The following is a 143,502-nucleotide window of genomic DNA, read 5'->3' as shown; positions in this document are numbered from 1 at the left end:
GAAACCATAATTGTGACAGTGATGTAAGCAAATAACACAAAAAGGAAACCAATGTCTGTGGCAACAATGTGTACACTAACAAAGATGGTAAAAGGACAAAACAAAACAAAAAAAAAAACAAACAAAAACAAAAACAAAAAAAAAAACAAAACAGAAAAATTAAAACAGAGAAAGAAAAAAAATCTAATAAAATATGCTTAATAAAGGAGGAGTTGATGGGGATATTGGCAGCAATCATAAGAATAAGCAGAGTTTTATATCAATTAAACAGTACATTAAGTAACCATTGATTAATTTACTTTACAAATACTTAATCTTTAACTGTGCAATTGTGAGAACATTTGCAGTTGGAAAACAGAATGTTCCATTGTTCAATGAATTAATTGTATTGTTTAGTTGCATGAATAGAAGACATTCATTATTTGTTTTATATGACAACTAAATAGATCCTTGCTATTTGCTATTGTACTTAAAATGACAACAAATTATATTTACTTAAATCTTTGTGTATAGTGCCTTACAATTTTTGGTATTCATTTTGGTAGCACAAGAGACGTGCATTTTTCTGCAATAAAGTCTTAATCGAAATAAAACTGGAAAAAAAAAAAAACATTCAAATTTGGGACAGTAGGGGAACCCCCCCACCCAAAAAAAACCCCAAAACAAAAGCAAACAAAAAGCAAAAAAAAAAAAAAAAAAAAAAGTGATTCTTACATTTACTTTGACTTCTGTTTCATTGCAGTTTGAACCCAAGATGTTTCATGTTCAGCCCTTTAAATGTTCGACAGCCATTTTTTTTTTAGACCATATTGCTATCTACTACATTCTACTGAAAAATGTGAGGATATTAAAGGGCTAGTCTGGCCAGCTTTGTTTCATATATTTATTACTGTAATATTCATCCACAACAGGGGATGGATACATGAACATTTCCAAGTCATTGAAAATGTCTTCATTTACATCAATTATTAAGAAATACAAACAGTATAGTACTGTGTGGTAAATCTGTGTGAAGTAAGCAGATCTCAAAGATTGCATGGCCATGCTAGAAGGAAGTGAGGGAAAGCCACCAAGACCTCCCAGACAACTCTGAAGGAGTGATAGACTTCTCTGGATGTGCATGGAAAATCTGTGAATGGTGCAAAATTTGCCTGTTGCAGCCAAACTCACAGCTTCATGTTGGAGTAGAGGACAGGAGGATTGTAAAACAGGAAAAATCTCTCCTAAGGTTTTCCCATGTGCCTTCTGGCAAACTGCAGCTGAAATTTAGCCTGTTCATGTAAAGAAAATCCTCTTCATCATGAAACTGTATAACAAAAACTACCATGCAGTACTGTAGTATTTCTGTTTCCTGGTGACTGATGTTAATAAACTCCAAACTGTTTTTCCTATCCACCAGGTCATTATTGTAAATACAATTTTTTTTAATCACTTGCTAATGTTCATGTGTCCACCCCGGATTTCTCGGAGGAAAACTGGCTGTAAAACTGATAATTAAATTGTTACAGCAAAGGATGGCCATACTTTTGCTTTTCAGAATTTTGGCTTTGATATTTTTTTATTGGATTTTCATCATGTTGTAGAAATTTATTGTCAGTGTCATGATCCAGCCCTGTTGGGCCCGGCGGTTATTATTTTGAAGTCTTTTTTCCACGTTTGTGCTCTGAGCCTTTTGTATTTTTTAATCATGCCATGTATCATAGTCAAGCTTCAGCTGGTCTTGTTTCTTGTTCTTGTCAGGTTTTCATGTTCATGTTATCATTGATTTTGTTTTTGTCAGTTAACCTTGTATTTGTTCACGCTTGGTCACTTAGTTCCTCCAGTCTTAGATTGATTCTGTTTACTTCATTTCTTGTATTATGCTTTGGTCACCGGTTCAGTTTTCTTTTGAGCATCTTGTATTCTTAGCTTATTTCTGTTTATCACATTTTTGTATTATGCTTTAGTCACAGGTTTTGGTTATTATTTATCTTCAAGTGTTTCTTCTGATTATGTTCTGTTTGTCACTTATTGCTCATCAGTTAGTTCTTTTTATTTATTGCACTATTCTGTATTCACCAGTTTTGTTTATCTGCTGTTCTCATTTCTGTTGTACTTTTATATCGGGTTTTGCTTTCTATTAATTAGTCAGTTCCTGTTGAGCTTTGCTTCAGTATGATTTTTGATCAGTTCTCATGTAGTTTTTCTTTTGTACTATTATATCTTGGTTTGCTTTTAGTTCCCATGATTCTTGCTCTGTCCTGGTCCCCTAGCATCGTATTCTGTTTTTGCTCTGTTCTCACATCATCCTCATTTGTTTGTGTTCATTCCACTTCCTGCACCCTCCTCGTGTCTTTGTCTCCCACACTTTGTCTGTTTTGCATTTTCATTCACTCCGCTCTGACCTGCTCACGCCATCTTTGTATCTGACCTCACTCCTCTTTGTGCCACTCCCTTCCCCATTATCTGCCCATGCTTAACCTTTGTCTTCCCTGGTCACGCCCCCTTCAGAACCTTCACCGACACCTGTGTCTTGTCTCCACTAATTACATCACCAGTATTTTAAGCCCTCACAGTCTCACAGTCCCTCGCTTGATGTGAAGATTTCAATTTCCAGCACTCACGTCCTTGCCTGTTCTGCTAGTATTCAGCCTGCTGGTATCTGACCTTGTTTTGCCCTTAACCTGGTACTTGTACTTTGCCTCTGATTACCTCCACGCCGTGTTTTTTTGACCACAGCCTGTTTTTTGGACCAAGCCTCAGCTCACGTCTGTCTGTACCTTTGCCATAGCTGATGGACCTCCCGTGTACGGAATCCCTGCTTGTAATTAAACCCTTTTTCTTAACACCAGTCTGTTTGTGAGAGTTTTTGCATTTGTGTCCTGCTCGGTTTGTGCCATGCCTGACAGTCAGTGTGAGTAGGGAGGGGTTGTTCTTTCAAAAATTTGGAATCTATAATGTTTGCATGGAATATAGAAATATACACAGAATAAACCACAGCAGGATAAATTTTGGGTCATTTGGTTCCAAAAACCCAGATGGACGTATCCAGTGAAGATATCGGGCTCAAAATCGCCCAAAATATCGACAAAAATATCGTTATCTTGAGAACCGCTGCACCTAGAGACTTGAAATTTGGCTCCAATGTGGCTTGACCCCAACTTTATATTCAACCTCTATAGTAACAATAAGCCTATCTGGTGTTTTTAAGAGTAATTGACAAAAAAACCTAATTTCAGTACATATGTTACGATCAATTGTAACAAACAAAATCTATGTAGGTTTTATTTCAGGAACATCAGTTGAGTGTAATTTTCAAAGTCAAAGTCAGCTTTACTGTCAATTCTTCACATGTACTAGACATACAAGGAATCGAAATTTCGTTTCTCACCTTCCCTCAGTGATGACAGGACAAGACATTTTGACAATAAGGACAAGTATTTAGTATTTACAGTGTAGTGTCTGAAGTAACAGTAAAATATAACATAATCATCACATGTAAAGAATGACATGGCCACAATGAACTAATTATAAGCAACAGAGCGGTTTTCTACATCAACAGCACATATACGACACACGCGTTACTTGAAATTTTCAAACGCTCTGTCCATATGAGTTTTTGGAACCAAATCACCAAAAAATTATGCTGTTATGGTTTATTACATGTATATTTCCATATTCCATGCAAAATTTTATAGATTTCAACAATTTTTTAAATAACACCCCTCCCTAGTGTGAGTTTAAAGGAAACAACAGCAGTCTATTGACTCCTTGTCAATTTTTTTTTTTTTTTTTACATTTCTGGATTACTAAGAGTAAATTTATGGATGTTAAATTCCTCTCTCATTTTTTTTTTTTTTTCATTTGTTGTCATTAAAACTTAAATATGTAAAAGCCCAAATATGGCCATACTGGATACGTGATGTATGTGTGATGTTGTGGAGATGCTGGAGGTCTTCAGCTTGAAGAACAACATGGCAAAGGGTTGTTGTCGGCCATTCAAATAAATAAATAAATCACAACAAGAACAGCAATAAATAAATAAATAAAAATAAAATAAAAAAATAAAAATGAATAGATAAAATAAAAAATAAATAAATCAATTACACAACTGGATACAGGTTTTGTATTCTGAGCAAAATTTGGCAGGAATCAAAAGACTTAATCACGCACACACACACACACACACACACAACACAACACACACACACAACACACACACACACACACACACACACACACACACACACACACACGCATGCGTATGCATCACAAACAGCTTTATTTTTTTGTCTGCGTTTCAAGGATTTCCAGGACATTAGCAGTCAGCCATGCATGCTGGCTGACTGAACATGACCGGCCCACACAAGCTTATGACCTTAAAACACTGCCAATGAGGTGAAAAGCATGATGGGATGGCTCTGCGCCATGACTACACACGAAAAAGGATAAACCTCATATGATGCTTTGCACAGCAATAATAATAATAAAAAAAGAAGTGCCCATATGAATGACTACCACAGAAAAAAAGGATTAAAGCTTTGATTCTTTAATAAGAGTCGAGGCATTTGTGGTGATCTGAAGCTTCCAGGATGATTCGTGGAAGGAGGATGAAGAAGATCAGGTTGATGGGAATTGATAATCCAGTCCATCCAACCAGCTAATCACATTGATCTCCTCATCAATACTCACTCCGAGGACGCTCTTCATCAACTCACTTTTTCTACTCTGCTTTGCTCTTAAAGGACCCATATTGTAGAAAATGTATTTTATCTTCATTTTTTAGTTGCATATCATCAGGCTCTCATGTTTAACATCCTGACACTGATAAAACAAAACACAACAACAACAACAACAACAAAATCACATTTGTGACACCTTGCCTGTGACTACGTGGCATATGTTATGTCTAACATCTTACAAAATCCTTTCCACAGGGTTGTGTGTTGCAATATGACTTTAAGAATTTTAATGGTTTTTTTTTAGTTATAGAATCACTGTGACGCAATCAGAAAATATCACTTTATTTCTCTGATTTATTGGGTTCTTGTTTGGAAGTGGTCTGTTTTCTCTGGCCTGAAACACACCAGGTGCACGGTATTAGTGTTGCTTGTTAATTTTCACTTTATCAACCTTGTTAACAAATTGTACCTTACACTCCGGCAGGTGCATATTTTTCACGTATGACATGAGCAGCTCAAAAATAGATTGGAGTTTCTATGTTTGGAGAAGAGGTGACACATGAAAATACGATTAAAATTTTTTAAACCATTTTAGCGATTGCAAAATCATAACTACTATTTTGTTACAAAATACTTTTCTGGTATCCAATTTTACAAACCTCAATGAAAGTCAAAAGTATCCAGCATTAATCTAAGAAAGGAAAAGTTGCTGGTTCAGATGGTAAGTCCAAACACACACACACCAACACAACCCCCCAGCTGATTAGTGCCCTGTAAAGTCACTTCCAGAAAACACTTAGTAGAAGTGTTGCTGTGGAGGAAAGCCATGATCAAGTCAAATGAGGTAGAAGGACTGAGCTGACTGTCCTAGTGACATGCAACTGTGAAACTTCCTAAAACACTAAATTCACACACCTGTGTGAACTGCAGTAGTTGAGCAGCTCAGCCACCATGTGGACGCAACACATCTGGTGTAAAACAGTTACCACTGACAACCACACCTGCTACTAATCCCTATGTGGTACGGTGGCTGCACAGTGGCTGACAGGAAGAGACTGCAGAGGGTGATTAGCAGCAGAAATGTTTCTGTACCCTTCTCCAGATTTGTGCCTTGAGACAATCCTGTCTCTGAGGTGTGCTTTTCCAAATCATGTCCAATCAGCTGAATTTACCCCAGGTGGGCTCCAATCAAGCTGTAGAAACATCTCAAAGATGATCAGTGGAAACAGGACACATCTGAGCTCAATTATGAGCTTCATGGCAAAGGCAGTGAATACTTATGTAAATGTAAAATCGTAAATGGACTGCATTTATATAGTGCTTTTCCATCTGCATCAGACACTCAAAGCACTTTATATTAATGCCTCACATTCACTCTGACGTCAGAGTGCTGCCATACAAGGTGCTCAATACACACCGGGAGCAACTAGGGGAATTAAGGACCATTCCCCAAGGGCCCTTAGTAATTTTCAGGTCAGGCTGGGATTTGAACCAAGGATCCTCAGGTCTCAAGCCTACGCTTAACCATTAGACCATCACTTGCCCCTGTGATTTCTTAGTTTTTCTATTTTTAATAAATCTGCAAAAATCTCAACATTTTTTTTGTATTGTCATTATGTGTAGAATTGTGAAAAAAAAGAATGTCATCCATTTTGGAAAAAGAATGTTACATAAAAAATGTGGAAAAAGTGCAGCACGGTGAATACTTTCTGGATACACTGTAGGTCTGCTTGACCTTCTCCAGTTGCTGGAGTCCTCAACACTGTGTTACCTGTGTGTTGGATCCTTCTCAAATAATGTTACACATAGCCAAGGTGTTGTAGCTGATTGTAGCTGACCACTTGCAGGTAGTTAGCTACAGTGTTTAAAGTTACTTGAGATTCTTGCAGTCGATCATCCAGGAACGTCCTAGCTGGAAGTGAGCTGCCATCTTTGTTTGGGGGACTTCGGTAACATCGTAAGCAGCATGAAAATGCCCAAAAGTTGTTGTGTTCCGGGTTGTACAGCCAACAAAAAGAGTTCTGCCGAACAGCAGTACTATGATACCATCTGAGAAATGCAGGCGTGAGAAATGGCTTGCTGCAATCAACAGGGCCGTTGTAAACGCCGATGGAGTATCAACAAAAAGAAACGATGGAGTCCCCAAGTCTGGTCACTGCTATGTGTATTCTGCCCATTTCATCACTGGTAAGTAGTTTTTTGGTTAATATTTATGATTTGAGTTTATTGTCAGGAGTCCTTCACATTGCGTGCAGAGTAGCTACCTAAACTCTGTAAGTGAGATAGAGTATCTCGTCAATAGTTTTACATCCTCATTGGAAGACAACTTTGGATGCTGTAGCTCCTCTGAAAAAGAGAGCTTTAAATCAGAAGTGCCTGACTCCGTGGTATAACTCACAAACTCGTAGCTTAAGCAGATAACCCATAAGTTGGAGAGGAAATGACGTCTCACAATTTAGAAGATCTTCACTTAGCCTGAAAAAAGAGTCTGTTGCTCTATAAAAAAGCCCTCCGTAAAGACTAGGACACTTTCTACTCATCACTATTGAAGAAAAAGTAAGAACAACCCAGGTTTCTTTCAGCACTGTAGCCAGGCTGACAAGAGGTCAGAGCTCTATTGAGCTGAGTATTCCATTAACTTTAACTAGTAATGACTTCATGACTTTCTTGCTAACCAAAATTTTAACTATTAGAGAAAATGACTCATAACCATCCCAAAGACGTATCGTTATCTTTGGCTGCTTTCAGTGATGCCGGTATTTGGTAGACTCTTTCTCTCCGATTGTTCTGTCTGAGTTATTTCATTAGTTACTTCATCCAAACCATCAACATGTTTATTAGACCCCATTCCTACCAGGCTGCTCAAGGAAGCCCTACCATTATTTAATGCTTCGATCTTAAATATGATCAATCTATCTTTGTTAGTTGGCTATGTACCACAGGCTTTTAAGGTGGCAGTAATTAACCATTACTTAAAAAGCCATCACTTGACCCAGCTATCTTAGCTAATTATAGGCCAATCTCCAACCTTCCTTTTCTCTCAAAAATTCTTGAAAGGGTAGTTGTAAAACAGCTAACTGATCATCTGCAGGGGAATGGTCTATTTGAAGAGTTTCAGTCAGGTTTTAGAATTCATCATAGTACAGAAACAGCATTAGTGAAGGTTACAATGATCTTCTTGGCCTCGGACAGTGGACTCATCTCTGTGCTTGTTCTGTTAGACCTCAGTGCTGCTTTTGATACTGTTGACCATAAAATTTTATTACAGAGATTAGAGCATGCCATAGGTATTAAAGGCACTGCGCTGCGGTGGTTTGAATCATATTTGTCTAATAGATTACAATTTGTTCATGTAAATGGGGAATCTTCTTCACAGACTAAAGTTAATTATGGAGTTCCACAAGGTTCTGTGCTAGGACCAATTTTATTCACTTTATACATGCTTCCCTTAGGCAGTATTATTAGACGGTATTGTTTAATTTTCATTGTTACGCAGAATACCCAGCTTTATCTATCCATTAAGCCAGAGGACACACACCAATTAGCTAAACTGCAGGATTGTCTTACAGACATAAAGACATGGATGACCTCTAATTTCCTGCTTTTAAACTCAGATAAAACTGAAGTTATTGTACTTGGCCCCACAAATCTTAGAAACATGGTGTCTAACCAGATCCTTACTCTGGATGGCATTACCCTGACCTCTAGTAATACTGTGAGAAATCTTGGAGTCATTTTGATCAGGATATGTCATTCAATGCGCATATTAAACAAATATGTAGGACTGCTTTTTGCATTTACGCAATATCTCTAAATTAGAAAGGTCTTGTCTCAGAGTGATGCTGAAAAACTAATTCATGCATTTATTTCCTCTAGGCTGGACTATTGTAATTCATTATTATCAGGTTGTCCTAAAAGTTCCCTAAAAAGCCTTCAGTTAATTCAAAATGCTGCAGCTAGAGTACTAACGGGGACTAGAAGGAGAGCATATCTCACCCATATTGGCCTCTCTTCATTGGCTTCCTGTTAACTCTAGAATAGAATTTAAAATTCTTCTTCTTACTTATAAGGTTTTGAATATCAGGTCCCATCTTATCTTAGGGACCTCGTAGTACCATATCACCCAATAGAGCGCTTCGCTCTCAGACTGCAGGCTTACTTGTAGTTCCTAGGGTTTGTAAGAGTAGAATGGGAGGCAGAGCCTTCAGCTTTCAGGCTCCTCTCCTGTGGAACCAGCTCCCAATTCAGATCAGGGAGACAGACAGCCTCTCTACTTTTAAGATTAGGCTTAAACTTTCCTTTTTGCTAAAGCTTATAGTTAGGGCTGGATCAGGTGACCCTGAACCATCCCTTAGTTATGCTGCTATAGACGTAGACTGCTGGGGGGTTCCCACGATGCACTGTTTCTTTCTCTTTTTGCTCTGTATGCACCACTCTGCATTTAATCATTAGTGATCGATCTCTGCTCCCCTCCACAGCATGTCTTTTTCCTGGTTCTCCTCGCACCCCAACCAGTCCCAGCAGAAGACTGCCCCTCCCTGAGCCTGGTTCTGCTGGAGGTTCTTCCTGTTAAAAGGGAGTTTTTCCTTCCACTGTAGCCAAGTGCTTGCTCACAGGGGGTCGTTTTGACCGTTGGGTTTTACATAATATTGTATGGCCTTGCCTTGCAGTATAAGGCGCCTTGGGGCAACTGTTTGTTGTGATTTGGCGCTATATAAAAAAAATTGATTGATTGATTGATTGATTATTCAACAGTTTGAAAATTCTGACAAAGTGCCAGCTACAGAAACGAAGCTGGCGACGGTTAAACAATGTCTTCAAAAGTCAACGTAAGTCCAGATTTCTTGTTTCGTTTTGGCTTCGGTGTGCTTCGTTAGTGCCGTGTGACCGGGACTTAACTGACACAATTATATATATTCTTATATATAAAAGAAGACTCTTGATCAAGTGTGTGTAGACATCTTTGTAATCAATCTCTGGCCATTGTTTAGGATTGTCTAACCAGTCTGCAAAATTCTTATAAAGGCATTTTCGGATTCCTGCCAACTTCAGCTTTGTTCTGTATCGATTCCGTGCCTCAGGTGGCAAATTCTCTTCATACTGATACATTATCAAAAACAAACTTGGAAATAGAGAGACAACAAACTTTGCAGACGTACTCACATTTCCCCCAAACAAAGATGCCGTCTAGAAATGACATCATGTGTAACGTCACGCCCACTGCATCAATTTTTGTTCAGACTTTGTATGGCCTGGGGTTTAAAAGTTCTTTAAGAGTCTGTTTTTTTTTGGAGTTTAGTGACCTATATCATCTGCCTGAGGACAAAAAGTCAAAAAGGAGGGCCAGGGTGGGATTTGTCCTTGATTATGTTGTTTGCTCTGGATAGGTAGCGGGAGTAGGAAATGTCTTCCAGTGAGGGGAGGGGGCAGCCGATGACCTTTTGCACTGACTTGAATTGTCCTAAAAGTTCCCTGAAAAGACTTCAGTTAATTCAAATGCTGCAGCTAGAGTACATCACAATTTTGCACAATAATTTTGATTGAAAAAAAAAAAATAGTGGAATAGTGTCTTGCTCCATCCCTCACAAGCCTTTTTTCTTCCTCTCATTTATTAAATGAGAGACTTGGCAGGTCAGTGGCACTGTGAGATAACTGCTTTGACAAATTTCCTCCTCGGTTTACAGATATGGTGTGAGGCGTCGAGTGCGATGGTGCGATGAACTGACAGAATGATGACATCTGTTGAGTGCTGCTGTTTGGATGTAGTTTCAGTATGTGACTCGTTTTGAGCACAGAACCACCTGTACCCGGCCCACAAATGGTATTTTGATAAATCAGTGATCTTACATGGAATCAGTAAAACGTCTGTTGCATTTCTAGATATAATGGAGCAGATCATGTCAATTTTACTTTCAAATCATGCAAATGCTGGAACAAGCACCACATTTGTCAGGATGATTCCCATGAAAATACTCACCAAATCCAGTCAAATGGCTACTTGAAAATCCAAGATTGTGCCCATTTTCCAAGAGGGCCCCCAACCCAAAAATCAATTTTTTCCCCTCACAAAAATGTAATTAATTATTACATCTGCCAAGGACGTAATAAAATCACTGGCATTTATTGATTTGTCTGTCTGTTAGCAGGATTACGACAAAACTACTGCATGGATTTTGATTAAATTTTCACCACAGATAGATGTTAGGCCATCAAAGAACCCATATTTTGGAGGTGATCCGGTACCGGATTCTGCATAAAGATTTCACTTTATATACGCTTTTAAGGCTTACATCAAAACTACTTTACGGATTCTCACCAAATTCGCACCACAGATAGATATTAGGCCATGGAAGATGCCACTGAATTTTGGAGGTGATCTGGACCCAGATTCTGGAGCAGGATTTCAATTTGTACACTTCACTTTAATTTTCAGTTTCAATTTATTCAATTTATAATGTGCCAAATCACAACAAAGTTGCCTCAAGGTGCCTCACACAAAACAGTTCAAAATCAAAATTAAAATGAGTGAGTAAATTAAAAGATGCAAATACACAAATAAAAGACATAAGCAAAATAATAAAACAGCTAAAAAAAAAAAAAAAGCTATTCATAAGAAAGGGAGTAAAAATACGTTTTTAGTCTTGACTCAAAAATGTCCGCGGAATCTGACTGCCTCACCGCTGCGGGGAGACTGTTCCATAGAGTGGGTGCACGATAAGAGAAGGCTCTTTGACCTGCTGACTTCTCCACCCTAGGAACACACAGTAGTCCCGCATCCTGCGACCTCAAAACCTGAGCTGGTACGTAGGGTTTCACCAAATCAGCCACGTAAGAAGGCCAATTGGTGAATAATGCTATAGTTTAGCAGCAAGACCTTAAAATCTGCTCTTACAGAGACAGGGAGCCAGTGCAAAGATGCCAGAATGGGTGTGATATGTTCAAACCTTCTGCTTTGTGTCAAAAGTCTGGCAGCAGCATTCTGAACCAACTGGAGACCCCTAATGCTGGACTGCGGTAACCCTGAAAATAGGACATTACAGTAATCCAATCTAGAAGAAACAAAAGCATGAATCAGGGTCTCAGCATCAGCCATAGACAGGATGGGGTGAATCCTTGCTATATTTTGCAGATGGAAAAAAGCAGTCCTGGTAATATCCCTAATCTGGAGGTCAAAAGACAATGTGGGATCAAATATTACCCCAAAGTTCCTCATTTTGTCCGTATGATGTATGACACATGAGCTCAGGGTGAGCGCTAGCTGGTCAAATTGATGCAGATGTCTCAATGGACCAAGAACCATCATTTCAGTCTTATCAGAGTTTAAAAGTAGGACATTACTAGACATCCAGCCTCTCACTGCAGGGCAAGGCAGTCCTCCAGAGATTTTATGGGAACAAGTTATCGGCATATACAACTGAGTATCATCAGCATAACAATGAAAAGCAATCCAAAAAATGCCACAGTATATGCCCAAGGAGTGCCTAAAAGCAGGGGGCCTAAAATGGATCCCTGTGGAACCCAGAATTTCATTTCACCAAGGTTAGAGGTAGTGTTATTACACAATTTATACACTTTGTTGGATTTTGAGGATTATGTCAAAATGACTTGGATTTTCACCACAATTTTCACCACACATTGGTGTTAGGCCTTGGAAGACTCCATTAAATTTTGGAAGTGATCCAGATCTGGATCCAGATTCTGGATCAAGATTTTCCTTTATATAGGGTTTGAAGGATTACTTCAGAACTACTTCATGGATTCTCACCAAATTTTCACCACAGATAGATATGAGGGCATGGAAAACTCCACTGAATTGGGGAGGTGATCTGGATCCAGATTCTGTATCAGGATTTCAATTTGTACACTTCACTTTGTCAGATTTTGTCATCAAAACGACTTAACAGATTTTCATGAAAGTTTCAGCAGACATTGATGTTAGGTGTGGGAGGACTCCATTAAATTCTGGAGGTGATCTGGAGTAGAGTTCAACTCTTGCTGATGCTTCAGCATGAACATCAAAAAGTTTTAAGCATGTTTAAAATTTTTCTCAGGACCATAACAAACATGGTGTCGACTTAGCTCCTTTGGAGTCTGGCAGACTTTGGTACAGGTTAACATTAAGCGATGTTTCACTCTCTGTTGGCAAACACCGGCTAGTTGTCAGAGTGTGAAGGCACACATGTAGACTGAGACAAGGTACATTAAGTTTCTGGTCCAAGACACAGACCGCATGAGCAGGATTCAAACCCATGTCAACATGTTGACAGGCCAACATCTTATCCACTTCTCTACCTGCTGAGTTCATCCATCAGAAAATGGATTATTATAAAGTTTATATAATGTTTAAGCAACCAAATTGGATGATTTGTAGATAGTGCTATATTTTTATGTTTGTCAAGATTTGGTGCCTAAATCTCACTCACTGTGGGAGAAAAAAGGTGAAATAATCTGGCACTCAAGCTGTGTATCCTGTCAAAATATGACCCCTGTCATATTCAAGTGGAGTAAGCGAGGAACTGGTGGTCAAGCAGTTAGTGCATCTGTTTCCAAAGCAGGAGGTTTCTGGTTCAAGACCACCTCTGGCCATTCTCCATGTTACATAGAGTTGCGTGATGAAGGGCATCCGGTGTAAAACATGTGCCGAATTAACAGGCAGGTCCAAACTGGATCTGCTTGGTGACCCTGAAGGGAGAAGCCAAAAAGTACTTTCTTGTATGTGAGGTATTATTTTGTGGTGTAGATACTGAGAAATCTCCCTCACACACATCGACAGTAATCACAGTCAGTCTGTGTGTTTGCGTCACACCATTACCCGTCCAGAGCTTCTCTCCCGCCGCCTTCCTCCTGTCACAGTGCCGTTCCTCTTCTCATGCTGCTCATTTCTCTCTGCCTATTCTCTCTTTCACTTTCCCCGCACTTGTTTTTCTCTGTCACCCCCCCCCCCCTCCATCTCCTCTCCTCTCTTTTCTCAAATCAAATCACGAGCGCTCAGCCCTCCTCTCTCATTAGAGGAGTATTGCGGCCGGGGAGGAAGCTGAGGAGAAATGGATCTCCTCTCTGTTGTAGGCAGAGAAAATTCTGGGCCAGCATCCATCTCCATTTAACAGGACGGAGTGGCAACCACCCCCCCTCCACCCCCCCCACCTGCCAAAGCGTGTCATGTTTCACTGCCTGCTATTTTTTCAGGTGGGACAGAAAGACAAGCAGAGGGTAGAAGCAGGAATTAGAAGATTGAGGAAGAGGAGGAGAGCGATGAGATGGTGTTGCCCCGACGACGCCCCCGCGGGGTGATGTCTGAGACACGGCACGCTGACAGGTGGACCTCAGCAGGGCGGCTCAACATTTTTACCATCTCCGTCTCATAATGAACTCAGAGCAGTGACAGTGATTACATGTGTGTGTTTGATGACCTTTGACCTGACGTTCACTGACCTTTGCAGGCACAGCGATGACTGGATGAGAAACTAATGAATGGCTCTCTGAGTTCCCACAATTGTGCAGCAGCTAATTAGTTTCCTTTTGTAACCGCAGTGTGAAGAAGAGAGGTCACTGGATTTATTAATTCGGGGAGCAGTCGGGATTGTTGTCATGTCTTTGTGATGTCATAGAGTAAGAATGTCAGCTATAAAACTTGTGTTTTTCGTAAAATCTGGAATTCCACCAAAATTTAATCAACTCTTAAATGACTCAAAAATAATCTCTTCACTAACGTTTGAAAAAACCCATCCTTTTAGTGCAGTAGATAAATGCATACACGAGAGGTGATTAAGAAGTTTTGAGCCTGACCCAGAAATAGAAGGGCATAGTTCTCCATCTTTTGCATTCTGAGGAACCAATATTTCTCAAGAATGTGTGACCTTTTAAGCCACTGGGTGCAATATTTAGAAATGTTGGTTTCTCAGAATGCAAAAGATGTAGAACCACACCCTACATTTTCTGGGCCAGGCTTAAAATTTAATTACCCTCGTCTCATTAGAATCTTTAATCGTGGTCTACTTTTTGCAAAAAAGCCATTAGTCACTTCAGTTTTCAAGATGGTGCCCAGAAATGTGTATTTTCAATATATTTGCACAATCCTGTATTATTTAAATATTGTTTTATATTGCACTGTGGACTAGGGAAGGATTTTAAATTAACTTCAGGCAGTATTTTCATGCTTTTTAAATGGATTGTATGTGTTTTATAATAAGTGTACATGAAACCATCCCTGGTTCTCAAGACCAGGCACCTAAGTGGCTCTACTCTACTCTTTTCTACTCTCCTATTTTACTCTTCCTTTTTAGATATTTAGATATACCTTTGTATACTGGCATAGTTCCACCTTAGAAGTGCAAAATAATATATAAGCTATACCTTACTGAATTTTCATGTACACTGCAGAACATGCAATAGTGTTTGGGGTGTAAGAGTTTAGTTGTAGAGGTAGTATTTTTGCTATTAAAGTCAGGCATGCCCTTTGGATGAACACTTACCCAACTCTGACCTATGGCTCCAAGCAGTTGCTTGTGCATGGCAATGGCTGCACCCCAGTAAAGCACATGGCCTTGTGGGCTGACCTAGGTAAGAGTAGCACACAGATACATTATCTGTGTTGAAGTTTGCTTTGCTCCCACACCAGTGAATAAAGACTGGAAACTGCCAGAGTGGACTGATGCACAGATGAAATAATGACTTCAACATTATACCCCCCAAATTGAACATTTTAATTTCAATTTAATTTTTCATTTAATTTCTTTTTTTTTTTTTTTAAGAAAGGACTTCTCAGAAGTATTTACACCAGATTTAGTGCTTGTCATCAACTGAATGATTCTTACACATCTGCTACACTACTTTCACTTTGAGATATTTTGTCGACAAAGAAAAATTGACATAACCACAATCCTCATCATTCTTTTATCTTATATATATAATATGAAGCCTCTATCAATTGGATAATCACTTGTAATCAAATGGTATGTTTGACGTTATGATGACATCACAAAGACATAATGAGATGACATCATAATTGTTTTCGTGGCTCATATTACATGAAATCACCTTCAAAACCCATCAGGTTGTTAAGGTTTAGGGGTCCAGATGGGATTGGACCATTACTTGGTGATGGACATAAATGCAGGAAACAATAACCAGGACGGAATGCAAATGAAATGAGATTTATTATACAAAACCAGAAAATAACTTGGTCTGCTGAGGAGAGAGTTGGCCCGCCTTCTAGCAGTGGTGCTGCTGGATACAGGGCCAGTCTTGAAGGAACGTGTTAACTAAGGATTCTAGGACCAGGACCAGGTGGGACACTTGCCTTTACAACCAGGAACTATGGAAGAAGACACACTGGGTAAGTGGAATGCACTTGTTACGCTGTACCGCAAACAGTCACTGTTCATAACAGGATTTAACACAGATTTTCTCAGAATTCATAAAATAATAACTGTTCAGCAGTTGTTCATAGTTCATAAGTGGTCTCCAAGGTCAAGGGTCAAGCACTGTGGGCTGAAGCGCAGTCCCAATCAAGCAGGACTTGATACAGCTGGGCAGCATTCTCAATTGTTTGATATCAAAATTTATGCAGTTCTGGTAGTTCTGGAAACGAGGAGAAGACAGTTTGTTCTAATGCAGAGACAGGGGTCCAGGCCAGCATTACCATCGTATAATAGCAGGGCGCTTCGGTGTCTGAGCACACAGCTGGAGACACATTCATGGTCACAGTGCAGCCAGCAGTCAGGAAAAAACTTCTCTGATCTCCGTCGGGAGCGTTGACAAGACATGGCGGCTGGTGAGGCAAAAGGTTAAGCATGGCAAAGACAAATAGACATGGGAGTCCACAGTAGTATCTGGCATTGACTGGGTTGATACCACAAAGAACAATCAACCATGGCACGGACAGGACATGTACCAACCATCTGGCTTCATGGCATCGAGAAACAATCAAGAATCTGGCAAACATGAACCGAAAGCCCGGGTTTAAATAGTCTATCAGAAATCAGTCCCACTATGGTCAGGTGTTCTCTCAGAAATCAGTTACGCAGATAATCTAGGTGTAAAACAAGGCTGAGTGCGCCATCTGGTGGAAAAAAACAACACATGACATTGGAATCCTTACACAGGTGCCATTGTCCCAGTGCAGTATGACGTGTACATGCCAGTCCAGTCTCAGGTTATTACATTGTGATACCGTAATGAAATATAGTAGATTTTTGTGATGGGGTTGTCTAACCATAACCATAACCATAACCGCAACCCAAATGTACCATGGCGGGTCTGCAAAACAATCCGGTTCGTGATGTATTGTTTCGTGAAACCATCAAGAAAATCTACTACTCCATTGTGTGACAGTATCACAAACTGATAACGTAAATCATTTTAAAGTGATGGCATCATGAACGGACTGTTTCTGTGCGCACAGGCTGCCCATCATCCTCCAGATGCTTTTGACTGTTTCACGTCCGTAGCTGTGATTCCAACTGCTATCAATCAAAAATCACAGGTCATTAATGTTGGAGTTTCTGGTCTTCTTGAGGCTCATTAGACTGTCACATTTGGCCTGTGGAAACAATTTCAGGAATGATTCAGGAATTGTCTAAATACATCTGGAGCAGGAGCAGGACTGAAATAAATGAGGATTTGCTGGCACCTGGACAGACCCCACACACCACACACACACACCCACACACACACACACACATACAGGACTCACCTCATCCATCTTCCCAAACCCATGTTTGTCATTGTGCTCTGTCAGGATATGCGAGGTCAGGGAAACCCCCCTCAAGGGCAAAGTTCAGGAAACAATTAAGGGAAAATGACGGCACACCGGCAAACAGAATTCCAGTTCCATTTTCGATGTCTGTTTCTCACAAGGTCCAGCTCGTTAAATCATTAACCCAATGACAAGAGAGCACAAAAGAGGAAAAGCAACATGGAGTACGTTAAAAATTTAGGCTCTGTCTGCTCTACAAGAAGAAGAGCTGTTACAGAAAGAGATGAGAGAATCAGGGGAGGGGTTCCCGGGTTTGTGGTTTGACCCTGAAATCAATTTCACATTCAGAGATGTAGTTCCCAGTAATGTACATGGAAACGATGTAACAGTGCCAAAAAAATCTACACACAGAAAATGAAACCAAAACTGTAATATATCTAGAACAAGTGTTTGAAAATGTAATTTCATTTGCTTTATGAAAATGTACACGAAGACAAGGCATAAGTTGGACAGAAATGTTTTTCCACCATTTTTTTTTCACAATAACACACACAATTCAGTTCAATTTATTTCATTTATATGACGCCAAATCACAACAAAGTTGCCTCAAGGCGCTTCACACAAGTAACATCTAACCTTACTAACCCCCAGAGCAACAGTGGTAAGGAAAAACTCCCTCTGAGGAAGAAACCTCAAGCAGACCAGACTCAGAGGGGTGACCCTCTGCTTGGGCCATGATACAGACACAAATTACAGAACATTTCACAAATGAATATACAGGAAAGGACAGGAAGGTCTCCAGCACAAATACCACACCCATCTCTTAAACAGAGAGAAAAAAAACCAGAATCAGGCATCAGAAAGACAACAAATACAGTATAATTTGTCAGCATAAACAAGAAAAACAGGAAATACTAAGGTGATCGCTGGGCACTAGCCCTAAGCTTCACTAAAAGACCCAGAATTTAGGTAAAGTTGAGGCCGCGGTACACTCTGTTTACTAATAAAATGAATTAAAAAGTAAAAAGTGTAGAACTACGAGGGTAGGCTGAAAAGTTCTAAGGCTCACCAAGAAGGAGAAATGCCATTTTAATAAAACTTGGCATGCATTAAGTTCAACTCTTCTGATGACTAACTGTTATTTTCTTCCAGGTTGCGAGGTAGTTTGTGGTTCATAGCCAAGTTTGAAAGTTCGTGGTAGAGGGAAACGGCAAAAATGGACAAACTCTGGCAATGCGGTGTGATTAAGTACCTGCATAAGAAGAAGGGGTTAAAGCCCAAGGACATTCATGCGGATATGGTTGCTACATTAGGGATGAAGCTCCCTCCATATCTACAGTGCAGAAGTGGGCAGCTGAATTTAAGAGGGGCAGAGAGAGCCTTGAAGACGACCCAAAGTCTGGGCAGCCTGCAACAGCCACAACCCAGAAAACATTGACCTTGTTCATGAAATGGTGATGGACGACAGACGATCGACGATTAATCAGCTAGCAGATGCTGTGGGAATATCCCTTGAGAGAACTGAACACATTCTGCATGAAGAACTTGGAATGTCAAAGGTGTCAGCTCGGTGGATGCCACATCTTCTGATGCCTGATCAGAAACGCACCAGGCTAGTCATGTCGAAGGCAAACTTGGCGCAATTTGAAGAGGATCCAGCCAATTACATGGAACGTTTTCTTACCCAGGATGAGTGTTAGGTTCACCACTTTGAACCAGAGACAAAAAAAACAATCAATGCAGTGGAAACACCCAAGGTCACCATCCAAAGAAGGCCAAGGTCGTTTTGTCTGTGGGGAAGGTCATGGTTTCAGTTTTCTGGGATGCCAACGGCATTGTGTTTGTGGACTATCTTGAAAAGGGACAAACCATAAATGGACGGTACTATTCTAACTACTGAGACAGTTACGCGAGGCTATCAAAAAGAAGCGACCAGGAAAGCTGACGAAAGGCGTGCTGTTCCATCAAGACGATGCCCCAGCTCACAAGTCAACAGTGGCCATGGCCACTATCCACGAGTGTGGATTCGAACTGGTAGATCACCCACCATACTCCCCTTACTTGGCACCCTCGGACTTTCATCTGTTCCCAAACCTGAAAAAAACTTGGCTGGGAAGCACTATCGGAGCAATGATGAGGTGACGGCTGCCGCTGAGGACTATTTTGACTCTCAAGATGAAAGCTTCTATGCCAAGGGAATCGAAGCACTCAAGCACCACTGGAAGAAGTGTGTGGAGTTACAGGGAGACTATGTAGAAAAATAACCCTGAATTTGTTCAATTCGACAACTGCATCATAGTCAGCCTTAGAACTTTTCAGCCTACCCTCGTATACTATGCCAGTATGCTAGTCATATGAAAGGGAAAATAAGTGCGTCTTAAGGCTGGACTTGAAAGTCTCCACAGAATCTGACTGTTTTATTGATGCAGGGAGATCATTCCACAGAACAGGGGCATGATTAGAGAAAACTCTGTGACCCACAGACTTCTTATTCACCCTAGGGACACAAAGTAGTCCTGCACCCTGAGAACGCAAAGCCCGGGCCGGTACATAAGGTTTAATTAGGTCAGCTAGGTAGGGAGGTGCCAGTCCGTGAACAATTTTATAGGCTAGTAGCAGAACCTTAAAATCTGATCTCACTGGGACAAGAAGCCAGTGAAGAGATGCCAAAATGGGTGTAATGTGGTCGAACTTTCTGCTTCCTGTCAAAAGTCTGGCTGCAGCATTTTGAACCAACTGGAGACCCCTAATGCTAGACTGCGGTAAACCAGAAAATAGAACATTGCAGTAGTCCAGTCTATAAGAGAAAAATGCATGGATCAGGGTCTCAGCATCAGCCATAGACAGGATGGGATGAATCTTCGCTATATTTTGCAGGTGGAAGAAAGCAGTCCTCGTAATATCTCTAATGTGGAGGTCAAAGGACAAAGTTGTAGGATCAAAAATTACCCCAAGGGCCTAACTGGTCAAACTGATGTCTCACTGGACCAAGAACCATCATTTCAGTCTTATCAGAGTTTAAATATAGGAAGTTTCTAGACATTCAACTTCTCACTGATGCAAGACAATCTTCTAACGATTTTATGTGGATGAGATTACCAACAGTTACTGGCATGTATAACTGAGTATCATCAGCATAGCAGTGAAAGGTAATCCCAAAACACTGCAATATGTGCCGAAGGGGTGCTATATAAAGGGAGAAAATCAGGGGGCCTAAGACGGACCCCTGTGGAACCCCAAATTTCATGTCACTAAGGTTAGAGGTAGTATTACTGTACAAAACACAGTGAGCCCAGTCTTATGTTTTTTTTTCATGACGGAGGCATGAAGATTGCTCCATTTTCCTTACACATTTTTTTTTAAATTTTGCTATTTATATTTCCCCTTCTCCTAACTCTAACCATAACTTTAACGTAAGTGTCTGCCCTCCCGTAACCCTAACCATATCCTCCCAGACCCCCCTATCACCCCCCATTTTCATGCCCCCATCACGAACCAATAGATTAATGTACTTTTTGTAATGCCATCACAAACTGCCGTGACACTGGGTTGTTTATGCTACACCAATTTCTTTTTTCATTAAAATAACCCCATCCTTGTATGTATATATCACTCCAGTATGGTCACAGCATGTGTCACATACAATTATAGTGATGCACCAATGATTTGCTGCCCCACCACACTTCTTATGAATACACAAAAAAGAAACCATAATTGTGACAGATGTAAGCAAAAACAAAAAGGAAACCAATGTCTGTGGCAACAATGTGTACACTAACAAAGATGGTAAAAGGACAAAACAAAACAAAAAAAAAAAACAAACAAAAACAAAAACAAAAAAAAAAACAAAACAGAAAAATTAAAACAGAGAAAGAAAAAAAATCTAATAAAATATGCTTAATAAAGGAGGAGTTGATGGGGATATTGGCAGCAATCATAAGAATAAGCAGAGTTTTATATCAATTAAACAGTACATTAAGTAACCATTGATTAATTTACTTTACAAATACTTAATCTTTAACTGTGCAATTGTGAGAACATTTGCAGTTGGAAAACAGAATGTTCCATTGTTCAATGAATTAATTGTATTGTTTAGTTGCATGAATAGAAGACATTCATTATTTGTTTTATATGACAACTAAATAGATCCTTGCTATTTGCTATTGTACTTAAAATGACAACAAATTATATTTACTTAAATCTTTGTGTATAGTGCCTTACAATTTTTGTATTCATTTTGGTAGCACAAAGAGACGTGCATTTTTCTGCAATAAAGTCTTAATCGAAATAAAACTGGAAAAAAAAAACATTCAAATTTGGGACAGTAGGGGAACCCCCCCACCCAAAAAAAACCCCAAAACAAAAGCAAACAAAAAGCAAAAAAAAAAAAAAAAAAAAAAAAGTGATTCTTACATTTACTTTGACTTCTGTTTCATTGCAGTTTGAACCCAAGATGTTTCATGTTCAGCCCTTTAAATGTTCGACAGCCATTTTTTTTTAGACCATATTGCTATCTACTACATTCTACTGAAAAATGTGAGGATATTAAAGGGCTAGTCTGGCCAGCTTTGTTTCATATATTTATTACTGTAATATTCATCCACAACAGGGGATGGATACATGAACATTTCCAAGTCATTGAAAATGTCTTCATTTACATCAATTATTAAGAAATACAAACAGTATAGTACTGTGTGGTAAATCTGTGTGAAGTAAGCAGATCTCAAAGATTGCATGGCCATGCTAGAAGGAAGTGAGGGAAGCCACCAAGACCTCCCAGACAACTCTGAAGGAGTGATAGACTTCTCTGGATGTGCATGGAAAATCTGTGAATGGTGCAAAATTTGCTGTTGCAGCCAAACTCACAGCTTCATGTTGGAGTAGAGGACAGGAGGATTGTAAAACAGGAAAAATCTCCTAGGTTTTCCCATGTGCCTTCTGGCAAACTGCAGCTGAAATTTAGCCTGTTCATGTAAAGAAAATCCTCTTCATCATGAAACTGTATAACAAAAACTACCATGCAGTACTGTAGTATTTCTGTTTCCTGGTGATGATGTTAATAAACTCCAAACTGTTTTTCCTATCCACCAGGTCATTATTGTAAATACAATTTTTTTTAATCATTGCTAATGTTCATGTGTCCCCCGGATTTCTCGGAGGAAAACTGGCTGTAAAATGATAATTAAATTGTTACAGCAAAGGATGGCCATACTTTTGCTTTTCAGAATTTTGGCTTTGATATTTTTTTATTGGATTTTCATCATGTTGTAGAAATTTATTGTCAGTGTCATGATCCAGCCCTGTTGGGCCCGGCGGTTATTATTTGAAGTCTTTTTCCACGTTTGTGCTCTGAGCCTTTGTATTTTTTAATCATGCCATGTATCATAGTCAAGTTCAGCTGGTCTTGTTTCTTGTTCTTGTCAGGTTTTCATGTTCATGTTATCATTGATTTTGTTTTGTCAGTTAACCTTGTATTTGTTCACGCTTGGTCACTTAGTTCCTCCAGTCTTAGATTGATTCTGTTTACTTCATTTCTTGTATTATGCTTTGGTCACCGGTTCAGTTTTCTTTTGAGCATCTTGTATTCTTAGCTTATTTCTGTTTATCACATTTTTGTATTATGCTTTAGTCACAGGTTTTGGTTATTTATCTTCAAGTGTTTCTTCTGATTATGTTCTGTTGTCACTTATGCTCATCAGTTAGTTCTTTTTATTATTGCACTATCTGTATTCACCAGTTTTTGTTTATCTGCTTTCTCATTTCTGTTGTACTTTTATATCGGGTTTTGCTTTCTCTTAATTAGTCAGTTCCTGTTGAGCTTTGCTTCAGTATTGATTTTCTGATCAGTTCTCATGTAGTTTTCTTTTGTACTTATTATCTTGGTTTGCTTTTAGTTCCCATGATTCTTGCTCTGTCCTGGTCCCCTAGATCGTATTCTGTTTTTGCTCTGTTCTCATCATCCTCATTGTTTGTGTTCATTCCACTTCCTGCACCCTCGTGTCTTTGTCTCCCACACTTTGTCTGTTTTGCATTTTCATTCACTCCCGTCTTGCACCTGCTCACGCATCTTTGTATCTGACATCACTCCTCTTTGTGCACTCCCTTCCCCATTATCTTGCCCATGCTTAACCTTTGTCTTCCCTGGTCACGCCCCCTTCCAGAACCTTCACCGACACCTGTGTCTTGTTCCACTAATTACATCACCAGTTATTTAAGCCCTCACAGTCTCACAGTCCCTCGCTTGATTGTTGAATGATTTCACTTTCCAGCACTCACGTCCTTGCCTTGTTTTGCCTAGTATTCAGCCTGCTGGTATCTGACCTTGTTTTGCCCTTAACCTGGTACTTGACTTTGCCTCTGATTACCTCCACGCCGTGTTTTTTGACCACAGCCTGTTTTTTGGACCAAGCCTCAGCCTCACGTCTGTCTGTACCTTTGCCATAGCTGCTGGACCTCCCGTGTACGGAATCCCTGCTTGTAATTAAACCTTTTTCTTAACACCAGTCTGTTTGTGAGAGTTTTGCATTTGTGTCCTGCTCGGTTTGTGCCATGCCTGACAGTCAGTGTGAGTAGGGAGGGGTGTTATTTCAAAAAATTTGGAAATCTATAAATGTTTGCATGGAATATAGAAATATACACAGAATAAACCACAGCAGGATAAATTTTGGGTCATTTGGTTCCAAAAACCCATATGGACGTATCCAGTGAAGATATCGGGCTCAAAAATCGCCCAAAATATCGACAAAAATATCGTATCTTGAGAACCGCTGCACCTAGAGACTTGAAATTTGGCTCCAAATGTTGCTTGACCCCAACTTATATTCACCTCTATAGTAACAATAAGCCTATCTGGTGTTTTAAGAGTAATTGACAAAAAAACCTAATTTCAGTACATAGTTACGATCAATTGTAACAAACAAAATCTATGTAGGTTTATTTCAGGAACATCAGTTGAGTGTAATTTTCAAAGTCAAAGTCAGCTTTACTGTCCATTCTTCACATGTACTAGACATACAAGGAATCGAAATTTCGTTTCTCACCTTCCTCAGTGATGACAGGACAAGACATTTGACATAAGGACAAGTATTTAGTATTTACAGTGTAGTGTCTGAAGTAACAGTAAAATATAACATAATCATCACATGTAAAGAATGACATGGCCACAATGAACTAATTATAAGCAACAGAGCGGTTTTCTACATCAACAGCACATATACGACACACGCGTTACTTGAAATTTTCAAAACGCTCTGTCCATATGAGTTTTGGAACCAAATCACCAAAAAATTATGCTGTTATGGTTTATTACATGTATATTTCCATATTCCATGCAAAATTTTATAGATTTCAACAATTTTTTAAATAACACCCCTCCCTAGTGTGAGTTTAAAGGAAACAACAGCAGTCTATTGACTCCTTGTCAATTTTTTTTTTTTTTTTACATTTCTGGATTACTAAGAGTAAATTTATGGATGTTAAAATTCTCTCTCATTTTTTTTTTTTTTCATTTGTTGTCATTAAAAACTTAAATATGTAAAAGCCCAAATATGGCCATACTGGATACGTGATGTATGTGTGATGTTGTGGAGATGCTGGAGGTCTTCAGCTTGAAGAACAACATGGCAAAGGGTTGTTGTCGGCCATTCAAATAAATAAATAAATCACAACAAGAACAGCAATAAATAAATAAATAAAAATAAAATAAAAAAATAAAAATGAATAGATAAAATAAAAATAAATAAATCATTACACAACTGGATACAGGTTTTGTATTCTGAGCAAAATTTGGCAGGAATCAAAAGACTTAATCACGCAACCACACACACACACACACACAACACACACACACACACAACACACACACACACACACACACACACACACACACACACACACGCATGCGTATGCATCACAAACAGCTTTATTTTTTTGTCTGCGTTTCAAGGATTTCCAGGACATTAGCAGTCAGCCATGCTGGCTGACTGAACATGACCGGCCCACACAAGCTTATGACCTTAAAACACTGCCAATGAGGTGAAAAGCATGATGGGATGGCTCTGCGCCATGCCTGACTACACACGAAAAAAGGAAACCTCATATGATGCTTTGCACAGCAATAATAATAATAAAAAAAGAAGTGCCCATATGAATGACTACCACAGAAAAAAAGGATTAAAGCTTTGATTCTTTAATAAGAGTCGAGGCATTTGTGGTGATCTGAAGCTTCCAGGATGATTCGTGGAAGGAGGATGAAGAAGATCAGGTTGATGGGAATTGATAATCCAGTCCATCCAACCAGTAATCACATTGATCTCCTCATCAATACTCACTCCGAGGACGCTCTTCATCAACTCACTTTTTCTACTCTGCTTTGCTCTTAAAGGACCCATATTGTAGAAAATGTATTTTATCTTCATTTTTTAGTTGCATATCATCAGGCTCTCATGTTTAACATCCTGACACTGATAAAACAAAACACAACAACAACAACAACAACAAAATCACATTTGTGACACCTTGCCTGTGACTACGTGGCATATGTTATGTCTAACATCTTACAAAATCCTTTCCACAGGGTTGTGTGTTGCAATATGACTTTAAGAATTTAATGGTTTTTTTTAGTTATAGAATCACTGTGACGCAATCAGAAAATATCACTTTATTTCTCTGATTTATTGGGTTCTTGTTTGGAAGTGGTCTGTTTTCTGGCCTGAAACACACAGGTGCACGGTATTAGTGTTGCTTGTTAATTTTCACTTTATCAACCTTGTTAACAAATGTACCTTACACTCCGGCAGGTGCATATTTTCACGTATGACATGAGCAGCTCAAAATAGATTGGAGTTTCTATGTTTGGAGAAGAGGTGACACATGAAAATACGATTAAAATTTTTTAAACCATTTTAGCGATTGCAAAATCATAACTATTTTGTTACAAAATACTTTCTGGTATCCAATTTTACAAACCTCAATGAAAGTCAAAAGTATCCAGCATTAATCTAAGAAAGGAAAAGTTGCTGGTTCAGATGGTAAGTCCAAACACACACACCAACACAACCCCCCAGCTGATTAGTGCCCTGTAAAGTCACTTCCAGAAAACACTTAGTAGAAGTGTTGCTGTGGAGGAAAGCCATGATCAAGTCAATGAGGTAGAAGGACTGAGCTGACTGTCCTAGTGACATGCAACTGTGAAACTTCCTAAAACACTAAATTCACACCTGTGTGAACTGCAGTAGTTGAGCAGCTCAGCCACCATGTGGACGCAACACATCTGGTGTAAAACAGTTACCACTGACAACCACACCTGCTACTAATCCCTATGTGGTACGGTGGCTGCACAGTGGCTGACAGGAAGAGACTGCAGAGGGTGATTAGCAGCAGAAATGTTTCTGTACCCTTCTCCAGATTTGTGCCTTGAGACAATCCTGTCTCTGAGGTGTGCTTTTCCAAATCATGTCCAATCAGCTGAATTTACCCCAGGTGGGCTCCAATCAAGCTGTAGAAACATCTCAAAGATGATCAGTGGAAACAGGACACATCTGAGCTCAATTATGAGCTTCATGGCAAAGGCAGTGAATACTTATGTAAATGTAAAATCGTAAATGGACTGCATTATATAGTGCTTTTCCATCTGCATCAGACACTCAAAGCACTTATATTAATGCCTCAACATTCACTCTGACGTCAGAGTGCTGCCATACAAGGTGCTCAATACACACCGGCGAGCAACTAGGGATAAGGACCTTCCCCAAGGGCCTTAGTAATTTTCAGGTCAGGCTGGGATTTGAACCAAGGATCCTCAGGTCTCAAGCTACGCTTAACCATTAGACCATCACTTGCCCATGTGATTTCTTAGTTTTTTCTATTTTTAATAAATCTGCAAAAATCTCAACATTTTTTTTGTATTGTCATTAGTGTAGAATTGTGAAAAAAAAAGAATGTCATCCATTTTGGAAAAAGAATGTTACATAAAAATGTGGAAAAAGTGCAGCACGGTGAATACTTTCTGGATACACTGTAGGTCTGCTTGACCTTCTCCAGTTGCTGGAGTCCTCAACACTGTGTTACCTGTGTGTTGGATCCTTCTCAAATAAATGTTACACATAGCCAAGGTGTTGTAGCTGATTGTAGCTGGACCACTTGCAGGTAGTTAGCTACAGTGTTTTAAAGTTACTTGAGATTCTTGCAGTCGATCATCCAGGAACGTCCTAGCTGGAAGTGAGCTGCCATCTTTGTTTGGGGGACTTCGGTAACATCGTAAGCAGCATGAAATGCCCAAAGTTGTTGTGTTCCGGGTTGTACAGCCAACAAAAAGAGTTCTGCCGAACAGCAGTACTATGATACCATCTGAGAAATGCAGGCGTGAGAAATGGCTTGCTGCAATCAACAGGGCCGTTGTAAACGCCGATGGGAGTATCAACAAAAAGAAACGATGGAGTCCCAAGTCTGGTCACTGCTATGTGTATTCTGCCCATTTCATCACTGGTAAGTAGTTTTTGTGTTAATATTTATGATTTGAGTTTATTGTCAGGAGTCCTTCACATTGCAGTGCAGAGTAGCTACCTAAACTCTGTAAGTGAGATAGAGTATCTCGTCAATAGTTTTACATCCTCATTGAAGACAACTTTGGATGCTGTAGCTCCTCTGAAAAAGAGAGCTTTAAATCAGAAGTGCCTGACTCCGTGGTATAACTCACAAACTCGTAGCTTAAAGCAGATAACCCATAAGTTGGAGAGGAAATGACGTCTCACTAATTTAGAAGATCTTCACTTAGCCTGGAAAAAGAGTCTGTTGCTCTATAAAAAAGCCCTCCGTAAAGCTAGGACATCTTTCTACTCATCACTAATTGAAGAAAATAAGAACAACCCCAGGTTTCTTTTCAGCACTGTAGCCAGGCTGACAAAGAGTCAGAGCTCTATTGAGCTGAGTATTCCATTAACTTTAACTAGTAATGACTTCATGACTTTCTTTGCTAACAAAATTTTAACTATTAGAGAAAAATGACTCATAACCATCCAAAGACGTATCGTTATCTTTGGCTGCTTCAGTGATGCCGGTATTTGGTTAGACTCTTTCTCTCCGATTGTTCTGTCTGAGTTATTTTCATTAGTTACTTCATCCCAAACCATCAACATGTTTATTAGACCCCATTCCTACCAGGCTGCTCAAGGAAGCCCTACCATTATTTAATGCTTCGATCTTAAATATGATCAATCTATCTTGGTTAGTTGGCTATGTACCACAGGCTTTTAAGGTGGCAGTAATTAAACCATTACTTAAAAAGCCATCACTTGACCCAGCTATCTTAGCTAATTATAGGCCAATCTCCAACCTTCCTTTTCTCTCAAAAATTCTTGAAAGGGTAGTTGTAAAACAGCTAACTGATCATCTGCAGGGGAATGGTCTATTTGAAGAGTTTCAGTCAGGTTTTAGAATTCATCATAGTACAGAAACAGCATTAGTGAAGGTTACAAATGATCTTCTTATGGCCTCGGACAGTGGACTCATCTCTGTGCTTGTTCTGTTAGACCTCAGTGCTGCTTTTGATACTGTTGACCATAAAATTTTATTACAGAGATTAGAGCATGCCATAGGTATTAAAGGCACTGCGCTGCGGTGGTTTGAATCATATTTGTCTAATAGATTACAATTTGTTCATGTAAATGGGGAATCTTCTTCACAGACTAAAGTTAATTATGGAGTTCCACAAGGTTCTGTGCTAGGACCAATTTTATTCACTTTATACATGCTTCCCTTAGGCAGTATTATTAGACGGTATTGTTTAAATTTTCATTGTTACGCAGATGATACCCAGCTTTATCTATCCATTAAGCCAGAGGACACACACCAATTAGCTAAACTGCAGGATTGTCTTACAGACATAAAGACATGGATGACCTCTAATTTCCTGCTTTTAAACTCAGATAAAACTGAAGTTATTGTACTTGGCCCCACAAATCTTAGAAACATGGTGTCTAACCAGATCCTTACTCTGGATGGCATTACCCTGACCTCTAGTAATACTGTGAGAAATCTTGGAGTCATTTTTGATCAGGATATGTCATTCAATGCGCATATTAAACAATATGTAGGACTGCTTTTTTGCATTTACGCAATATCTCTAAAATTAGAAAGGTTTTGTCTCAGAGTGATGCTGAAAAACTAATTCAGCATTTATTTCCTCTAGGCTGGACTATTGTAATTCATTATTATCAGGTTGTCCTAAAAGTTCCCTAAAAAGCCTTCAGTTAATTCAAAATGCTGCAGCTAGAGTACTAACGGGGACTAGAAGGAGAGAGCATATCTCACCCATATTGGCCTCTCTTCATTGGCTTCCTGTTAACTCTAGAATAGAATTTAAAATCTTCTTCTTACTTATAAGGTTTTGAATAATCAGGTCCCATCTTATCTTAGGGACCTCATAGTACCATATCACCCCAATAGAGCACTTCGCTCTCAGACTGCAGGCTTACTTGTAGTTCCTAGGGTTTGTAAGAGTAGAATGGGAGGCAGAGCCTTCAGCTTTCAGGCTCCTCTCCTGTGGAACCAGCTCCCAATTCAGATCAGGGAGACAGACAGCCTCTCTACTTTTAAGATTAGGCTTAAAACTTTCCTTTTGCTAAAGCTTATAGTTAGGGCTGGATCAGGTGACCCTGAACCATCCCTTAGTTATGCTGCTATAGACGTAGACTGCTGGGGGTTCCCACGATGCCACTGTTTTCTTTCTCTTTTTTGCTCTGTATGCACCACTCTGCATTTAATCATTAGTGATCGATCTCTGCTCCCCTCCACAGCATGTCTTTTTCCTGGTTCTCTCCCTCAGCCCCAACCAGTCCCAGCAGAAGACTGCCCCTCCCTGAGCCTGGTTCTGCTGGAGGTTTCTTCCTGTTAAAAGGAGTTTTTCCTTCCCACTGTAGCCAAGTGCTTGCTCACAGGGGGTCGTTTTGACCGTTGGGGTTTTACATAATTATTGTATGGCCTTGCCTTGCAGTATAAGGCGCCTTGGGGCAACTGTTTGTTGTGATTTGGCGCTATATAAAAAAAATTGATTGATTGATTGATTGATTATTCAACAGTTTGAAAATTCTGACAAAGTGCCAGCTACAGAAACGAAGCTGGCGACGGTTAAACAATGTCTTCAAAAGTCAACGTAAGTCCAGATTTCTTGTTTCGTTTTGGCTTCGGTGTGCTTCGTTAGTGCCGTGTAACCGGGACTTAACTGACACAATTATTAATATATTCTTATATATAAAAAGAAGACTCTTGATCAAGTGTGTGTAGACATCTTTGTAATCAATCTCTGGCCATTGTTTAGGATTGTCTAACCAGTCGTCTGCAAAATTCTTATAAAGGCATTTTCGGATTCCTGCCAACTTCAGCTTTGTTCTGTATCGATTCCGTGCCTCAGGTGGCAAATTCTCTTCATACTGATACATTATCAAAAAACAAACTTGGAAATAGAGAGACAACAAACTTTGCAGACGTACTCACATTTCCCCCAAACAAAGATGCCGTCTAGAAATGACATCATGTGTAACGTCACGCCCACTGCATCAATTTTTGTTCAGACTTTGTATGGCCTGGGGTTTAAAAGTTCTTTAAGAGTCTGTTTTTTTTTGGAGTTTAGTGACCTATATCATCTGCCTGAGGACAAAAAGTCAAAAAAGGAGTGGCCAGGGTGGGATTTGTCCTTGATTATGTTGTTTGCTCTGGATAGGTAGCGGGAGTAGGAAATGTCTTCCAGTGAGGGGAGGGGGCAGCCGATGACCTTTTGCACTGACTTGAATTGTCCTAAAAGTTCCCTGAAAAGACTTCAGTTAATTCAAAATGCTGCAGCTAGAGTACATCACAATTTTGCACAATAATTTTTGATTGAAAAAAAAAAAATAGTGGAATAGTGTCTTGCTAAACACAAAGTTAAAACTCATACTATAATTGTACTGTAGGTTTGATTAGAGCAGTTAGACAAATCATCATGTGCAGGTCAAACTGGATTATCTGAAACTTGTCTTCTGTGCACTTAAAGGACAGGATGTGGATGATAAACAAGAAAACAGATCTTCTTCTGCAAAAGACTTCTGTCAAAACTATTAAAATGTTGGTTTCTGGAATCGTCGGTGCATTTCGATTTGTAATCCTGCATCACATTCAGCTCAGTTTTAAGGGAGAGATGATGTTAGGTTAAAGCGGTGGGTTTGAGAACAGAGGATTCTCAGTTCAAATCCCCGTCAGGCTGCAAAATCATGAAGGGAAAGATCCTTAACCCCCAAGTTGCTTCTAGTGAGCAGCTGTGTGTGTGTGTGTGTGTGTGTGGCATCATCAAGTGCTTCAGACAGAAAGGCGCTACAGAAATACAGTCCATTTAATCCATTAAAGAGCTCCGAAACACATTCAAAGTGGAATTTGAGGTTAAGTTTTCATTGTGATGTTTCTCTTGGTTTGTTTGTCTGATTGTGTTTGTGATATCTCAGAACGACATAAAGTACTTTCAGTGAGAGGTGATGCAGAGACAGATCGTGCGCCAAGGAAGAGGTGTTCAAAATTTACTGTCCATTTGGATCAAGGGGCTTTGATTGTTGATCAAAGGCAACAAACTGAAGTGCAACTGTAACTTAGTGTTAAAGTGACTTAAAGTAATAACGTGAGCACTGAAATATTGAGAATTGGAACTGGTTAAGCTGAGAACAGTTGAGGACCTGCAATATTTTAGTCCATGTGGTATTTTTCTCTGGTTATGATCCAGCACATCATAACCAGCTGGAGAAGGCCAAGGCCACGCCCACGTTTCACCTGGCTGCATCAGATGGATGGTTACATTCTTTGAGCGAGGTGGGGTGGATCAAATGTCTTCCTTTAATTCTCGATTTTAAACCAACACATGGCGTTCTGAGCATCACCTGTGTAAATAAAATCTGTCTTCCTCGTTCTCCTGCAGCTTTCCAGCACATGTGCACAGGTACGTCAGACGCTTTTCTGTTCTGCAGGGTCACGTTTTACAACCCAGCGCTTCTCGTGTCACCGCCTCCACCAAACAGTGACAGCAGGGGCTCTCGGGGTGAACCTGCAGGCGAACCCGGCCCGACCACCCGAGACAGAAACAGGAAGAGAGCTGAGGTCTTTGTTTTACAGCTGTACAGGAATGTGACGCTGCACCTGCTCGCTGTGTTAGTCTGTCTGAAAATGCACACATGTTTAAAGGTTGTGTGTCGGGTCAGTGTTAACAGTGTGACACCTCTCAGAAGATCTGACTTTGCTGTTTGACCCACGTGCTTTACGGTCTCTTCCAGTTTTTCTGAAGGACACAGAACGAACACACACACACACACACACACACACACACACACACACACACAAAAACAGCATTCAAATGATGTGGAGAAATTATTAATACGCTACATTTTGAATGATGCCACACATAACTATGTTTGTATCTTAGTACACTCTGAGAACATTTAATCCAAATTTCATTGGATTTGCAGATACATAGAACCTGTGGTTCTATGTGTCTATGTTCTATGATCAATTTTCCATCCTCATGGTTTTTTATATATATGCAAATGCAAAGTGGAGGTATGTGGTTGAATATAATTTTCTGTAACAGATGACGGCTAAACCACATCACAAAAATCTCGAGTTATTTTTGTGCTGAGTTTCAAACTCATACTGTGGTATCTGGTGTAAAAATGCACAATAAACATGATTCAGCAAAACAGCCATTGGGGACATTCAGAGAACGTGCATTCATGTAAATCACAGAAGGAGAGATTAGGCATCCTTTATCAGGCTTAATCCTGCTGGGAAGCTGAAAACGCAGCAGAGGGTCATTAATTCTCCAACCTCTCTAATTAGCAGAGGATTTAATTTATGCTTATCTCATGCAACTAAAAACCTCTGTCACAGGGAGTTCAGAACATCAACAAGGATCCCCTATAATCCAGGGAGCAGACCGAGGAATTAAGGCTGAATGTTTCCCTAACCACTTGCAACGATTGTCATCCTCATCAAGCCACTGTGTGGAATCTGTAGTAGAAACTGCTACCATCACATCACTGGCCAGAACCAGCCTTGGATCAACACTTGACCAAGAGTTTTCCCTGCACTGATGACAATGTAGGGGTCATAGAATGAAAATACAGGTGAGTAGTTGAGTTCATCCCAACCAGATTATGTAGACAGCAACTCCAAAACAATAAATGTCATCATCACCTAGCCTGCCAGGTTAAAAGAAGATAAAATTAATGTAAACCTGATTGTATCCGGTTTACTTGGATGCATCAGAATGATGGTAGTGGAGTGGAGCCACCTGTATTAATGACTGTCAGTTAACAAGTTACTGGACATGCTGTGTTTCATTGCTGTGGTCTGCACAAGCTAACAAACTAGCAACTGTGTGGAGAAACATTACAGTAGTGTTCAGAATAATAGTAGTGCTATGTGACTAAAAAGATTAATCCAGGTTTTGAGTATATTTCTTATTGTTACATGGGAAACAAGGTACCAGTAGATTCAGTAGATTCTCACAAATCCAACAAGACCAAGCATTCATGATATGCACACTCTTAAGGCTATGAAATTGGGCTATTAGTAAAAAAAGTAGAAAAGGGGGTGTTCACAATAATCTGCTGTTGATGTTACAAACTCAAAACTATTATGTTCAAACTGATTTTTTAGCAATCCTGTAAATCACTAAACTAGTATTTAGTTGTATAACCACAGTTTTTTTTTATGATTTCTTCACATCTGCGAGGCATTAATTTTGTTGGTTTGGAACCAAGATTTTGCTCATTTACTAGTGTGCTTGGGGTCATTGTCTTGTTGAAACACCCATTTCAAGGGCATGTCCTCTTCAGCATAAGGCAACATGACCTCTTCAAGTATTTTGACATATCCAAACTGATCCATGATACCTGGTATGCGATATATAGGTCCAACACCATAGTAGGAGAAACATGCCCATATCATGATGCCTGCACCACCATGCTTCACTGTCTTCACTGTGAACTGTGGCTTGAATTCAGAGTTTGGGGGTCATCTCACAAACTGTCTGCGGCCCTTGGACCCAAAAATAACAATTTTACTCTCATCAGTCCACAAAATATTCCTCCATTTCTCTTTAGGCCAGTTGATGTGTTCTTTGGCAAATTGTAACCTCTTCTGCACATGTCTTTTATTTAACAGAGGGACTTTGCAGGGGATTCTTGTTTTTTTTGGTCCATTTTAAAGCATTGGAGATCATCGTAGATGAACAGCCTATAATGTTTTGCACCTGCATATAAGTTTTCCCCTCTCCAATCAACTTTTTAATCAAACTACGCTGTTCTTCTGAACAATGTCTTGAACGTCCCATTTTCCTCAGGCTTTCAAAGAGAAAAGCATGTTCAACAGGTGCTGGCTTCATCCTTACTTAGGGGGACACCTGATTCACACCTGTTTGTTCCACAAAATTGGCGAACTCACTGACTGAATGCCACGTGAACAGCCCCTTTTCTACTTTTTTTTTTTACTAATAGCCCAATTTCATAGCCTTAAGAGTGTGCATATCATGAATGCTTGGTCTTGTTGGATTTGTGGGAATCTACTGAATCTACTGGTACCTTGTTTCCCATGTAACAATAAGAAATATACTCAAAACCTGGATTAATCTTTTTAGTCACATTGCACTACTATTATTCTGAACACTATGTCCACTACAAACACTAGACAAAATACACAACAGAACTGGAAACAAATAACTGTAATTAAACAGTAGACAGAATGTTTGGCTGGGGATAGTACCAGAATTTGTCATTGGATCTACAAATTAGCGATGGCTAACTCAAAACCGAATATTTTGAAACCTGTTTCAAACATTGGAAGATCTCATTCAGTGGACAAATACAAGACTAAATATGCAACAGAATGGGGAAATAAAAACAAGAACAACAGCGTGCTGCCTGTGGAGATTCAAGGTCTCTAGAATGGGTAGCATTTATAAAATAGGTAGCTGACACTTTTCAAGGGTGTTAAATTATGCAAAGTTTCTATGAGTTGGAATGTTTTTAGAACCTTAGACCTCAACAGTTTTTAGAGGAAGAATTTCACACTTTTATTTCCTGTTAATTTACTGTCTTAATGCATTTGTAAATTGTTGAGTTGTTGTTATCATATACACAACATTATTCCGATTATTATTATCATTATTAATCCTGTGGAGAAATTATTGATACGCTACACTTCTTGCACTTACACTTGCTTCTGCCTACACCTTTAGGCACCATGTATTTGGTTTATTTTCTTATATTTCTTTCCGTCTTTGACTTTTCTGTTATGAGTTTGGTCATATGAGTGAATTTCTGTTATCCATGGGTGTCTAATAAATTATTATAAATTATTATATTAATATTTTACTTTTACTTCTGTTTTGTCATGGACCACAATGAAATAATTGTTTTCACTTTCTTGTATCATCCATGTATTTTTAACGTATGTACTTACATTAAATTTATTAAATAAAATCATGTACGCATGCATACACATACCATTTTCACTTTTAATATATAGATGAATTACTGCCCCATGCTGGAGTGGCGTGTGAGTCCAGAATGTAATTATCAACATCCATTGTTCAATGTTGTTAGATATCTGTACTTTCTCCAAAACTATTAGTCCTATCAGTGTTCCGTTTTGTTGAACTGAAAGAGTTCAAAATGCTGAGCTGGCAGTTACGTTCAAATGATAAATGATGACATGTTTGCAGGAGAACGTCTCTGGTTTCCATAATGATGCTGTAACAAGGTCTCTTAAGGAGCCCTGATGGGATCATCTGCTTAGAAAATAATTTTTATTTCTTCCTTTGAACCTCTGATATTTGAGCTCAATATTCTTGAGTTGAGCAATTTCTCAAAGTCACAGTTAACTAGAGAGAGAGAGAGAGAGCGAGCATTAATGAACTTATCCATGGAGGAATGTCCACGCTCCCCTGCAGCTTTGGCTCGTCTCCAGCTGCGACTTTCTATTTTGTGTGGTTTTTATTTGCAAGTGATTTGTGAAGCCTGAATGCATCTGCTTCTTCATTTTCAATGAGAACTATATTTCTTGTGTTCAGATGTTGGATTGTGTGTAACCAGTCACAGGTGATGTCCTACTTCAGACTTGGCAACCTCTTCAGAACATATGGTGTCCACCCTCTCAACACTTTGCACGCTCCAACTGATCCCTCGGGGCATTCTGGGCCATAACATTATACGGTGGTGACCACGCAGCCTTTAGTTCAGCACATACTGGATCATCCTGATGGTGCAAACTAAGGAATAAGAGCCTTCCTGTAACATGACAACATGGTCACACAAAGTCTTCAGACTGCAGTAGGAGATGTTTCTTATTTTGACTGGACTTAGTTTTGTCTAAAGAGTCCAACATCTGCATCTCATATACACTCAATTCTTACCAGGTCTCCTCTTCAGATTGCAAGCTTCTTTTCTGACCAGCTTCTTATTGAAATCAGGATGTGAACAAGGGGAAAAAATGACTGATAACGTGTGTTTCATCCCAACATCTTGCTCGTTTTTACTATTGGTGTAATAAGGACGGGGTTTTAAGGCTTCATACAGTGTGCACTTAATGAGACATTTTCTGTCATTTAGGTCATTTTTCACTGTAATGGATTCAAAACCAGCAGGAAGCTCATGTGCACACTTTTAACTCAAGATTGAATGAATGTTGTAGCCCTGTTATTATCCCACCATGCTCTCCAATAAGTGGAGGAAATATCAGAAAAATGTTCTAAATACGGCTCAAATCCAGTGAGTGAAGGTATTAGTTATAGTCAGCATTGCACATCTGCAAACATTTCAGCACCTGCAGAAACATGTATTTAACTATGTATGTAAAAATGCTCCTTTATAATTGGTAAGTCAAGTTTGGGAGAATTGATGACGAAGCAAAGCGCAGCATCACTGTTTCTAAGACACTATTGAAAATGGCAAAGGCTATACGCCCAATCATTGGGCAAATAAATATAATGTCCTACCTTATTCGCCCAACCGTTGGACAGATAAGTCATACATTGAACGTTAAATGCACAACCGTTGGGCAGATAAATATAATGTCTTATCTTATTTGCCCAACCGTGATCATGTATTTGACATGTTTTGTGCATCTAAACTACGTTTTGTACATCACTTTTTAAGGCTCTATTGCGGCGTATGTTTGACACATTTAATGGCGCTGTCTTTAATTACTGCGAAAACACTGCAATGGATGAAAACAGACAAACGTCATAAGCATTTTGAATGGAAGCCTGTTAACAACGACAAAACAGTTTTTGAACAAAATGCTTGTTGCCTGTAAGATGGTGTTAGTTTGACACTGTTCCCTGGGTGTGATAACCCAAACAAAACCGCTTTAGATCACAGCTCCTCCACGGGCTGCGAACCCTCCCGCAGCCGGTGAGAAAATATCTGCCTTTTTTCCCTCCTGCGTTGAAACCGGAAGTGAGCTTACAAGCGCGCTCATTGGTCGGTTGTGGTTGGGCGTATATGCTCACGAATTTACTTTATTGACCCAATGGTTGGGCGTATAGCCACTCTCTTTGAAAATAAAGGGCTGGATCAGTCTGCGTCAGTTCAGAAAGATTTGTTGAAATGCTATTTGGACCAAAAACTAAGGGTCCATTCACATTATGAATCTCTGTGAAACGCTGGAGAAGGCTCGCTCCAGGGGTCCAAATTTCCTGTCTTCAGTGCAGGTCCATCCAACCCAGCAGTGGATGCCATTTAGTAACAATCCACTGACTTACTATGGGACATAGTTCAACTTTTTGGTAGCGCATTCTTCAGAGCAGTAGTATAGCTGATTACCGACTCAGCATTTGAAACGTCATGTGACGTAACATATATGAACTCAACGTAACTCTGCGATTGCATCACCTGGTACTAGTCCATCGCCAAGACAAGTTTGACATATTCCTCTGCATTTCTCTTTCAACAAGCTCATCAGGAGACCTGGCTTTGTCCTGGAGTCTGTGGTGGAGGTGTCAGAGAGGAGGATGCTGAGGAACCTGCTCAGCATCCTGGATAACACCTCCCACCCCCTGTGTGCCACACTGACATCCTGTCAGAGCACCTTCAGTCATAGACTGAGACACCGAGGTGCACCAGAGAATGCCACAGGAGATCTCAGGATGAATAAAGTTGATCTTATTGTATTTTATCTTATTCATATTTCTTCATTCCCAAGGGACCCAGAGGAGGTGGTGCATCCAGTCAAGCCTCTGATGTTGGCTAGCGGATGAGCTGTAATGGCATATTAGCAGAGATGACTTAGCAGTAACAGAGCTCAACTCTTGCCAGCATTTTAACATGACCTACCATCCCTGGTTCTCAAGACCAGGCACCTAAGTGGCTCTACTCTACTCTTTTCTACTCTTGTATTTTACTATCCCTTTTAGATATTTAGATATACCTTAGTATACTAGCATAGTTCCACCTTAAAATTGGAATATAATATATAAGATATACCTTACTGAATTTTCATGAATGTCAAAGATTTTAAGGATATTGACAATTTTTTTTCCCGGGACCATGATTAACATCAGCGTTGTCCAACTGAGTCCTGCAGAGTCTGGTGGACCTCGGTGCAAATGAGCCATAAATTCTGTGCAATGCTTTGGCCAAAAGTTAATAATTTCAAATTGTATTGCAACATTTTTCCCAGGTGTAGCTGGGAAGCCTTTGTTAGGATTCAGTATCTTTTCTATCTTTTTTAAGTTTGTGTTTGTGATTAATGTGTCAAAATTTAGTGAGGACCTCAAACAAAATATGCCTAGTAGAGCTGAATATGTTACATGGCAGCTGATGTGATGAATCCATGTGCAAACAACAACACAAAGCGCAGGTTGAAGCTCACAGGGAAGTTTAATGCTTGAACTGTTGGAATAGTTTGGGAAGCCAAGGTAGCTGAGGTGTGCAGGTTTCCAGAGCTGGGAAGCACGCAGTGCAGGTGGGAAGGATTAGGTTCATATGAAGACACTTTTTCAGGCTGAGCAGGAGACAGAGATAAAAGTCAGAGCCAACAAAGTAGTGTAAAGTCGATCATCTGGCAGAGTGAAAGGTCACAGGTGAGTTTTTGTGAGGGTCTTGATTGTTTATAAGGTCTGACTGGTGCATCTGTGGTCAAACTTCAACACACCTGTCCTCAAACCTGTTACCAAACACATACAGAGACACAAGAAAAAGGTTAATAATCGTGTCAACTTACAGGTATGTGTCCATATTCCACCAAATGGTGGCGGGCAAGATGTTTGGTCTTCATTAACATGGATGGGTTTAAATCAGAGAAACATGGAAGGTTTGGTGGATCCTCAGACAAGAAAGGTTGGTGAGGAACGTTTCAGTAGCTTTGACTTGCTGTGGTCATTGTGTGATTGATGAATATCCTGATTGCAGCACCTGAGAAATGATGAGTTGGAGTAACTGGGCTTGCAATTGTCCTGGATCCAGACTAAGATCTAGGCTTAAAGTTACATCTTGAACTCCAGACGTGTATCTGCATGAAATGAAATTTTCAGCAGGGACAGTCGTGTCTCTGGGACTTCGGTGTGTCAGACTCACAGACACCTTGGAAATGCTGATGACGTCACTGGACAGAGCTGATTGGCGATGATTTCTTTGTCAGAGAACAACAGCCCAAGTCTTCAGGGTCGTAGTGCTTCCTGCCTTAATGTATGCTCGGAAAACGTAGACTCCAACCAGTGACCCAAGGTGATGACTGGATGTCTTGAGTATCATGACTCTCCAGGTGATTCTTGGGTATTGCTGAAACTACTTTGTGTCAAATAAAGAGTTACTTTGATGAAGCATTGTATTTGTATCTTCAGGAAGCACCACCAATGATAACAACTGCCATTATTGTATTGTTCGTGGTCCACTCTTGCAGAGAAGCTAGTCTCAGGGTTTCCACACATTTAAATGCCAGTGGAGAAGCTGGTGTGAAACATGGTGTGGGTCATTTCACGATTTTGGACTCTCATAGCTGTTCTGGAACTGGCTCACTGGTCTTTACTGATGATGTAAGCCCTGATTATACAAGTAGGAGCAGAATGAGATCACAAGGAATGTTTCGTCTGCCAGTTTACTGACATGTACATTCAAATTAATCGTGTCGAAATTCATCATGGAGTGAGACACTGATCCAAAACACCTCAAACTCAACAGTGGACTTCATCGGGGGGAAAAAGTGACTCGGTTGGTAAAGTCATCCAGCAGACCTCGAACCCAACTCAGCATGAATTTCACCTCTTAAGAAATAAGCAATGAAGAATTTGGTGATGTCAGGGAGTCAGAAGGTCGACGCACTTATTGCAAGCAAGAGACATGGAACTGAATATTAAGTGTTAGTTTCACACTTTTGAACTCTGAGAAGTCTGATGTGATTGTTTTTGGTCCTGGGAGACAGTGACATCATACTGTAATTTGAGGAAAGTTTTGTTTGTTCCACTACGGCTGAAGTGCTTGGGTCAGTTTCCACCAAACCTGCTGTGTGCATGCTGGTTGACCCCAGAATTGCCCTTAACAGATTTGTGTTCAAGGTTGTTGCTGTCAAAAGTCAAAATTGAGGTCCTACCAGGTCCTTTGTCCAAGTTCCACCACATTTGAACTATGGATGATGATCAACCACAGAGTTTCCCTTCAAAGGTTTATTTTGGCAACATTAAAAGTCAGAGGGATCTAAAGATGCCACAGTATGTAAAGTTTACATTACGATTATAGCAACCAAAATCATTGGCATTATTGCGGTAATAATAAAATGTGTTCAGAATGTTCAAGAAGCACTGATACACAAACTGAAGTACTTTCACCAAGTTCAAAGTAATACAAGTAAGTTGCCTGACAGGGCAATATACATAACTGTATGTTGATATATTGACTGTCAGCTCTTAAGCCATACTAAAACAAGCAACCGAGCAACCGAGTGGCTGTTCAGTTCATATGCTAGCAACAGTATAGGAAATGCTGTGATGTTTTTAATAAAACACCAAAAATGTGACTGAGAATATTCAGAAATGAATGAAAATTTAGCACAAAGGCCTTTACGCATACAGTATTCCTCATGCAAAAATTCAAAAATTAGACTTTAGTGGTTGTTTAGTTTAAGGACATGGAAATTGTTGCCCTATGGATGGATGGAAGGATGGACAGAAGGACAGCAATTTTGCTTGACAAGCACAACTTACAGCTCTGAATATTGACCATTTTAAGATATAACATAGTCAAATCCCTAGTTACATCCCTAGTGGGGACAATGGTCAACATTTAGATTTTTCACACCAATGGGCACCAAATGTGCACCAAATCCCAATGTGGATCTGATAATAATAATCTTTATTATTACTGTTGTTGTTATCATTGTCATGATTATATTATAGACTGTAGATGATGGAATCTGTAAATTCCTTGCAATTGAACATTGAGAAACATTGTTCTTAAACTGCTGGACTATTTTTTCATGCAGTTGTTCACAAAGTGATCCTTGCCCCATCTTTGCTTGTGAACAGCTGAGCCTTTTGGGGATGCTCCTTTTATACCCAGTCATGACACTCACCTGTTTCCAATTAACCAGTTCACCTGTGAAATGTTCCAAACAGGTGTTCTTTGAGCATTCATCAACTTTCCCAGTCTTTTGTTGCCCTGTCCCAACTTTTTTTGAAATGTGTTGCAGGCATCCATTTCAAAACGAGCAAATATTTGCACAAAAAACAAAAAAGTCTATCAGTTTGAACATTACATATCTTGTCTATGTGGTGTATTCAATTGAATATAGGTTGGAGGATTTGCAAATCATTGTATTCTGTTTTTATTTACATTTTACACAATGTCCCAACTTCAGTGGAATCGGGGTTGTAATAATAATAATAATAATTTTATTATTATTGTTATTATTAGTATATGTTCTAATATTTTTGCTCAGCAAAAAAAACTGGGCTGTCTAATATAAAAGTTGCTTTGTTCCATGTTGTGTTTCCATATTTCTGCTCTGACCTTAAACTCAAATGTCTTCATGTGGAGCAAAACCAACTGAATTGATCTTCTTGTCCCCCTGAAAAAGGCAAATCCTACACCGATTGAGACAAGTTCAAAAGTTATTCCTTGACAAGACGTTCAGATTTGTCAGAATTCAACAATTTCACTTTCAAATTGCTTTAATCCTCTATGAGACGTGTCAGCGAGCGAAATGTATCACCGCTCTGATGAAATGTAATTAAATGTACGCTGGCTATCTCAGAGCACCGCCTTAAAAACTAAATGCGGTCATGAATATGTGGCGCCTTCATGTTTTACTGCCTCGCTGACGACTTCCGATGCAGAACCAAGTCGCCTTCATCCAGATTGTATTTTATCAGTGACCTTGCCGACTGACTTGACCTTTCCTTTTTGCTGACCGGTCATATGGCCGGAAATATGATCTATATACAGAGAAAAATATATGTATCCTCACAAAAACCCCCCATCAGCACATATCCATATATCCATAACAAAACTTCCAGAGCTCCAGCTTCTATTTTTGACGGTCCAGCGGGTACCTTTCAGTAGGTTGTAGTACATCTGGTACATGTGTACCAACACCACTCCTGCATAGTGTTAAGAATCATTATTAGCACTGGTTGAAGTGCTCCTGTGGAGTTGCTAAGGGATGATGAGCAGTAAATACTCCATGATAGGGATTCATCCTTGTGTTTGAAAATCAGATAAGACAGTAGTGATGATGACAAGCAGCCATCAGAGACATCGAACAGGGTTAGAGCCAGAGGTGCAGCGGGGGCCGTCTCAAAGGAGGACGGAGGAAGTGGGAAAATGGATGTGTCTCAAGATCAATACTGGAGAGGATTCAGATCTCAACAGTGAAACTAAATCACCCTCCTGCCACTGCTGCTGAAGCTTCTGGGGACATCGTCCTCTCAGCTGCGGACTGCTGCAGACGGGTAAAAGACAGGGACACAAGGACAGCTTTAAATGTGGAAACAAAGCATTTTTTAAAGGCAACTACGGCGGCTTCATTGTCTCCGGTCGATATCCATCAGCGCTGGTTTTCATTAAGTGTAAAGGCTAAGAACCTCAATGAGCATTAAACATGATGGCAATACTTAGATGTGCATTAGCGGTTTTCAAGTGGCTTCGCCAAATCTGGAGAAGGAAAACAAACCAAAATACAAAAAGGATACAGGAGTGTTTTAATGGATTGATGTGAACAAAATGTCAACACATGCAGCAGATTTATTTCAAATCTTCAAAGCAAAGCCTGATTAAAAAAGTAACAGGAAAATGTTTTAATTTTGAGGATATTTGCAGTAATGACACCAGAATGACAACCAGTGAGTCCAACAGATGCTTCTGAGCAGAAAATGTGAATAAAATAAATCTGTTAAGTTGATGATCCTACAGATGTGTGAACAGCTGTTGCCCCGAGGTTCAGCTCGGTCGCCCTCTTGTGGTCAGTGATGATACAGTAGTGAAAAGTGTGCAGGCTTTTCTGCACAGTGCGCACATGAGTGCTGCTTGCATTCAAAAGAAGCACCAATAAGTGCACCTGTAATCTGTGAAAAACTCATCTCTCTCTCTCTCTCACACACACACACACACACACACACACACACACACACACACACACACACACACACACACACACACACACACACACACACACACACACACACACACACACACACACACACACACACACACGCACCAGAAAAACTCCAGTCCTGTGATTATTGTAATTCGACTTGACCCTCAAAAGCAACTTGACCCTTGCAGATGATAAATGCTGCTGTGACGTTAAATCTTAAAAAAAAAAAAGAAAATTACACAAATATACCACCCTGAGGTCACAGTGACCTTTAGGTTTCAAAAGGGATATTTTAGTGCCACTGCCCTGTTGGTGAGAATGAATGTGCTTACATCAACCAGCTGCAATTTCCTCGCTAAATGTTAAATAAATGGTCCAATTTTGTCAACTGATTTTGCAGCCTTGTTAGATAACTAAAGGATTAAAGGACGTGTGCAAATTGGGGAAAAAAACACAGCAAAGAGCTTAATAACTCTTGTGGAGCTATTTTTGTTGAGGCGGGGAAGTTGGTTCTACACTGAGCAATTTTCAAAAACCTTATTTGCACAATTCTAGCTGATTTCTTTCACATTAATTCTTGAAATAATTATGGATGTTACCAGTTTTGCACAAGTTTTGCAAAAATACTTTTCCATCCACAACATGTTGAAAAACAAAAACGGCAGCTTTACATCAAAACACCAGATGTCACTCACCTGCAGTGACCTTTTATGAAATGAATCACCAGAAAACTAACACATCACACCCGGGGGGCGGAGCCACAAATTCATCGGATTGTCTGAGAGCTTTTGCTATTTATGGCATTAAGAAAGACTGAATGAACCAATGATGCAACTGGTTAAGTTTGTGTTTTGCAGGTTTTTCAAAAGAAAGAGTTTTGAATGAACTTGCCAGTTTAGTGTTTTGAGTGTTTCAAGAACAATGTTATGAAGCAACAATTTTATTTAGCATTTTGTCTTTTGTAATGGTGAATAAGCTTCTGATGCAGTGATAGTTTTGAATATTTTACAATGATAAATCATTTTCCGAAGCGCTAATACTTTTGAATGTTTTGAAACACTGAATATTGTTCTGAAGCACTGAAGTGTTTTGAAGCACCCAGTCATTTTCTGAAGCAATTATTAGTTTTGAGAGTTTTGAAGGAACAGCAAATCATTTTCTGAAGCACTTGCTAATAGATTTGAATGTTTTGAAACACTGAATAATTTTCTGAATTACTTATTAGTTTTGAGAGTTTTGAAGAAATGGCGAATCATTTTCTGAAGCACTTGGTAATTTTGAGAGTTTTGAAGCATGCAGTCATTTTCTGAAGCAAATATTTTGCTTTTGAGTTGTGTTTTACAACAGTATGAAACCCGGGAGAGGTCACTTAAAGTGATATTTTTTTCTGGCTGTGATAATTTGTGCGCACATTTTCCTTTCATTGAGTCCTTGAATTCATAAAATGTGTGCACATTTTCCTTTTTCTCTGGCAAGGATCATTTGAGAGCACATTTTCCTTTAATTTGGGTTCTGAAATCAATAACTTCAAAGCAAATCGCTGTTTTAAATGAAATGACACCTCTTTCCAAATGTAATACAGACAAAAAAACTACAATCAACCAACACTGTTTTCCCCCCAAATGAGACTTCCTTCATTCTTTCTGAGTTATGCTGAACTTGACATGACTTACATGATGCATAATAATACATGAATTGCATAATAATTATGTTACTTATGTCATTTATCTTGTATAGGTAACATAATTATTATGCAATTCAAACAATATACTTTATGTATTTTAAATAAATACTGTCATTATTATTGATTTAGAGTAATTATATTTTATTAATACTAAATACATAAAGCTGAGGATTATGCATTTCAAATAAATAGGTTTTATTACAGTAATGAATATGCATCATGTAAGGTTTATTTGGTAGGTTTGTATTAAAATGATCTAAAGAAAATAAATGGGAATTTGTCATGTAATAAAATTACATAAATCTTAAAAGTTAGGGTTAAATATTCAAACAATATACTTTATGTATTTTAAATAAATACTGTCATTATTATTGATTTAGAGTAATTATATTTTATTAATACTAAATACATAAAGCTGAGGATTATGCATTTCAAATAAATAGGATTTATTACAGTAATGAATATGCATCATGTAAGGTTTATTTGGTAGGTTTGTATTAAAATTATCTAAAGAAAGTAAATGGGAATTTGTCATGTAATAAAATTACATAAATCTTAAAAGTTAGGGTTAAATATTTCTGTGAGTGTGTGAGAGGTTTTTAATGGAATACTTCACAATGGGATGGGACATTTTGTCCAATGTGAGCAAAAATCCGTTATACAAAATCTGTTATATATGGTGTTTATTAGATGGAAAACCAAACAAAAACATTGGGATGTTTGCTTTTATCCAGTGAGTGTGAATATCTGGTTTATACGATGGCAGTTTAGGTGAGTTTTATTGTAGTCACTTTTGCAGTAATTACTATGGCCTCCTCCAGGGAGGAAGGCATATAGTGATTGGTCTTCTGTCCATCCGTCCTGCAGCTTGTGAACACGATAACTTTAACACAAATTACAGCAGACCCACTAAACTTGGTACATAGGTACTTCTATTGAGGACCTCAGATGGGTTTGCATATGAGCTGCCCTGACCTGCTTTTCAAGGTCACAGAGATCAGTTTAGGAAATTCTGGGTAATGATAACATCAAAACAAATAACAGGAGGTTCACCAAATTTGTTACATAGATGGGTCAGGTGATGACCTTGCATGAGTTTGCATATGGCTGACCTTGACAACTTTTCAAGGTCACAGGTCAGCTAAGCAAATTCTTGATAAACCTTGTTTACTTCAGGCATTATTTGATTTGTGGGTACAGCACTGGATAAACCTACTAACCTCAGCCTGTTTTACTGCCTAATGATCAGTCACAGCATGCTAACCAGTTAATGAAATGCTTATATTACCATGATTCATTTTTTCCAAGGAAGAGGGCATACCTCATGCGCTTTCTGAGAATTGTTTAAATCATTACAAAGTGATTTTTTTTTTCCAGTAGAGTTTGTTCTGTTTAGTGTCTTGTTCATTTCTAAGAAATAAACATTTGCTGCAGTTTGGCCTTAGCTGACCTGTGACCTTGAACTTTGTCAAGGTCAGTCATATGCAAAGTCATCACATGAGCCATCTATAGACCATCACAAATAAGACTGTTGTCCTCAATGATTATATTCTGTCCAAGGATTTGGAATTTTTTTTCTGAGTGAAACTTGGCAGAGGGAAATGGACCACGTCCCCTTTATTGAACTCCAAAAATGACAGATTCTTCAGCTCGCTGCGTTCTTCGGGATGTGGTGGAGGACCTGCTGTGGTTTTTAAGAGCAATTTGATGGGTGAACACAGAGACTCTCTCATTATTTGAATCTCAAATCTTAAACATTGGCATAATTGATCCTTTTTATTGTGTTTTAATATACCGTCCATCTGGTCCATGCACCTGCTTCTGGAAGGAGTTTAGTGACTTTTTGTCTGCCACTCTGAAGCTGTTGAGACTTTTACTTGTTGGAGATTTTAATTTGCACGTTGATGATGCGTCAGATACATCTGCTGTTTAAATTCTTCAGTCTGATGGAATCTTTTAATCTGACTCACTGGGACGCCACCAGGGAATTTGGGCCCCATGAAAAGAAATTGTACTGGGTCACCCCCCATATTATTTTGCCATTATTTTTTATTCGGTACTTGTACTTTTAGATCTGTCTGCAGTGTTTGACACTGTTGATCATGATGTTTTAATTGAGAGACTAAGGACATGGGTGGACATCTCTGGGTCAGTCTCTTTGACAGGACTTTCTCAGTTGCTGCAGCTAATTATATGCCCTCTTCTGCCATTTTGTCTTTTGCTGTGCCCCAAGGTTCTATTCTGGGACCTATTTTATCTGCATTGTATTTGTGCTCACTTGGACACATTTGGAGTTCTTTTGATGATGTCTCATATCATTGTTATGCAGATGATGTACAGCTGTACATCTCCTTTACTCCTCCAAATGTTACTAAGGTATCTGTCCTTCAAAACTGTGTTAATGTCAAAAACTAGATGGCTGCTAACTATCTGTCACTGAAAACCTTGTTTGCCCCTGAGGAGTTTGTTCCCTCAGTGATTAAGAACCTTGGCTCTCTGTCCTACTGTGTTCACTCAGCAGTCAGAAATCTGGGTGTTACATTTGAACATGCTCTCAATTTTAACACACGTTACCTGACTTGTGCAATCTTGCTTCTTCCACTTATATGAAACATCACCTGCCTTAGAAACATTGTGTCTCAACCTGAGCTGGAACAGATCATCCATGCTTTTATTTCATCAAGTCTTGTAATTTGTTCTCTAGCTTCAGTAAGTCTTCTCTGGATCGCTTACAAAGGTCCTTACAAGGTCCTCTAAGAGGTCTCATGTAACACCCATTCTGTCCTTTTTGCATTGGCTCCCCATCCATTTCAAACTGCAGCTTAAAATATTGGTGATGACTTTTCGAGCTCTGCACTGTCAAATGCCTCTACTTCAGTGAACTCTTACACCCCTATACAGATCTCTGAGGTCTTCGGACCAGAACCTGTTGGTTGTGCCAAGGTCAAGACTGAAGACCCAAGGAACATTTGAGGTTGTGGCTCCTAAACTGTGGAATGCAGTGCCACTGCATCTACATTCTGTGGACACTGTTGGAACTTTTAAAGAGATGCTGAGGCTTTTAAATAGTTTTATGCTACACTGCTTTTAATTTCTGTTTCTGTATTATCTTTTAACAGTAAAGCACTTTGTGATTTTTATCTTGAAAGGTGTTATACAAATAACCTTTAATTACTAATGGTTTAATTTGTTGTTTCATAATATGTTGTAAAAGTGAGTGATTTCTTGAAGCAATTGGTATGTTTAGTGACTTGAGTGAATCATTTACTGAAGCAATGTTTTTGTTTCGTGTTTCAGGTGGCATGTCTCTGAAACATTGTGTAGGCTATATCTTAGCAAAGACGTTGTGCAGCAAGGTGAAACTCGGTACATAAGGTCACCTCACGAAGACCAGACAAAATAAGAAATTTCATGTTGTTGTGGAATTCAATTCCAACAGTGGCCACTGGGTGGCATATCTCTGAAACCTTGTGTAGGCTATATCTTGGCAAAGACATTGTGCATCAAGGTGAAACTCGGTACATAAGGTCACCTCACAAAGACCAGTCAAAATAAGAAATTTCATGTTGTGTGCAATTCAATTCCAACTGTGGCCACTGGGTAGCATGTCTGTGAAACCTTGTGTAGGCTATATCTTGGCAAAGACTTTGCGCATCCAGGTGAAACTTGGTACATAAGGTCACCTCATGAAGACCAGTCAGCACTGGACAAAGTTCAGTGTTGGGCACAATTCATGTGTAATTGTGGCACCCATGTGGCTGTGTCTCTGGATGCTGGCAGTTTTTAAGTTATTGTGAACAAACGGTAGACTCACCTTCATGCACTCACTGCAATTTACAGGGTACATGTCGAGGTGTTTCCAAAACTACAAGCACAAAAGCTGATGACAACTTTTTCTACGAAAAAAAAGAAGTTCCACATATGAATGGCAAGAACAGACCGCAATCCTGCAGCAACACTAACCAGAAAATCTGCACACTTTTTCTCTACATGAATTTCCGCTTTAGTTTGTCACCTGTCGAAACAAAAGAGGGTGGAAGGAGGGGTGTGTGTGTGTGTGAGTGAGACAGAGAGAGAGAGAGAGAGAGAGAGAGAGGAGCAGGTCGTATAGTGTTACTGCAGAAGTATCAGGACTAATAAAGTGGAGGCTGGACGTGCTCCCTCTTCTCCTCCTCTTGTGTCTTCACTCCTCTGCAGTGCACTTGCAGATGAGCAGCGCTCCGGACAGCACGCGTGCTTCTCCTGCATGGATGTGAGTGTCAAGGAGTAGCAGTAGGAGGAGGAGCAGGGTAACCGACGACTCCAGTGCAAAGGTCCCGGACGCACGGGGATGGGAGACGCAGCCTGACACAATCTCGCCTGCGGACTTTGCAATGAACCCTCCTGCTGAGCAGTTGTCCTCCTCCACGTAGCTCCCATCTCTCCTCACTGTCTTGCTTCCACACGCCGCAGGATGAACACCACTTCGCCGCCGCCGCTCCTCCTGCTGCTGCTGCTGCTTTGGTGCACTTTGGTGAGTCTTCTCAGGAGGCTGGGGTGCGCGCTCCATCTGTGCCAACAGAGTTGATACACTGAAAAAGAATGAACTTGATTGAAATGTGTACATTAGTTCCACATGACCAGAAAGTGTTCAAGTCACACAGTTTTATGAGTTAATGAAAATGATGTCAGTTGGACACATTCTGGTCATGTGGGACTGATGTACACATTTCAGTCAGGTTTATTCAAATAACTTGTTTTTTTTTTTTGTTTTGTTTTTGTAAGTTTGGTGAACTCACGGACTTAAAAAAAGAAGATTTTACAGTTGTGACTTTTAAAAAAGCATCTGCTATCTTCACGATATTGTGATACTATTCCTAAAATGAGTTTCTTGTGCAGTGTTTTAAAAGGCTGCTTTTGGATAAGGATGCATTCTGAAATTTCTAATTTGATGGGTTTTCCCACTTGTTATACAAGCACTTTAAAAAAAAAATGTTATTGCACTTTAAGTAACAATTAATTGAATGATTTTTCTCCCATTTAAACAACCACATTTTGTTGAACATCTGACGTAACTTAGGTGTATATATATATATATATATATATATATATATATATATATATATATATATATATATATATATATATATATATATATATATATATATAAACACACACAGATTTATAGATTTTGGCATTCACATATTCAGGGGTTCCAGTTGTTTTCGCTGTGTCAGAGTGTGATTAGAAGTTCATTTTGCAGGTTAAAACATGCTGAGTTTATGTCCACACCCAGTGTGGGTGGGTGGACAGTGGAGGGGCGGCTCTAGAATATTCCAGATGGGGTGGTCAAGGTGAGGCTGCAGGTTATATGAAGGTGGCCCCTTTGGTTGGTTTGTCACACTGGTTGTTCACTGTCAATGAGGATTTTTTTTTTTTTTTTTTTTTGTAAACAGTGTAATTAGCAGGACAAGTTATTTTTAAAAAAAAAGTGTGTGTGTGTGTGTGGGGGGGGGGGGGGGGGGGGGTGAGGCTTAAGATACTGAAACGGTCCTACAAAAGAAGCAATGACACCTTTAAAGACTCAACACTTTTGCCTGTGATGCTGAAAGATGAATTTGGTCTCCCATGAAATTAGAAGTGGGGGCCACTGGGTACCCAAGCCACCTTCTGGAGCTGCTCTGTGCATTTACAGTTCAATCCAACTGCCACAAGGTGGCACTATTGCTACTAAAACTCTTCAGTTGAGGGTTCTGCTCTCTGAGTGTGCTGCAGTTGCCTCATTAAAGCCTAAAATGTAAAACAGTGTGGTGCAGCTGCATGCGTGTGTGCACTCTGATAATGTGGAAAACGTTGCTGATCCAGCTGACGTCAGATGGCAGATACTCTCGCAGTCCTGCTACGGCCACGCCACGCTGGTCTAATTGTAGCTCGGTGGACGTGAACAGACATTCTGTTATGACAGCTGGCTTAAAGGCTGGAGACGGCTCAACAGACTGAAGCTGAATTAAAAATAGAGCTAAATTCTTTAATTGACCATTAAATTGGGGAGAGTACAAGCTGAGTTTATCACAGCTGGGAAACAGATCATTGATGTGTGTGTGTGTTTGTGTGCTTCTGCTGCTGGTGACCACATATCTCATTAATCTGTGTTGGAAGCCGGCTGTTGTTTGTTGTCTTCAATTATGACATTTATGGCTTTGATTAAAATCTATAACAATTTAAAATTTTTGAGCTTTTTACTTTGGAACTGTCGGTATTCAGAATTTTGGCAAAAATCTCACTGTGCCGTAACAATTAGAACATAATAAATAAATAAATAAAAATGAGGTTCCGATGTGGATGATGACTGCATGGTGCTCCTGGTTTAGCAGCGGCTGTATTAGAAAACTGCAGTATTACACTGTTTTTATACTGTGAACATGACTGGCTTCTGGTGCAGCCACTCAGAGTGTCTGCTGTGCCGAAATGTATCGTACCTGCAGCCACAACCACTTGGCATGCGATTCTTGTATCTCAAACTCGTTCTTGTACTTTTTACCATGTCTTGCTTTGAAACAGTTTACTGTGGTGGAGAAGCATTTTTAAAAATTAATTATGTAAAATGGTGTGTGTGAGGACAAAATTATTAGAAATAATGGCCAAGTGGTTAGCACAGATGGTTCCCAGTTCAAACCCCACCCTTGTCACATTTTTGGATGTGAAATAATTTTGTTTCTATGTATAAAATAATGTAAGCATAAAACAACCGAAGGTGTTTAGAAATGTTGTGTTGAAAATGCCATGCTCTCTTAGAAAAGGACTTGGGATAGGTTTTTAAAGTAAACGGTACGACGACATCAATACACGGTTACCTGAAGTGGCAGAAAAAACAAAATCAACATGTCCAAGGTAACAAGAGAACTCAGTCCACAGGAGAACTTGCCCTGGGTTAGGGTTGGTTGGGTTAAGCTACTGTTTAGCCCTGGGCCCAGTTTGCATCAGGATGACTCCTCCCATGTATCCCATGTGGAATAGTTTTCAGTGTTATAAGGGATGAATGTAAAATGTTTGAATGATGTTCCGTTCAGAGTTCGGTAATAAGATCAGAATGGGAAATTTAGGCTATGCTGTTAATGCTATGCTATGCTAGGATGCTTTGTTCCTACGCTTTCTGCTACTGTATGTAATGCTGCCCCCCAGTGGTGAATAAAAGGTGAGCAGAAGCAGGTCCAATGTTCTAAACACACTTGAAAAAACTTGGAGATGGTTCCTGGTTATTCACAAGATATGTATTTGTAGTTAGGCAATAACACCTTGGATTAGATACATTTTTTTTTTATTTGAAAGTTAATAAAATGAATAATTGTATCACACACTGGATTGAATCTCATCATATTTAATCGTTCCATTATAAGAAGTGTCGTTCTTAAATCATACCCCAGCTCATGTATGTATAGTATTATGTAAAATACACACACACACACACACACACACACACACACACACACACACACACACACACACACACACACACACACACACACACACACACACACACACACACACACACACACACACACACACACTCTGATTACAATCTCACATTACTCAAATAAAAACATTACCTCCTGGTTGGGGGGGGGGGAGGTCCAAATTAAAACCAAACAAATTGAAATTTTTTGAAATGTCACATGCAGAATGTTAGCGTGACCACGGTTGTTTCCGGCTGTTAATCTGGGACAAATCCCACCTCGTGCATCTCACGACCCATTTACAAAGACAACAAAAAGAGGCAAATCATACTCAGACTAAGAAGAAAAGTGAAGTTACAAAGTCAGGGAGAAATAACAGGAATGCAAAATGCAGCAGCTGAGATAGAACAGAAGCCAAGCAACAAGAGCCGAGCATGAAGAGACAGAGAGAAGAAGAGAGACCTTTCTGAGCATCTGTTTCTGAATGAAAGCAGCCTCAGTGAAGGAGGGAAGGGGGACGAGTGAGAGAGAGAGAGAGAGAGAGAGAGAGAGAGAGAGAGAGAGAGAGAGAGAGAGAGAGAGAGAGAGAGAGAGAGAGAGAAAAGACTGAATTGATGTCTCAGCAAATGTGAATTAAGTGGAAATGAGCTCCGGCCGTTACATAATCAGAGTCACAGGACATGAAAGTGTTCCCGTATAACGATTTTCTTTGTTCTAAAAATGTCTGGATATGAATTCCTTTTATTGAACATGGTCATATGAGCACCAGCTACACCAGCTTTAGTTATTGAACCCGTAAAGCTGTATGTAAATCTGTGTGACAGTCATATGAGACAGAGAAAGAGAGAGAGATGGATAATTAGTGGAGATAAAACAGAGTACACAGGAAACAGTGCAAACACACAGATTGTGCATATGCAAGAAACTCACATCAGATGATGTATGAACACACAAAAATACCAAGAAGCAGCTGTAATGTGTGTATGACTGTACAGTTCTGTATATACTTAAGATGAAGGGCAGCAGTGATAATCTGAAATTTGGATTTGATTATAGAAAGGCTTGAATTCTTATTATTGAATGCTAAAACATCTGGATCGCCTCAGCTACTGGTCCAGTGAGACAGAATCAGGGGTGGATCCAAAAACTTTTACTGGTGGTAGTTGGGGGGTCTCATTCATTGCAATTGGACATTCTACTCATTAATGGAATGATGAAAAATATAAATAATATATACTACTAGTAAGCAACTATTTCCATCATGAAGGCTCACATAAAATTTGCAAAGTAAAATATTCATTTTTATTGCAAACCATATATAACTCAATAATATACAATGTGATATTGTTACTTTTTGCAACTGTTAACAAGCGATAAGTCAACAGACAGGCACATTTTTATCAAATATGAAAAAAAGTGTAATGACCAGTGAATTTTTGCCAGGAATCTTGGAAAACACTTAAATCCATAATACTATCATGCAGATCATAGATGTTTTTCCGACTTCTATGGACAGACAGATGATACAGTGTAAAAATTATTTCATATTGTTAAACATGGTGAGATATGTAAAAGAAATTGTGGCAAACATTAGGTTATCAGACAAAAACCATCTCGTGTTTAAATTTTTTTTCTTTTTCATTTTTTAAAACTTTTTCTTTTTGTTCATATACTTTTTCTTGTGTGTGTGGTGGTGGTGGGGGGGGGGGGGGGGGGGGGGTATCCCGCAGATCCTTCCCTGGAGAGAATATACATTGCAGTAGGACTGTTAGGCGATTAACAAAAATGTAATCAATTACAAACTTTGTAATTGATAGTCTACCAGTACGTTTTCATAATTTTTGATGTGAAAAACAATTTGATATGATGCGCGATATTTTGTGCATACTCCTACAAATTCCCACACGTATGTGCATTTAACGTTTGGAAATGCACATTTGTATTTTGATTAGCATCACAATTTGTCTATGAAGTCATCACTTTTCCTGCATTTGGTTATATGTAAATTCTTTGTGAAGATAACCTGGAATGGCAGCTGGTCAATTTTCAAAATGGATAGATAGATACCAATACACATTACATCATAGTTTCTTTTTCTATAATAAAATATCAGATTTATAGCTTAGCCTACTAACTATAATTTAATTTTACTACTAGTCTACATACTAAATTACCTATACTACAATCTTCTCCTGCATTAATATTTAGGTTTTAATACCTACTCCTGTATATTATATAATACCATATTTATTGTATGTGTTGTTTATTACACTTAATATTTAAATATAAGTTATATATTGTGTCTTATCTTTCTTATGTCTTATTATTTATTATTATATTTAGTTTTTTCTTGAACCGCTTGGGTGGGTAGGGAGAGTTCCTATGGGATAAAAAAGCTTTTCAACCTACCATCCCTGGTTCTCAGGCACCAAAGTGGCTCGACTCTACTCTTTTCTACTCTATTTCTATTTTACTCTTCCTTTTTAGATATACCTTAGTATACTAGCATAGTTCTACCTTAGAATTGGAATATAATATATAAGATATACCTTACTGAATTTTCATGTACACAGTGCACGTACATACATAAACACACACACACACACACACAGATAAACTTTGGCATTCACATGTTCAGAAGTTCCTGACATTTATTGGTTGAACAAACTAGAACTTGTAGGATACAAACCTGAACCCATTGTGTTGTCCAGTTTTCTTGTCTTGTCTTAGCATCATGGTCCTCAAGTGTAGGCATTTTTTTTTTTTTACATGACATGGCTAGCTTGCTAGCTAATACAATAGCCACCAATATTTTGGATCTTTATTACTTCCACAAAGGCAACACCATTTCCAGCAGGTTCTCATTCCCACCCGCCACATTTTATGGTTGTTCATTACCCCATTCCGTCACTATGTGACTAGCTAGGTTGCCCTGTCACGCCATTTCCCCTATGGTCACATTAGCTACAAGTGACAGGCAAAACAACGGCTTGCCATTCATTTATAATCGAAGTGGGCGTTTTGCAGAGGCTAGGTGGGGTCAAAATAGATTAGAAGCCTATTTTATGTAAATGCTGAGCAATGCAATGTCAGATGGTTGTTCGCTTGAACAAAATTACCCAAGATGGTCCAATGCGCTCTGTTATTATATGGCTACGACAGTATACACGCACTCTGATTGGCTGATTATCAGACCATTACCATGACAATTGGTCCGGATCGGTTATCAGATTTGCGACTTCGTTTACAATTTTCACTGTGCAAAATAAAACAAAACAAAAAGTGAACAAAGAAATTATGAGTGACGAAGAGGACCATTCTCCAAGCGAATTTTATTACACCAACGAGGAATTAACAGTAAATGAGCGTGAAGTGGACACGCAAAATGGAGACCAACAAGATGAAAACACAGTTCTGAACAGCCACATAATAAACAAATTATTAACCTTGCTTGCTCAGTTAATAATCCTGTAATGCAGCTGTATTTCTGTATATATAGAATATGTTTTTCATGTATTTTTGCATAATGAATCCGTTCATTATTGGAGCAGATAACATCAATTTTACAGGAAAAAGTGGCATTGTGGCCATTTTCTACAATGGAAACCAAAATAACGTACTTGCTTTTTGCGTATCAAGAGAAATCCTGTTACAATGGATTGGTTTTCTGGTTAACATTTGTTGAGGGTGGGGCTTAGAGTTAACACTTCCCCGCATGTCACACAGTGACACAAGAGACTTACCCAACTCGTCAGAGATTGGCGTTCGGTCCAAATGAAGCCATTTTTGTTCTTTCTCCTCAAACTGCTGCACTTGTATTATTAGACGGCATTGCTTAAATTTTCATTGTTACGCAGATGATACCCAGCTTTATCTATCCATGAAGCCAGAGGACACACACCAATTAGCTAAACTGCAGGATTGTCTTACAGACATAAAGACATGCATGACCTCTAATTTCCTGCTTTTAAACTCAGATAAAACTGAAGTTATTGTACTTGGCCCCACAAATCTTAGAAACATGGTGTCTAACCAGATCCTTACTCTGGATGGCATTATCCTGACCTCTAGTAATACTGTGAGAAATCTTGGAGTCATTTTTGATCAGGATATGTCATTCAATGCGCATATTAAACAAATATGTAGGACTGCTTTTTTGCATTTACGCAATATCTCTAAAATCAGAAAGGTCTTGTCTCAGAGTGATGCTGAAAAACTAATTCATGCATTTATTTCCTCTAGGCTGGACTATTGTAATTCATTATTATCAGGTTGTCCTAAAAGTTCCCTGAAAAGCCTTCAGTTAATTCAAAATGCTGCAGCTAGAGTACTGACGGGGACTAGAAGGAGAGAGCATATCTCACCCATATTGGCCTCTCTTCATTGGCTTCCTGTTAATTCTAGAATAGAATTTAAAATTCTTCTTCTTACTTATAAGGTTTTGAATAATCAGGTCCCATCTTATCTTAGGGACCTCGTAGTACCATATCACCCCAATAGAGCGCTTCGCTCTCAGACTGCAGGCTTACTTGTAGTTCCTAGGGTTTGTAAGAGTAGAATGGGAGGCAGAGCCTTCAGCTTTCAGGCTCCTCTCCTGTGGAACCAGCTCCCAATTCAGATCAGGGAGACAGACACCCTCTCTACTTTTAAGATTAGGCTTAAAACTTTCCTTTTTGCTAAAGCTTATAGTTAGGGCTGGATCAGGTGACCCTGAACCATCCCTTAGTTATGCTGCTATAGACTTAGACTGCTGGGGGGTTCCCATGATGCACTGTTTCTTTCTCTTTTTGCTCTGTATGCACCACTCTGCATTTAATCATTAGTGATCGATCTCTGCTCCCCGCCACAGCATGTCTTTTTCCTGGTTCTCTCCCTCAGCCCCAACCAGTCCCAGCAGAAGACTGCCCCTCCCTGAGCCTGGTTCTGCTGGAGGTTTCTTCCTGTTAAAAGGGAGTTTTCCTTCCCACTGTCGCCAAGTGCTTGCTCACAGGGGGTCGTTTTGACCGTTGGGGTTTTTACGTAATTATTGTATGGCCTTGCCTTACAATATAAAGCGCCTTGGGGCAACTGTTTGTTGTGATTTGGCGCTATATAAATAAAATTGATTGAATTGATTGACTTGTATAAAAGGAACATAATAGCAAGGAATGAAATTCCCCAAAGGGAGGTGAAGATGACTGGTGGCAGATATTGTAGCATTAATGTTGGAACACACAGATGGAGACAACCATCAACCCTCTTGTGTGTGTGTGTGTGTTTGGGGGGGGGGGAGCTCCGTCACCACCTTCGTCTCCCATCAAGGAATTATCTCTGCAAGGTCCTCACAAGTATACAAAACCAGTGTGTGCATATGTGTGTAGAAAGTGCCGGGAAGCGGCGGTTGTTCTCCACGTCCGTCACCATTACATGATAATGAGGACGGGCATGTGTACAGTGTTTGGCACAAATTATTTTATGGTTGTTTTCCTTTCTCTCAAAGTGTGCAGCCTCACTGGTGGAGATACCATGATTTATGATGAGTCCTGATAGCGGTTTGGGTTTAAGGATCGCGTTGGACACCTGGCAGCAATTTTCATCAGTCACTATTTGTATAAGTCACATCGGCTCACTGTGTGTGCTGTTACCTTTGTCTCCCTCTCTAACGTGTGTCTATTCCCATGTATCAGGTGGCCTTCATGTCAGCGTCAAAGACGGAGCCCCTCCCCTGTGACTCAGGCAAGTACACCAAAAATAACGAATGCTGCATGGAGTGCCCGCCCGGAGAGGGAGTGGTGAAGAAGTGTGGCAGCATGCAGACAGTCTGCGCCCAGTGTCTGGACAGTGAGTAGAGTTTTCCTCTTTCTGCATGTTTGAAAGGTATAAATTTGATGACGTGGCAGGAGAAGAAGGTTATGTCTTCTTACCAGTCTGTCACCAAGATACTGCCCAAAAATCAACAACAAAAAAACATTCCAAATTTTATTAAAAAAAGGTTACATTTTAATATTATGTTGTGCAGATTGTCCTTTCTTGATTCAATGTTCATCACAATCCAGATCTGCCACAGCGTGGTAGAACCACTGCTTCCTTGCATCAAGGAGCAGGTTGAGGTGGTTTGGGCACTTGGTGAGGATGCCCCCTGGTTGTCCCCCTAGGGAGGTCCTCCAAGCACATCCAACTAGGAGGAGGCCCCAGGGAAGACCCAGGACACACTGGAGGGATTATATTTCCCAGCTGGTTTGGAAATATCTCGGGGATACCCTTGGAACAGTTACAGGGCTTGACCAAGGATAGGGAAGTATGAGATGAGCTGCTTAGTCTGCTGCCACCGCAACCCAGACCCAGATAAGCATCAGAAAATGAAAAAATATTAAGATCTGCCCCAAAGTTTTTCCCTTTTCTCTTTTTTAAAATAACCCACTTTATGATGTCACAAAGAGCTAGTAATACCTACTGTTCTCTTGATTGGTGGTTTGTGTTTTCTGAATGCCATTCTTGTTTTACTAATATTTTCAATTATTCATTCATTCATTTTCTGCCACTTTCTGGGTCATGGTGAAGTAGACCAAACAGCTCATCCCACACTTCCCTATCCTCATCCAAGTCATTTAGTGCTTCCTGGCAGATCCCTAGGTATTCCCAAGCCATCTGGGACATATAATCCCTTAAGCACGTCCTGGGTCTTCAATCAATTAAATATATACATATATTAACAACAAGCACAACAAAGCATACCCACACTCATTAAAGCTGTACCCCTCAAGAGTTGTGGCCCCATCTAAACAATCTATAGTTCACGATCTAAAATACAAATCACACTTGGGTTTGAGGCATGTCCAATTCTTTTTTTTTTTTTTTTTTGCATTTCAGAAGCAAGTGGCACCCTCCGGTGGTGACAAATGAATTTAGCGCAAAACTACCAAAACATGCAGTCCCTTGAACAGCCCCTTGAGGCTGGACCCAAAAAAACGAGTCACTTCTGATAGAAGCTAAAGTTGAAATCTTCATCTTTAAAGCAGAAAAACATTTCCCGTCTGGTAGCAAACAAACAAACAACAAAAAAAAGATTTTAGTGTCGATAGATTTCCTGTCCATGACAGCTACACGGGGGGACTTTCATTGTTTACTTTTCTGTTCAAAATGCACTTCCAATAAAGTGAGAATTGACAAAACTGGTTATCATTTTCATGTTGAGGCGGCAGGCGGGTTGTTGTCGACAGCTTCTGAAAGTTACTAATAAAGTAACTACCAATCTAATTGACTTACTTTTAAAACTGAGTAATCAGTAAAGTAACAGTTGCTTTTTCAAGGAGTAATCAATAATTGAATTACTTTTTCAAAGTAACTGTGGCAACACTGTCTATGTGTGTGTGTAGTACTGTGGTGACGAGAAAATGATACATTAATTAATAAACCATCACATGCATAAAGTTACTGTGAAAGGGGCACATTTTGGTTTGGTGGAAAGTAATAGGTTAAAAATAATAGGTCAACAGGTAAAAACAAGATCCCTTGAATCAGCCTCAACTTATTCTTCAAGGCTGGCCAAAGCCAAGACCGAGTCATGACACAGGAGCTGGCCTTAAGGCCGACACGCTGCAGTTGAAGCCCTACGATTTTACAAGTGCTGGGAAAAAGAGTTATTGAATGTCTACTGTATGTTTGTTCTTATGGAGTCTGGTGATTAACCAACTGGGATGAACAGTGTCACCGAATGAAATGCTACTCAAGTAAAAGTCTTCAAGTATCTAGTATTTATTGTACTTAAGTATGACAAGTAATGTACAACTAAATGTACTCAAGTATTGAAAGTAAAAGTACAAGTAAATGTTAATAATCAAAAATGGACTGATTTTTTTAATATTACAAAGTTTATCTAGGCTTGTTAATGACTGGTAGTATTAGTCAAAGTACTGAAAATTGTGCACATCACACAAAAACACTTCAGAAACAAGGTTTCCAAACCTAAATGAGAGTAGACTACTCACTAGGTGTTCACAGGAAACAGTTATTTATTTCTATATGAATGTCATTGTTACATAGTTTTATCTTTTCTGTTGTGTTTTGTTTCATTAGGTTCTTTTTGTCTCTTTCACTAAAATTGTATTGTAACATTATTAGTCTATTATTATTGACTATTATGTAGACTATTATTGTTGTTGCTATTACTATTAATATAGGAATAAAAATACATTTAAAAAAATTACAATTTGACTGTTTTACGACAATGAATGCTGAGCCATTAATTATACAGAAAACAAATCAACACAAACGTGCTTAATGCTAATTTTAACATTGAAAACGCCATAGACATGCTAACGCTTTAGCATCGGCCCCATTTTTAAGTTATAAAATACATCTATTAACAGGTCGGTTTAACATAAAAATATTAAATATTACTCACAGACATATGCTCTTCAGGGTTTTAGCGGGGAAAAAATAGGATAAAGCGAATTAAAACAATGACTCCACGAATCAATCGTAGATCGAAGCACTGCTTCATGTGTGTGTGGTTTTTTTTTTGTAACGAGTAACGGCATGGCGCATAGAAAATGTATTGGAGTAGAAGAATGCAATTAAGGTTGGAAATGTAGTGAAGTAAAAGTGAAAAAAGCTGAATTAAAAAAACTCAAGTAAAGTACAAGTCTCCCAAAACGTACTTAAGTACAGTAGTGAAGTATTTTTACTTTGTTACTATACAACACTGGAGATGAAGGAGCTCTGGGAGGAGGAGTTCATGCTAGTCCTCGAGAAAAAAGTTCACAAAGTCCTGGCCACTTTCAAACTGTCCAGTTATATCAGTCAGTCATCAGCGTAAAATCTTGTGCTGAACTTCAGGTTGTATGTAATCCTGATGTCAGTTCAGAGTCTGATTGAATACCAAAAAAAAAAAAAAAAACCTATCAAAATAAGTGATTGTCCAATCTGCTCATTTGTACATAGGGTCTGCGTTGCTTTTACAAGTGTCCAGAGACATAGGTCAGGAATTCGTTGGTCTGATGCTTGTAAGTGGGTCCAAATGTGTTTGCTTACAGCTCAGCTCAGGCTGCGAACCATTAGCTCATTCGGCAGACCGCGTCTGGGAGCTGCGCCAACACCGCAGCAGAAGACAAGAGCTGTTTCTACAAATAAATACATTCTCCTCCAATCAGGGCACCGCAATTGTGTCTCTCTTTGACCTTTATGACACTGGTATGTACGCTGCGACGGAGTGCGCTACGTAAACGTCAAAGCATAGGTCACGCGGCATCACGCGCTGTGAAGAGTAACGCGTCTCCGCGGTCTCTGAATGTTAAATGTTATGATGTTTCATGGTGCACAATGGAGAAATCAAATGCTTGTTATAAACGTATTACAAATAAAGAGAGAGAAAAAGTAAACACTGGCTTATGGTTGATGTCAATAAGAACGGTTGAGTGGAAAAACAAAACAAAGAAATTCATGGAAAACAGACCCTCAATAAGAACCGGGTGTCATTTAAAGGGAAATGATCAAATTCCATCGTAATGTTTGCAGAATGGCAACGTGTTTCCTCACACAGAAAATTGATGCCCTCGTTATCCCCTGAACTTCTGAACTTTAGCACAGCAGATGCTAATGTTTGCATTGCCTTATTAAGAATCTTACATCGGCTTGATTTCACAGCTTTGAACCTTTTTTTTTGCCAAGAGGAACTGAGAGCAGCGCAAGTCGATAGAGGGGCAGCGAGCCAATTCCCTATGTGCAGAACAGTGTGGTGCCTTGAGGTAAAACTGTAGTACAATATGCTGTAAATCAGTTTCATGTGAACATAGTCAAAGGTCGTATCGGAGTGTCGTGCAACTGACAAATGTGTGTAAAAATATTCCAGAGACGTTTGTCCTTCCTATGCATTTAAAATTTGAATCTGTATTGTTAAAAGACACTTAAACATGGTCACGTCCAGTTGGCCTTCTGCAGCTTCGGGGGTCCTCAACACTGAGGCACCTCCGTGCCGAGCCTCCACAAGTAACTGCTCTGTTGGACACAAAGTCATTCCAGGTTAACCCAAAGATCATCTGATCATACCAAAGACATCCAGTTATTGCATTAAGTCAAGTCTCAAAACCATCCAATAAGACAGGAAGTGCCAGGACCCAACAAACTGGGACCTTCATTCTCCTGCAAAAAACATGGCATCACCAAAGTCGACTATCAGCTCTTCACAGGCGTCTCTGGATCTCAAAGGCAGAGGACGCAGATACACAAGTATCACTGCTGAGATAAATTAAATCTCCGGGATATATTCAGATTGTCTTCCAAATATAATATCACATTTAGTTTTTCTTGTCTTTTTTGGACAAACTCTATTCATTCAACAAGTGAGAAGTTTATCCTCAAATTGAATAGTACAGAAGCACATGTCCTAGTCCTCAAGCCACACCTACCGCACCAATAACTGGCCTGCTGAAATTGCAGTTGGGGTTTTCTTAAAAAGAAGGCTTGAATGTTCAGCTACAATTTGCCAGAAGGTACATCTGAGATGCAAGCCGAGGATTTGATGTTTTGGTGAAAGAAAATCCTCCTTTATACCACTTCATCATGAAGCTGTATAACTGGGGATAGAAAATGCAAAACTTGCACTGTGCACAATGTCTCCAATCACAGCCACAGAAGCCTATAACTTTTTCTGGGTTGTCTGGGTGTCTTGGTGGCTTCCCTCACTCTTCTTCTTGCACAGTCACTCAGTTTTGAGAACTGTCTACTCCATGCAGATTTACCACAGTCATACTGTTTGTATTCCTTCATAATTAATGTAAATAAAGTCCAAGACATATTCAGTGACTTGGAAATGTTCATGTATCCATCCCCTGACTTGTCTGAAGAAAACTGGCAATAAAACTACAGGTATTATACCAAAGCGTTCCATTACTCATGCAACCCATCATCTTGGCTTTTATATTTTTAACTAATTTATATCAAGTTGTAGAGATTTTCTTTGAGTTAGAGTTTAAGGGAGGTAATTTAACAAATTGCTATTTTTTTGCACGTTTTGAATTTTATTGTAAAATGTGTGATACTTTTGGAGGCCACTGTACATGTCTGTGGGCACTCTGCCTTTGAGATTGAGAGTTATCTTGGAAGAGCTTATGGAGTCATGAGGTCACTGGACAGAGGTGCTTATTGGTGATGTTGATATGTTTGCAGGTGAACAAAGGTCCAAGTCTTTAGGATGCTGGTGCTTCCCATTTTGCTCTATGGTTACGATACTTGGATGCTAACCAGTGACCTCAAGCATTGACTGGTTGTCTTTGGTGCTAGGTGTCTTTGGAGAATCCTTGAGGACCACTGGAATGACTTTGTATCAAACAAGTGGTTACAAAGACAGACTAAGATGAGGAGGATCACTTGCATTGTGAGGGAGTGACAGCTTTGACATTTTGGCCATGTGGTCCATTTCTCTGTGCATGATGCAGCATGCAGGCACCTAAGTGTTGAGGACCCCAGTAGCTTGAGAAGACCAAGGGATGTCCATGTTTCTCCTGACTGTAGCAGGTGGTTATTTTAGAGATGTGGTGAATGGATGGTTGTCTGCCTGGGGGGTTGCCATCCATGACATGGGTGGTTCTGTGGTGTTGTGGATCAGGGCATGCTCCCGGACTTGACTGGACTTCTGCAAGGTCCTCAATCCATGTGTTCCAGGTATGCATTTGAGCACCTTTGCATGGCAGCTTCAGGTGGAACAGCGTGATAGAAACACAGTGTATTCACATCCTTGGAGATATACTAAGTAGAGTAGATTCTGAATAATCCAAACACACCAGAGGGAGTTAGATGTGATTAACAGTCATCAACAAATAGTCTAAGTGACTGTAGCAGGAAGTCTGTAGAGAGAGTCCACGAGCTGAGTGCAGTCTGCAGAGGAATGCATCCACACTTCAGCCGTGTCTGGAGTGTGTCTCCACTTTGATGTCATGCAGGGGTTTGTCTTGTGTGTTGCGTTATACTATGTTCTATGCTCATGCCATAAAAAGCAGCGGGTGAAGCGCAGATGGCAAACTGGTGCTGCATCTTTCCCTTCTGCAATAACTTGTGCAGAACTGCTCCAATGTTTTTCCATTGAGGATTTCTCTTTTCACGCTGTCCGCTTCCCCACTGACTCTTGTCCTCTCCCTCTCCCTCTCTCTCTCCATTTTCTACCTTGTACTTGTTTTCTTTAACCAGCCCCCCCCTTCCCTCCATTCTCTTCTCGCTATGACTCATCGTCTGTATTAACAGATAAAACGGTATTAGAGAGCCGGGGCACCAAAGGGCACAATCTGCTCATTCATCACGTGCACTGTTACATCAGAGCATCTTTACTCACTTGATCCAGCTAATTAAACCGTATTGAAAAGCTTATTGTGCCTCCAACAGCGGGCACTTATCGCGCTCTGCAGCACAGCCGAGGTGTTCTCGCCTGACAACACTCCACAATTACGCACAAACACTCAGGAGGATGCACTCAATTTCCGGTGCGAGCGCATTTTCATTGCTTTCAGTATTGTTTATTATTATTATTATAATTTTTCTTCCCTCTCAATGATAAAATCTCAAGTCCTCCAGGAACACACGCTCTCGAATCGGGCTGAGATGGATTTGTTTGCTCCTGAGAGGCTGAAAACACGGACTTTACTGAAAAAAGAAAGTCTGTAAATACAGCGGCGACTTTCAAAAGTGCAGATATGAATAATTAAAAGTGAAGAAATGAAAAAAAAAAAAGATTTGGCACATCCACTTCCTGTCTCACGGTAAATATCGGTGAATACTTACCACGAGGCCCCTCCAACCCCACCCCCACCCTGCTGCCTTAATTCCCCACTTCCTGTCAGCGTAACACGCCCCCCTCAGGACGACCACCGGCATCAGCGATGTTGAAATATTTATCAGTCTCTTCTACTTTTGTTTGCTGTCGCGGGAGAAATGGTTCACTAAGTGAACCATTCAGAAAAAAAACCGTCTTGCTGACAAACTCAGGAGTCAGTGTAGCGTTTAAAAAGAAGCCTCGCTGGTCAAATACGCCGGGACTCACCGGGGATTTAAGGAAGCAGAATCACGGCCTCGTTTGGTGAAAGCTAAAACAGCATCAAGAATCGCCTCCAACTACGGATCACAGAGGATGAAGGGAAAAGAAAGTGGAGATTTTCCTTTGGTGGGTCTTCAGCTGCAGCGGTGGAGGAAGCTCCAGTCCCACGCGGCCAATCGCTCAAAGGCAGAACAGAAGCTAAAAAAGACCAGATTATCTCTTAAACTAAAATTTGCCTTGTTTGGTCGAAGCGTTACGCCTGTTAAAAAAGATGACAAAGTAAAGATAAAAGTGCAAAGGTTAAATAATACTTTTGTCAGGTCCTCTTACGCCGAATTGGCAACCTCCAGTGCTGACAAATGAAGTCAATATGGAAGTGCAAAAAGAATCATTCCCTAATGCCACCTAAAATGTTCAACTTTACAGCATAAATAAACATTGTTTGCATCACAGTCTCGAGTGAGTGCTAGTGTGTGCCAGGTTCAGACGGTCACTGCTAGTTGCGGCTAGCTTGAGCTAGCAGGTGGCTGCTACAACCCCTGGCAAAATTATGGAATCACCGGCCTCGGAAGATGTTCATTCAGTTGTTTAATTTTGTAGAAAAAAAAGCAGATCACAGACATGACACAAAACTAAAGTCATTTCAAATGGCAACTTTCTGGCTTTAAGAAACACTATAAGAAATCAGGAAAATAAATTGTGGCAGTCAGTAACGGTTACTTTTTTAGACCAAGCAGAGGGAAAAAAATATGGAATCACTCAATTCTGAGGAAAAAATTATGGAATCATGAAAAACAAAAGAACGCTCCAACACATCACTAGTATTTTGTTGCACCACCTCTGGCTTTTATAACAGCTTGCAGTCTCTGAGACATGGACTTAATGAGTGACAAACAGTACTCTTCATCAGTCTGGCTCCAACTTTCTCTGATTGCTGTTGCCAGATCAGCTTTGCAGGTTGGAGCCTTGTCATGGACCATTTTCTTCAACTTCCACCAAAGATTTTCAATTGGATTAAGATCCGGACTATTTGCAGGCCATGACATTGACCCTATGTGTCTTTTTGCAAGGAATGTTTTCACAGTTTTTGCTCTATGGCAAGATGCATTATCATCTTGAAAAATGATTTCATCATCCCCAAACATCCTTTCAATTGATGGGATAAGAAAAGTGTCCAAAATATCAACGTAAACTTATGCACTTATTGATGATGTAATGACAGCCATCTCCCCAGTGCCTTTACCTGACATGCAGCCCCATATCATCAATGACTGTGGAAATTTACATGTTCTCTTCAGGCAGTCATCTTTATAAATCTCATTGGAAAGGCACCAAACAGAAGTTCCAACATCATCACCTTGCCCAATGCAGATTCGAGATTCATCAATGAATATGACTTTCATCCAGTCATCCACAGTCCACGATTGCTTTTCCTTAGCCCATTGTAACCTTGCTTTTTTTCTGTTTAGGTGTTAATGATGGCTTTCGTTTAGCTTTTCTGCATGTAAATCCCATTTCCTTTAGGCGGTTTCTTACAGTTCAGTCACAGACGTTGACTCCAGTTTCTTCCCATTTGTTCCTCATTTGTTTTGTTGTGCATTTTCAATTTTTGAGACATATTGCTTTAAGTTTTCTGTCTTGACGCTTTGATGTCTTCCTTGGTCTACCAGTATGTTTGCCTTTAACAACCTTCCCATGTTGTTTGTATTTGGTCCAGAGTTTAGACACAGCTGACTGTGAACAACCAACATCTTTTGCAACATTGCGTGATGATTTACCCTCTTTTAAGAGTTTGATAATCCTCTCCTTTGTTTCAATTGACATCTCTCGTGTTGGAGCCATGAGTCCACTTGGAGCAACAGCTCTCCAAGGTGTGTTCACTCCTTTTTAGATGCAGACTAACGAGCAGATCTGATTTGATGCAGGTGTTAGTTTTGGGGATGAAAATTTACAGGGTGATTCCATAATTTATTCCTCAGAATTGAGTGAGTCCATATTTTTTTTCCCTCTGCTTGGTCTAAAAAAGTAACCGTTACTGTAACCGTTACAAAATTAAACAACTGAATGAACATCCTCTGAGGCCGGTGATTCCATAATTATTGCCAGGGGTTGTAGATCTAAACTTGACTTTGTCTTTTTTGAGCATTTCATTACAAATTTCTGATCTATCTATAATATGGCTTGCTGTGTAGTTAATTGTACTAAATCTGTGCTCCAACATTTTCTTTGAGTGAAATCTTGTATTTTTGTATTCTTGATGTTCGCGAACTGATGGAGCCGTGGCAATATGACAGTTTTTAATGGCCGCAGCCAAGCCACTTGAATTTGCACCAACACAGTAGTTTCATAATTAATGTGGTGATGAAGAATTTTGCAGTGCAGTGTCCTAAAAAAAAAGACACTGTATCGTCTCTGCAGGGAATCTACATGGCTCAACGAAACAGGGTAACAATTATGTGCTAAATATAATATGATGCAGTTTTTCTAATGTTGCTTATTCACAAATGGTGGCTATGTTGACCAAATATTTTACAAAAAAATGGTGATGGTGGATGGTCATGTGCCAGTTTCAAAGCCATCCAGAGATGCATTATTGATGGCACTAATGGAGCTGAAACACATCAGCATTTGAAGTGTGTGTGTGTGTGTGTGTGGGGGGGGGGGGGGTCACAGTCTGGAGTGGATCATTTTCCGTTAATTTTTCCCTGATGTAAAACCGCATCCTTTCAACAACGGTGATTTTTAGACCCATACGTTGTAATCACTGCACCTCAATCATCATTGCTCTATTGGGGACAATTATCAAGATGATTATGTTTTATTAAAGCAAACACTCTGAAAATCTATGGAGGGGGAATTCCTAATGACCAGCTCCCCCCACCCCCCCGCCCGCCCCATTTGGAGTCGTTCAGTCAGTCAAATGTGCTGACACATAAATTTGACGTACTCTATTTACATTTGTTGCATATGGTCACATTTTGGTGGCATTATGTACAAGCAAAACAGCTGATGCATGCAAGATATAATTAGCCACCAAGCTAGCGCAGTGTGTGTACGAGATGAGCTTTGTTGGTTACGCCTGTCTGCAGAGATGACAAATGCCCAAAGCTCACAAATTCAAATAATGACCTCAGAGGTCTGTAATTTTTCCTAGGCTCTGGTGCCGCAAGTGCAGACAGCGCCATCCAGGGGCGTAGGCAGAAATCACAAAATGGGTGGGCCCAGAAAAAATCAGACGGGCCCAACCTTTGGGGGTGTAGGTATTATAATACACCGTTTGAAAAAGTGTGCCTTGTTTGGACATCGCAAGCAACGTTATCACTTAGCCTACAGCACTGGCAAAGTGAGCACACAGACGCAACACGTCAGACACAAGTACTCTTCATGGATAACGCAAGCTGCAGTGCAGCGCCACACACACACACACACACATTCAGTGCAAGTCTGGTAGCCTACTTGGCTCGGCCTAAACCCAAAACGTCAATAGGTATTTAAATAAGGCATTGTTTCAAAAATGAATTCCAAGTTTAATGATGAACACATCTCAGCCAACTGCACAGATGCTGTGTGCACAGTTACACAGACGCAAAGTGTCAGACACAAGCACCCCATGGACAGTGCAGCAACGCTTAGTCATGTAAAGTCCTTTAAAATAAAAATTCAAAATATATCTGCAACATGAAAACAGGTTGGCTCAGCGGCCAAATTAAAAACCATCAGAACGGACACCAACATGATTCGTGGCAGTTGCAATATAATATTAACAATTAGGCCTATTTAGAAGAAAAAGCAATTAATGGTCTCACACTTACATTTGATGAATCCTTTTAATGCTCCAGCAGGAGACGACGGGGTTTTTGTTGAACTCTCTTATCACGTCATCACAGTCCAACGATTCACTCAGTTTTCTTTCAAGGGAAAGTGCATTCAGTCTGTGAGTCAACGTGGATGTTCTGGTGGATGTTTTTATCTCATTAACAGTAGAAAACAGCCGGTCGATGGTGCATGTTGTTATTGGCATTGTGATGGAGGCCCGCAGAAGACTATTTATTTGAGGAAAAATGTGCTCCCTCGTTTATCGCGGGAGTTACGTTCAAAAATAACCCGCGATAAACAAAATCCGCAAAGTAGTCAGCGCTATTTTTTACAATTATTATAGATGTTTTAAGGCTGTAAAACCCCTCACTACACACTTTTCTCAAACAGGCATTAACATTTTCTCACTTTTCTCTCCTGTGTAAACACTCTCTTTATTTCTTCTGTGCGAGAGGATTATAAACAGACACACGCAGAACACAATGCGCAGCTCTCCCTTCGGTCACTGCCTCCGGAGGTACGGATGCGGGACCCGCAAAGACTCCAAGTCCTCTCTCGGTGGCCACGGAGCTCTGCGTCTGCTCTCAACATCCGGATCAAAACAGCGAGTGTATCTCTGGACCTGTTGCCAGATTTGGCGCAATTCCGCACAGCAGAGGAGGTGGAGGAGGAGGTGGCCTGCAGCTGCATTTACTGAGCCTGCAGAAAGCGCATCGGAGGCAGTGAGAGCAATCACGGTGATGCCGACCGGTGCCGCGAACGGCCCGCCTGATAAGGACGCAGAACACAATGCGCCGTTTAAAAAAAAAAATGCATGCAAAATTGCACTAAAAAAATCAGCGAAACTGCGAGGCCACGAAACGTGAACTGCGTTATCGCGAGGGACCACTGTACTCTGAAAATGAATTAATAAAAATCACAGAAGATGAACCAGATTTTTTTGACAAAATTTATTAATTGTCGCTCAGTGCTAATACAATATCACATCATAGGAATACAATGAGGCAACGACAGGTGACTGTCGAATGTCGACTCAGCCTTCTCATTGGATGGGGTGGGCCTGGCTGATAAGTGGGCGGGCCCAGGCCCATCCAGGCCCACCCTTGGCTACGCGTAAGGCTCATCCTCTGCCTCCAAACACTAATGGTTCGGGAAAAGGAAAATACTGTCTGAGGATGTGTCAGGAAGACCTTGTGTAGAAAATCTTGCAGCAGTCAAAGCTTTATGTCAGCCTGGTCAAGTTGCTGCTATTATCATACCGAAAGACTGAACATAAATACAAAGTTACTTTAATGTATTTAATCCAGGAGCCAGTAGAAAAGTTTGACCTAATCAATGCCACTTAAGGGGAATAAACAACACTGACAGTCCAGCCTCATGTGCCAGGACCGACACAAAAATGTATGGTGGCATCCCAGAGTGGTAGCTGTAGTCAGGTAGGGGTCAATCAAAATTGAAAAATAGTCCAATCATTTTGAAAATTATACCACATTATTTGTCCAATTGCAAGGATTCCAAAAAGGTATAATTTGGGCTATCTATGACTGAATGATTTGGAGTTATGGGGTAAAAATAAAAATAAAAATGTTGACAATTATTAATTTGTTGCAGGGGTAAAAAGTTAAAGTTCCCTTAGTTTTGGTAAAACATGATGAAAATTATTCATTAATAGAAGCTAATAGGATTATTAAATGGACTAGTTTTGTCCATATTCTCCAAAGTAAAGTCAAATACGGTTGACGTCAAATGGATTATATGACATATGACTTATGTTATCCCGTAACTTAATAACTAAGCATAACATGTGATACAAACTATTTCTTTTAAAAACTCTATTAACTCAACCAATAATTTGCATCACTTTTGTTAAGCAAAATTGCAGCATCTGTAACTTTTTAACCCCTGTACAAACTGAAATGGACCTTCTCACCACCATCACCATTTTCTATGTTTTTATCTCATAACATTTCATCATAGATAGTCCAAACTGTACCTTTTTGGAATCTTTATGATTGTGTAAATGGTGTGGTATAGTTTTCAATATGACTGGAGCATTTTTAAATTTTGACCCTCTGTAATTTTTCATTGATCCCAGTTTGGCTGTAGCTACTGCCCTGGGATGGCCATCATACATTTTGCTAGCTCATGGCACACTGAGGCTGGATTGTGAGTGTTTTTAGCCCCTTACTGGTACTGAAAACATAATTGGCCCATGGATCAGTTGTGTCATAAGTGGAAAACAACCTAGTTGAAAAAGAGTGAGAGCAGCATATTAATGACTTGCAATCATTTACAACACTTATTTTCCCTCTAGTAACATGCTAACTAGCCAAACTATTTGGACTTGTGAATAACTACAACACCTGGGCTAAGCTTGTTCCCTATTATGAACACCTGAAAGTAGTGTGATTGTTTTCATACACACTTGACTTATGCCTTATTGGTGATTTAAGTTAAGCTACTCACACAGATGGTGTGTTTGTGACATTCCAAGGGTCATGTTGCACTCACCACCCAACTCACCAACACAATGCCACATGGTTACTGACAAAACAATTCGACCCACCTTGGCGAGAGTTTTGGTCGAAACACTTGCCACTTAACATCACTGGCTGCGCAATCACTCTTACACGCCACTAACACGCCACACACGTTGTCTGTATGACAAGCTAGAAAGCACCAGGTTATTCAGAAAATCCAAATCTATGATCAAACACTGAGCAGGAAGCAGCAGGTGATGTATTTATGTTAAATGTTGCTGAACTTGGCACATGTGTAGCGGCAACATGACACACACAACCTGGGAATGAGCACAGAACGCCGGTGGTTACTAACATGCCACGCACACGCTTTCTGTTTGAGAGGGGCTTTACACTCATAGATATTGACATTTGTGCTATTTTAGCTTCATGCTGTGCTAGCGGACCCGTTTGTCGAAGAAATTTGGTGATGACTTTGCAGTGACCCGGTTTTGGTCCAGACTCTGTCAGTAAAACAAGAGTGTGACTCACTCCATAGTGTGAAATAGAGGGCGGTCACACATCCACCACAATGCGTCAGACTACAGCCCTTAGATTCGTATGCGTAAGCGGGTGGGAGACGCTCCTTTCGAAGCGTGGTTTTTACTCCCTACTTTCTTCTACGTCATTACCTCGGCCCGCCCCATTCTGCCTTCACTGTTGTCTTCGGAGCTGCTTCGATGTTTTACAAGGTGTTTGCAGCCTGTGCTTGTATTTACTTGCCAGAGCTGCTTTTCAAGAAAAAGCAAGTGCTGGGACATCGCTGCAGGTCTTTTCACACCGAAAACTCCCACTAAGCAGTTCTCGTGGAAAAAACAAACATGCACACAGAGAGACGTGCATATGCAGATAAGAATTTTGCAGAGTCACACACGTCTGCTCGGTCATTTGGCTTTGCACCCACTCAACTATGTTTCAGGACAAGTCTGGAGCTGACACCCAGCGAGTGCGAACGTGCATCATCATACTATAATTCAAGCAAAGTCTGTCTGTCGGATTGTCCCCGTAATCCTCCCAGGTCTTTTTTTCTGTTTCATGTTTCCACCAAATTTGTGATGTGGATCAGGTCAAACCCCTGTGACCCTTAACTGGAGTAAGCTGGTACACTGCAAAAACTGTCCCTCTCAAAAAAGCCAATTAATCTGAAATGTAGCCAGATTGTCTCATCGCTGCCAATAGCGTAAGAAAAATGCACTTGTTTAGAATTCTCAAAACTAGCAAAATGTCTAGGCACTGAATAATCAAAATGTACCTTAAAACTAGAGAGAATTTTTATTTTCGGATTAGCCTCTGTCTTAAAATTAGGAAAACAATCTTGTTCCTTTGCTTGGATGATTTGAAATCCATTGCCTTTCCTTGTTACTGGTTAAATGCAGCTTGATATTAGCTGGAAAAACGTATTAAGAAAAAGTGATATACATTTTCCCAAATTAAGACATGCTTGACAAGATGATTTATCTATTTAGACAAAAATTAAGTCAAATTTTCTTTAAACAAGTCCTTTTTTTACCTTCTTAGATACCAGTTTTTGCATTGTATAGAAAAAGGATGGATGGATGGAGCCGATCAAACACAGAACTGCACTTTGAAGGTTAATTTTGACAAAGGTCAAGGTCACTGAAGTCAAATGTCAAGGTTTAATTTTCACTTTGATGTCCACCAAACATAATGTAGTCTGGCTTTGAAACTGCCCAGGTGAGATCAAATTCAGTTCATCTTTGGGCTGAAGGTCATTGGGGCCAAAACATGAAAATTCCTGTTTTTCACTCCAGTTTGCACACATATGAAGATGGGACCTTGAGGCCTGTGACCCTGACCTCAAAGTCACAGGCTTCAAGGACCCAAAAGGTCTTGCTAACACTGCAGATATTCACTGGCACACGGGCTGAGGGGTTGTGCTGGCAGCCACCAGTAGTTTACTTACACACTGTTTATAATGCATATAGTATTTCTCTATTTTTCATTGTCTTGATTTACCATTCCTAAGGATCGACCCTGTGTTCTATTTGCACATTTTACTCTGCTACTGTTGCAAAATTACTATTTCCACTGCTGCTGTGAGACTGCAAAGTTCTCCATGCGGGACTAATAAGAGAATGCCTGTTCTGAAAACAGATTTTTCCAACTCATTCATCAAAAACATGTGGAGGTTAAGAAGGTGTGTGACACAAATCAGAATTAATAACACTTTTTAAATAAACATCTATATCAGAACAGCCAAGTGGCCTCTCTCTCTCTCTCTCTGTGCGTGTGTGTATATGGCTTTGATCGCATCAAAACCGAGGAGAGCTGACATTGCCATTTGGTATGTTTATATGTTTTGGGTCAAGAATTAATGCTGCAAAAAATGCAAATTTGATAGGACTAATATTTTTGGAGAAATTAGCAATTTTAGCTAACCAGTAAACAATGGACCTTGTGCTGCAATAGACCATGGCAGTTCAGGGTTTAGGGGTTTTAAATGGTGTTATTGTTGTTCATGTTGGTTATCAGTGTTGTTAGTGTTATTATTTATTGTGTTTTTGTAGTTCAATTGGTTTAGTCAGTGTAGTTAAGTGTCATGTTACTGGTACCATGAGTGAAATCTGTACTGCATTTGATGTCTTCTGTCATCTTTTATGTTTCTTCATGTTTAAAATTACAAGCATCTGCTTGCAGCAGAATGCAGAAAAAGACAAAAGGCTCTGTCTGGGTGCACGTGTGTGTGTGTGTGTGTGATCATGGAGTAATTGCGGACAGCTGACATTTACCACTTGGTATGGTTATGTATTTTGGGTCAAGGATGAACACCGCCACAAAGGAACGTTGATAGGACTAATATTTTTGGAGAAGCTACAGATTTTAGCTAACATTGCTAACTGTGTTCTGGACTCAAGACATTTCAGCAGGGTGCGGTAAATCATCTTTATATTAAAAGCATGAGTGCATGCATACATGATTTTATTTAGTAAGTTCAGTGTAAGTATATAATATAATTGTAATTAGTATATGGCTGTGACGCTACATGCGCTCTGATTGGTTGATTTCCAGTCCGATATTTTGCCATATCCAACCGGTTACCATGACAATTGGTCCAAAACACGTATCCCATTTGTTACAAACCAAAAAGCTAAAAACACGATTAGAAAAGCCAAGTCAGACATGAAAGTACTCCATAAATATCTAAACAGCATCAGAAAAAGCACACAGATCTGTTAGCAAGTTCTTCATGGAGCTGAAGCGAACAGGTCTGACAACGAGCCCAAAACTGTCAGCAGCTTCAGCAGCAGGATTATCAGACCTCGGTGTTTATCAATAACACTAGGTCTGTACTTACACCTCGGTCTGATATTTCCCGTACAGACGTCGCACTTGGTTAATAGTCCTTTAATTCTTGAAAAATACATGGATGACACAAGAAAGTGAAACCACTCATTTCCCTTGTGGTCCATTTAAACATCAAATGGCAAAATAGAAGTAATAATAAAATAAAATAATAATAATACTGATAATAATAATGATAATAACAGTGTGAATATGATAACAACAATCTAACAATTTATAAATGCATTAAAATAGTAAATTAACATTTAAAATGACATATTTAACAGGAAATAAAACTGTTGAGTTGAGGTCTAAGGTTCTAAAAACATTCTGGACTCACATGTCATTCCAACTCATTATAGAAACTTTGTTTAATTTATTACCACCCTAGAAAAATACCAGCTACCTATTTTATAAACACTACCCAATCTGGAGCTTGTGGATCCCCACGGGCAGCACACTAGTATTAATTAGTAGGCACAATATTTTTGCCATGGAGACCAAGGCCAGGGTCATGGAGGTCAAGGTCATGAATGGTGCAGTCATTACATTTTCTGAAAGGGAACATAATTAGGACACAGACTAAAATTTACTTAACTTTGTTTCACAAATCATCATCATCATCATCATCATCTTTACTTTGCTTACGAAAAACATACTGCATTACTCTTTTGAAAAAGCTGAGTGTCCACTTGAATTTTAAATCGGCAGCCAGGTAGGGGTCAATTGAAGAATTACACAGGGGTCAAAATGAAAAGATATAGTACTCCAGTCATATTGAATACTATACCACATTATTTGTCTGATCACAAAGATTCCAAAAAGGTATAGTTTGGACAATCTGTGACTGAATGTTCTGGAGTTATGGGGTAAAAACAGCAAGAATGGTGACAAAGGTCAGTTTCAGTTTGCACAGGGGTCAAAAGATAAAGTTGCTCCATTTATGGTAAAACATGATGCAAATTATTGGTTGAGTTAGTAGGATTTTAAAAAGGAATAGTTTGCACCATGTGTCATGCTTAGTTATCATGTTAAAGGGTAACATACGAGGTCTGTCAATAAAGTAACGGTCCTTTTTATTTTTTTCAAAAACTATATGGATTTCATTCATATGTTTTTACGTCAGACATGCTTGAACCCTCGTGCGCATGCGTGAGTTTTTCCACGCCTGTCGGTGACGTCATTCGCCTGTGAGCACTCCTTGTGGGAGGAGTCGTCCAGCCCCTCGTCGGAATTCCTTTGTCTGAGAAGTTGCTGAGAGACTGGCGCTTTGTTTGATCAAAATTTTTTCTAAACCTGTGAGACACATCGAAGTGGACACGGTTCGAAAAATTAAGCTGGTTTTCAGTGAAAATTTTAACGGCTGATGAGAGCTTTTGAGGTGATACTGTCGCTTTAAGGACTTCCCACGGAGCGAGACGTCGTGCAGCGCTCTCAGGCGCTGTCGTCAGCCTGTTTCAAGCTGAAAACCTCCACATTTCAGGCTCTATTGATCCAGGACGTCGTGAGAGAACAGAGAAGTTTCAGAAGAAGTCGGTTTCAGCATTTTATCCGGATATTCCACTGTTAAAGGAGATTTTTTTAATGAAAGACGTGCGGGCGGATTGCAGCGTCGGCTCGCAGCCGCCGCGACGCTCCGCCACAGGAAAAACACCTCTATTGGAAGCCTTAAGGACAAGTTGGAACATGTCCAGCTGTTAAACAATTTCTCATATACTCACTCCACTGAAAGCCATCAAAAGCCGCCTGGATTTTACAAATGGTTATCAACACGGAGGTGTTTTTCCTGTGCCGCCGCACCGCGTCGGCTGCGTCCCGACGCGCGGACCTGTCCGCACGTCTTTCATTAAAAAAAATCTCCTTTAACAGTGGAATATCCGGATAAAATGCTGAAACCGACTTCTTCTGACACTTCTCTGTTCTCTCACGACGTCCTGGATCAATAGAGCCTGAAATGTGGAGGTTTTCAGCTTGAACAGGCTGACGACGGCGGCTGAGAGCGCTGAGCGACGTCTCGCACCGTGAAAAGTCCTTAAAGCGACAGTGTCACCTCAAAATCTCTCATCAGCCGTTAAAATTTTCACTGAAAACCAGCTTAATTTTTCGAACTGTGTCCACTTCGATGTGTCTCACAGGTTTAGAAAAAATTTTGATCAAACAACGCGCCAGTCTCTCAGCAACTTCTCAGACAAAGGAATTCCGACGAGGGGCTGGACGACTCCTCCCACAAGGAGTGCTCACAGGCGAATGACGTCAACGACAGGCGTGGAAAAACTCACGCATGCGCACGAGGGTTCAAGCATGTCTGACGTAAAAACATATGAATGAAATCCATATAGTTTTTGAAAAAAATAAAAAGGACCTATACTTTATTGACAGCCCTCGTACGTCACATGTCATAGAATCCAGTGGACATCGACATGGGTTTTGGTTTCCAAAGTAAAAGTCAACCTTTACTTTGGAAACCAAACATTCAGCATAGTCAAAACAATTCCACTCTTACAAGGTCTTGATACAAGATTTTTATTCTTGTGGAATAAATTTTATATTGCCCAAAAAAGCTACTGTTGGTATCATTTATTCTGAATTATATACAGTGAGGAAAATAAGTATTTGACCACCCTGCGGTTTTGCAAGTTCTCCCACTTAGAAATCATGGAGCATGTCCACTGTGAGAGACATAATCTAAAAAAAACAAAAAACAAATCTGGAAATCACAATGTATGATTTTTTAATACTTTATTTGTATGTTACTGCTGCAAATAAGTATTTGAACACCTGTGAAAATCAATGTTATTATTTGGTACAGTAGCCTTTGTTTGCAATTACAGAGGTCAAATGTTTCCTGTAGTTCTTGACCAAGTTTTCACACACTGCAGCAGGGATTTTGGTCCACTCCTCCATACAGATCTTCTCTAGATCTTTCAGGTTTGGAGTTTCATCTTCCTCCAAAGATTTTCTATTGAGTTCAGGTCTGGAGACTGGCCAGGCCACTCCAGGACCTTGAAATGCTTCTCACGGAGCCCCTCCTTAGTTGCCCTGGCTGTGTGTTTGGGGTCATTGTCATGCTGAAGACCCAGCCATGACCCATCTTCAATGCTCTTACTGAGGGAAGGAGGTTGTTTGCCAAAATCTCCAAATACATGACCCCATCCATCCTCCCTTCAATACGGTGCAGTCGTCCTGTCCCCTTTACAGAACAGCACCCCCAGAGTATGATGTTTCCACCCCCATGCTTCACGGTTGGGATGGTTTTCTTGGGGTTTTCTCATCCTCTAAACATGGTAAGTGGAGTTGATTCCAAAAAGCTCTATTCTGGTCTCATCTGACCACATGACCTTCTCCCATGCCTCCTCTGGATCATCCAGATGGTCACTGGTGAACTTCAAACGGGCCTGGACATGTGCTGGCTTGAGCAGGGGGACTTTGCTGCCCTGCAGGATTTTAAACCATGACAGCATCATGTGTTACTTATGTAATCTTTCTGACTGTGGTCCCAGCTCTCTTCAGGTCATTGACCAGGTCCTCCTGTGTAGTTCTGAGCTTTCTCAGAATCATCCTTACCCCACAAAGTGAGATCTTGCATGGAATCCCAGACCGAGGGATCCACTTTCTAGTAAATAATCATAACAGTTTTTGTCTTCTACCAAGCTGCTTGCCTGTTGTCCTGTAGTCCATCCCAGCCTTGTGCAGGTCTACAGTTTTGTCCCTGGTGTCCTTAGACAGCTCTTTGGTCTTGGCTATGGTGGACAGGTTGGAGTGTGATTGATTGAGTGTATGAACAGGTGTCTTTTATACAGGTAACAAGTTCAAACAGGTGCAATTAATACAGGTAAAGAGTACAGAATAAGAGGGCTTCTTAAAGAAAAATGAACAGGTCTGTGAGAGACAGAATTCTTGCTGGTTGGTAGGTGATCAAATACTTATTTGCAGCAGTAATATACAAATAAATTATTAAAAAATCATGCATTGTGATTTTCGGTTTTTTTTTTTTTTTTTTTTTTAGATTATGTCTCTCACAGTGGACATGCTCCATGATTTCTAAGTGGAACTTGCAAAATCACAGGGTGTTCAAATACTTATTTTCATCACTGTAAGTAAGCATAAAGAGTAAGGAATAATAATACAGACTGCTCAATATGTTTAAAATCTAAAAAAAAAGCAATTTTATCCCCACAGTGAGCTGGTTCATTGTTCACCTCAGTGTTTCTGCAGTGACATACCTTCCGTCTGAAAGGTGACTGCATGTTCTGATGGAAAAGTCAAGGAATAAAAGCTGACATTCTAAACTGTCTTCTCATATTCATCTTTTGATCTCCAACCCAAATGTCTTTAAATGTGCAGCAGAAAGAAACGGCCTTATCGTTCTGATACTTCCTGAAGTGACTGATTCTGAAATGATGAAGATGTCAGAAAGCCGAACAGGATCACTGAAGCGAGGAATTCATCTGTGCTGATTTGTTTTCTTGCGGATCAAGTAATAACTGCTCAGCTTTCCATCCAGGGAAACTCGTATATAAGTAGTCATTATAATTATTATTAGTGATAAAAAAAAAATCTGATTTTCCAGTATGTAAGTGCCACCACAGTACAAGTTGCAGAACCTCTCAAACTAGGGAAAAAAACTGTGACTTACACTATGGAAAAATTTTAAAATATTTATTTAGATTTTTATATGCCTCCCGTATAGACATCCGCTAGAGTCACAGATCACGAATTTGAAATTTGAAAATGGGCTAATGTCAACATATTAAAGTCAGAGCTTTCTTATTGGGTTTCTAGACAGATCAGGTCTGGTCAGTGTCTGGGAGCATGAGCTTGCTCCAGCCATGACACCATAGATTCACACTGGGTCCTGGATAACAATAATAATAATTTAATATTAATGAATAATTTCTTTTTATTGTCATTGTATGTACATACAATGAAATTTGTCCTCTGCATTTGACCAATCCTAATTACAGTTAAACACAATTCAATCACTAGGAGCAGTGGGCAGCCACAGTCTGGCAAACGGGGACCAATTTAAGGGCCTGGCTTCATAAAGCAGTGGAATGTTTTTATTCTATTTAACTTTGTCGATTACAGGTAGTCACCCAACATTATCAGTCTAATCACCGTTTCACATTGACATTAGTTACGTTAGTTACGTTACCTTACGTTAGTTGACAATTTTCATGGGCATAACAGCCTCCTGAGTGCCATTGCCTCCATTGTGCAAGATTTTTGTTTACTTCCGGGTTGGCTGTTGTCATGAACTATCCAACCTTTGTTTCATTAACTGGCTTTGTTAACATTTACGGACACATACGAAAGCTAGAACAACGTGCTTAGCTCTTAGCCTTGCAGTTCTTCTACACTTCCATCAAGCCTTTTTGTGCACACAACACTGCTCGGCATAACAGCGATACCCAGTGGCTAAAGTAAGAACTGTCACAAACACATTATGACAGTTGTCTGCTAAACCACGGCCAAAAGCGAAGAAAGCTCTTTTGGAGCAATACGAGCGATGTAAGGGTGATCTTGAGTGTGCCATCAAGTGGTGGTACATGATCGCCGCCATTTTGATGTAAGAGACTGAGGTTTTGTCGACTAAATAAGATTAGCTTCCTTTGTACCAGGCTGAAAACTTTAGTAAGGTAATGCAAAACCTTAGCTGACAAAACCCTTTGTGCAACGACTAACGTGAAAAATGAGTTTATTACGTGAATTTAGTTGACCAAACTAAATTAGACTGCCCTGGAGACTGAGCCCAGATGTGGAGACACTGCCCTGGTCATGGGCAGAGAATGGAGAAGACCCTAAATAAGCATTTTTTTTTTTTTTGGCAATAACCCCTTTGGACAACCAGTCAGTCGCCATCCATCCTACCAGAGAAATGTGCCACATAGTAGTCACAGTGTCACAGCTAATGTTTCCTTGACGACAGTGATACTCCTCATCTGAGTCTCCCTAAGTAACCACTCATTTGACTCAAAGTCATTCGAGTGGTACCCAAAGCGTCTCTGAAGAGACCCCTAACTGTTACAATAAAATAACTTGTAATTTGAATTAAAATTTAAATTTTGCTTAAGAAATACATAAACATTGAATGAGCAGGTATATTTTGTTTGGGAAGCAAACGCACAATCTGCTTAAGGCATCCTTTGTCGCAGGGTCTGGTGTTATTATCCGAATACTCAAGGGCCAGACCGTGAACCTGCACTTTATATCTTTGAACTGGACTCTACATCCAGTCACAAACTTTGCCTCAAGCTCTAGTGAAAGCCTGTCTCGCTGATGACATCATTTCCTGTAAAGCATCTGAATGTGACGCCGTGATCACTTCTGCATGCTGCACTTCATGATCCCTGCCCAGGTCAGCGCGGCGGAGCAGCCGTACGCACTCTGTGGCCCACTGAGATTAAAGCAGTTTACACAGTGCAGCACAAACACTGTGAGATCAATACGGTCATGAGCCCAGCAGGCTTATGCCTCCCTCCCTAATAAGAGCGCCTCTCTTGTCCGGGAGCATGAATCACTTACAACTCAGTGGATCAGTGCGTCTTCCTTTGTAATGAATGTGCAGTAAACAGAATTAATATTGTTACACTCTCTATTTATCCACTCATATTTCCTGATCTATCTATTTTCTGTCCTTATGCTTTGCCCCTGTTTCTTCCTTTCGCCAGGTGAGACCTACTCTGAGAACTACAGCCACACAGAGGAATGCAAACCCTGCACAGAGTGCACCGGCCTGATGCGTATGGAGACGCCCTGCACCGACTCCAATGACGCCATTTGCGTTTGTAACTATGGTTTCTTCTTTAATGACATATCTGGGCAATGTGAGCCGTGCACGGTTTGCCCAGCGGGCCAGGGTGTGTACGTGCACTGCCAGCACGATCATGACACGGTGTGTGAGGTGTGTTCAGACGATACCTACTCAGAACGAGAAAGCTCTCTCGACCCCTGCCTGCCGTGCACCATCTGTGACGAGGAGACGGAGATACAGCTGGAGGTGTGCACCCCGATCAGTGACTCTGTCTGCCACAGTAAGTGCTTACAAATGTTCATACACCCACATGCTGCAGGTGGTTCAGTGCACTCCGAATTGCATTGGAATTCTGCCCCAAAAACATTCCCTGTGCACAAATGAATTCAAGCACAATAAATATGAAGATAACAGAACTCCTTTTAACCTCAAAGTTGTCAAACAAGGATGCAAAGCACAGTTGCTGAAATCTTTTATCTGCTCATACTGTAACTGTGCCAGGAAAAATTCCCACTCTCACACGCAAAGGCACGTACATACATGTTACCGCAGTTCTCCCAGAAAGACTTTAAAGTTGATCATTTTAATGCAACAAGATAATGTAGAGAAAGTTGTAGTCTATGGTCTAGAGTGTAGAGTTGAGATGCTCGCAAATCCTGCTGATGGAAAAGGCAGAAGTGGAGTCTGACCTCAGGCAGAAGGCAGGAACCAAGTGGTGGTGTTGGGGTGGAGGAGGGGAGGTCTTGTCAGTGATCTGCAAACAGTGAAAGGTGAGTGAGATCACTGAGGCTTTTAGGAATGTGCACAGTTCCTATTGTTTGAGAACTGATGACTCATAGGAAACACCTGCCTCATTTAGAGATCAAAGCTGATGTAATTAACCGATTCTAAGTGGCAACTTAAAGATCTGAGTATACTTCAACCAAAATCCAGAAAAACCTTGGACTCGACCTTCCAGATCACCTTTGTGTAGCTGCTTGTACTTTCTCCTTGTGTTGTGTGTTGACTCCTCCCATTCACTCATGATCTCCATCATAGGAGGCAGATGCTCTGACCAGTTGGCCAAAACCCAGGCTCTGGCCTGAGTGGCCAGAGTATTGTTTTGGCTGTCAGGGGAGTGAGGCCTATTGACCACCACATGCAGAGTGACTCCTGTTGGTGTCCGTCACATTTGCTTTTGATGGAAAGAGTTGAGGTTGTTCAGACGTTTGTTTGAAGGACGCTTCTCTGGCACACCCTGAGGTTTATCAGGATCAAACTGCAAACATTGTATCTTAGATTGCCCCAACAATGCCTTTGGATCTTGCAAGCTATCTCAGCTGTGAACTCACTGATGATGCACATGGAATGAAATTTGGGATGTGTCGCAGAAAGGTGGGCGATTACTGGTTTCCTTTCATCTTGTTACAGCAATGTCAAATCAGTGAGAGATAAAAGATTATTTATTTATTTGTATGATTCAAACAGGTATTTTCTTTGAGATCAGGCTCTCCTTTTCATGAGGCACTTCACACAATACAGTGTAAAAAGTCCACAGTCAAAACAAACAATCATCATGGACAATTCATCATTAGTGCGAGGAGCTGTGCTGTATGCCCAAGATAAAGTGAGATCATTTTGACAGATGGCAAAATCTGCATAAATATTGATGTGAACTGATCACAATTTCAAAAGAAGGTTATAGTCATGATCTATTATTCCTGGGAAGTTATTTTTTATGCTGACAAACATTCATTCATGCATTCATTTTTAATTTGATCATTGATGCATTAAAACATATATAGCCTTTATAGTGGCAATAATTAATGACATATTAATGACAGATAAATAATTGATTGTGGTCAGTCATGTGTCTTACTGTGTGAAAAATAAGTTGGAAATGATTGAGCACATTCTCACTGAACATGGTAGGAACATTCCTCTGGTAAGCATCTCTACATGATTAACCTTTGGAACAAATCAGCCAAAGGTCAAAGCCAGAGTCATTAAAAATGTAGTCTCCATCACTTATTGCACCAGAAGAAGCTGATATTAATCAGTAAATCATTTGTAATGAAATGGCATGAGGTGCATGATGGTGATGTAACAGAAATGTCATGAAACTATGTCATAATCGTCAGAAAAACACATTTAAAGATGTTTTTAGAGAGTTGATACAAAGATTACAGATAATTACTTGGTACATGACATGATGATGATGTCACTCTTTTAATCTGATGCAGATGCTCAACAAGCTTTACAGTGATACCTCACATTCACACACACACACACACACACACACACACACACACACACACACACACACACACACACACACACACACACACACACACACACACACACACACACACACACACACACACACACACACACACACACACACACATATACACACGTGAGGTTGCAAAAGTCTTTCCAAGGGCAGCTTATTGAATTTCCTGTCTGATGGGGAATGGAACTAAGCATCCTCTGGCCACAAGCCCATCTCTCTAACATCCAGGTCATCCTCTCCCTGAACTCACTGCACACACTGTGGTCCAAAAAAAAATAACCCAAAAAACCCCCCCCACACATTTGATATGTGTTGATGCAAGATATGAATCAAACATGAAAGTCATTTACATCCAAAACAAAATTTTGCTGAAGAAGATTGTGTCATAATTTGTTTTAATATTTTTATGTCAGTCCCCCCCCCCCCATCAAAAAAAAAAAAACATACGGCAGGTACAGCGATTAACTCCATTCATGTTAGTTTACCTAAGATTTGCTGATCACTGCTGCAGGGCTCCTGATCTCTGAAGTTCCGGGTCAAACTGTCCCATACTGTAAAAGTACAATTTGTCCTGAAGTGGTCATGAAGTTTAAATTTCCATCCTTTAATATCCTTTTCATTTTAGTAGATGCTCATAGAAATTTTTCCCCTTCGTTATGCCAATAAACACACACACACACAACACAACACACACACACACACACAACACACACACACACACACACACACACACATATACACACACACACACACACACACACACACACACACACACACACACACACACATTATATATATATATATACTCGTACACACTCACAGAAATATAAATGCAACACTTTTGGTTTTGCAACCCATTTTGTATGAGATGAACTCAAAGATCTAAAACTTTTTCCACATACACAATATCACCATTTCCCTCAATATTGTTCACAAACCAGTCTAAATCTGTGATAGTGAGCACTTCTCCTTGCTGAGATAATCCATCCCACCTCACAGGTGTGCCATATCAAGATGCTGATTAGACACCATGATTAGTGCACAGGTGTGCCTTAGACTGCCCACAATAAAAGGCCACTCTGAAAGGTGCAGTTTTGTTTTATTGGGGGGATACCAGTCAGTATCTGGTGTAACCACCATTTGCCTCATGCAGTGCAACACATCTCCTTCGCATAGAGTTGATCAGGTTGTCAATTGTGGCCTGTGGAATGTTGGTCCACTCCTCTTCAATGGCTGTGCGAAGGTTGCTGGATATTGGCAGGAACTGGTACACGCTGTCGTATACGCCGGTCCAGAGCATCCCAAACATGCTCAATGGGTGACATGTCCAGTGAGTATGCCGGCCATGCAAGAACTGGGACATTTTCAGCTTCCAAGAATTGTGTACAGATCCTTGCAACATGGGGCCGTGCATTATCCTGCTGCAACATGAGGTGATGTTCTTGGATGTATGGCACAACAATGGGCCTCAGGATCTCGTCACGGTATCTCTGTGCATTCAAAATGCCATCAATAAAATGCACCTGTGTTCTTCGTCCATAACAGATGCCTGCCCATACCATAACCCCACCGCCACCATGGGCCACTCGATCCACAACATTGACATCAGAAAAACCGCTCACCCCACACGATGCCACACACGCTGTCTGCCATCTGCCTGGACAGTGTGAACCGGGATTCATCCGTGAAGAGAACACCTCTCCAACGTGCCAAACGCCAGCGAATGTGAGCATTTGCCCACTCAAGTCGGTTACGACAACGAACTGGAGTCAGGTCGAGACCCCGATAAGGACGACGAGCATGCAGATGAGCTTCCCTGAGACGGTTTCTGACAGTTTGTGCAGAAATTCTTTGGTTATGCAAACCGATTGTTTCAGCAGCTGTCGGAGTGGCTCACACGATCTTGGAGGTGAACATGCTGGATGTGGAGGTCCTGGGCTGGTGTGGTTACACGTGGTCTGCGGTTGTGAGGCTGGTTGGATGTACTGCCAAATTCTCTGAAACGCCTTTGGAGACGGCTTATGGTAGAGAAATGAACATTCAATACACGAGCAACAGCTCTGGTTGACATTCCATTCAGAAAGCGCTGTAACTAGGTTTAAGGATATGATTCCTTCTTTATGTTCTCTAATGTCATATACAACACAGAGCAGAGTAGCTACCTAAACTCTGTAAGGGAGTTAGAGTATCTCGTCAATAGTTTTACATCCTCATTGAAGACAACTTTGGATGCTGTAGCTCCTCTGAAAAGAGAGCTTAAATCAGAAGTGTCTGACTCCGTGGTATAACTCACAAACTCCTAGCTTAAAGCAGATAACCCGTAAGTTGGAGAGGAAATGGCGTCTCACTAATTTAGAAGATCTTCACTTAGCCTGGAAAAAGAGTTTGTTGCTCTATAAAAAAGCCCCCGTAAAGCTAGGACATCTTTCTACTCATCACTAAATTGAAGAAAATAAGAACAACCCCAGGTTTCTTTTCAGCACTGTAGCCAGGCTGACAAAGAGTCAGAGCTCTATTGAGCTGAGTATTCCATTAACTTTAACTAGTAATGACTTCATGACTTTCTTTGCTAACAAAATTTTGACTATTAGAGAAAAAATTACTCATAATCATCCCAAAGATGTATCGTTATCTTTGGCTGCTTTCAGTGATGCCGGTATTTGGTTAGACTCTTTCTCTCCGATTGTTCTGTCTGAGTTATTTTCATTAGTTACTTCATCCAAACCATCAACATGTTTATTAGACCCCATTCCTGCCAGGCTGCTCAAGGAAGTCCTACCATTATTTAATGCTTCAATCTTAAATATGATCAACTTATCTTTGTTAGTTGGCTATGTACCACAGGCTTTTAAGGTGGCAGTAATTAAACCATTACTTAAAAAGCCATCACTTGACCCAGCTATCTTAGCTAATTATAGGCCAATCTCCAACCTTCCTTTTCTCTCAAAGATTCTTGAGAGGGTAGTTGTAAAACAGCTAACTGATCACCTGCAGAGGAATGGTCTATTTGAAGAGCTTCAGTCAGGTTTTAGAATTCATCATAGTACAGAAACAGCATTAGTGAAGGTTACAAATGATCTTCTTATGGCTTCGGACAGTGGACTTATCTCTGTGCTTGTTCTGTTGGACCTCAGTGCTGCTTTTGATACTGTTGACCATAAAATTCTATTACAGAGATTAGAGCATGTCATAGGTATTAAGGGCACTGTGCTGCGGTGGTTTGAATCATATTTGTCTAATAGATTACAGTTTGTTCATGTAAATGGGGAATCTTCTTCACGGACTAAAGTTAATTATGGAGTTCCACAAGGTTCTGTGCTAGGACCAATTTTATTCACTTTATACATGCTTCCCTTAGGCAGTATTATTAGACGGTATTGCTTACATTTTCATTGTTACGCAGATGATACCCAGCTTTATCTATCCATGAAGCCAGAGGACACACACCAATTAGCTAAACTGCAGGATTGTCTTACAGACATAAAGACATGGATAACCTCTAATTTCCTGCTTTTAAACTCAGATAAAACTGAAGTTATTGTACTTGGCCCCACAAATCTTAGAAGCATGGTCTCTAACCAGATCTTTACTCTGGATGGCATTTCCCTGACCTCTAGTAATACTGTGAGAAATCTTGGAGTCATTTTTGATCAGGATATGTCATTCAAAGCGCATATTAAACAAATATGTAGGACTGCCTTTTTGCATTTACGCAATATCTCTAAAATCAGAAAGGTCTTGTCTCAGAGTGATGCTGAAAAACTAATTCATGCATTTATTTCCTCTAGGGTGGACTATTGTAATTCATTATTATCAGGTTGTCCTAAAAGTTCCCTAAAAAGCCTTCAGTTAATTCAAAATGCTGCAGCTAGAGTACTGACGGGGACTAGCAGGAGAGAGCATATCTCACCCGTGTTGGCCTCTCTTCATTGGCTTCCTGTTAATTCTAGAATAGAATGCCTTGCCTTACAATATAAAGCGCCTTGGGGCAACTGTTTGTTGTGATTTGGCGCTATATAAAAGAAAAGTTGAAGTTGATTGATTCCTGCTATCAGCATGCCAATTGCACGCTCCCTCAAATCTTGCGACATCTGTGGCATTGCGCTGTGATAAAACTGCACCTTTCAGAGTAACCTTTTATTGTGGGCAGTCTAAGGCACACCTGTGCACTAATCATGGTGTCTAATCAGCATCTTGATATGGCACACCTGTGAGGTGGGATGGATTATCTCAGCAAAGGAGAAGTGCTCACTATCACAGATTTAGACTGGTTTGTGAACAATATTTGAGGGAAATGGTGATATTGTGTATGTGGAAAAAGTTTTAGATCTTTGAGTTCATCTCATACAAAATGGGAGCAAAACCAAAAGTGTTGCGTTTATATTTTTGTTGAGTGTATATATATATATATATATATATATATATATATATATATATATATATATATATATATATATATATATATATATATATATATATATATATATATCCATCCATCCATTTTCTTCTGCTTTATCCGGAGTCGGGTCGTGGGGGCAGCAGCTCAAGCAAAGCCGCCCAGACCTCCTGATCCACACACACCTCCCCTTGCTCCTCCGGGGGAACCCCAAGGCGTTCCCAAGCCAACCGAGAGATGTAATCCCTCCAGCATGTCCTGGGTCTTCCCCGGGGCCTCCTCCCAATGCGATGTGCCCGGAACACCTCTCCAGCGAGGCATCCAGGGGGCATCCGGAAAAGATGCCCAAGCCACCTCAACTGACTCCTTTCGACATGGAGGAGCAGCGGCTCGACTCCGAGCTCCTCCCGAGTGACCGAGCTCCTCACCCTATCTCTAAGGGAGCGCCCAGCCACCCTGCGGAGGAAACTCATCTAGGCCGCTTGTACCCATGATCTCGTTCTTTCGGTCATGAGCCAAATCTCATGACCATAGGTGAGGATCGGAACGTAGATCGATCGGTAAATCGAGAACTTTACCCCCCTACTCAGCTCTTTCTTCACCACGACGGTCCAATACAGCGACCGCATCACTGCAGACGCTGCACCGATGCCTCTATCGATCTCACGCTCCATCCGTCCCTCACTCGTGAACAAGACCCCGAGATACTTAAACTCCTCCACTTGAGGCAAGGACACTCCACCAACCTGAAGAGGGCAAAGCACCTTTTTATATATATATATATATATATATATATATATATATATATATATATATATATATATATATATATATAGTAAGTCCCTTCGGCTGCTCCTTGTTTGCACTTGGGGTCGCCACAGCAAATCCAAGGTGGATCTGCATGTTGAGTTATATATAGTGTATAAATTGCACCAGAGTATAAGTGCACTGTTGTACTAATCACACCCTTTTTTCTGTCTTATTGGCTCTTTAATTTGGGATTTTTGTGCATTATTGTCATGTGTTGTTATTTATTAGCATTTAATGTTTTATTATTAGAGTTCATTTTGTTTCGTACTTTGATTCCTAGTTAAAGTCCCACATAAACTGTCATCATAATTATTATTAACAATGAATGTGTGAATGTTTGAAAATATGATATATTGCATATAATTTGCTTCCAAAAGTGTTGCAATTGTACTTATTTGCATTATTCTTTCTGTGCACATATCTTTAGAAATGTGCTGCTGAAATATTTATTTTCAGGATTCCATGTCCTCAGTTACTAACAGACTTTTGGTTTAACCACAATACTGGATTTAAAAAAAATCTGTTGACTTATTGTTGCAGTACTTGGTTGCACAAAGGCCACATGCAGGGTGTAAATTCTTCCTTTATTTACACACAAAATGCACCAAGGTTAAAGCTACAGTGTGTAGGATGTAGCATCATCTAGTGGTGAAGTTGCAGATTGCATTATGACATCCTGGTCAATATTTTGTTTTGCCTCACATTGCCGCCTCTTTGGGGATGGGGAGTCATGCTCCCTTGGATTCTCTTGTGATAAGCAACATTTTTTTTTCTTATTTATTTATAAGGGGACCATGTACAATAAAAACATAAATGTTTCCATTTGATGCATTGTACCAGAGTTAGCTTAAAGCCAATTTACATCTGCAGTACCTGCAGTCCAGTTTGAGCCTATATTTCACAAAAATGCATTTTGCACCAAAAGGGGGAGTGAAGAGTACACTCCTATATGATGACTGGATTAGCAAGATGGTTCAACGTGGCAGCCTCCACGAGGGGCCCCATTCCTCTGTGGATATGAAGGGTTCATTCTCAGCTCATGTAAAAGAAAGTAAGACCCTTCGGCTGCTCCCTTGTTTGCACTCGGGGTCGCCACAGCAAATCCGAGGTAGATCTGCGTGTTGAACTGGCACAGGTTTTATGCCGGATGCCCTTAATGCAGCTGTCTATTCCACTTCTGCTAATAAATGCTCCTAAATTCTACATACTGTAGCTTTAAGGTAAGATCAGAAAACCTGAGGTGAAAATAAGGCTAATAATGGGCCACCCGCTCTGCCACGTGCACACTTTCACAGCTGCAGCTCAGGAAGAGATTAGTGAAAATGACAGAGCCAAAAAAGAAAACAGTATTTTATCACCTTTCCTTCACAGAGTCCCAACCTCAGTCACAAAGTATTAAAGTTGCCATATTTTAGCGTTTTATGACCATTAAGTCATTACACCATTAATTTGTGCTGCACCAGGTCAGACTGTGCATGAAAGATTTATTGCAGCGCAGATGGTTCTGCAGGAAATCAGCTTCATCGTTTTAGGACAGGGAGATTATTTCAAGCCACAATGTAGGGCGAGGGTGAAGTACTTCTGGCAAATTGCAGTATTGAGCAATGAGGAAGGACAAAAAAAGCCCCTCATTTAATTAATCTGTTTCTGTTTTTCAGCATGTGCAAACTGGCGTTGCACCAACTGGTGTGCTTATATCCAGTGTTGAGTCTTGTTTTGCATTACAGAGAACAGAGTTGTCAAGTTTCCTGAGTTACACAGCACAAATCTGACTGAGCTTTGCAGGAAAAAAGTGTGCATACCAAATGTCACATGTGGCAAGAAGATGCAAATTCTTTTCTATTTCCCACCACTGCTTTGTAGAAATTGCACAGTTTTTGTTGCATGTGAGTATTTCAACATACTATGTACTGTATTTGTCTGAATATAAGGGACTGCTATTGTTTTGTAAATGCATGCAAAAAAAGAAAAAAAAAAGAAAAAAAAAAGGGGTCCAATTATATTCAGGGTTGAGACTTTTTCATGTAACATGTATCCACAAAAGTAGGCAGAGCCAGATAAGGCTTGGAACAAGTCTGCCCCTCAGAATCAAAATGCACACAAAGCAGCTCCTGTTGTCCCAGAACACATATTATTCTATGTTCACTGCTCAGTCTGCATCAAGAGACTTGATCTACATAAAGAAAGCAGCAGAAACACACCACGTTGTGCACATTTTGTCTGTGCCTTTTTCGATTTCTCTGAAAAATTCTCTCTCAAAAATTCAATTAAGATATCTGTGATGATCAACGCACAGAGCGTGAGGACTTAGATGACGTAGACAGAGTGGAACACGTGATCATGTGATAGACGCCTGTATTATGCAGTGTGTGAGTACCCAGTAAAGAGATACCAGCAAACTCCATAAATGTCTCAGCCTGAGTTGTTTAATACACACATGACTGTGGAAGCTGCAGTGGCGACGAGGATTCAAAACGGAAAACGCTTTTGTCAAATTTTGGAGAGGAGAGAGAGACCGGAGTATCGGGGCTTTGAAGCGCGAGTGCTAACGTCCATGACAAACAACTAGCCAGCTAGCGCAGCAAATGCCTGACTACTGAAGCTAAGTAAAATGTTTAATTCAGCTTTGGCAAGCCACTCTCTCCAACTGTTCGACATGGAGACAGATCCGAGCTCTGTAGGCACGAGATGGAGTAAGTGGACACAACGCTTTGAAAACTTTCTCGTGGCAATGAACGTTGTGGATGACGCTAGGAAGAGGGCAGTGCTTCTGCACTTAGCTGGAGAATGAGTGCATGATATATATGATACTCTCATTGAGGAAGAGGATGATTATGCTGAAACAAAAACGAAGTTGGATGGCAACTTCACACCAATGAAAAACACTCAGTATCTTGTGCACAAGTTCAGAAAAGCGATGCAGCTGCCCGGCGAGTCTCTAGACACTTATCACACAAAGCTTCGCACTCTAGCCAAAAACTGTGAATTCGCCGATGTTGATAGTGAGATCAAAGCACAGCTAATCCAGAGCTGCACGTCGCAAAGGCTCCGCAGGAGGGTGCTCAGAGAACCTGAAACGAAATTAGACAAGCTGTTAGAATATGGCAGGACAATGGAAATCTCCGAAGAGTAAGCAGAGGGCATAGAGAAAGGAACAGCCACTGCAGTTAACATGCTGGAACACAAAAACAAAGCACAAAAGAAATATCAGCGCAAAGATAAAAATAAAACAAGCACAAAATGCAGGAATTGTGGTGGAATATAGCCTCATGAAGCAGAATGCCCAGCCAAAGGATAGGACTGTAATGCCTGTGGGAAACCCAATCATTTCGCCAAGGTGTGTAGGTCCTGGCAAAGAAAACCACATGAAAACAAGACCACAGATCCTACTGAGAGAAAGCAAGTGAGCACCAAGAAGGTAAACCAAGTAACTGCATCGTGCTCAGAGTGCGGCACATGCAAAGGTTCATCTAGCAGTGATGAATATGCATTCATGGTCAACAGTGAGGTATGCTCAAAACATCCACAGACACATGTCATGATAAATGGTGTCAAGATAAACGTCCTGATTGACTCTGGGGCTTCTGTCAACATAATCAGTGAGACAGTAGTCAACACTCTCAAGCCTGCTCCAAAGCTCAATCCAGCCGAGATCAAAATATTCGCATATGGCTCCAAGACTGCTCTGCCCATCATTGGCATGTTCACATGCTGTATTCAAGCCAAGGGCAAAAGCACAGAAGCAATGTTCTACGTGCTGAAAGGGAATGGACATTCATTTCTCAGATGTAAACAGCCAAAGTCCTCGGACTGATTCAAATCATCAACGCTGTCAACCTCATCAGACCAAGTGTAGCAGAACAACTCGTCGACAGTCACCCGGAGCTGTTCACTGGAATAGGCAAGCTCAAAGACTTCCCACTGATCCTGATGTGCAATCAACGTGCCAACCACATCGACGAGTGCCGTTCCACATTCGACAAAAAGTTGAAGCTGAGCTACAAAAGCTAGAAAATGACAACATCATCGAGAAGATCAAGGGACCAACACCCTGGGTGTCTCCAATAGTGACGCCCCCGAAACCAAAAGACCCTGATAAAGTCAGAATTTGTGTCGACATGCGCCAAGCAAATATGGCCATACAGCGAGCGCGACATATCACGCCAACGATGGATGATGTGATTCATGAACTCAACGGTGCGAGGGTGTTCTCCAAGTTGGATTTGAATGTAGGATACCACCAGCTTGAGCTACATCCAGATAGCCGCTACATCTCCACCTTCACTACTCACCGGGGGCTCAGGAGATACAAGCAATTGAACTTTGGCATATCATCGGCTGATGAAGTTTTCCAAAATGCCATATGTCAAGCTCTACACAGTATTCAAGGTGTCAAGAATCTCAGTGATGACATCATCATCTATGGTGCCTCTCAAAAAGCACATGACGATGCCTTGACAGTGTGGTCTGACACTCAACCGCAACAAATGTGAATTCAACAAGCAACGTCTTGAATGTTTTGGCTTTATCTTCTCAGCCGACGGCATCTCAGCTGATCCACAGAAGGTGGCGGCCATTCACCAGGCCTCTGCACCCAAAGACCCGGCCGAAATACGAAGCCTCCTAGGCATGGCCAATTACTGTTCCCGGTTTATCAAGGATTTCTCTACCATCACTGCACCCCTCAGAGAGCTCACCAAGAAAGGCACACCCTGGCAGTGGGGTGAGGAGCAGTCAGCTGCACTTGAACTGCTCAAGGAGAGACTGACATGCAATACCACCATGTCATACTTTGACCCGAACAAGGAGACAGAATTGATTGTTGATGCAAGTCCTGTGGGACTGGGTGCCATTCTCACTCAGAAAGAAAAGGGAGAGAAACACGTCATAGCGTATGCCAGCTGTGCGCTCACTGACGCTGAGAGAAGATACTCACAGACTGAATGCGAAGCCCTGGCAATTGTATGGAGCTGCGAGCATTTTCACCTCTACATCTACGGGCACCCATTCACCCTGGTCACTGACCACATGCCACTCGAGCTGATCTGGAACAACCCAAGATCAAAGCCACCTCCCCGAATAGAGCGACGGGGTCTCAGGCTGCAGCCCTACAATTACCGTGTTGTCTACAGAAAGGGAGCTGACAACCCCGCCGACTATATGTCCAGACACCCAAGTACAACGCAGGCATCTGAGACAAGAGCCTGCAAGGTTGCAGAGGAGTATGTGAACTTCATCTCACTCCAGGCAACTCCGAAGGCAATGACGCTGGGAGAGATTAAAGCTGAAACGCTAAAAGACACCACTCTGCAACAGGTCGGTGAATGCATCAAGAACAACACCTGGCACACCATCACAAGTGACATGCCAAATGCAGCTGTGTTGCAGCAATTCAGACATGCTAGCAGAGAACTCACACTGTCTGCGGATGGAGAAATCATACTCCGAGGCTGTAGGATTGTCATACCACTATCCTTACAGCAGCGAGTATTAGCACTTGCCCATGAAAGCCATCAGGGCATAGCCAAGACCAAAGTGCTCCTCCGTGAGAAAGTGTGGTTTCCTAATATTGATCAACAGGCCGAGGCTCTCATTCGAAACTGCTTAGCCTGCCAAGTTAATACCCCTGTCACCAAGACCGAGCTGCTCAGAATGACTGAGTTGCCTGAGGCACCATGGCACTCTGTCAGTGCAGATTTCTATGGCCCGCTTCCGTCAGGAGAGTACTTGTTAGTCATAGTCGATGACTACACAAGATACCCCATTGTTGACGTCCTTCGCTGCATCTCAGCAAACGCAGTGATACCCTGTCTGGATGCTGTCTTCTCCATGTTCGGCATTCTGCAAGTCGTCAAGACTGACAATGGACCTCCTTTCAACGGCACACAGTTTTCCCAGTTTTCTAGCTACATGGGATTCAAACACAGAAATCAAATCAAAATCAAATCAATTTTATTTATATAGCGCCAAATCACAAAAAACAGTCGCCCCAAGGCGCTTCACATTGCATGGCAAGGCCATACAATAATTACGGAAAAACCCCAACGGTCAAAACAACCCCCTGTGAGCAAGCACTTGGCAACAGTGGGAAGGAAAAACTCCCTTTTAACAGGAAGAAACCTCCAGCAGAACCAGGCTCAGGGAGGGGCAGTCTTTTGCTGGGACTGGTTGGGGCTGAGGGAGAGAACCAGGAAAAAGACATGCTGTGGAGGGGAGCAGAGATCAATCACTAATGATTAAATGCAGAGTGGTGCATACAGAGCAAAAAGAGAAAGAAACACTCAGTGCATCATGGGAACCCCCCAGCAGTCCAAGTCTATAGCAGCATAACTAAGGGATGGTTCAGGGTCACCTGATCCAGCCCTAACTATAAACTTTAGCAAAAAGGAAAGTTTTAAGCCTAATCTTAAAAGTAGAGAGGGTGTCTGTCTCCCTGATTTGAATTGGGAGCTGGTTCCACAGGAGAGGAGCCTGAAAGCTGAAGGCTCTGCCTCCCATTCTACTCTTACAAACCCTAGGAACTACAAGTAAGCCTGCAGTCTGAAAGCGAAGCGCTCTATTGGGGTGATATGGTACTATGAGGTCCCTAAGATAAGATGGGACCTGATTATTCAAAACCTTATCAGTAAGAAGAAGAATTTTAAATTCTATTCTAGAATTAACAGGGAGCCAATGAAGAGAGGCCAATATGGGTGAAATATGCACTCTCCTTGTCCCTGTCAGTACTCTAGCTGCAGCATTTTGAATTAACTGAAGGCTTTTCAGGGAACTTTTAGGACAACCTGATAATAATGAATTACAATAGTCCAGCCTAGAGGAAATAAATGCATGAATTAGTTTTTCAGCATCACTCTGAGACAAGACCTTTCTAATTTTAGAGATATTGCGCAAATGCAAAAAAGCAGTCCTACATATTTGTTTAATATGCGCATTGAATGACATATCCTGATCAAAAATGACTCCAAGATTTCTCACAGTATTACTAGAGGTCAGGGTAATGCCATCCAGAGTAAGGATCTGGTTAGACACCATGTTTCTAAGATCTGTGGGGCCAAGTACAATAACTTCAGTTTTATCTGAGTTTAAAAGCAGGAAATTAGAGGTCATCCATGTCTTTATGTCTGTAAGACAATCCTCCAGTTTAGCTAATTGGTGTGTGTCCTCTGGCTTCATGGATAGATAAAGCTGGGTGTCATCTGCGTAACAATGAAAATTTAAGCAATGCCGTCTAATAATACTGCCTAAGGGAAACATGTATAAAGTGAATAAAATTGGTCCTAGCACAGAACCTTGTGGAACTCCATAATTAACTTTAGTCTGTGAAGAAGATTCCCCATTTACATGAACAAATTGTAATCTATTAGATAAACATGATTCAAACCACCGCAGCACAGTGCCTTTAATACCTATGGCATGCTCTAATCTCTGTAATAAAATTTTATGGTCAACAGTATCAAAAGCAGCACTGAGGTCTAACAGAACAAGCACAGAGATGAGTCCACTGTCTGAGGCCATAAGAAGATCATTTGTAACCTTCACTAATGCTGTTTCTGTACTATGATGAATTCTAAAACCTGACTGAAACTCTTCAAATAGACCATTCCTCTGCAGATGATCAGTTAGCTGTTTTACAACTACCCTTTCAAGAATTTTTGAGAGAAAAGGAAGGTTGGAGATTGGCCTATAATTAGCTAAGATAGCTGGGTCAAGTGATGGCTTTTTAAGTAATGGTTTAATTACTGCCACCTTAAAAGCCTGTGGTACATAGCCAACTAATAAAGATAGATTGATCATATTTAAGATCGAAGCATTAATTAATGGTAGGGCTTCCTTGAGCAGCCTGGTAGGAATGGGGTCTAATAGATATGTTGATGGTTTGGAGGAAGTAACTAATGAAAATAACTCAGACAGAACAATCGGAGAGAAAGGGTCTAACCAAATACCGGCATCACTGAAAGCAGCCAAATATAACGATACGTCTTTGGGATGGTTATGAGTAATTTTTTCTCTAATAGTTAAAATTTTATTAGCAAAGAAAGTCATGAAGCCATTACTAGTTAAAGTTAAAGGAATACTTGGCTCAATAGAGCTCTGACTCTTTGTCAGCCTGGCTACAGTGATGAAAAGAAACCTGGGGTTGTTCTTATTTTCTTCAATTAGTGATGAGTAGTAAGATGTCCTAGCTTTACGGAGGGCTTTTTTTTATAGAGCAACAGACTCTTTTTCCAGGCTAAGAGAAGATCTTCTAAATTAGTGAGACGCCATTTCCTCTCCAACTTACGGGTTATCTGCTTTAAGCTGCGAGTTTGTGAGTTATACCACGGAGTCAGGCACTTCTGATTTAAAGCTCTCTTTTTCAGAGGAGCTACAGCATCCAAAGTTGTCTTCAATGAGAAAGATAACACCTCTGTGGCCACAAGCAAACGCGACTGCTGAAAGGTTCATGCGAACCATAGGGAAAACAGTGCGCATTGCACAAATGCTTGGAACTTCCTGGAAGCAGCATCTTTCTGCGTGAGTACAGAGCAACACCTCATAGCACAACAGGAAGACCACCTGCTGAACTGATCTTTCAAAGAAAGATGAACATTAAAATACCATCAGCCAGTCCTGTTACCATTCATGCTGACAGTGATGTACGCCAGAAAGACACCAAGGCAAAAGCCAAAATGAAAGCTCATTCCGACGTCCGACGACATGCCACGCCATCCAACATCAAGCCAGGCGACATTGTGCTCTGTCGTCACCTTACAGCAAAGAGCCACTCACAGTCACACAAGTGAAAGGCCCAATGGTGACTGCAGGACGGAACGGCCACTCCATCACCAGAAACAGTTCATCCTGCAAGAAGATCCAACCAGATGCACTGCAGGATCCGCTGGCGCTCCTTGATTCAGGCCCAGATCTGGATCAAGATGATGGTGACGCTGCAGAACCAGCACCAGATCTGGAAGATGGTGTCAGCGCAGAACCAGCACCCCTGCCACATCGATATCCTTTCAGACAGCACAGGCAGCCTCCTGCCTATTTACGTGACTATAACTAAAGAACTGAGATTGACCTTAGGTCACTAGGGGACTGTTCAGACTTCCCATTAAAGTATGGTTAAATTGAATTTAATGAAAGGTTCTGTTGACATTATATCTTTAGTTACTTAGACATTTTATGAGTTAATGAGGTGCATTTGCATTCTGTAGTATAAGTGAATTTCCCTGCAATTGATAGCCTAAAGTAAAGTAAGAGTGAAGTGATAATACATAAGAGTAGATATTCATACTAGACTCTGCTATCTGAGTATGTTAATGGTAATGTGTGGAACTTCGTTCCAAAAAAAAAAGGAGTGATGTGATGATCAACGCACAGAGCGTGAGGACTTAGATGACGTAGACAGACTGGAACACGTGATCACGTGATAGACGCCTGTATTATGCAGTGTGTGAGTACCCAGTAAAGAGATACCAGTGAACACCATAAACGTCTCAGCCTGAGCTGTTTAATACACACATGACTGTGGAAGCTGCAGTCATTACAATATCCATAGTCTCTTCTATTGCCACTGCATGGGGGAATCTCTGAAGAATCTTTTTGCCATTTAGCTTTTGGAAAGTGCTTTAGTAAGGATTTTTTTTTAAGTATGTCTGAAGGGGGTGGGGGGGGGGGTCATCTTATAATCAGGGTTGTCTTCTATTAGGAACAATGTGGTATAACAACAAAGGTAATATCAATGTTCCTCAGAGAGCACAGTGGAAACCATATGGCATCCACTGGGACTGTCAGCGATCAAAACACGCACAACTATCATTCAGATCTGACAGCACAGTAAATGCAGCCTTGTGTCACACACTTCGCGACCACCCATGTAGACGCTTTCACCTTTGACCTGCCTGGTCCTGAGTGATGGCTGCAGCCGCAGCCTGCTGGGGACTACGTAAGCAACATCCATGGGGTGTTCGTTTGAAAGGCGAGCCTTGTGCGTAATGGTCATGTGACCATTACAATGATTCCACGTCTATGAAGGACGCACATACGCCACAACAAACAGGATACAAGCCTCATCCTCAGATATTTGGGAATTTTCACTCCCACTGTAAAGCAGAAATGAAAGGCGATGTTTAAAATCCACAAACTCCTGCTTCATATCCAGTGAATGCCAATTACTCGCCACAATGAGAGGAGATTAAAAACTGAAAGCGAGAGACGCAGCGTGTGCTGACGGGTCGATACCAGAGCTGGGATATCTTCAGCTCTGTGACCTCTGTGAGTGTGCACGAGCTTAGCTTTGTTGCCATTTAGATGCACACTGCTCGTCTGGATGAATGTGCTAAATGAATGAACGCGATAGCTGAATAATACATCCTGCACGTGCACTCCGCCTGCCAAACACTTTCCAACGCCGCGCCGCCGTTTTTCATTAAATTCCGGTCACCTCACATGTGTAACCCTCTTTGATGTGAAATTGAAAACACCTCTGGTGTTTTTTGTGCTGTTTTTTATTGAAGGTCTCTGACTCCCCCCCCGTCCCCCCTCCCCCACGTACGAAGGTGCTGTGGAGCCTCCAGATGAGTGGATTTGCCCTAAACATGAAGTGTTTGTTCTCAAGTACGACTGAGATTAAAAAAACTGATAGTCACGCACACTATGCAGCACTTTCAGTTGCACTCTCCCTCTTCCCGTTGTGACCCCTCAGGTGGTTGTGCGAGTCAAGCGATGGAAGGCAGCCAGTGTGCATTCAACGCCTTCACCGCTGCAGGACAATTAGTCTTGCCAATGCTAATCAGAGTGTTTTACAGCAGCGTCTCTGTTCCTGCACCCCCACCGCTCTCTGACGTGCATTCGGTACCCCCCCCCCCGCATTACCCCTCTCTGCACACAGCACAGAGCGCTCACTTGAGTAATGTGCAGGACATGTCAAGCGACTGACACGCAGGAAGATTGAGATGGACGCCCATCTGAGACAGAGGGAGAGTGTTCGCCGGCTGATAAAGAGATCATTGTGCATGTGCTGTGCCTGACAGTTGCTCATCTCCACCCTGAAGTGGCACCAGCCAAGGCATCAACCTCCACACTAGACCCCGGGGTTAACGTCACCATAAAGACCTCAGTGGCTCATAAAAAAAAGGCTCCCCTCCCCCTGCTCTCGTCCACACCTCGCTAATAAACACATCTCCAAGTGCACGCAGCCCCGTGCTCATAAAATAGCGGCCTCGATTAATTTTGTTTCATGAGCGTTTTGGATGAAATTGTTAAAACTCCACCGCTGCCGCCACCTTTTGAGTTGTGTTTGGTTCCAGCTGAGGTATGCAGACGTCCGGAGCCCAGGGTTTATCCTTTTGGTTTGCAGCCAGCCGTGTTTGCTATTTCAGCCTGCAGGAGAAGAGAGAGAGAGAGAGAGAGAGAGAGAGAGAGAGAGCGCAAGAGATAGGAGGAATGATAAATATGCACATGCGGGTCCATAAGCAATTACACAGTCACAATTTTAAAAAGAATTTGCTTCAGTACTGCAGAAATTACAGCCATTTATATGGACAGTCCCTCTTTTTTCCCCAAAGGACATAAGTAACTGGACAAACTAAATGAAAGGATTACTGCAGACAAGTCAGGGGATGGACGCATGAAATCATGGAATATGTCTGAATGACCATGCTGGAAGAAGACTTGCGAGGGCAGCCACCAAGACCAAGACCAAGACCATCAAGACCAATGTTCCAAATAACTGGTGATGCAACAGGCCAAAAGTTGCACCATCCTCGGTTTTCCACAGAGGCTTCTAATTCCTTCATAGCTGTCGTAGGTGTCCTGGTGACTTCCCACATGAGTCTCCTTCTGGCGCTGGTGCCCAGTTTTTGAGAACTGCCTACTACATATAGATTTACCATGGAGTACCAACTACACTGGTTGCATTTCTTAATGAGTAATAGAAAAGAAGTTGAAGAAACGAGTCTCCCATTGCTGATTTCTGACATCAGATTCTGTTAGTTTTTGGGGGAGATAAAAACAAATAAAATTATATACCCAGTCGAGTTGAGGATTACAGTGGCGATGCAGAATGTTGTGATCAGTTATGAAAACACTTTCACTTTCACATATTCAAATAATTTGTGACACATTGTGATCCACAAAAGTGAATATTCAGATTGTAATTTGTGCAGATAGCAGTTAGTTTAATTTTACAGGTGGCTTTGGTTTATATTTCATTAGTCCATCTTAGAATAAATTACTCCTTCAATGTGGATTTGGCTGCACAGTCACCTTCATGCCACATTAAAATTAAAATACAATGCAGATTGTTTCCTGTTCTGGAGCACAGAGATTTTAGTGAGCAGTGGAGTAGAGCGGTCAATGTGTTTGCAGGATGGTACATTCAAAGACTCACTTTTGACCATTCTCTAAATCACCGCTGGAAATATATATGTAAAGGTCTACCACACTCTTCAGCAGAAGACAGTTTTCAAGTGTTAACAAAAACATTTCAGCTTTGTAGTAACGTCTTGCTATCACCACAGACATTACCATGTAGATTGTAATAAGTACCACAGTGAGCATACCCAGAAGCTCCTGTGTCATGTTGCATTCTATGCTGCTTGTATTCCACACTAACCTGGTTTATAATCAGCTTTAGAATGCTCTTGTGGACAATCATGTTTGTATTTGAGCTGTCAATTGGGGTCAGAAATTGGAAACAGAATAGAACAGAATAGAATAGCTGTTTATTGTCATTATACAACTGGGCATACAACAGAATTAGAGAAAGCATCTCCCCTCCAGTACACAAATAAGACATTTCTACAATAGAATGAATAAAATAAACTAAAATAGAATAAAATAACAAATATGTAAATATATTCAGCTTGGGACTCCGACGAGGGTGGTCGCATCTCCTCCACGCTCCCTTATCTCTGCTCTCTGCTTTAACCTTCAAGTCCCTACTTCATCAGACTGTGAATTCCTCAAATTATATTGGATACTGGTTCTATTGGACTATTATTGGATTAACCATGGAATTGATCAGCTGGTCTCTGAACGCTACTGACACCATCTTTTCTACAAGAAGATCAGGACTGGGGGATCCTACCTGCGGGCTATGTTCTCAACTCCTGGGGGTCTTGGTGTATTGCATGCTTGGCACCTTTCTCCGTTGAGGACGTCAAGAATTCATTCATATTTGGTCTTATGGTAGCAGGGCCGGCACTTTCTGGCTTATGTGCTACCCTGATCTATCGGAAAATTGGCAAGACGGTGGCATCAAGAACCACGGCCCCTCGCTTGTCCGTCATGATTAACGAGGTGGGCAAGGCAGCGCATTGTCAGACTGCGATGACTCTTGAACTCAGACGCAAATTGGATGACACCTGGAGCAGATGCGTGCCTTGAAGATGAAGTTGAAGATTCCGGAGGCCGAGGGGAATATTCTTGATTCATAATTAGGAATATTCTTAATTCATAATTGGGATTTGGTTGTTCAAGTGAAGCTGTAAAATGTGTTTTTCACTGCTCAAACCACAACACAGCAGGCTTATCAGCCTGAAGGACAAATTGCCCGACTGTTTTCCTCCAGAGGAATGTCTTCTGGCCTTGGTGATTATTTGGCTCCTTTCTTTCTTATCTCAACCCACAAAGACAATAAACTGTGGCGCAACTCAAGGTTGCTGCGTGACTTTCACCCACTTGCCTCAATTCGGATAATGGACTTCTTCAAATTTAGTACGCATAAACAATGTCAAATGTGTATGTGCTGTTCTTAATTCTGATGTGTGCCATTATTATGGTAAACAAGTAATAATTGTGGACTAATTGCTGTCTGAGGTAACTGGAGTGTAAACATAATTTCTCCACTGTGAGATCAATAAAGTATATCTCATCTCATCTCATATATAAACCATGCCAGTGGAATGAAAAAAAAAATAGATATACAAACATGTCAGTGAAAGACAAAATACAAACGGAGACCAGATTGACATACAGAGTGACTTGTCTAAAGAAAACCAGCTGTAAAAGTGATGATTTGTATTAACAATAGTCCTTGTATCTAGTTTGTCCATTTGCTTATGAACTCTGAAAGTGTGAGGACTGTGTATTTACAAGTAAGTTGCACATAAGGAGAAGGGCCACGACTGTCTGTCTGTCTTATTTTCATCAAAGTTAACTTCTCAAATGAATAAACAGCATTTACAAATGTCAAAAATGCATGATGTTTTCGACACTCAGAGCTTTTGACCTCCCAGTATTAAAACATAAAACATTTAAGAGTTTTACGGTTTTTGAGTTTTAAAGGTGTGAAATTTTGCCTGAATAGTGTACGGAAGGACATAATTTCTCCTGGGAAGTAGAGCTTTAACAGATGTGGAAAACAAACCAAAACAAAAAAAACAACACCGGCTCCAATTCCTCAGTGCATTCATAATATTTTTTTGAAACCCATTTCACGCTAAAATTGTTCACTAGAAGCGCATCTTGATTGTTTCTCCTCAACTCCCCTGTGGTGGTAAATAGAAGAAAATCTATAAAAATGATCTCACTGTCCAAATACTCGTGGTCCTGACTGTAAAATAGCATATCTCACTGTGCCGATTCAGACTCCCGTTTGAGCTGTCATCTTAGCTCACATCGTGAAACATAACTTGTAGTCACTCGAGGTGTGAGTCATGCACTCGGATCGCTGAAGGAACCTTCATTCTACAAAGAAAAGCACTTGGGAATGCAGTGCATCTTGTTTCTTGCACATGTTCTCCGGCATACTGTATATCACAGTCTGCACACACTTCACATTCACCATCTATTCTACTTTGGAGCTTGTGTTGCATCGCTAATGCCGTTAGCCCAACTTACATTAGCAAGCTGGGGTAAAGGATGATGTATGGTGGAGATGAGGAAACCTGACTACGTCGCAGGAAAGGTCAAGAACCGTATGTAACACAGACACTTGCGAGGCTCTGCTGCAAACGTACCCTCCTTTAAGATGCATCTACATCAATAACGCCGCTAAAAATAGGCCCTGCGTTATTTCTGCATTTCTAAGTATGGCACACACGTGAACGATATTTTCTGCCATGTCGGTAAACTAATCCCTCCCATCTGCCCTGTCATCACCATGCCAACAGACAATCAGTCAGGCCAACGCTGGACTCTTAATCATCAGAAGAAGTTATTTAAATACATCCACACTGAGCTCCTCATCGGGGTCCCTTTGGACTATTAAGCGTATGAAGTGTGTGTAAATTATTCAACAAATCAATGTGCAGAAATTTGACTATCTTCATCGTCAATGAAGGTCAAACACATGCAGCCACCATTTGGTTGTGATGGTCTGCTGTGTTTTCTTTGAGAAGGTTGCGGCACTCGTTTGGTGAAATTTTCTGCATTCATATTCAAGGAAAAGTGGTTAAATTAGAGCGCACTCAGAGAGTGTACACCTCCGCCAAGGCCACGTGGCCCTGAGTGATTTAAACATCTTCAGCATCCTGGATAACAAATTATGTTCTGGAACAAATTCAGCATAAAATCAGTGAACATGCTCTCACAACATTTTGTGTTTAATGTTGCTATCGCAGAAAATATTCCTCTAGATTTCATTTCCAGAACATATTCTGGATCATGTCCAAAATTTATTTCCTAGAACATCATCTCCTTGTTGGAGGTAATGTGAACACAGACAAAAAAAAAAAAAAAACTATATCCAACAGCTGGATTTTAATATACAGAATGCTGTAATTGTTCTTTAAAACCAAACAATAACCCATAATCAATAAGTAAATATTATAGACAAAAAGAAAGTTTATTTATTTTCAAAAAACAATGTTAGAAATTGTACATCCTATTGCCATTTTGAGATATTTTTACGAAATATTTTCACAAAATACGTTGATGAGTTCTGAAAAAAAATTCATGCTGAGTGTGCTGAATATCAATATGATAAAAGGGATTCTGCAGTTTATTATATTTTTAGACTAATTCAGAAAAACTGTTGCCACAACAGTTAATGACTTTGTTTCTCAGACACCAATATCCTCGGTTCAAATCTGCCTTCATCCTATTCTCCCAAAATTATTTTCATACTGTAAAATGTACTGTATTTCCTGTATTTATATATTTTTGCTGGATTTTATTTACTTATTTATTTTGCAGAATTATTCTGGCAACCACAGCTGCCAGTTTTCTTCCCACAATTTAGATTTTTTTTTATTATATTTATTTACTTTTTACAGTATTTGTTCCCTTACCATCGTTGTAATCGAGCTTTCCCGACAAAAGCAGCAGTTGTAGCCTTGAAGGAACCTCGGCCGGTTCTGCAGGGTTCAGCCTGCATGTGCACTTTGATAATGAGGAGCAGCCTGAGGTTTTTCTGGGAATTACAGGTCCAGATCTGAACCCGTCTGCACATTGCTATTCATTCCCATCAGGTTGCTAAGCTCAAAGGAGTTCTGGTTTTGCTGGACCGGCGCTCTCCTCTGCTTGCTTTGCTCTACCCTGAGGGCTCCTGTGGGCCTCTCTACATTCTGACAGAATCATTAGGATTCTTTTCAGAACAGCAGTGAGATATGAAAGGAGCTCCACAGCACCAGCACAGGCTGTTTGGATAAAACAGCAAAGAAGGAGAAGCCCTGAATGGTGTTTCTGCTGGATCACTGATGAAGTTCCCAAGGGACAATTTATAAAAATGGACTCTTGTTATGACAGAAACCAGACCCATCTAGTAGCATCAAATCCGATGCCGCCCTTGAAGGCCTAGACTTTGTTGCACATGGGTCCATATGGCCAGCGTGTCACGCAATGAGCGGAGATCACACACAAGAACAAGTGATGAGATGAGACCTGGCGTGCAGGGTTCCAGGCCTGGATGGGGGGCGGGGGAAACAGATATTTACCTCCCTTGTCGTGGCACATTCCTCCTCTTTCTGCACACATCATGTCAGCCTGAACCCATGTGTTTTTCTGAAACAGCTGCCATGTGTGCAGCACGATCTGGCAATTGCACCCCACTAAACAAACTGATCTGGCAACTGTACCCCAGTAAATAAACTCACAGTGAAGACATGAAAGACTCCCTTGTTTTGATCATTTCCTTCCTAACTATATCGTCTCCATTGTCTTCTCTGCAGATCCTCTCTTCCCGAACTATCCTCCGACCACCTCTGACCTGGCTCTGCCCCCACCCTCCTTCAGCGAAGACTTACTCCCCGACGGCTCCGACAGCCCACCGCCGGGAGAGACAACCACGTCCAGTGCCGGCTCACCTCGCTTTCTGGGACACGGCCTCAATGAAAACGTCATCCCCATCTCCTGCTCCATCCTAGCTGCTGTAGTGGTCGCCCTGGTGGCCTACATCATTTTTAAGGGGTGAGGCTGGACGCAGATTTAAGGAACATTAACTTCTGTTTGCTATCCAAGGTCAACAGCAGCGAGCGGTGATGGAACCGATCTTAATGGGCGAGCTTATGGGCCATACCATCACCTCGGGCCCACAGAGAAGACAAGATGGTAGCTAAAGAAATATTCAGGGTCTAACTGCAGACTGAGGGGTTTTGACCCATTTCTAGAGCATCACTCACATTTCATCATGTTTATTTTATTGTAGAGGTCAGAAATCCACAAATGCATTTTGGAGGACACACAGCCAAAGTCCCAGATGTAACATAGCTCCAGTATTAAACTCAGCTAAAACATTGATTGAGAATGCAGACCAGAGGATGTATTTATTAGTGGATTGATTAGAAGACTGCAAATTAAACAGCCAGTCAAACAAGTGCCTGTTAACAGCGCTGTGCATTTTTACACTCTCATGCACCACTAGAGCATGCAGGGGTATTGTTTTTAGCAACATGTGTCTATTTGTCTGTAAAAAAAAAAAAAAAAAAAAAGAGCAGATGGCTGTGTGTTAAGCAGATGAATAAATTGGACCCAACATGCAGACAACCAAACACAGACATGAAATAAGTCATTTTATTAAGAAAAAGAAGAGTTAGAGATGAAAAGCTTGGGATCTGTCAAAACAGTCCAAAGTGTATCAGACGTGGGCGTAGAGTCAGTGTGTCTGAAGGCTCAGCGTGGGCAACGCCAGTGACGAGGCTGGGCGCAGCCGGCACTGGAGTAGATGATTGATTACAGGTGATCAGCCATGCCCAGCCTAAGACTGACCAGACACACAGACACGCACGGGGAGGGGAAGCACCGCAGAGATTACAAAGAGGAAACTGTCAAATCCAAACAGTGGAGCTGGACAACCATGACATGGACTGAGGTTCGAGTCAAGAGTGCTTTTTGAGGTCGGACCAAACTTAATGGAATGACTGAGCATCAGCTAAATACAGAATAATCAGTTCAAAGTCAAGCTCATGGAGTTCAAAGTCAAGCTCATGGAGTTCAAAGTCAAGCTCATGGAGTTCAAAGTCAAGCTCATGGAGTTCAAAGTCAAGCTCATGGGCCAAGACCAAAGTTTGGGTCCATTACTTACATGGGTGTTGTTTACAATGGCCATTACTAAAGATATACCAGTGATTACTTCAAAACATGGATGTGAAGTCATATATATCACCTTTCTATTGGTCACATGAACCTATGACATTGGGAAAGGACAAACGTGTTCAACTAAAACATTTTGGGCACAATATGGCTTAAACATAGTTGAAGGGTTGCATGTGCATCAATAATGAAGTGGCTCAATTTTGTGCAAATTGGTCAAATGTCAAGGACACAGAACCATATATTTTGGCAGTGGAACCCCAGTGTTTTCTTGGAGCCCCCCAATTTGTATATAAGAAAGGGTCACCACCCTGCAACCCATGGAAATGCCTGCACACACATATTGCATTTTTTGGTTTGGTAAATTATTGTTTTCCCCCCATTTCTCTTTGGTTAATCCAAAGTAAAACTACAGCACCGCACTCACAGAGCACAAACTTCCCAATTACACTAAATTCTACCTTGGAAAAACTTTCAAGGTCAAAGTCCCGTTAGAAGTGACTTTTCATGAGCTAAATTAGATGTGATAAATGACATGAGCATGTATTTAGTTCATGCACTTGAATCAAAGTGTTTTTGTGGTGTTTTTTTTTTTTCTTCTTCAACTTTTCAGTTTCGGAATTCTTTTCCAGATAATTTTCACAGAATATTGGTAATCTCTGCGTTGCTTTTTGACACTTGGTTTCCGATTGATAACTGGAAGACAAACAGACATAAAATTGGAACCTCCATCCAATTTTGGTGGTGTAGGTAAATCCATAACAGAAAAATGAGAGTGATTGAGGCACTTTTGATTGAGATATTAATGCAAAATGTACACCAAAATTGACTTTTTAATATTAAATTCAAATGTCCACAAAATCCACAATCTGGATCAAACTGTGTCAGGTGATAGTGAGTACCAGTCTGCACCTCCCTTTCAAATATGAGAGTGATTGGGGCATATTTGATTAAGATATAATGTAAAATATAGATTAAATTGGATTTTCAATGATAAATTTAAATGGCCACAAAATCTGTAATCTGGATCAGGATACCATCCTACATAATGCTCTCAAATATGAAAGAAATGTTATCTTTTTGACAGAATATTTGAAAATTCATTCAATGTTAAAGATCGGGATTTTTTTCCAATTTTCCAAGATTTTTCCTGGCTTTGACCTATCAAGATATGAATCCTCTGTAAAAAAAAAAAATTAATAACGATTTAAGAAAAATTGTGGGCTCCAGGGTGTTCATAAACAGACAAATGGGGCGAAAACATAACCTTCTCCAACTTCGTTGTAACGACGTTGTAACGACGGTGTGTTTAATTCCTTAGATTATCCAATCAATGAGATACTGTAACTTTATGTTACATGTGAACAACAAAGCATTTGCATTATGATGGAAAGCATCAAGCATGTGGAGCAAATATTATCTGGGCTTTTAAACAGTCACGTTCAGTACCAATAAAACATCTGACTTCATACCCAGAACACATGGAGCAGTTTTCTTCAACATTTGCATGGAGCTGGAAATTTGTCCCTGACCTCTGACTTTGATTATTGACCTAACTGGCCCAAAGTTAAATAACTTCTTTCCTTTTTTAGGCTCAGTGTACTTGGCAAATTTGATTAAATTTGGATGAGGTGTTCTTAAGATATCTTGCAAGAATCCAGAGTACAAGCATACATCCGGTGCAGCACTAAAAATAGAGCACTTATTCTGCTACAGCGATCACATGCTGTTTTACACGATATTTGCTGTGAAACCCAAATACCTGGAAATCAGATGGATACATCACTGCCATATTCTGATCTACATCTGTCATCCTCCTCTGCAGATGGAATAGCTGCAAGCAGAACAAGCAGGCAGCAAACAACCGCGTGGCTACAAGCAACCAGATGGTGACGCCAGAAGGAGAGAAGCTGCACAGTGACAGCGGCATCTCTGTGGACAGCCAGAGTCTGCAGGAGCACCAGCATCAGCACCAGCATCAGCAGGCGGAGGTCCAGGCTCAGCAGCGCTCACACATACAGGAGCACATTGGTAAGGCAGCATAAAATGAGTCATTTTATTTGATTTAGACAAACACTGTCTGGGTAATTATACAACAAAAGACTTTCTGAAGCAGCGGTTGCCCAAAAAAATAATATAGCCAATGGGATTACCATACGTAATTTAATAATATATGCCTAATTCTGCAGTGTAAACATGGTTTAAAATAAATCATCTTCAAAAGATAATCACTTTTGATTTAAGTGCTCTCAGCTAATAGACACACACACACACACACACACACACACACACACACACACACACACACACACACACACACACACACACACACACACACACACACACACACACACACACACACACACACACACTCCCACTAATTAAGCAATCACTCATCATATCTGTAACCTGCTTGCAGGTTGCACAAAGTGCACCACAGCAGTGATCCTGACGGCCATAAAACATCCAGTTGTAGAACTCGAGCACGATACAACTGAACGTTAGTTCAGTCTTTAATTTCAGCAAACAGTTTGATCATTGTGGCTCCATTTTCATCAAGTGGCAGAAATGTTTAGAGCCCATGTATCCAAGTGTGCAAAGTGCTTCATAAATACAGTTTCAAAGACAAACAGCAACACAGAATAAGTAGCAAGGTTAAAATGGAACACAAGACAGTTAATGCAAAGAAGGAATGGTGAGTCAACAATGGAAGGCACGCACACACACACACACACACACACACACACACACACACACACACACACACACACACACACACACACACACACACACACACACACACAATAAATGATACATAATGTCTTCAGAAAGTCACAGTTTCACATGTGAAACACTAAATGAAATAAATCCTTCAGAAAACCATTTTTTTCAAAATGTTTCAAACACTAAATAAACACTTATTCATAAATTATACGCATGTTTCAAACTATTTAAATAATTCATTGTTTCGCAGTGTTTCAAAATTATGCAACTTCCTCATGCAGTTGCTTGAGAAAACATTCATTTTCAAAACACTAAAAAGTCAATTGCTTCGGAAAATAGAACTGAATAGAATTGTATTCTATTCTGAAAATGATCCATTGTCTCACAATATCTTAAACCTTAAATAAACAGTTGCTTTAGAAAATATTCTGTTTCAAACCATTCAAAACCCAAATCAGACCATTGTTTCACAAAATGATTCATTGTCTCACAATGTTTTAAATAGTAAATAAACAGTTGCTTGTGCAAAAATATTCATTTTTGAAGAATTAAAAACTAAATAAATCACTTGCTTCAGAAAATGATTCATTGTGTCACATTCTTTCATACAACAAACTAGAAGCACTCAGAGAGTGCAAACCTCCACCAAGGCCATAGGGTCACTGACCCTAAAGAGATTCCCTCCTTGGCACAGTGATCTATTCAACAATTCAGTGTTACAACCAAAACTATGATACATACACTTTTCTTTCCTGTATATTTGACATCCTTGACCATGAAAACATACCACTAGAACTTGGAATCACTTTTATGTCTTTATTAGTTCAAAAGGTTATTGTATAAAAATGATTTTTCGGTAATGGCAGTTTTCTTCTGGATCTAGCTCCATAACATTTGAAGCTACATCAAATCTGATGACACCTTACTGAATCAGTACAGATTCAGCTAAAATTTGGTGTTAGTTGTGCATCTCTAGCTTCATTTGTCACCTCACACTGACACATTTTCTATTTTCCCTATATTTTTGCATATTTCTGGATCACCAGATCCGGAATCTGGATCCAATCATCACCAAACTTTGTTGTTTGATAGAACATTTGACTAAGTTACACCCTAATTTTTTTCAAGCCTTTCTGCCTTGTTTTTGTGGAGTTAGAAACTAGAATGTCAAAATTCCCCTCATCCCGCAATGGTGAAGAATCCTTTAAAAAATTCCTGGATCTGGATCGTGATCCGGATCACCACTAAAATTTAATCACTTGTTCCTCTTGTCATGTCCAACCACTCCACAAAATTACATCAAAATCCGTTCAAAACTTTTTGAGTTATCCTGCTGAAACAGACAGACAAACAAACAAACTCTACCGAAAACATAACAAACAGTTGCTTTAGAATATATACACAACTTCAAACATTCAAAAGACTTAAGACTGTTGCTTCAGGATGTGATTCACTGTCTCACAGGTTTAAACACTATATAAACAGTTTCAAATTGTTCAAAACACTAAATAAGTCAACTGCTTCAGAAAAAGATTCATTATTTCAGTGTTTCATACTCTTAAAAAAAAACTGCGTTAAAAAATATACACAATTTCAGACCATTCAAAACAACAAATAAGACCGTTACTTGTTTCAAAATGCTACAAAAAAAAAAAACATAAACAAGTGCTTTATCAGATATTCACAGTTTCAAAACATTTCAAAGACAAATGCGAGTGTTTTCTTCACAAATGCAGCTGAATTGCTCCAGACCCCAGTTACTGTGTACGTCATTGGCCCATCTCCCCCACTCTCTTTTTCTTTCATGGCTAAATTGATAAAAAATCCTTTCTGCAGGATTATGTGAAGTATCCCAATATTACAGTGTTATATGAGTTTTAGACCAGAAACAGTGTGAAACAGTCAGAAAGAGTTTGTGCTACTGACTGACAACCACACCTGCTCCTAATCCATCATCCATCCAGCATCCACAAAGCTTCCAGCAGGTGGCAGACACATCCAGTGATATATTCTATAAGCAAAAAAAAAAAAGTTGCTTTTTGGAATGTGTGATGCATTGACTTTCATCATATTTTAATGTGTTTGTCTTCATTTTAAGATTTTTTAAGTTGGTAGGTTACAAAATGAGCACTCACGGAAAATTCACTGCAATTTACAGCATTTTTCCTTACTGCTGTCACAAACTGGATTAGATCCTGACCTTACTCATGGGTATCGCTCTGAGGTGACTTATTTTATGATTTGGTGCTGTGTAAATAATTCAGTGGTGACATCTGGTGAACAGTGAGACACCCCCCCCCCCCCAAGACATCATTCCTGGTGATGCTCCTGGCTGCATAATGGATTCAATCCTCAGTTCTTTGTTTTCTTTAGTTTTCTTTGCACTGCTACACTTGCATCACACTACAAAGCTGTGTCTTTGTACATTCTTAAGTGTGCACGAGATGCACACATTTCCTCCACATGCTCTTGCACCGACATGTGGGAAAAAGCATGGAATTTGTTTGGTTCTTTTTGGCGATATGCATGTTTTAGAGACCTGATGTGTTATTAGATTAATTTGATGACTCTAAATTCTTCAAATAGAAAATTACAAACAGAGTATTGTGCACCTGTTGATCTCGCTGCCATACATTTCTATTTCTTACAATGAGATCCCAAATTATCTCAGAGCAGAAACACATTTCTGGGAAATGAGATCAAAAACAATAATTTTTGCAAAGATCACAACTTACACCTCGCTGCCAGGACCAGACAGGCGAGGCTGCATTTCAAATATATGAAGACCTGATGTCCTCCTGAGGAATCTTGGACCTTAGACAGTGGAGCAACATGAATGTGAGGCACGTACTGAACATTAGCCCAGGACAGTAATCGCATATGTCTGACCTACAGCTGCCTTTACATGCCTCTGTCTCTATATTTGTCTCTGGGTTCTCAAAGTATTTTGTGCAGGATGGACTTTGATCTCACAGAAGATGTTGAATATCTCTGGAGATGACGTGACAATCAGTCAATCGGAGAGGGTCTTGTCTGGCTGGAGACATAAAACCATTATTTTCCACTTTACTGACATGTCATAGTGTAATTTACAATGTGCTTCATGTCTCTCTATTACTACATCAATAACAGCGGTGATTTGTCTTTGGACTCTTGGCAATGTCACTCACTTAATAAGCTTTAAACAGGAAATAGAATAAAAGCGTAAGCTGCAGAAATGCGACGTGACCCCTGTGGAAGACGTGATGCTCGAGGCTTTTCTGTAACACTCAAACACGGCATAAATTAAATTGATGAAACCAGTACGGACTCTTTCTGCCATTGTTCTTTTCATCTGTACCTGTTGCAGTCAGAAGAAAAGAAATTTGCCAGCAATCTTTTTATTCATTTCACGCTTCTGAGGATTTTAATCTGAAAAATGGTTTCAAAAGAACAGAACTGTGATAAATCCAGACTGCTAATTTTCATTTCATTTTTCTTTTTGTCTCATACCCTCTGGGGGGGGGGGGGGGGGCATGTGTACGTTCATTCCATCTATATACCCGTCACATCCCTTGTCGCCTTAACAACGCATCAGTGCTTCCAGGTATTCCTTTTTTATGAGATGCACGCCCTCTGGATGGGAATCTTTGACAGCTTCATGCATGAACGCTCTGTGACCCTTGGGACAGTTTAAAGTAGGTCACAGTCAAAGGGTTGTTGGTGTGATTATCCATCGAGGCTTCCAGGTCTCACTGGGTTTGCACTTGAGTGCTCTGTGACCCCCCGTGACGTAATCAAACAGTTATCCCGACTGTAATTTTCCGCCATCCATCGCAGCAGTTAAGTGCACTTGCATTCAGGCTGCAAAGTTCCCGGTTCAACGCCATTTTTCTGTATAATTTGGAATTATGTCAGGAGGGGCATCTGATGTAAAATACAAGTGAAAAAACAAGGGACAAGCTAAAGGGACTTATGATCCAGGTCTGGGTTGCAGTGGGAGCGGATCAAGCAGCTCATCCCACACTTCCCTGTCCTCACCTAAGTCCTGTAAATGTTCCCCAGGGATCCAGACGTGTTCCCAAGCCAGCTGGAAAAAATACACTCTCCAGCATGTTATGCTTCTTTCCCTGGACCTCCTCCCAGTTGGGCGTGCCAAAAGTAGGTCACTGTCCAAACCTACCTGGATAACTCATACATGCATTCTAAACTAGACATATTAATGATTGGGGTATCCTTCAAACTTTGAAGTATTAATAACACTGTACACAGGTGGGGGACACAGATGTTTAGCTCACCGCTGCATCCTAGCAAGGACTGCTAGGACACAGTGGTTTCCTAAAAAGCTAATTTGTTTTGGTGTTTTATTTGGGTTCTCAGTTTGCAGAAATTCTGTACATTTCCATTTCCCACTTGAAAAGCACAATGCCAGCTGGACACTGAAGATGAGAAGGGGATCGCAGTGAGAAAGATGTTAAGGCATAAGAAGACAACCGCCTCATTAACCCTACATTGAAACCGTATGATTCATTAGAAGGCGTTGTGAGACGTGAACCAGGCCTGGTTCCTGTAGCCTCTCCAAAAGCCTAATCCGGTATCAGTGTTTAGCCTCTGCTAATTGGCTTTAGCTGGAGAAGAAGCCATTAGAAAGGCAACCAAATGCTTTGTGCTGGGGGTCATTAGTTGTTCCACCATGAACAGCATCTATTAAAATATTGAAGTGTGTGTTAATACGTGCAGTAAATTCATGATAATCGTAGGGGGTTTCCTGTATTAAATGAACCGCAGTTTACTGACGGCTAATGTAATGTGGACACAGTGAGTCAAAACAAGCCAAACAACCTCTTAAAAAAGGAAATAGAGGAGTGAAAGCACCCTGTGATTTGCCTCACAGCACTCAGAGGGTATTCCCCAGTGAGTGGAACGCTGTCTCATCACCTTCTCCTCATCTCCATTATAATGAGCCATCTATCTGTGCGGTGCATCTTCCTGCTCCCACTACCTCTTTGCCACCGACTCCAACCCCTAGAATGATGCACATAGAAAGACCTCAAGGCCCCATCATCCATCCATGTGTTTAGGTCCGGTGTTTGACCTCACAATCAAGGCAAAAAGGAGTCACCACGACAGAGTGTGTGAGAGAGAAAACGATGGAGCAGGGACACGCCCCTAAATGGAGAGGGATACAGGCAGGACCAGGTAGACGGTTCATAATAAGAAATTCAGGCTGTCCTTCATCAGGATAAAGAGTCTTCATACAAAAATATCCCAGAGGGAGGAGAGTTTTTATGACTTTGCAACAATCACCCATCAAAGACTTCAGTCTCACTGAATGTTTGTGATTAAAGTTGAGGGAACAAAGGCAGCGGTGAGGAGGGATACTTTCTTCACTCAGCCAAAACATGAAGTATCTGAGTCATGAAATTAATTACTAATCCACTTTCTGCAGTACAAACAGATGACTTACACATTGAGGCAGACAGAAAGCCGGATGTTCTGTTTTTGTCATGGTGGAACTACGCCAACTTGGATGAGTGTTTCATCAAAAGGGAACAACTCTGAACTTAGAAGGCTTTTGGGTTGATGTTTTTAAGATCCCAGATAAGGCAGAGCTGGCACCCACACTGACCACCGCAACATTGCAGAGGACGCTGTGGGGTCAGAAACGCAGTGAAGAACTTTAACATGACGTTAAACTTCTTCACTGTGTTTCACTGCCTGAGTTAGCCAGATTATTGCCACATTTGTATTCAGACCTCAGCAAATCCCACTGAAATCTGGCTCAACCCACCTCTCTGAGACCCCGTTCAGACTGAGTTTTGCAAGCCAGTTTGGGTTTTTTTCTGAATTGGAACTGTGCAAAACGGATTTAAGTCAGATTGTTTTGGGGTTTAACTCTCTGGGGTCTGAGGGCATTTTTTGGACAGTTCACTTGCCTGGCATAGCTGTTTTATTGTTGCTGTTAACAGCTCTCCCTGCATCCCACAATCAGGTTTTATGTCTCTTTTTTTCAGGACAACCTGTTCTTTCATAATATATATGCTTTAGTTGTGTTTTATAAGTGTAATAAAGGTTTACAATAAAAAATAAAGGGAAAAGTAAAGTGAAAAATAATTTTCCACACACATTTATTCAAAACACACAGCAAACTATAATAAACAACTATATTGACACTTTATAAAGGTAATTTGAGGTCTTGTGTGAAAGGCTGTACAACAAAAAGGTTCAAACAATAAACACAAATGCACATTTTGAACAATATATACAAAATGGTCTATGTGTTTATGCTCCAGTCTGAGGAGCGGTCCCTCTCCCTCACCCCATTGATATGGTAAACAGTGCTTTATGCCAGAGGGAGAAAGCCACAGTTATCCAGTAACATTCAAATGCAAACTAGTGGAGCAATCCTGATAGTTACACACTCTTTGTTTGAGCACGTGAGATTGTCATGCAAGGCTCTCTGTCTGCTTTCACTGTCGCTGTGCGTAATGGCACAGGGTGCAATGGAGGAGTTGGGGGCTATGCAAACGGGCCAACTAGTAAGATATCACTCCTGAAAACGATCTTTGGTTTATCACGTGAGGTAAATCTGGCATACGATTGGATTTTGGAAAACCATGTGACAGTGAACCAAATCCGATTGGACACTCACATTCTGCACGTCATCACACAGCTTCTATGAGGAGTACAAAGATGGCCGATGGTGGATTGAAAGTCTGTGGAGTTAACTTTTCAGCAAAAACAGTATGTTTCTATCTCATATCATTAAAAAGTTATTTATAATTTAGTAAAGCTTGGTCTTAGCCGTTGTATCAGACGGCGTCGGCCACAGAGGGTTAAGGTGGGTTTGAGCAGGATTTGCTGGGGTCTCAACACAAATGTGGCTTGAATCTGGCCAGCTCGGGACCTTGATTTCACGTGCAGCCACAGTGTCCTTCTCCAGTATGCACTCAGTAAAACAATCTTTTTTGTCCACAGCACACAGAAATACACACCATCACCATCAGAGAACCGTCACAGTGGCTGTTGCAGCAAAATGTATGTGATCTGCAGTGACAGACTGCAGGTTGATGATGTAAGGTTAAAAATGTACTTTTTGTAATGTTATTAATTCATTCTTTTCTGAAATGCACAAATTCACATGTATCTGTTTAAAGCCAGGCAACTCTCTGCATTTAAATAATCCATCAAGCTGTCCAACAAGCAGCAATAACACCCCCCCACCACACACACACACACACACACACACACACACACACACACACACACACACACACACACACACACACACACACACACACACACACACACACACACACACACACACACAATATGTATTTCGCTTGAGCTGGATTCAGTTTGGATGCATGTGTAGGATGAACCAGATTTGAAAAACAGAACTGACCACTATCCAGCCAGAACCCAATTTGGACTGAATCTGGCTCAAGCTGGATTGCAAATCTGAGTCTGACTGGGGCTGAATAAACTGTTGATATGTTCAGCTGAACCAGAACCCTGTATATATTTTTATATATTCGCTGCAGTGCTAACATGTTGCGCAGCAGCTTCATCGAAAACTTGTCCATGACTGCTGATGCATTTCCATCCAACTTTGTATTTTTAGTTAATTATAATGGGGGTTTAAGATTTTTTTTTTTTTTAGGTTTGTGTGTGTGTGTGTGTTCTTGTGAGTGCTATCTGAAAATTTCACCACAGTCACAATCAGCAACTTTCAAAGCTTCAGGAAACTCTCGGGCGTGATTAGAAAGAAAGACATAAGTAACGATGTCGAGCTGCGACAGAGTTCAGGTTTCACGTCAGACTGGACTGAAACGGTTCACTGAAAACACAGCAGCTTGTGATGACTCTTGGAACGAGGTTGGAAACTCCAACATGTGGCTGTTATTATCAGTCTTGAAAATGAAGGCAAATGCCAGTTCAGGGAGGGTTTGGTCCAGGTTGGAGTGTGAACGTGTGCTCCTGCACGCTGCACTGGCTGTCACGAGCGTCTCTGTCTAAAAAAGGAAAGAAGAGACGGCAGCAGCAGCAGTGTGGACCGTGGCACTGTGACAGAAAGGAGGACACAAAGCGAAGTTGGAGTGCATTACAGTAAGAGGACAGTTACTGCACCCTAAAAAGATGAGTTTCAGGCCAAAAGAACAAATGAGTGATATAGTGGACAGTAGAATGATGTAAGTGGACAGTCGGGGTTGTCTCTTCTGTACGATATTGCCGCTGGCGCAGAGCATCCATCAACCCCAGAAAACACCCAGTGGATTGTCAGGCCTTCTCAGAAACGCCTCTGCATTCCTGATGCATCTCTGCAGCTTCACTCAATTGACAAAAGGTTGAGAGTTCAGTGACAAAATGCAGCATTTGTGTCCCATCCTCACTGAGTTAATGACAACACTTTAACAGGTTAGAAGCGGTGAGGGACACCACAGGGCCGCCTGCAGTAGGGAGGGGTGTTATTTCAAAAAATTTGGAAATCTATAAATGTTTGCATGGAATATGGAAATATACACGGAATAAACCATAACAGTATAATTTTTGGGTCATTTGGTTCCAAAAACCCATATGGAAGGAGAGTTTGAAAATTTCAAGTAACGCGTGTGTCGTATATGTGCTGTTGATGTAGAAAACCACTCTGTTGCTTATAATTAGTTCACTGTGGCCATGTCATTCTTTACATGTGATGATTATACTCAACTGATGTTCCTGAAATAAAACCTACATATATTTTGTTTGTTACAATTGATCGTAACATATGTACTGAAATTAGGTTTTTTTTGTCAATTACTCTTAAAAAAACACCATATAGGCTTATTGTTACTATAGAAGTTGAATATAAAGTTGGGGTCAAGCAACATTTGGAGCCAAATTTCAAGTCTCTAGTTGCAGCGGTTCTCAGGATATGACATTTTCGTCAATATTTTTGGCGATTTTTGAACCCGATATCTTCACTGGCTCCGTCCATATGGGTTTTTGGAACCAAATGACCAAAAATTTATCCTGCTATGGTTTATTCTGTGTATATTTCCATATTCCATGCAAACATTTATAGATTTCCAATTTTTTTGAAATAACACCCCTCCCTACCTGCAGGGTGCGCAGGGGAGACAAGATTTCTTTGAGTTTTTTTAAGGTTTTCCTGAGGGTAGAACAAAGGGTTCTTCAGAAAAGCTGAATTTTGATGCTCAAACTGAACTTTACACTCGTAGATGATTTGTTTGTTTGATTTTTTTTTGTTTGAAATATTTCTTTCGAATATCAAGGCACAAAAATAAATAACAATAATAATATAAATAATATAAAGAAAAGCATAATCAATGGATATTCAAAAAGGAGTGAGAAGAAGTAAAACTTATTTACTTCCACCCCTTGTCCTTATGTAAACAACAATTAACTTATATATCACATGATATATGCATTAATACATATAAACACACACATAGTCAAATACATTCATCCATCAGCACATGTATCGTCCCACATGTAAATCCACATGTACCATATAAACATAATACACAGAAACACCACAAAAAAGACCAGCAAAGCAAGGAAAGAAAAGAATTAAGTAGAAATAACCAAAAAACAACAAAAAATAAATAACAACATTTGCCTCATACCTTTTGAAAATCCTATTTTTATACAGCATTTTGAACTGTCTCATATTTGAACATTGCTTCAATTCCACAGTAAATCCCTTCAGAAGTCTCAGCCCGCAGACTGATCGACAAAAACGTTTTCTGGTTGTACAAAATCTTGGTTCTTTAAAGTTACATTTTCTCCTTAGATTGTAATCTCCTTCATGATTTTTGAACAGTTGCTGAATATTCCCCAGTAATAGATTATTTGTTGCTTTGTACATTATCTGTGCTGTTTTAGAGATTTACAGTTAAATAGATGGAAAAAAAAATGCAATTTAAACTGCTGGAATTCAAACATGAGATAACTGTGATGTTGGCAGTGAAGCTGAAACCTGGTCTCATTCTTAAGACATGAATTGGTCACAATTTGGCAGATCCACTTGGCGCCAATACATGTCAATGGATGGCACCTTTTTGACAAAATATGGAATTTGGATTTCCATGCTGAGTTGTCAAACTCTGTTCAAAGTCACACTCATTCACATTCATTTTGAGGGGGTGGGGGCTGGGTGGTGGTAGAGGGGGTGGATCACGCATCGCAAATCCTTAGCATGATAAATCAAAATGTCGCCGTTCAACATTAAATCATAATTCAATTAAATGTTTGACTTTGAAAACCTTTTTTTTGAATGGTTATGGTTTGAATTTTAGTTTGAAAACTTCTCAAAAGTCAGTTTCAAGACGAGGCATTCCCACACCCAACTCACCACATATTGACACAGAATCCTTCTTGTGACAAAGTGTCGAGATGTGATGAGAGTGGTTCCCCTTTTTCCATCATTTAGTGATGTCCAGCGTAGCCCCTACCCCAAACCTAAATTTGGATAAATGTTCTCTGCTGTGTCGAGGGATGTCACAGGAGTCAAGCACCTGCTGTATGTTAACCTGCTACCCTGTGTGTCACCAAATGATTCTAAGGCGGGTACTCAGTGTGTCGCATGTTGACAATAAGGGGTACTGAGCAAGCATCAGTGCAGGACAAGCTGGGAATAAGAGTGTGCTGTTCAAGTTGTGTAATTTCCAAAATTTTGCTATCGTTTTGTTACTCACAAAATTAGAAGTGCATATCATATTTTCCAGAGTATAAGTCGTCCGTCCATCCATCCATTTTCTTCCGCTTTATCCGGAGTCGGGTCGCGGGGGCAGCAGCTCAAGCAAAGCCGCCCAGACCTCCCGATCCACACACACTTCCCCCAGCTCCTCCGGGGAACACCAAGGCGTTCCCAAGCCAGCCGAGAGATGTAGTCCCTCCAGCGTGTCCTGGGTCTTCCCCGGGGCCTCCTCCCAATGGGACGTGCCCGGAACACCTCTCCAGCGAGTCGTCCAGGGGGCATCCGTAAAAGATGCCCGAGCCACCTCAACTGACTCCTTTCGACGTGGAGGAGCAGCGGCTCGACTCCGAGCTCCTCCCGAGTGACCGAGCTCCTCCCCTATCTCTAAGGGAGCGCCCAGCCACCCTGCGGAGGAAACTCATCTCGGCCGCTTGTACTCGCGATCTCGTTCTTTCAGTCATGAGCCAAATGTCATGACCATAGGTGAGGATCGGAATGTAGATCGATCAGTAAATCGATTATTTTCCAGACTATAAGTCGTACTTGTTAAAAATGCCTCTTGAAGAGAAAAAAACCCCCCCCATATATAAATTGTAATGGAATATAAGTCATAAGCCTTTTTTCTATATTTTCAGCTTTTTAATTTGGGTTTTTTGTGCATTGTGGTAGTGTACTTTTTTATTATTAACATTTCTTCTTTTATTATTATAGTTTATTTTTTGGTGCTTTGATTCCTTGGAAAATCTTTACAGTCATTCTAATTATTATTGTGAATAATGAATGTGTGTTTGTGTTTTCTTTTTTTTTTTGGTATTTAAGTCGCACCTGAGTATAAGTCACACGACTCCCAAACTACTAAAAAAAAAAAAAAAAAAATCTATGACTTGCACCATGTAAATGAAAATATGGTAGGTAATGAAGACCAATTCATTAAAATTTGGTCAATTTTGATGCACCAACTCTATCCCAAAAACAACTTTGCCTGTGTAATAAGCCATAGATGTGTCTGCCACCTGCTGGATGAATGGTAGTACAGAAGCAGGTGTGTTCTATGAAGACATATGCTGAACGTATCAATGACGAGGGTTTGATTCCAGGTGTGTCCACTTGGGGCCAACTGTTTGTGTTCTTCACCACAGAGGCTACTGTATTTTGATGTGTTACCCCACCCATCACACACTATTGACTGACAAAGCATCAAAATGTGCCGTGCAGAGGAAAATGGGTTTTCTATATTGGCAGCAATAATTTGAAATGGGTGACCCTGACCAAAAGGTCTTGAGCTGCACTTTGATAACATGTCCTGCTTTTTGACAGTCCTCAACTGCTTTGGCATTTGACATTAGAACAGTTAGAACATGCATAATTGTGTGAATACCAAAAATTTAAAGTATACAAAAACAAAATAATAATACATTATTACAATAATAATACAGGGCTTAATTCAGGGAAACTTCAACCTTAAACATCACCACAAACCATCTGCTGTCTTCTTACCAGAGTTTGACATATTTTTTCCCCATTTTTCCTCTGCAGTGGTGCGGGTGGATGGTGGGTCTCAAAGTAACTCACCACCCCCTGAAGTCTGAGGAACAGGAGGAAGAAGAGGATGTGTTAGAACTGCAGACAGGAAGAAGAGCGTAGAGAGCCGAATCGAGGACCAAAAGAAAGCCGGAGGGGCCCGACAGGGGATGCTAAAATGACTGTCAAGCCACAGCATCACCCATCAAAGACTTGACTTCTACGGACCTCTCGGTACCTTTGGGAGCCACGGTCGGGGCCAACTCTCTCTACCACTGTCCCTGGACACAAACTGTGTTCTAATGTCACTTCAGCTGGAAAGCTGTAGATACCTAACAGTAGATATGCCAGTATTTAATGAATATCCCAAACTCAGTATCTAATATGTCAATAAGAGACAAGTAATGACTAACAGACAACCTGATAGACCCCCTGACCCTTACTAAGATTTTCTCTCCCAAAATCTTTGATCGTTTCCTATTAAAAGGATGTGACTGAAAGCTAAATAGGAGGACGTACTCTTTCATCCTAGCCTTCCCGTTGTGCATCAAAAGACTGAGGCAGCTTTTCTGTCTCAGCATCTCTCACATCTTCCTCTCTGTCATCTCAATGTGGCATCCCGCTCTCTGATAATCCTCATCTCTCCCCATATGATTCACTCTATTAGACACCCAATACAAAACCCAGCTCGAGCGCCGCGAGTCGCTCCCAGCATCTTCTGAAGTTTCTTATATCGCAGATGCAATTCAGAGCATGATGTCTCGTAAGAAGACAGCTGTACTGTTGTCTTAGATCTGCTGCACAGACTGACGCACGGTGCAGGGAATACGCTTTTTGCTTCATTCATGCTACAGCCATTGCATGTCCCCTTGATGAATCCGATGCCACCACAGCGCCTCCAGGTATCATTTTTCTCTCCCATTTGTGGTGCATCATTGTCATTTTGTGGCTTGAGTTCCACGCCTGATTCAGCAGGGTGCAACATGAATGAAGCATCTCTGCACGGCTGCAGCGCCCCTGACTCATGCTGATGTCTTGAGAGAAGCTCTGATGTCATCTCCAAGGCTGCTCAATAAATGGATGCAAAAATGAAATCGGGACTACGAGGTCTGTCAATAAAGTATAGGTCCTTTCTATTTTTTTCAAAAACTATATGGATTTCATTCATATGTTTTTACGTCAGACATGCTTGAACCCTCGTGCGCATGCGTGAGTTTTTCCACGCCTGTCGGTGACGTCATTCGCCTGTGAGCACTCCTTGTGGGAGGAGTCGTCCAGCCCCTCGTCGGAATTCCTTTGTCTGAGAAGTTGCTGAGAGACTGGCGCTTTGTTTGATCAAAATTTTTTCTAAACCTGTGAGACACATCGAAGTGGACACGGTTCGAAAAATTAAGCTGGTTTTTGGTGAAAATTTTAACAGCTGATGAGAGATTTTGAGGTGATTCTGTCGCTTTAAGGACTTCCCACGGAGCGAGACGTCGTGCAGCGCTCTCAGGCGCCGTCGTCAGCCTGTTTCAAGCTGAAAACCTCCACATTTCAGGCTCTATTGATCCAGGACATCGTGAGAGAACAGAGAAGTTTCAGAAGAAGTAGGTTTCAGCATTTTATCCGGATATTCCACTGTTAAAGGAGATTTGTTTTAATGAAAGACGTGCGGACAGGTCTGCGCGTCGGGACGCAGGAAAAACACCTCTGTGTTGATAACCATTTGTAAAATCCAGGCGGCTTTTCATGACTTTCAGTGCGGTGAGTATATGAGAAATTGTTTAACAGCTGGACATGTTCCAACTTGTCCTTAAGGCTTCCAACAGAGGTGTTTTTCCTGTGGCGGAGCGTCGCGGCGGCTGCGAGCCAACGCTGCAATCCGCCCGCACGTCTTTCATTAAAAAAATCTCCTTTAACAGTGGAATATCCGGATAAAATGCTGAAACCGACTTCTTCTGAAACTTCTCTGTTCTCTCACGACGTCCTGGATCAATAGAGCCTGAAATGTGGAGGTTTTCAGCTTGAAACAGGCTGACGATGGCGCCTGAGAGCGCTGCACGACGTCTCGCACCGTGGGAAGTCCTTAAAGTGACAGTATCACCTCAAAATCTCTCATCAGCCATTAAAATTTTCACCGAAAACCAGCTTAATTTTTCGAACCGTGTCCACTTCGATGTGTCTCACAGGTTTAGAAAAAATTTTGATCAAAGAAAGCGCCAGTCTCTCAGCAACTTCTCAGACAAAGGAATTCGGACGAGGGGCTGGACGACTCCTCCCACAAGGAGTGCTCACAGGCGAATGACGTCACCGACAGGCGTGGAAAAACTCACGCATGCGCACGAGGGTTCAAGCATGTCTGACGTAAAAACATATGAATGAAATCCATATAGTTTTTGAAAAAAATAAAAAAGACCTATACTTTATTGACAGACCTTGTATTTAAGATGAATGAACCGTTGACAACAAAAAATTCCATGTGTGGAGTTTTGCACTTATACAATAAGTGGAAAATTTGCACATGCACTCTCAGAGGAAAATGACTGTGTTCCATTTGCAAAGATACCCACCGCCACCACTTGGCATGCACACAGTCACATAATCAGTCTTGCGCACACGTTCACTGCCTGATAAACAGTGTTGAGTCACTAATGCACTGGCGCGCACATCAACGCAGGACCCATTAGAGAGTGACACCCTGACAGACAGTTAGCAATTACTTCAGGGTTTTAGCTTCATTCACCCTCTGCTCCGCTCCGCTCAGACACCTCTCGTTGGGATTAATGCAGAGGGGGACTCGGACACCTTTGAAGCAGCAACGTGACATTACAGATTCCTTATCTAAGTCCAGGGCTGCTGACATTTACTACATTGCCACGGTGATATAAAAGCACTTAGTCTGAGCTCACTTCAAAGACTCATTGGCACCCTTTATTGCGCTTGGCCCCCATGGCTTGCACTAACTCTAATAACAATCCACATGGATATCTAGTAGCTGAGACTGACTGCACTGCTTTAGCATCCCTGTAGGGGAAAGTCTCAGGGTCCCTCTTTGTGTGGTGGTACTTAAACCTGTAAACAGAACTGTGAGTGTTGCCTGTAAACAAATCTGTAGCTACAAGTAGGTAGGTAGTTCGATAGGTAGGTAGGTAGAACTGTAAACACATGGGTTGAAAGTTACAGATTGTTAACGATAAGCAAATTGTAACAATTTAGACACTGGCTAACGGAAGACTATGGAGTGTAAAGTGTCATGCTATGACAGATTGAGGAAACTTGAGTAACGTATACGAAATTTTGATATCTGTTCATGTTTGTTTTTGTTCTCTGCAAGTCCATTTGTTATTTGTGAATTCGCTAATCCTTGCCAGCTGATGTTGAATGGTGAATCTATTGAAAAGTTTTGTGCGTGCTCAAAACTTAGAGTGGACATCAGATGGAGAACTTTCTCAATGGTTGGGCATTTGTTTATCATTTTGTCCTCTACTTGTGTGTTACTTCTATGACACTCATGCATTCATATCCTGTGGTTGTCCAGTGATTCAGTGTGGCTTCTGATTGGCCAAAGCTCTGGCATGGCTTGTGAATTCAGCACCAGTTGAAAGAGGAAAGTTCCCAATGCAGCAACATATAGCAGGGCACACCGGATGGATTCTCTTGACACAAGGGCATCACAGAGGAAGAAGGTCATGTAATATGTCCTCACCATTGCAACTGCACTGAATGCTGCCACAGTGTAGAGGCACATGAACGTAGTGAGGAAGTATGACACCATGCACCCTGAGCGAGCCGGATCCTAGCCACATTTGCGTTCACAACTCTGCGAATCCTGATCAAATGTGGCTCCACCCCAGTGTGCATATATGTCTTGAAATTGTGAAAAATCTTTCTACGGAATGTGCTCTTTGTGTTGCCAGTGGAAACATGATGTCATCCATCTGTTAAAGCCCAAAATCCACCAGAGACTAATTGGTTAAGCAATATTTGCCATTGGACAAATTATTTCAATCCATTACTAATCAGTTTACTCAATCGGCCATTGTAAAAGGACTGTATATATATATATATATATATATATATATATATATATATATATATAAATATATATATATATATATATATATATATATATATATACGAGGTCTATTAGATAATAAACCCACCCTTTTATTATTTTTTTTAACTATATGGATTTGAATGACGTGCGATTACACCAATCATGCTTGCACCCTCGTGCGCATGCGTGAGTTTTTTCACGCGTGTCGGTGACGTCATTTCCCTGTGGGCAGGCCTTGAGTGAGATGTGGTCCCACCCTCTCGGCTGAATTCCTTTGTTTCACACGCTGCTTGAGATGGCGCGCATTGCTTTATCAAAATTTTTTCTGGACCTGTGAGGAATATCTGAGTGGACACTATTCGAGAAATTAAGCTGGTTTTCGGTGAAAAGTTTAACGGCTGATGAGAGATTATGGAGTGTTTCTGTCAGTGTAAGGACTTCTCACGTAGCGGGACGTCGTGCAGCGCTTCCAGGCACCGTCGTCGGCCTGTTTCGACCTGAAAACATCCTAATTTAAGGCTTAATTCACCCAGGACGTCGTGAGAGAACAGAGAAGATTCAGAAGAGGCCGGCATGAGGACTTTATGCGGACATTCCACTGTTTGACATTTTGTAATGAAAGACGTGCGCGCAAATTCGCTGAGTCATTTCCGTGACGACTCGGCAAATCTGTGCGCCGCGACAGGAAAAACACCTCCGTGTTGAAAACCATTTGTAAAATTCAGGCGGCTTTTGATGGCTTTCAACAAGTGAGTAACTGAGAAATTGTTTAACAGCTTGGGCATGTTCCAACTTGCCCGTTAAGATTTCCAACGGAGGTGTTTTTCCTGTCATGACCCCCCGCGGTCGGGTCCGGCCCGACATGTGACTCTGCCCGCACGTTCTTTCGTTACAAAATGTCCGTTAACAATGGAATGTCCGAATAAACTCCTCATGCCGACTTCTTCTGAAAGTTCTCACTTACTGGGTCAACAGAGCCTGAAATGTGGAAGTTTTCAACTTGAAACGGTGAGACGCTGCCACCTCGAAGCGCAGATCGCCATCAGGCGCCGTAGGCCGTCCTTACGGCGACACTACCAGACCAAAATCTCTCATCAGCCGTTAAAATTTTTATCGAAAACCAGCTGAATTTATCGAATGGTGTCCACTCAGTTGTGCCTTACAGTTTTGAAAAAAATTTGATCAAACAAAGCAGCAGTCTCTGAGCCATTCCTAAACAATGAAAAAATCGATGAGAGGGTGGACGACTCCTCACTCAAAGACTGCCCACAGGCGAATGACGTAACCGACAGGTGTGAAAAAACTCTCACATGCCCACGAGGGTTCAAGCATGTCTGATGTAATCACACGTGATTCAAATCCATATGGTTTTTGAAAAAAATAATAAGGTCGGATACTTTTCTAATAGACCTCGGAAAACGCTTTTCCATCTGCATCAGACGCTCAAAGCGCTTTACACATCAATGCGTCACATTCACCCCAATGCCAGGCTGCTGCCATGCAAGGTGCTCACTACACACCAGGAGCAACTAGGGGATTAAGGACCTTGCCCAAGGGGCCTTAGTGATTTTCCAGTCGGAATGGGATTTGAACCGAGGATCCTGTGGTCTCAAGCCCAGTGCTTCACCACTAGACCATCACCTTGTGTGACAATCCGTTAATGAGCAATAGGTAAGAAGAGAAGAAGATGGAGATAATGAGTTCTTGTATCCCGCTTGATGCTGGGTTCATTATTCCTGTACTCGCCAGCAGTACGAAATCTGGCTTCTCTTGTGATTCATTGTGTCCTGCTGCAGTGACATGAATGAATGCCAACAAAACGGCAGCATTTCCATCACAGCTCCTCACTGGCTGTGACCATGTGACCACAAGCAGTGACAGTGTGTGATTCACTCCTCTATTCTATTGAGAGAGCCTGTATGATTCATCCTCATCCAAGCTGCGGTGGCGACATTAAAGCAACCGTAGCTCCAAGTACGACTGAGCAGAACATTAATTTGAATAAAACAGAACACACTCCTCAACTATCTGGCCCCTAGGGCTCAGGCGGTGCACTTATTACTTATTGTGTGAATGTACAATGCAGTTCTAAGCAGAAATATGCAAAATACATTCAAGAATAAGGTGGAAGTTTGCCCTCATTCTCTGTTTGTTTTTGTGTATAATTTCTTGTTTGTTAAACTTTTGTAATCAGTATTGTTTTCTACTTGATATGTTTTTTGTAGCACTTATTACTGCAGTCCAAGTGCCTGTACACAGTGTTTTTAAGTTCAGTAGTTTTTAACTGTTTGGATTGTTTTTCCCACTTATTTTATCGTATTATTTTCAGCTCACTTATTTCATACAGGGCCCCTAAAGGGACATGAGATAAAAGCTACTTTTGTGAGATCTTGCAATAGTTTGTGAGAGCTCACAAAACTACAATGAGTGCATTTTCTACCCCCTTGTCTCTCTTCATACGCGTTTTGTCCTCTAGTGGGACCACTCTAGGAACTCTTCCGAAACCTCCTCCAAGACATCACAAGTTATCACAAGCATATCATGAGCTGACCAGAGTGCAGAAAACTGACTCGAAAGTGAACAACCTAAATTTAAAATAATGTGCAAAAATGATGTGGAAAAACTGACTGACAGTCATAATTTAGATTACATGCGTCACAGTGGGCAGTTGTTAGTCCATGTCTGTCCAAACACAGTACGTGTTGTTCAGCTGGCATGTCCAGAATGACAGCTCTGCACGGCCGCTTTCGTGGGCGGACATACCTCCTGTCAGTTCGGAGCACACACCAAAGCCACACTCGTGGGGAACTTAGACAAATTTCACTGCCAGCACGACAGTGATTGTCTGCAGACTGTTTTCTAAGTGCCAGATTAAAGGCTTTAAAGGTTATTTTATTGTTGATTGTATTTATTTATTTTTTGTAAAGCCAGATAAATTTTTCGAATGGTTTCCAGGTGCCAGTCTCTAACAGCTTCTGAAAAAATTCTGATGGAAAAAAAGTCCTTTTCATTCCGCCATTTCCAGACAATGAAAATCTGACGAGGGGGCGGGACCACTCCTTCCCAAGGCGTGCTCACAGGCGAATGACGTCACCAACAGGCGTGGAAAAACTCACGCATGCGCACGAGGGTGCAAGCATGTCTGACGTAAAAACATATGAATGAAATCCATATAGTTTTTGAAAAAAATAAAAAGGTACAACCCCTGGCAAAAAATTATGGAATCACCGGCCTCGGAGGATGTTCATTCAGTTGTTTAATTTTGTAGAAAAAAAGCAGATCACAGACATGACACAAAACTAAAGTCATTTCAAATGGCAACTTTCTGGCTTTAAGAAACACTATAAGAAATCAAGAAAAAAATTGTGGCAGTCAGTAACGGTTACTTTTTTAGACCAAGCAGAGGGAAAAAAAATATGGAATCACTCAATTCTGAGGAAAAAGTGATGGAATAATGAAAAACAAAAGAACGCTCCAACACATCACTAGTATTTTGTTGCACCACCTCTGGCTTTTATAACAGCTTGCAGTCTCTGAGGCATAGACTTGAGTGACAAACAGTACTCTTCATCAATCTGGCTCCAACTTTCTCTGATTGCTGTTGCCAGATCAGCTTTGCAGGTTGGAGCCTTGTCATGGACCATTTTCTTCAACTTCCACCAAAGATTTTCAATTGGATTAAGATCCAGACTATTTGCAGGCCATGACATTGACCCTATGTGACTTTTTGCAAGGAATGTTTTCACAATTTTTGCTCTATGGCAAGATGCATTATCGTCTTGAAAAATGATTTCATCATCCCCAAACATCCTTTCAATTGATGGGATAAGAAAAGTGTCCAAAATATCAACGTAAACTTGTGCATTTATTGATGATGTAATAACAGCCATCTCCCCAGTGCCTTTACCTGACATGCAGCCCCATATCATCAATGACTGTGGAAATTTACATGTTCTCTTCAGGCAGTCATCTTTATAAATCTCACTGGAACGGCACCAAACAAAAGTTCCAGCATCATCACCTTGCCCGATGCAGATTCGAGATTCATCACTGAATATGACTTTCATCCAGTCATCCACAGTCCACGATTGCTTTTCCTTAGCCCATTGTAACCTTGTTTTTTTCTGTTTAGGTGTTAATGATGGCTTTCATTTAGCTTTTCTGTATGTAAATCCCATTTCCTTTAGGCGGTTTCTTACAGTTCGGTCACAGACGTTGACTCCAGTTTCCTCCCATTCGTTCCTCATTTGTTTTGTTGTGCATTTTCAATTTTTTAGACATATTGCTTTAAGTTTTTTGTCTTGACGTTTTGATGTCTTCCTCGGTCTACCAGTATGCTTGCCTTTAACAACCTTCCCATGTTGTTTGTATTTGGTCCAGAGTGTAGACATAGCTGACTGTGAACAACCAACATCTTTTGCAACATTGCGTGATGATTTACCATCTTAAGAGTTTGATAATCCTCTCCTTTGTATCAACTGACATCTCTTGTGTTGGAGCCATGATTCATGTCAGTCCACTTGGTGCAACAGCTCTCCAAGGTGTGATCACTCCTTTTTAGATGCAGACTAATGAGCAGATGTGATTTGATGCAGGTGTTAGTTTTGGGGATGAAAATTTACAGAGTGATTCCATAATTTTTTCCTCAGAATTGAGTGAGTCCATATTTTTTTCCCTCTGCTTGGTCTAAAAAAGTAACTGTTACTGACTGCCACAATTTTTTTTTCCTGATTTCTTATAGTGTTTCTTAAAGCCAGAAAGTTGCCATTTGAAATGACTTTAGTTTTGTGTCATGTCTGTGATCTGCTTTTTTTCTACAAAATTAAACAACTGAATGAACATCCTCCGAGGCCGTTGATTCCATAATTTTTGCCAGGGGTTGTACGATACTTTATTGACAGACCTCGTAAGCCCAAAGGGAAGTGGGCCACATCAACCTCATGGAAAACGTTTGCAAGATCTCGCAAAAGTTTTTGTGAGATCTTGCAAGAACTATCTCAAGAACTATTGCTAGGCTATTCACTTTGGGATCAGTTTTCTGCACTCTGGGTAGCTTGTGGACAAGGCTAGCTGTGGAATCAAAGAGGAGCATTTGACAGTATTCCTGAACTCTAGAGCAGTCCCACAAGAGGACATAAGTTGTATGAAGTGAGATGAGGGTGGTAGAAAATGCACACAACGTAGTTTTGCAAAATCTTGCAAAATTATATTTTTTTTCCCATGTCCTTTGGGGGGCTCTGTAATTTCATGCATTGAGTGATAATGAAGGATTTTATCAGTCAAGATAGACCTACATCCTTATCTGGAACTTGGCACCAGTGTAAATACACTTATATAATGAATATGTTGCCACTGAATGTGGTAACATACTGTCAACTAACAAGCTCATGTAGCATTGTGAAGCCTAAATAAATGTTACCTAAGAGTTTTACTCTTAGTACTTCTTATTAGCTAAGCTGGTGGCTCGACTGTCCCGAGGTTTGACCTTTACGGTGTGTTTGAGCCCATACAGTTGCTCTAACTTCATTTCACAATGGGCGTGGAGTATCCTTCATGACATGGACTCTGTTGCGGAGGTTCACTGTGATTCTCTGAAAGTTCAGGACCTGGTTCTGAACAAGATGAATGTCACCTGTACTTACTGACTAATGTAAGATGCTTTGTGTAAATGTGAATTTCTTAGACTTGGTACAAGATATGAATTCATTATAAAATGTAAAAAAAAACAAAAACAAGGTGTGCACAAATGAAACGAACATCTATATTATAATAAATACAGAGAGATGTCATTGCATATTGTGTTTAGTATTTATTCCTTTATTTTATTATTTCGTTTTTATTTGGATCCACAGTTATTGCAAGTCATCTAGGAATCCACACTAATTACATATAATTTAAAAACAAATGATATGAAAATATCAAGAATATATCATAAGAAAAATCACAGGAGAAAAAGACAATAAATAAATAAAAATAAAAATCCACTACTAAGAATTATTCAGCAGAGAGACAGCACAACTTTCAAAAATAATACCACATACTCCAAGGTCTACTAACAATGCCTAAAACATTGCCATAATGACCTCTTTTGAGAAAATCTGCTATTCATTTTTATGATATCCAGAAGCAACTTATTCTAAGCAAAAGAAACTATAAAGAACAGTTCTTAGCATGAAATTAATATGTGGAGTTGACATCACCAAGAGGACAATGCCAACTTGACGTGTTACATGCTCATGACAAAAACACTAAAAAATATGAAGGTTTCACTAACGAAATTTGGTGTTTTGTTCCAAAGGACATTACGTATGAACCATATAATTACTAGATACCATAAGTGCCTTAATCTATTCTACATAAATTAATAGTATATGTGAAGGAATGACATACCTTTGTCAGGGTTCGAACACCAGATCACTCGTACTTGAGACCAAGGCTCTACCAGGTCAGCTAAAGGGGAATTTATTTATAATGCACCAAAAAATGAAATAAGCCACCTCAAGATGCTAACGTCAAGACCTTATCCAACCCATGGGCAATCACATTGGTGAAAAAGTTAAGGATACCCTCCTATGGTGTTTTTTTTTTTTTATTACAAGCAGAAATCTCAGGCAGAGCAGACTCAGCGACCAGACTCAGATCATCTGCTGTGGCCAAACTAATCAGGGAGCATAATAAGCACAATGACCCCTTATCCAGCAAAGCGAGTTGTCAAGTTCAAACTATTCCAATATGTACAGCCTGCATACGTATGCAAGATATGGTTGTCTATAACAATCATATCCCACACATCGCATCCCACTAGACCCTTAATTTACTCATTAACATACCCAACTTAGATCCACAGAGTTCTGCTCAGTCTTTTCCCAGCTGCTGAAGCAAGCATACTTTGTCCAAGAGGCAGTAGTTCCAGTGATGTCATTCTCCAACATGAAGAAAGGTTCTAATACACATGATACTCATTTAACATTTGGTGCAGATCTTTAACTGCTGGAGGAAACCCACATAGACATTTGGAAATCTTATAGACTCCACACAGCACGTCCATGGCTAGATTCAAAGAAATAACCTTTTTGCTGTGGGACACCAGTGCCGACAAGTACACCACGTTACCAGATGCCATGGTCTCAAACTCAAAATACAAGAGGACCTCTGCCAAACATCTTTCTTCCCTCACAGGACACATGGGGGAAAAAATGATTCAACTCCATAAAGCTGCTTGGATATATTTTGTCTTCTTAGCTGTTATTAGATAGCTGGTGGTGGTTCATAGCACTCAGATTTGAAATGGGTCCTTTGGGATAGGAGGGATAGCAGCAATGGATTCTGGGAATGGCTGTGTGTGGATATGAACATCAGCAATACAGAAACCAAAACACCAGTTCTGACATGTTGCATGTCTCTGTACCTATATCTGTAAAGGGCCACTTCAGATTTTTCTAAAATGATTTAGATAGGCACATGCCAAGATACCTACCATATCTCATGGCATGTTGTGATTCAGCAGCGTGAACTATACATTAATCTATTGGTTCGTGATATTGTCACGAAAAGCACCACATTTTTGTAACAGGAGCACAGATTCATTCTAATACATTTCGTGGCGGCTGCACAAAATTAAAAGTGAAGCGGGGGGGGGGGGGGGCGTTGGGGTGGTTAAGGGTTAGTAATAATGAGTTAAAAACCCTGTCATCAAAATTTGAATAATTTCATGGCGGAAGCACGAAAAAAAAAGCGTGAGACTGGGTTGCAGGATACATATACAAATACTATACTACAAAAAATACAGAAAAATTGTTTTATGTATTTTTCCAATGTTATAGACACAATTTCAAGTACATGCCCAGCCCGGCCTCACATTTTTTTTCGTGCTCCCGTCACAAAAATGCCTGCTTTTCTGACATTTTTTTTTTTATTTTGCTATATGTGATCATCTCCTTCTCCTAACTCTAACCATAACTATAGCATAGGTTAACCATGACCCCCACACACCCCCCTTTTCACTCCACATTGTGTGCCCTGTCACAAAATGAATTTGTGCCCCCTTAAAAAATGCCCCATTTTCGTACCCTCATCACGAACCCATTGATTAATGTACTTTTCGGGGAGGACATGCAAACTACACAGAAAGGCCACAGGTGGGAATCAATCCCATGACCTTCTCGCTGTGAGGCATCAGTCCTAACCACTAAGCCACCGTGTTGCCTACCTGAAAATCTGCTAAATCCAAGTATATTCATGGAACAAAACACTTTCTGCTGAAGGCAAGAATATCACCCCTTTCACATAATGGTCTGCTTAAATTGATGGAAAAAACAGCTGAACCTTTAAATGACAGATTTGACATTTACACTTGCGTTTTGTTACACACAGTTGCTGCATCAATCTGTTCACGTGCACATATTTTCTGCTCATTTCTGTGGCATGCTACAGATTTATAAATATATTGAGATTAGCTAAGAAGTCAGAGTCACAAAAAAGAACGACAGCTCGTTGGACGTCTTGATCTCTGGCACAGAGGCAGTTTGACCCAATGGTGCACAAAAGTACAGAATGAAATATTGTTGAATGGCACACATTTATGAAGCTGAAAAATGACTGAACCTTTTTATCCAGGAGGATTTCTAGATTCTCATCTGCTTCCGTCTACGGAATCCGGAATAAGCACAAGCAGTAATGAGCCTTTATAGAACTTCCTGCGTCTTGTCTATGACAAATGAAGATGTGATGTTTTCTAAGTAGTTATTCTGAATGTTTATTTTACAGATGTGAAAATCTGTCAAGGAAAAAGACAGGAAACTATACCTTCAAAGTGCAGCTTTGATAGTTTTTTGCCCCTTCAAAAAGTTCTGTCTTCAACCAAAAACATTTGTGAATATCACCTCAAGCAAATGAAAATAAATGCTGAAAGAAAAGTATGAACCAGCTGACAAGAAGCCAAACCACCATCTAAAGCAAGACCATATGTGAAGGTCCAGTGAACCTGGGAAGACGCGTCCCTGCAGTTTAATCAGCGCTCCCAAAGTTAAGAAATCACTGCTTTATTCACATATGAATCCTTAGAGATAGTTGTTAAAAAGATAGGTGGAGATAAATGAGAGCTTGAAAAATTACAAGCAAAACATAAGAGGAGAAAAGCAATTCAGTACAGTATATTAAAGCCTTTTTTAAATATTAGTTTGCAGACAAATGCCTCTGCAAAAGCACAATTAAATTATGTCTGAGTGTAACTTCTTTTACTGCCTGACTGATTTTCTGTGGACCTGAAAGTGAAGGCAGCAAACCAGAGCTCGATGTGGGTGACAGATAGACTGAAAGTTAATTTGATCAGCAGGGAGCAATCATACAGAGCCACTAATGAAACCATGTAATGCTTTTTTTTGCTTCTGTCAAGATGAATCAAGACTGAAGCTCATCTGAAGCTTCAGTGCAAAGAAGCCTTAAATGGATAAGGATGACCAGCAGGGAAAGAAACACATTAAAATACGCTGGGAATAATGGCATCGCTGCTCTGGATCTGAAACCGAGAGAACAGTCTGACAAGGAAGGACGCGTCTCGTCTGCTGTTTCGGCTCGTCCTTTCTTATCTGCTCTTCAAAAATCAAAATAATTGCTATAAGATGCAGGTATTTTACAGAGATCAGCTCATACAGGAGTCCATTCACAAATAACACGACTTGTACTAGAAATAAACTTAAACCAAAATTCCCCCCCAAAAAAACATGAATTAAAAAAAGTACTGTTTCCAGTATTTTATCTGCATATTTTCAATTTCTACAACATATCTGATGTTGTTCATGCTAACCCAATAACTCCAGAATGGCCAATGACCGTACTCATTGGCCTTACCACAGTGGATATAGAAAGTCTATTTTTTAAATTATCTTCTTTAAACTCAAACCCAAAACAACTCTCAGCAATTTGATATATAAATTAAATGAAAATATAAAAGCCAGAATAATGGGTTACACAAGTAATGGCACCCTTTACTATAACACAAATAAATAATTACTTTTATAGCCAGTTTTCTTTATAAAAGTCAGGGATGGATACATGAACATTTTCAGTCAGTGAAATACTATCAGTGTCAGACTGTATGGAAAGACTGTCTGTAGTACTGTGACAAGTGAGGGAAGCCTCCAAGAAACCTGCTTTTATCTTCTGAGAAAACAACTGCTGGGTATTAAAGCATAAAAATAAGTAATTTCTTTCATAAAAATTGTCTATAAGATTATTATTATGCCGGCAGTACTAATATAGTAGCTTTGAATGACTGAACTGCTTTTTCAGACCAGGGATTTAAAACTTTGACAATAGAAATTTAATAATAGAAATTTGCAGTTTGCTTACCCTGCCTAGATAATGATATTATTATCATTATTATTATTATTGCACAATTAACATTTGGAGGATCAACAATCCTTCATTTCCTGACACTAGTAAAGGATTCATTAAAAACATATTTATACAAAAACAGTAGAGCGTTTATCGTTTTGAAAAAAAGGGAAATGACCGTCAATCAGATCAAGATGCGGTATATATATGAATAAGTGTGGGGCGGAGTCGTGCGGTTGCAAAGGGGTGATTTATTATAGAAGAGTAATGAAGAGTTTCCAGGACAGTAGTGAGACAGCTATGTTGTTTGGCTCGGAGGCGTTGGCGCTGACAGAAAGACAGAGCAGGAACTGGCAGAGTTGAAGATGCTGGGATTTTCCTTGGAATGGGCAGGATTACCAACGAACACATTAGATCAGTTACAGTTCAGGCAGGTTTGCTTGGAGACAAAGTGAGAGAGCTGAGATTAAAATGGTTTGGGTATGTGTAGAGGAGGTACGTGGCAGTCTCCATTACTGTGAAAAGTTGACCACAAGTATTTAAAAGCATCTGCACTGAGTTCCATAAGTAACTGTAGACTGTTAACTTTAATTCAAGGGGTTCAACAAAAATATCACATTAACCACGTTTGAATTACAGTCATTTAAATTATATATATATATATATATATATATATATATATATATATATATATATATATATATATATATACGAGGTCTATTAGAAAAGTATCCGACCTTATTATTTTTTCAAAAACCATATGGATTTGAATCACGTGTGATTACATCAGACATGCTTGAACCCTCGTGGGCATGCGAGAGTTTTTTCACGCCTGTCGGTTACGTCATTCGCCTGTGGGCAGTCTTTGAGTGAGGAGTCGTCCACCCGCTCGTCGATTTTTTTCATTGTTTAGGAATGGCTCGGAGACTGTTGCTTTGTTTGATAAAAATTTTTTCAAAACTGTAAGGCACAACTGAGTGGACACCAGTCAATAAATTCAGCTGGTTTTCGGTAAAAATTTTAACGGCTGATGAGAGATTTTGGTCTGGTAGTGTCGGTTTAAGGACGGTCCACGGCGCCTGACGGCGATCTGCGCTTTGAGGCGGCAGCGTCTCGCCGTTTCAAGTTGAAAACTTCCACATTTCAGGCTCTGTTGACGCAGTAAGTCGTCAGAGAACAGAGAACTTTCAGAAGAAGTCGGCATGAGGAGTTTATTCGGACATTCCATTGTTAACGGTCATTTTGTAATGAAAGAACGTGCGGGCAGAGTCGCATGTCGGGCAGGACCCGACCGCGGGGGGTCGCGGCAGGAAAAACACCTCCGTTGGAAATCTTAACGGGCAAGTTGGAACATGCCCAAGCTGTTAAACAATTTCTCAGTTACTCACTTGTTGAAAGCCATTAAAAGCCGCCTGAATTCTACAAATGGTTTTCAACACGGAGGTGTTTTTCCTGTCGCGGCGCACACAGATTTGCCGAGTCGTCACGGAAACGACTCGGGGAATTTGCGCGTACGTCTTTCATTAAAAAAATGTCCTTAAACAGTGGAATGTCTGCATAAATTCCTCATGCCGGCCTCTTCTGAATCTTCTCTGTTTAATTAAGCCTTAAATTAGGATGTTTTCAGCTCGAAACAGGCCGACGACAGCACCTGGAAGCGCTGCAGGACGTCCCGCTCCGTGGGAAGTCCTTACACTGACAGAAACACCCCATAATCTCTCATCAGCCGTTAAACTTTTCACAGAAAACCAGCTTAATTTCTCGAATAGTGTCCACTCGGATATTCCTCACAGGTCCAGAAAAAATTTTGATAAAGCAACGCTCGCCGTCTCGAGCAGCGTGTGAAACAAAGGAATTCAGCCGAGAGGGCGGGACCACATCTCACTCAAGGCCTGCCCACAGGGAAATGACGTCACCGACGCGTGAAAAAACTCACGCATGCGCACGAGGGTTCAAGCATGATTGGTGTAATCGCATGTCATTCAAATCCATATAGTTAAAAAAAAAAATAAAAGGGTCGGTTTATTATCTAAGAGACCTCGTATATATATATATATATATATATATATATATATATATATATATATAAGTGAAGATAAATATATTTCATATAAATCATCCCTTTTATAGCCACTTTTTAATTTTTTTGACAAGTCATTGGATGGACACATGGACATTTCTTAGCTACTAAATCTGTTTTGGTCTTTATTTATGTCTCTTTTTTTGGCAAATCTTTCTGGAGTAGACAGTTCTCAAAACATTGTGCTCATGCATGAAGGAGACTAGTGGAGGAAGCCACCAAGAACTGTTCAGCTACTTAAGAAAACCTTTATTCATCCCTCAATGGGGAAATTTCAGTGTCACATTGCAGCATAGAACAGTAGGAATAGACAGAAGAGCATGCAATAAAACTATATGCTGCTAATGCGGGACGTCGTGTGACTAGCAGAGAAGTTTCAGAAGAGGTTGGAATCAGCACTTTATCTGCACATTCCACTGTGAAAGGAGATTTTGTAATGAAAGATGCACGGAGACATGTTCTGGCATGTCCAGGCACATCCACAATTTCTCGAATAATCACTCGATGGAAAAACCACCGACAGCTGTCTGAGCGCCATCAAAAGCTGTCCTGTGAGACCAAAACGGAGGTGGTTTTGTCTCGCTCCAGTAGCGAATCCATCATGACCCGCGAAGCCTTCGCTCGGCTTTCCATGACAAAATCTCTTGTTAAAAGTGAAATCTGCTGGAAAATGGTTGATGTCCAGCTCTTGTGATAACCAGAGAAATGGCACACGATGGTCACGGATCCAGACAGCCATCCGTTTAGAAATGAAATGGTCATTCAGCCTGTCGATGGCGGCTTCAGAGCGCAGCGTGCCCCACAGCCGCTGGGGACCATCCTTAAAGCGACAGTAACACTCCTTATTCTCTACCAAGCCCGTAACATTTTCACCGAATGCCAGATAAATTTTTCGAATGGTTTCCAGCTGCCAGTCTCTAACAGTTTCTGAAAAAATTCTGATGGAAAAAAAGCCCAAATCATTCCGCCATTTCCTGACAATGAAAATCCGACGAGTGGGCTGGACCACTCCTCACTCAAAGCCTGCTCACAGGCGAATGACGCAACCGACCGGTGTGTAAAAACTCACGCATGCGCACGAGGGTTCAACCTTGTCTGACACAATCACATGTGATTCAAATCCATATGGTTTTTGAAAAAAATAAGGTTGGATACTTTTCTAATAGACCTCGTATATATATATATATATATATATATATATATAGTCCCCACAACCTGAGCCTGGATAAGTGGTTGAAGATGAGATGAGATATACATTAAAGCATTGGGTCCAAGTCTGGACCTTGGCCTGTGACCTTGACTGTTAACCAATTTTCCTCAGCATCAAATCACTTGTTTTTGGTTGACCCTTATTCATTTTACCAAGTTTGGTCCAAATCAGACAAACCTGTGTTGTTCACACAGAAACACTTGACCCAAAGTAGACAAAAAGAGACTATAATGGAAATATAGAACATATGGGGTGTCAAAATCCAACTTCTTGTCCGCTTCATGACACCTGAGTATTTGATCAAGTAGGGATTTTCCTGTTGGGTTAAAATACGGTGGGACCTTGTGTATCCTGTGGCTGCTATGGTAACAAGACGTCCTCAATGGTGGATCAGGTGGAGGGGGTATTACCTTGTCACTCATTGGCCATGAAGGTGGATAAAGGGTGCAGCAGGTTCTCAGACCCTGATTGTCTGGGACTTTCCAGCCACTGTACTAGGTTGAGGGTCTGTCAAGGACTGTGTGTTTATTGGTGTGCAACAACATTCCCATGTTAAACAAACCCATGCACAGGCATCTCTAGATCGACCCAGGAGGTAGATATTTTTATCCAGTCCAGCAATCGATCAAGAGACAATCTTCTTTACCACTGAGAGATTGCCACAAAATGACATTTGATAGAACATATGGCTCTGATTTTGAGAAATAAATGACTCACTTCATTCTCAGAGTTCAGAAAAGTGAAAAATTGGACCAAAGTCAAATTTTGCATTGTAAAATGCTGCCTCAGTGCTGCAGGCTCAGCTCGCTCTGCACCGTCATGTCTACACAATGTTAGGCGTTTGTAGACGCAGATATTTTTGGACAGCAGGGCTCATCCACATGCTGGGGAGCAATGAGTCATCTTTGAAGGTCACTTTCATTGGGCTCCAAATGGTTCTACTCACTGCAATGTTGAAAAGCTGACAAAAATATACACAACCCAGAGTCATAAAACATCACACGCACATCCTCTAACTCGCTGCAGAAACTGCTCAGCGATACGACAAACCGGAGGGCAGAGATCTTTATTGAGTTGGTTTCTGCTGTGGTGCGGTTCCACATGGGGTTTCTGTGCTGTGAGTGGGACAGCAGGTTGCAATTCAGGACACCAACTTGACATCATATGTGGGGCAGATGAGGACGGCATCCGGCACAGCAGCTGTTAACACACAACCAGAATCAAACAATGGCCTCGCCGATTCACCTACATCGCTCAGAAACACGAGGACCACCCTGCCCCAAGTCGTTCAGTTTAAAGATTCAGGAATCAAGCATCGGAGTGGGAAAAAGAGACAATGTAAGAGAACTGGAGCTGGAGAGGAAATAAACCTGAGCATGATGGAGTCCAGCTGTGAGAGCCCACCGCCACTGCAGACCTCATCAATCAGACCCATTTTAATTTATTACATTGCACTTGTTTCTCAGGGATTTTGGAAGTTGGTTTGTGTCTCTGTCTAGAAATATGAACCTCTTATTGCTTATACATCTTGCCCTTTGTACAACTCTATAAATCAAATCCACATGGTATATAAACCTCAGAACTATTTACACCTTCGGTGGAGATAATGCGAAACACGGACTTAGCTTTACAGTGTTCGCGTTTGCTATTGTAATGATGTTATGTCCCATTTCTTCATTTTCTTGTGTGCTCAGTTAAAATATTGCCAAACTTCTTTAGCTTCAGTAAAAATGACAAACACGCTCTTATACAAGGTTTTAGAGCAACTCAATGGATTTTCCATGTAAGGTCTTATGGGTAAAGCGCCCCCATCTGGGTGACTAATGACATGTTAGAATCAGATTCAGTAGGACTCAGTTTACACACATCCATAATCTGGCTGCCACATCCCATTGAGATAGCGATGAATTATTTCACGGTTGAGTTTTATCTGAGAACATTATGATCATATATTCACCAATCACAACTTTTATTTCTTTTGACAGATTAACATACATGTTTATTACTTATATAGCCAATTCTATTCAAAATGACTGAATGCATCTCCCTGAGCCACTCTTAATAAGAAAAAATAATGTTCAGACACTTGAAACAAATTTATGCATTTCAAAAATTCCTATTTTATATGTGTAGAGTTCCTGCATGACAGCACATGTTGACAAATGCGACTGCAGAAGAGTAATGAAGGTGAGACGAGTGTTAACACCAAGTGATATAGCTTGGTGTTAACACTGACTTTCTACAAATGGCTTGAATTGTGTGTCTATATGACAGCATATGGGAAGAAAACAGGGGCCATATAAATACAGACATTTAGTGGCAGCCATCTTGGATTTCTCAAATCTGGTCAGAGATAACTTCCCAAAAATGTCAAATGATTCCTTGACCGGATCATCCTTAATTTCGACACCAAGAATGTGATTCCAGTGCAGTTAGAAGCAGCGATATAACAAAAATCAATTTTTCGTGAAATGTGACTGAGCCTATGTTGCGGTTGAGGGTAGTAT

The 143,502-nt window shown here is 40.6% G+C and overlaps 1 protein-coding gene across 1 annotated transcript; it reads left to right on the top strand.

Annotated features, from left to right (window-relative positions):
• The first annotated feature begins 58,747 nt into the window (after window positions 1–58,747).
• Window positions 58,748–124,428, top strand: ngfra (nerve growth factor receptor a (TNFR superfamily, member 16)). Its single transcript, XM_034191098.1, has 5 exons — window positions 58,748–58,896; window positions 82,389–82,751; window positions 107,046–107,283; window positions 110,231–110,436; window positions 123,347–124,428. Exons 1-5 carry the CDS (start codon window positions 58,752–58,754, stop codon window positions 123,397–123,399), a joined length of 1,005 nt encoding a protein of 334 aa, XP_034046989.1. The 5' UTR covers window positions 58,748–58,751; the 3' UTR covers window positions 123,400–124,428.
• The last annotated feature ends 19,074 nt before the right edge of the window (window positions 124,429–143,502 follow it).

Source organism: Thalassophryne amazonica, chromosome 16, assembly GCF_902500255.1.
Source record: "Thalassophryne amazonica chromosome 16, fThaAma1.1, whole genome shotgun sequence".
NCBI lineage: Eukaryota > Metazoa > Chordata > Actinopteri > Batrachoidiformes > Batrachoididae > Thalassophryne > Thalassophryne amazonica.
The sequence above is the reverse complement of the archived record's forward strand: the minus strand, read 5'-3'. Positions and strand labels throughout refer to the sequence as shown.

Coding starts and splice junctions, on each gene's coding strand:
- ngfra (XM_034191098.1), top strand. CDS start 58,752: ATGTCAGCGTCAAAGACGGAGCCCCTCCCCTGTGACTCAGGCAAGTAC. Junction 58,897..82,388: donor CTGCGCCCAGTGTCTGGACA/GTGAGTAGAGTT, acceptor TCCTTTCGCCAG/GTGAGACCTACTCTGAGAAC. Junction 110,437..123,346: donor ACACATACAGGAGCACATTG/GTAAGGCAGCAT, acceptor TTTCCTCTGCAG/TGGTGCGGGTGGATGGTGGG.